The 120,413-nt window shown below is 45.9% G+C and overlaps 1 protein-coding gene across 3 annotated transcripts; it reads right to left on the reverse strand.

The window, feature by feature from the left end:
• Positions 1–22,580: 22,580 nt before the first annotated feature.
• On the reverse strand, positions 22,581–119,073 carry CLEC16A (C-type lectin domain containing 16A). 3 transcript variants are annotated; one of them, XM_077918639.1, is made up of 24 exons: positions 118,732–119,073; positions 110,891–111,019; positions 109,408–109,541; positions 108,198–108,346; positions 105,879–105,984; positions 102,708–102,831; positions 99,915–100,089; positions 98,108–98,161; positions 96,816–96,929; positions 91,242–91,452; positions 90,274–90,379; positions 89,588–89,688; positions 83,928–84,050; positions 81,276–81,385; positions 79,548–79,592; positions 78,542–78,592; positions 77,894–78,022; positions 74,017–74,137; positions 68,748–68,899; positions 66,727–66,931; positions 64,837–65,004; positions 38,160–38,300; positions 30,849–30,971; positions 22,581–23,733 (listed from the first exon to the last, which is right to left on the reverse strand). In XM_077918639.1, exons 1-24 carry the CDS (start codon positions 118,809–118,811, stop codon positions 23,420–23,422), a joined length of 3,165 nt encoding a protein of 1,054 aa, XP_077774765.1. In that variant the 5' UTR covers positions 118,812–119,073; the 3' UTR covers positions 22,581–23,419. The 3 variants fall into 3 exon arrangements, 2 of the variants coding, with proteins under 2 accessions (XP_077774765.1, XP_028562796.2); XR_013390601.1 differs by having other exon boundaries at positions 23,599–23,733; positions 30,849–30,975; positions 118,732–119,071; XM_028706963.2 differs by lacking the exon at positions 30,849–30,971 and having other exon boundaries at positions 118,732–119,070.
• Positions 119,074–120,413: the final 1,340 nt, after the last annotated feature.

Consider the following 120,413-nt stretch of genomic DNA (forward strand, 5'->3'; position numbering starts at 1 on the left):
TGGTGGGCCACTGGGAGAGCAGGATGCTGATCGAAGACAGGCCACTGGCTGGATCAATCAGGACTTCTCATATATTCTCATCCAAGAGCTTTCTTAAAAAAACACACCAAAAACACACACATAATTTTTATTCATTTTCAATTAAAAACTGTCCAATTAATGAAAAATCAATTCCAATCATACCAAATCAAAATACAGTGGTACCTCAGGTTACAGACGCTTCAGGTTACAGACTCCACTAACCCAGAAATAGTACCTCAGGTTAAGAACTTTACCTCAGGATGAGAACAGAAATCGTGCTCTGGCGGCGTGGCAGTAGCGGGAGGCCCCATTAGCTAAAGTGGTGCTTCAGGTTAAGAACAGTTTCAGGTTAAGAACAGACCTCCAGAACGAATTAAGTTCTTAACCCGAGGTACCACTATACAAACAGTACAGCCAACTGAACATTCCAAATTTTAAAAAAACAAACCAGAAGGATATTGAGAGATAATGTCCTTCATTAGTCTTCTGCTTTTCTTCCTTGTTGTTTTCCACTTTCATCATTCCGATCTTAACCATTCTTATCTTGTCCATCAGCCACTGGTGTATGACTCACTATCTTATTTAACAAAGTCCATATATCCGCTAACCTGCAAGTGACAAAATTTTTATTCCATGTTGTTTTCCATTAGTTGTTTTTAAGACACAGTCCTCTAGGTAGCCCCTCCTTTCACTCCATTGTGTTTTTTGTTGTCCCGGGTGAATCTCCATCCCTGTCTCTCCCACTTTCTCATTCGTCATCATCTCTATAGGTGCTGCTAAGTTCCCTCTGTCTTTGAGCTCTTTGCTCTCCTACTTTTAAGGCCCGCCAGGTTCTGGGAGATGGAGGGTCTGGAATGCTTTCTAGCGACGACGTTTCAGCCAGATGTTGCTACGGCTCTGCCTGCTCCTCCTCTCCCGTTATTTCCCAACTTTCCCCCTCATCGGCCTCTGAGCTGTGACCTCCCTCAAACCCCCGTTGTAAATCTATACTGCCTTCCTCTTCCTCCTCCCTGGAAGGGTCAGGATTGGGAGGCGGTCTCCACCACTCCTCCTCCTCTGTCCAGCTCCTGAAACTTGCACTGGGTGCTGAGCGGAGGGGAGAGCCAGTGTGGTGTAGTGGTTAAGAGCGGTAGACTCGTAATCTGGTGAACCGGGTTCGCTTCCCCGCTCCTCCACATGCAGCTGCTGGGTGACCTTGGGCTAGTCACACTTCTCTGAAGTCTCTCAGCCCCACTCACCTCACAGAGTGTTTGTTGTGAGGGAGGAAGGGAAAGGAGAATGTTAGCCGCTTTGAGACTCCTTCGGGTAGTGATAAAGCGGGATATCAAATCCAAACTCTTCTTCTCTTCCTCTTCTATGATGCAGTGAATTGAGGAGAACGGAAGGCAAGAGGCAGGGGGCACTAAATGTTGGCCTTGCACAGGGTTCCACTGAAATTTGGAAGACCAAAGTCGGTCCCTGGTGGCAGGCAGAGAAGGCCTAACCCTCCTTCCCATGTTGGCAGAGTGCCTTGAAATATTTTATTTCTTCATTCCTTGGGGTTTCCCAAGCTCATTAAGGAGACACTCATCAAGGAGTTCTCATTAAGGAGAACTCCTGCCCCACCCTAACCTGGATAGATCGAAGGAAAAGGCTCCTTGTTACCCACGTTTCCTAGCAGCAGAAAGGTGTCTCTCAGGGCTTCAACGTCCCTCCTGCCCCAGCGGCTAAATCTCTTCTCCCTTATTCATTTCAGCTTCAACACCTCCACAACTTGGAGCATGCTTTATTCATTTTTACCTTCCATCCCCACCCTTCCCATGAACTCATCCCCACTATACAGTCATACCTTGGGTTGAATGTGCTTCAGGTTGAGCGTTTTCAAGTTACGCTCCGCGGCAACCCAGAAGTAACGGAGCGCGTTACTTCTGGGTTTCGCCGCTCGCGCATGCACAGATGCTCAAAATGACGTCACGCGCATGCGCGGAGGCAGCAAAACATGACCCGCGCACGCACAGATGCGCAGTCGTGTCTTACGTTCTATTTAGGATGCGAATGGGGCTCTGGAACAGATCCCGTTCGCATCCCGAGGTACCACTGTACATTTAAAGCAGTATTGAACCATTTTAGTCATTGCTTCCCCCAAAGAATCATGGGAAGTGTAGTTTTTCTAAGGGTGCTGAGAGTTATTAGAAGACCCCTGTTCCCTGCACAGAGCTACAATTCTAGGAGCGGTTTAATGGTCTATTCCTCTTCCCAGGGAACACTGGGAATTGTCAATTCCTGTTCCCTGTTCCCTGGGAATTGTAGCTCTGTGAGGGGAGCAGGGGTCTCCTAACAACTCTCAGCACCTTTAATGAACTACACTTGTCAGGAGTCTTTTGTGGGGAGGAAGCCATGACTGTTTAAAGTGGCATGATACTGCTTTCACACCCTGGGAAAGGCTTCGACTGGCCGACTAAACCAGGTGAGGGTAGCCGATGGGTCTCAAGCCCTTGGTGAGTTAGAGACTTGCCCTGCATGAGAAGACAGTCTTTGGTGGATTGAGCAGACAAGATCAAGAGTGGGTCCAACGGTCAAGAAAGCGGTTCCAGCAAGTGCTGTAGAGGGGAGTGAGGGGCTGGTAGCCCATCTAGGAGAAGCAAAACTCTGGTCCTAAATCTCTGATGCCTTGTGGATATCTTTGTGAGAAGACAAGTCTGAAGAGCAAACCCTACACAATATGGAATGGAGTCTTGAAGACGGTTGGGTGGTTCCTTGTATGCCTCCTTCCAGCAATTCCTACAGCTGAGCTGGTGCCAAACATCAGTGTGGTGTAGTGGTTAAGAGCGGTAGACTCGTAATCTGGGGAACCGGGTTCGCTTCCCTGCTCCTCCACATGCAGCTGCTGGGTGACCTTGGGCCAGTCACACTTCTCTGAAGTCTCTCAGCCTCACTCACCTCACAGAGTATTTGTTGTGGGGGAGGAAGGGAAAGGAGAATGTTAGCCGCATTGAGACTCCTTAGGGTAGTGATAAAGCGGGATATCAAATCCAAACTACTACTCTTCTTCTTCTTCTTCTTCTTCTTCTTCTTCTTCTTCTTCTTCTTCTTCTTCTTCTTCTTCTTCTTCTTCTTCTTGCTTTCCTTTCCTTTGGACCACCTCAGCAAGGCTGAGAAGGGGGTCTTGTTGTCTGGGCAGCCCAGAACCCCCATATACACTGCCTAGGTTTGCACCCTGGGGAGGTCACTTTGGGGCTGCTAACACAGCAGTTTGACTTCACCCCCGGAAGCGCACTCCATTGTCTCTCGAGACAGATGCATGCCAATAGCAACTGCTTTCTCCATATAGTGCAGATGAGGTCCCCATGTGGTGGGGGGACGGTGACTTGTGGTCTTCCAGATGTTGCTAGACTACATCTCCCATCATCCTTTGCCCATGGGCCATGCTAGCTGGGACTGATGGCAAGGGCAAGGAATGCAGGAAGAGCTGGGATCCAGAGGCCTTCTCCATGTTGTTGGAGCCTGCCTTGGGGAGCCACCTGATGTATCCAAGCACAGAGAAGGAAAATGACGCAAGCAGCGCTTATTATTATTTTTTGGTTTTAGCTTGCGGCTTCTTTCTTGCTTTCCTTTCTTCTTAATAAGCACCAGTCTTCCTCAGAAGTTCTCAGGACAAGGGTTCCTTCTCCCTCCCATCCCCTCCCATGTCTGCCACACAAATAGCAACCGGCTTTGCCGAAACAGAATAAAAAGAGGAAGAAAGCCAAGGGGATATTGACAATATCCTCTCCATCACCCTGATGCCAAGGTTCCCACGGTGACAAAATAAACACTGTTTTTTTGGTTGTTGGAGAGATAAAACAACTGATAAAGCGTGGAAGGGGAAGTCTTGATTCATGAACGCATGAGTCATGGTTAGAGCGCTGGGCCAGGACCTCGGAGGCCAGGATTCGAGTCCTCCTTAAACCACAAAGCTCACTGGGTATCCCTGGGGCCATCATAGCCTCTTGGGGTCACTGCCTCTCAGCCTCGCAGGGTTGCTGTGAGGAGAAAATGGGGAAGGGGAGAAAGGAAGGATATGATGCAGACTCTGCCTTCCTTGGGGGGTCGCTGCTGCTCACCTGGATGGGGAGGTCCATATTGGAAGGGCCTTATCCAGGTGTCCCATACGAGGGTTGATGATGTCCCTGTGGGGGCAAAACAGTCAAAATGTTGGGTCGTCTCTTCTTTGAATGTAACGTTCGTAGAGAGGAATGAAACAGATGAACAATGTTCAACTGGTAGAACATGAGGCTTAATCTCAGGGTCATGGGTCATTTCTGCTTTTATTTTTTGATTATGTCGACAAAGGTCTGTAAAGTTAAAGCTATGGTTTTCCCAGTAGTGATGTATGGAAGTAAGAGCTGGACCATCAAGAAGGCTGGTCGCCGAAGAATTGATGCTTTTGAATTCTGGTGCTGGAGGAGACTCTTGAGAGTCCCATGGACTGCAAGAAGACCAAACCTATCCATTCTGAAGGAAATCAGCCCTGAGTGCTCACTGGAAGGACAGATCCTGAAGCTGAGGCTCCAATACTTTCGCCACCTCATGAGAAGAGAAGACTCCCTGGAAAAGACCCTGATGTTGGGAAAGATGGAGGGCACAAGGAGAAGGGGACGACAGAGGACGAGATGGTTGGACAGTGTTCTCGAAGCTACCAGCATGAGTTTGACCAAACTGCAGGAGGCAGTGGAAGACAGGAGTGCCTGGCGTGCTCTGGGCCTTGGGGTCACAAAGAGTCGGACACAACTAAATGACTAAACAATAACAACAAAGTTTTGTGTTTTCATATTGTGATTTTATCCTGTGAACTGTCCTGAGACCTGCGGGGAACAGGGCGGTATATAAATTTAATAAATTTTATTACAATTTGTATCTTACATTGTTATCTTTTGTAGCACAGAATATTTGAAGTACAGTAAGTGTAAGTTTTATCCTTTGTATTATATTGTACTGCAAACAAGCATTCTCTTTTAATGCTTGGGCTCATTATAATTATTTATTAAATTTGTATACTGCCCTTCATCCATAGATCTCATACTTTTTGTGTGCTCTGTTTTAGTGGGATTGTGACAGTATAATAAGTGATTGATTGATTGATGATGATCTTCTTAAAAAAATATTTCATTAGTTTTTCGCAATTTAAGTTTACATTCAAATATGAAATAAAATAATAAATTGTAGAATTCTCTGAGTTGACAGACTTCCATCCTCCCTGCATGGAGTCCACTTGTCAACATTTTTCACTGCATATCATGTTTTCCTCTAATTTTTTTCATAGTACTCTATTTAAATCCATAGTTCTTTTCACCTTGCAAGTGTTCTTTCAGCCCTGCTAATGTTTTTAACTGTTAACAGTGTATTTTCAGATAAGATTACAAACTTTCCCCAGTCTTTATTGAAGTTTTTGTCATTCCTGGTTTCTGATTTTTCCAGTCATTGTGGCCATCTCTGCATAGTCCATCAGTTTTATTGTCCACTCTTCTTTTGTAGATATTTTATCTTTGGGCTAGAAGCATCGGGGCTGCTGATGGATGAAGATCAATGGGGAGGGCAGCACCAACAAAGGGATGTGATTCTAAAACTCCCTCAACTCTGTTCAGGGTGGCTAAAAATCAATGATTAAAATAAATAAATAAATAAATAAATCAGATTTTTTCCCCCTATTTAAATCAGATTTTTAAAAATTTAAATCGGATTTTTAAAATAAAATGCTTCTGGAGGGAAAATCTTTCTAAAGATAGTTTTCTATTTAAGTTACATTATAGTCCAAAGGCTATTCATCAGGATATAAGGATTTGTTTCAAGTTTTTCATGTGTGGTAAAACTCAGTCTAAGTTTTTTTTAAAAAACATATTGTTTAACCACATCAGCTAACAAACATGGATACATATGCTATAATGTTATTGTTTTAGTTAATTAAATTGCTTCAATTGATATTAAGGAAATGATTATTTTTCTCCTTCCAATAAAGTACAGCCCAAAAGGTGTCCAAATATAAACAGTTAACTTATTAAACCTCACAATGAGTTCACAATTACCTGTTAAGGTACAGTGGTGCCCCGCAAGACGAATGCCTCGCAAGACGGAAAACCCGCTAGACGAAAGGGTTTTCCGTTTCTGAGTTGCTTCGTAAGACGATTTTCCCTAAGGGCTTGCTTCGCAAGACGAAACGTCTTGCTAGTCTTGCGTTTCCCCCCCGCTTTCCCCCCCTTTTTCTAAGCCACTAAGCCGCTAATAGCCTTTTAGCAGCTAAGCCGCTAAGCCTTTAATAGCCGCTAAGCCGCTAAGCTGCTAATAGGGTTGCTTCACAAGACGAAAAAAACGCTAGACAAAGAGAATCGCGGAACGGATTCTTTTCGTCTTGCGAGGCACCACTGTATTTCTAATAGTACAACCAAATCAGTAATTTTTAATATAACTGTAGAAACTACTCTGAAAATTTATTATTCCAAAAACGAAACCTTCATCTGGTTGTAAATATTAAGATTACACCAGCAAGAACGAGTCTTTCTAGTGATTTAAATCAAGTCTGACTGACTAGTGATTTAAATCGTGATTTAAACTGATTTGATTTAAATCAAATCCACCCTGACTCTGATCGAAACAAATTCTCTGGTGTTTGGGGGTCACTGCCTGCACCCCAGTCCTTTGAGAACCACCTGTCTGTTGGTAAAGGCTGGAGGGCTGATTCAATCCACACTCAAACTGGGAAGCTGCAATTCAGGAGAACATTTCCCTGCGACCTTTGACAGCTGCTTCCAGAGAAACCCAGCCTGGAGTTCCTCCAAAAGCATCATTAGAAATAAAACAAGGAAGCTGTTTTGCATTTGGGAGTTGACTGTAGATGGACCCACATAAACAGCTGGAGGAAGCAGCAGCGGCTTGACAAAAACGTTTTGCGGGAAGCCCAAAATTGCTCTTCCATCCATCATTCGGCGCATGCATTTCGAAAGCAGAAAATATTTGGAGAATGGAGAATATTTAAGGATTATAAAAAAAAAAAAATCATATTGTACCAATCACACCATATGAGCAGAACTTGAGTGATACTTGTAAACACAACAAATCCCGTTTGTGGAGTAGATGGGAACAATATTAAAGAATATAAAACTGTGGGGGGGGAAACGACAGTATAAACAGTACAATGAGAATGATTGGAAGACTCGTTTTGTCAGAAGTCTTTTTTATTTAAGTGTTTAAGTAAGTATTAATTAGGAAAATTAAGGGTTTTTTTATGTACGTAAATTTGCTTTTTCTTCTTTCTTTTTTCTGTATTTTCTTTTTTCTTAATTGTTTTTTCTTTAATTTTCTTTTTGTAGTATGAGATTGTAAATTCATTGTATAAGGGTGTAATTTAAATTAATAAAGATTATTCAAATACCGAACAACAACAACAACAACAAAACACACACACAAAATTGCTCTTCCATCCATCATTTGGCGCATTCATTTCGAAAGCTGCTCTGGGCCTGGAAAGACATTGGCAACCAGGGCCGGCCCAGGATGTTTGGCCGCCTGAGGTAACACAGAGAAGGCTGTTGCCGACAACAGCTCCGCTGCTGCTGACAAGTCCAGCAAAGGTGGAGGAGGAAGAAAAAAAGGAAGCCTCAAAGAAGGCTAGCAGGCTGTGTGTGTGATGGGAGCAGTGGCAGAACCATACTGCTTGCAGGCCCAGATCCGCTGCCCCTAACTGCCAGTGTGGTGTGGTGTGGTGTGGTGTAGTGGTTAAGAGCGGTAGTCTCGTAATCTGGTGAACAGGGTTTGATTCTCTGCTCCTCCACATGCAGCTGCTGGGTGACCTTGGGCCAGTCACACTTCTCTGAAGTCTCTCAGCCCCACTCACCTCACAGAGTGTTTGTTGTGGGGGAGGAAGGGAAAGTAGGTTGTGAGCCGCTTTGAGGCTCCTTCAGGTAGTGATAAAGCGGGATATCAAATCCAAACTCTTCTTCTCTCACAAGAATGAATGTATTGCCCTCGGCTGCCCTTGAGGGACGATTCCAACAGATGCCACACGAAAAACGCCTATACAGTCATACCTCGGGTTAAATATGCTTCAAGTTGAGCGTTTTCAGGTTACGCTCTCCGGCGACCCAGAAGTAACGGAACACATTACTTCCAGGTTTCACCACTCGCGCAGACGCTCAAAATGATGTCACACGCATGAGCGGAAGCAGCGAAACGCGATCCGCAGACGCGCAGTCACGTGTTACGTTCTACTCAGGATGCAAACAGGGCTCCGGAACAGATCCCGTTTGCATCCAGAGGTACCACTGTAATAATAATATTATTATTTTTTATTTGTATCCCACCCTCCCCAGCCAAAGCCAGGCTCAGAGCGGCTAACAACAGTAAAAATAGCACAATTTACATAAAATCACAGTAAATTAATTAAAATGCATTTGAAAATCAATTCAGAATCAAATTAAAGGCAACCATTGGGCTAGAGTTCTATGAGGATTACCGAAGGAGGGGGTCAGACTGTGCCTCGGCCAAAGGCCTGGTGGAACAGCTCTGTCTTGCAGGCCCTGCGGAAAGATGTCAAGTCCCGCAGGGCCCTAGTCTCTTCTGGCAGAGCATTCCACCAGATCGGGGCCACAACCAAAAAAGCCCTGGCTCTGGTTGAGGCCAGCCTAACCTCCCTGTGGCCTGGGACCTCCAAGATGTTTTTGTTTGAAGACCGTATGGTCCTCCGTGGGACTATGTCCCTGTGGAGATGGCAGTACCGAATCGGTGGCACATGCACTCTCTATAAAGACTTGAGGAATGAGATTATCACCCCTCTTTTATTGTCGCCCAGCCACTGCCACAGTGCCCTTTCTCTTGGCAGATGAAGATGAGCAGGCGACAGCAGAAGGTTTTTAGCTGGGGCAATCAGAATAAGACCCACTATTTGACTATTGATTCAAAACCATAAAATGTATTTTATATAATTGACTGGTTATTTCTATTCTCTGTATATCGTATTGTTGTTTTATTGCTATGGCCGATGGCTGACGCAAATAAAGATTCATTCATTCATTCATTCTGCTGCCTCGCCCAGCTGTCCCGAGGCAACCGGTTTACGAGGCCTCATGGGTGGCCCATTTTTGCTGGCAACCCAAACAGCATTTTGAGACCTACCTGCTGCTTCTATGTTAATGCTTTTTAAAGAAAGCAATCACTCCACATTTGTTTTATTTCTCAATTGCATTGTACAATCTGTAGGAGTCGGGGAGAAATTTCACGCGCACCAAAATGTTTGTTTGTTTGTTTAGCAAAAATATAAATATGCATACAAACATGTGCATATTACATCTGCACTAAAACACAGGCGAAGCTTTCGTTTATTTTATGAGGCTTGGTTTTGGTGTTTTTCTGTAAATATCAGGCCAACTTAATGTTGCAGCTTAAAGGGGCTCTTAAAAAGGCAGGCGCTGTTTTTTTTCTGGTGTGGCCAGAGCTGGATTTAGGTTTTATGACGGCATTTCCGTGCGCTGCTCTGGTTCGCCAGAAGTGGCTTAGTCCTGCTGGCTGCATGACCCGGAAGTTGTACACCGGCTCCCTCGGCCAATAAAGCGAGATGAGCGCCGCAGCCCCAGGGTCAGTCACGACTGGACCTAATGGTCAGGGGTCCCTTTACCTTTACCTAAGCTACTGAAGGTAATGGGGCCCTTTATATGTCCAGCTGTCAACAACAAATTGTCACTGTTTTTGTGTTCAATATATGCTATATGGTAATTTATGGACCTAATAGGTATCTCAAGCCATTTGCACATGTTGCCCTGCAACCAGTCCGTGCAGAATGTAGGCACCCTATACAGTGGCACCTCGCAAGACGAATGCCTCGCAAGACAAAAAACTCGCTAGACGAAAGGTTTTTCCGTTTGCGAGTTGCCTCACAAGACGAATTTCCCTATGGGCTTGCTTCGCAAGACGAAAACGTCTCGCGACTTTGTTTCCTTTGTCTAAATAATAATTCGCAAGACGAAAAATTCGCTAGACGGCAAAACTTGCGGAACGAATTAATTTCGTCTTGCGGGGCACCACTGTATATAGAAACGAGCAAACCAGTGATATTTTAGGGAGCAGGCCAGCAGGACTTACATCATAGGAGCCTACACAACACAAAACACTGTTGCTGTATGTAGGTTTTATTTTTTATCTTATATTTTGGAAATGTTCATCCAGGTTTTTCTTCTTTAATTTTTTTGGGGGGCTCCCAAGAGAGTGGGACCCTAAGCTAAAGCTTGTTTGGCTTATATGTAAATCCGGCACTGGGTGTGATGCATGCTTATTTTTCTTCACATGATTGATATTTCCCAGAATCCTGAGGATGGGTACATTATCCTCCCCTCCTACCTTTTATCTTCACAACAGTCCTGTGAAGTAGGTCAAATCCTGTTGTTATCCCTGGTTAGTCATAGGCAATGGTTTTGAAAGATCTACTCTGAGCATGACTAATGTGTGATACAACCCTTTGTCTGAAATCCAAGAGTCACACCCACCCAGTTTGGATTCTGATGGGCCAATGGGTGTGACTCAAAAGCAATCAGGCATTATGTGAACTTTGTCCTAAGCAAGCCCTGGGTATTTTATTTCATTTTTTTCTTTTAAAAAAAGTCCTCACACAGTAATCACTTTATGAGGAACTGATCAAAGAAGAATAGATAAGGAAACAATGGATTGTGCGGGACAGGCAAAGTGAGCCAAAATAAGAGAACCTAAAGACAAAGGTTTCGTGGAAGAATAGAAGCCTTTTTTGGACTATTTAAGGAAATATTATTATATGATGAATACGTGAGCAGGATTTGAACTATGAGCAACAGGAGGACTTATATAGTGGTTATGTTAAGATATAGAAGACAGGGTGTTACAGAGAGGAATTAAAACCCCGTGGAAAAGGGGGCGGGAAGTTGACAAAAATAACAAAGAAAAAATGTTTTACTATGTACTGAAATGTATGTGTCGATTTTTTGGAAAACAATAAAAAAAATATTTAAAAAAGAAGGAATGTGGGAAGCAGGCCTTGAGTCAGACCATTGGGCGATCTAGCTCAGCATTGTCCAAACCAGCGCTTTCCAAACTGTGTGTCAGGACACATTTAAGTGTCGGCTGCCAGGTATAGGTGTGTTGCACGAACGCTCTTCTCAGGGCTGGAAAGGGGTTAGTTTAACCTCCGATTTGCTGGTAAAACTGAATTGCTGTGTCACAAAATGATGCAGAGACATCACCTTGCCAACAAAGATCCGTATAGTTAAAGCTATGGTTTTCCCAGGAGTGATGTATGGAAGTGAGAGCTGGACCATAAAGAAGGCTGATCGCCGAAGAATTGATGCTTTTGAACTGTGGTGCTGGAGGAGACTCTTGAGAGTCCCATGGACTGCAAGAAGATCAAACCTATCTATTCTGAAGGAAATCAGCCCTGAGTGTTCACTGGAAGGACAGATCCTGAGGCTCCAATACTTTGGCCACCTCATGAGGAGAGAAGACTCCCTGGAAAAGACCCAGATGTTGGGAAAGATTGAGGGCACAAGGAGAAGGGGATGGCAGAGGACGAGATGGTTGGACAGTGTTCTCATGTTAGTAAACATGAGTTTGAGCAAACTGCGGGAGACAGTGGAAGACAGGAGTGCCTGGTGTGCTCTGGTCCATGGGGTCACGAAGAGTCGCACACGACTAAACAACAACAAAATGATGCAGGTCTAAAAAGTGTGTCACCAACATGAAAAGTTCGGAAAGCTCTGGTCCAAACTGCCGGGCCGCAATGGATCTCCATGATTTCACATACCTGGGGATTCAACCTTCCTGAATTGCAAAGGAGATGGTCTAACAGTGAGTTATGGCCCTTCCCCAAGATGCCTTTTCCTCCTGCCTGATCTTGTGACAGAAAGAGTGTGGAATTACCTAGTGGCCTGGGGTTAGGGCGGGGAGTGAGCACGCTTTGAGAGTGAGTTGTCTCAGATTTCCACACCAACGGAGGGGAAAAGGGAGTCATGGTCTAAAACAACAACAACAACAGAGGGCTGGTTGGCAGTGGCTACGGGCACGAGCTATAAGTCAGAATTATGAGTCAGAATGTTTTGACAATGTCCTGCACTTACTAAGTTTTGGGATAAAAGGAGCAGATGATATAATTATGATTGTGCGGAAAACTTTAAAAAATTTCAGAGGAAGGTATTCTTCTGAACTACATGTGATTTAACAACTGGACAACATACAGTGGTACCTTGGGTTACAGATGCTTCAGGTTACAGACTCCTCAAACCCAGAAATAGTACCTCGGGTTAAGAACTTTGCTTCAGGATAAGAACAGAAATCGCACGGCAGCAGTGGGAGGCCGCATTAGCTAAAGTGGTACCTCAGGTTAAGAAGCTTCAGGTTAAGAATGGACCTCCAGAACAAATTAAGTTATTAACCCGTGGTAACACTGTAAATGATTTCTTTGTGCCCCTTACTGTGGACAAAGACTGGCACTGATGAATGTAAGAACACCAGTAAACACAACCAAGAGTGACCAGAGATTCTTAGAAGACTGGAGTAAATATTTGAACTATTTGAAAAGCAAATGTAATAAACAGATTATGCTAGTAGGACTGCAAGAAGTTCTGTAAGGAGGACTTGGTGAAATATTGCAAGGAAGATTATGAAGAGGATTAATAGTTAATGATAATTAAAAGTAATAGAGAAATCAAAAAATGCAGAATAAGCGATAGAAAACGGAAAATTTTCAGAGGTTGTTGACGCAAGTCTAAAATATTGTATAAGAGAAGAAGTTACCGTATTTTTTGCTCTATAAGACTCACTTTTCCCCTCCTAAAAAGTAAGGGGAAATGTGTGTAAGTCTTATGGAGCGAATGCAGGCTGCGCAGCTATCCCAGAAGCCAGAACAGCAAGAGGGATTGCTGCTTTCACTGCACAGCGATCCCTCTTGCTGTTCTGGCTTCTGAGATTCAGAATATTTTTTTTCTTGTTTTCCTCCTCCAAAAACTAGGTGCGTCTTGTGGTCTGGTGCGTCTTATAGAGCGAAAAATACGGTACGTTAAATGACTGTTGGAAATGATATGTTAAAAAATTAATAAAAATGTATGTGTGTGTGTATGTATGTATGTATGTGTGTGTGTGTGTGTATGTGTATATATATATATAGACGACACATCCCGCTTGCCAGACATCTGGAAATTAGCCCTCCCCACAAAAACTGACACCAGATCCAGAGGCACACAGAACGCCATCACCAATCAACCACACCAGACCCAAACCCAGACCCTCTCCACAGATAAATTACAGACACCATCCAGTAGCCAAACCATGGTGGCACCTCCGGATGCTGCACCCCCCTGCAATCCCTACACAGATCTGGCTGGCACAGGCCACAAAACCACAGCTCGCCCCTATACACGAAGCCAAGCCAGAGCACAACTAAATGCAGTACAGCCATCTTCTCAGAAAAACTCTTCACAAAGTTCAAGAGGTCAAGACACAAAGGCTTTAGCAACTAATCCACACCTAATGACCCACCTAAGTGGTACTCAGGATATCACTCAAGAAATCACTCAAGATATCCCTCAAGCAATTAAGGAACAAAAGAAGAAAAGGCACACTAGCCTGGGAACTTCCTCTCTGCCCAGAACATTGGAGGCTATACACCACACCTCCTCAACAGTATTTATAGGAACTCAAACACTGAGATCCTGCTCTGTTCCAGTAACAAGAAGCCGAAAGCACCAGCCTGAAGATGACGAGTGAGACCTCGTCGAAACGTCGCCTAGACACCCCAACTTTTACACGGGAAGACACCCGAGGACACCAAAACCTGCATTCCTGTACCCGTGAAAATCTACGAAAGCAAATATATATATATATATATAAAATTAAAAACCAGTTGAAGGGATGGAGGGAAGTCACAAGCTCAGTAGAGCAAAGAATTTATTTGTTTTGTTATTGGTGTGCTGAAATATTGTGTTAAAAAAGAAATTAATAAAAATCATATTTAAAAAAAAAACCAATTCCTTGCTGGAAAATGGCCCCCAGCCAAGAGGAAACCAAGCCAGTACCCTCTCTTGTCCACCACCCTGTTCTCACAGCGGCCAACCAGACTCTGCCAGCGAGGAACCCAGAAGCAGGACCTGAACCCAAGAACATTCTCCCCTCCTGTGGTTTCTGGCACTCAGTGGCGTTTCTGCCTCCACCTGCGGTGGCAAAGCAAACTCTCTTCCATGAATTTGCCTAATCGTCTCTGGAAGCCGTCTAGGTTGGCGGCGGTCCCGGCCTCCCAGGGGAGCGAGTTCCACCGTTTGACTGCACTGCGTGCGAAGCAGTCATTTCCTTCCTCCGTTCTGAGCTCAGAGCGCTCAGGGTGGCATCAATTGTGGGTTTCCGAGGAAAGCTCCAGCCCAGAGACTCTGCCCACAATTCAGGCTTCCTGGCTGTGGACGGATTTGTTTTTTTATATATATATAAGACATTTATTCAAGTTTTACAAAAAGAAAACGTAAGTTTACAAAATAGAGAAAATCATAACAACAATTAACAAGCTAAAATTATAACAACAATTAACAAACTAAAAAAAAACACATAGGAAAAAGAATAAAAAAGGTACAAAATACAAAAAACAGGTAGATGAAAAAAAGAAGTTTAAAAAGAAAATATATCTATTTTTCAATATCTTTGGGTTCATTTACTTGTTTCCTTGACCTCCTCACACCTCCCCTTTTTGTATTCCCGTTTACAAAAACATTTCAGCAAATCCTTACCCTCTTTCATTTATCTTTACTCTATATCTTAACTTATTATAACTGTATATTTTCATCCATTATCCATCCATATTTACATGTTCTTATTAATCTTGTAGCCAATACCACTTATTTTCAATCCAACATCATTTTAACATTCATTAATTTTACAGTATTTCTGCAAATAGTCTTTAAATTTCTTCCAATCTTCATCCACCGACTTTTCTCCCTGGTCTCGGATTCTGCCAGTCATTTCTGCCAATTCCATATATTCGATCACCTTCTGGCTGTGGACGGATTTGAACTCCTGTCTCTTGTGCTGAAAAGCTGCACTTTGAACGAAAGTGAGAGAGAGAGAGAGAGAGAGAGAGAGAGAGAGAGAGAGAGAGAGAGAGACTCGAAATTGGAGGACCTGAGATAAGAGGCTGGCCGAGCTGCAGCAGCCCATTTGAAGAAATGCAGCTGTACAAGTTCCATTCATAGAATTGCAGAATTGGAAGGGACACCAATGATCATCTAGTCCAACCGGCTGCAATGCAGGAATCTCAACTAAAGCATCCATGCCAGATGGCTGTCCAAGCCCTGCTTAAAATCCTCCAAAGAAGGAGAGTACACCACTTTCTGAGGGAGACCATTCCAATGTTTAATAATAATAATAATAATAATAATAATAATAATAATAATAATAATAATAATTTATATCCCACCCTCCCCAGCCAAATCCGGGCTCAGAGCGGCTAACAACAGTAAAAGTAACACAGTTTACATAAAATCACAATCAATTAATCGAAATGGATTCTAAAATCAATTCATTCTAAAATCAATTCAGAATCAAATTAATGGCAACCATTGGGCTAGAGTTCTGTGAGGATTGCCTCGGCCAAAGGCCTGGTGGAACAGCTCTGTCTTGCAGGCCCTGCAGAAAGATGTCAAGTCCCGCAGGGCCCTGGTCTGTTGGGACAGAGCATCCCACCAGATCAGGGCCAGTACTGAAAAGGCCCTGGCCCTAGTTGAGGCCAGCCTAACCTCCCTGTGGCCCAAGACCTCCAAGATGTTTTTGTTTGAAGACCGTAACATTCTCCGTGGGACATACCAGGAGAGGTGGTCCCATAGGTACAAGGGTCCTAGGCTGCCGTCGGGACGGAGATACAGGACGATGAAGACAAGAACGAGCCGTCTTAAGAACAGCTTCTTCTCCAGAGCGATCTCGGCCCTGAATGGGAAGCCTGGACTTTGAAAGTCATCTAATCTTCCTTGCTGTATTATACTGTATTGTTTTAATTAGTGTTTTTATAGTTGTTTTGATTTTGTGTGGAGTGCCCTACCTGGGTGGATGGAGCAGCCAAGTAATTTCGTTGTCCCCGAGAGGGGGCAATGACAATAAAGATATTATTATTATTATTATTATTATTATTATTATTATTATTATTATTATTATTATTATAGGTTAAAACCAGCACCTTAAACCTGACCCTGCACTCCGCCGGGAGCCAGTGCTGCTGCTATAGCACTGGATGAATGTGATCCTGCGGCAAGGACCCCGTAAGGAGTCTCACTGCGGCATTCTGCACCCGCTGGAGTTTCTGGGCCAGTCTCAAGGGCAGCTCCACATAGAGTGAGTTACAATAATCAAGACTGGAGGTTACCGTCGTGTAGATCACAACGGCTAGGTAAGGGCGAGAGAGGTAACAGCTCTTACCATGAGAAAGTTCTTCCTGATGTTTAGTCGGAATCTCCTTTCTTGCAACTCAAAGCTAATAGTTCAGGTCCTGATCTTGGGAGCAACTGAAAACAAGCTTGCTCCATCTTCCAAGTGAGATAAATGAAAAGGGCTATTCTATGTCCTCCTTTTTCCCAGGCTAAACATACCCTTAGCCGTTCCTCATAAGCAGGCTTCCTCAAACTCAGCCCCTCCAGATGTTTTGAGACTACAATTCCCATCATCCCTGACCACTGGTCCAGCTAGCTAGGGATCATGGGAGTTGTAGGCCAAAAACATCTGGAGGGCAGAGTTTGAGGAAGCCTGTTCATAAGGCTTGGTTTCCACTTGGCTGCATTCATTCTGGGGCATTTTACAGCCAGGAAGTCTCAGTATCTTAATTCTGAGAACATTATCTCAGTAGCGACACACACACCCTGCCCAAGGTGGGTGGCTAATACCGCATTTCACAGACTGATGCTGCGGCTGAAAGAAAATGGAGAAAACTAGATGGCTCCATCTTCCATGTGGTAGCCCTCAATGGAGAAGCTTCAGAAACTGCTATGTTCTTCCAACTCTTTGAAGGCCAGTGGCCAGGACTCATAAGTGGGGACAGTGCCCAGAGGCATCCAGTTGGCCGTTGTATGAACAGTATGCTGGACTAGACGGGGCTTTAGTCTGATCCAGAAGAGCTCTTCTTATGTTAAGTACCGTATTTTTCACTCTATAAGACACACTTTTACCCTCCTAAAAAGTAAGGGGGAATGTGTGTGCATCTTATGGCGCGAATGCAGGCGGGAGGCTCTGCTCAGCACTCCCTTTAAAGAACCGCGTGGAGCATGTGTGCGACTCTTGGGGGCTTTTCCCTGAGGAGGGAGAAGGGCTGCCTTCTTTAAAGGGAGCACGGCTCTTGGGGGAGCCTTAGCCGTGCGCAGCCTCTCCCGGGCAGGGGATGAAGGCTCCCATTGCTGGGGAGAGGCTGCGCAGCGATCCCGCTTGCTGTCCTGGCTTATGGGATTCAGACTCCCCCCCCCCCCCGTTTTCATCTTCCAAAAACTAGGTGCGTCTTATGGTCTGGTGCGTGTTATAGAGGAAAAAATACGGTAAGTTCTGGGCTCACACCAGTGTTTGAAACTCCTGTTGTTCTAGGCACATTTTGCGACAGGGAATTTCATTAGTGCAAGCAGTTTCTGAGCTCTGGGCGCAGTACCACGCCTAAGATTTCAGATCGTAACTGCAGAGTGGAAGGAAAAGAGGACATTTTTCTGCCTCCCCACTTCCAGCTACTCTCTGGAGACTGGAGAAGAGACCCTCTTAAGAATATTAGGGGGTGGGCAGGGGAAGGACTAGACCATATGAAAAAGGAACGTAATATTTTAGTGGCAGTTCATTCATTTTCAGCTTTGTGTTCTTGTTACATTAAAAAAGGGCCTAGACATTCCGTTGACAGGGACGCGGGTGGTGCTGTGGGTTAAACCACAGAGCCTAGGACTTGCCGATCAGAAGGTCGGTGGTTTGAATCCCCATGATGGGGTGAGCTCCCGCTGCACGGCCCCTGCTCCTGCCAACCTAGCAGTTCGAAAGCACGTCAAAGTGCAAGTAGATAAATAGGTACTGCTCCGGCGGGAAGGTAAATGGCATTTCTGTGCGCTGCTCTGGTTCGCCAGAAGCGGCTTAGTCATGCTGGCCACATGACCCGGAAGCTGTACGCCGGCTCCCTCGGCCAATGAAGCGAGATGAGCGCCACAACCCCAGAGTCGGCCACGACTGGACCTAATGGTCAGGGGTCCCTTTACCTTTACCTAGACATTCCATTGCTGCACCCATAACCTAGGTTTAAGGTGCCATTTGGCTCCTAACTTTCACATCTTTTTCTAACACTGGCTCACACAAGAACCAACTTTGCGCCATTTCTGCAAGCAAGACGATAAGGGCAAGAATCTCCACGGCTTCCCTTCGGTTTTGTGAATCAAATCTACTTTACTATCTGTGGCAAGGCACTCAATTACTGGCTAATTATTGTACTTCTGAAGTGTTGGTCGTTTACTCGAGAGCCAACTGGCTCGGCAGCCCGGGAGCGATCAATCACATTCCACAGCTTAATTACCACATCATAACTTTACAAGCTGGGTTGTATTGATTTGAACAGCAGCGTAGCTATTTTTGGCCCTAAAATCTTTTCTGTCTGCCCATATATAAGATAGTAGCTCCAGGTCTAGGTCTGCAAGGCATCTTCTAAAGTCAATGATGTGTTGGATACTTAACTTTGCTAAATGAACGTCGTGCATCATAAGTCCCCTTTAGATTTCACTTGGACTCTTTCCAAAAATTCCAAGAACAGTTCTTGAATTCATATTCAGTTCAGCGTACCCACAGAATGAAAGCGGCTGCTGTAAAACACATTTTTAAATAAACCAAACCTCTAGTGCTATACCCCAGTTGCGATCAGAAGAATTCTGAGCACCCTAGATGCCACTTCGTGGAGATTTAAGGGAACGGGGCAGATTTTAAGTATACGTGGTGGAAGTGCCAGTGTTAACAAAGTATTTTCAGAAGCTATTATAAATCAGGAGAAGGATGTCTGGTTGTGAAAGGCCATTGCAACCGTTTGCAAAATCCTAGAGGGCAAAAATTGGTTGGATGCTTTTGTTGACTGCGAAACAAATCTTCGGTGCAAAATTTTGGGAGCAGCTGTAACGGTCTCGAACAGAAGAGTGCAGGAAAACATGAATATTTTAAAAAGAAGCCCGTATGCTACAAAAGGAAGGGGAAATGAAAACGAAATGCAACCAAAATCCACCCATCAGAATGTCAGCATGACTTCACTGGATTTACAAGATCTTGGCTTGGATGCAGGAAAATGAACAATGAAGCCCTTGGGTTCTCCAGCCATCTATCTCTCCCAGACATTAGATTATTGGGAGGATGGCACAGTTCCAAAAGCAGTTCACGGTCGCAGGTGGTCTCTCCCCTCTGGACATGATCCTGCGCCTGCTCGATTTCCAAGAACATTTGCGTCACTGAAATACTGAAAAGCAGCAGTTGGAAAAACTTTCCTTCAGCGCCAGCAGATTCAAGTTGACCAGCCAGTCTGTTTTGCTTTATATATGTGATTTATATAATGCCAGCCATTGCCTGGCTTTAAACTTCTGATGAGCAAAGCTATGGCTGGTGTGCAAGTGCGTGGCAAATATGGCCCTCAAGAGCTCTCCGTCCGGCCCTCAGAACTGTCCCCAGCCACACCCCTCACTGCCCCATCTTTGCATCCTCCTTGAGTGGTCCTTGCCTGGCTAGAATGTGTCCTTGAACTCTGGTAATCTGAATGCAGCAGCTCCTTCCCAGAGTGATGATTTAACCACTTTGATATATCCCAGGAATGAACAGAAAACAGCCAGGGAGGGAAACCGAGGACACTTTCTAGCTTGCTCCAACCCCAGCCCTTGACGTGCAGATTATTTACCCTTAACCTGCACATCCTAAGAAACGCCAACAAGAGCTCTCAGCCAAAGCTGCCAAGAGTCTGTTCTGGGGAAGAAGCCTTTGAACCAGAAGCGACCGAAAGATGGGGTCAGGAAAATGTTATTGGTACAAAGCAAAGGCTTTTCAACAGGAGCACAACCTTGTGGAGTCCCAAACTAGGAAGAAACAACAGACTTGAGTTTCTGTGAGAATAGAAAGAAAACATCTTGTGTATTTTGATTACAGGTAGGGTTGTATAGGGATGCGGGTGGCGCTGTGGGTTAAACCAGAGCTTGGGACTTGCCGATCAGAAGGTCGGCGGTTCGAATCCCTGCAACGGGGTGAGCTCTCGTTGCTCGGTCCCTGCTCCTGCCAACCTAGCAGTTCGAAAGCATGTCAAAAGTGCACGTAGATAAATAGGTACCGCTCCAGCGGGAAGGTAAATGGCGTTTCCGTGTACTGCTCTGGTTCGCCAGAAGCAGCTTAGTCATGCTGGCCACATGACCTGGAAGCTGTACGTCGGCTCCCTCGGCCAATAAAGCGAGATGAGTGCCGCAACCCCAAAGTCGGCCATGACTGAAACTAATGGTCAGGGGTCCCTTTACCTTTACTTTAGGGTTGTATAAGAGCCAGCCAATGCTGCTGGATCCGGCCAATGGCCCTCTAGTCCAGGATCCTGTTCTTGCAGTGGCCAACCATTATCACAATACAGTGGTACCTCGGTTTACAAACAATCTATTCCAGACGTCCGTTCTTAAACCTAAACGGTTCTTAAACCGAGGTGCGCTTTCCCTAATGAGGCCTCCTGCTGCCGCTGCCCTTCCACCATTCAGATTCCGTTCTTAGACTGAGGTAAAGTTCGCAAACCGGGACACTACTTCCGGTTTTGCGGAGTTCATAAACCGAATCGTTCGTAAACAGGACTGTTCTTAAACCGAGGTACCACTGCATTACAAACTGCCGTGATCTTCAGATGACCTGAGCACAAGAACACTGTCTCCCCCTGTGGTCTTCAGGAACTGCTTTTCAGGAGCATTCCTGTCTCAGCAGGTGGAGGGAAGAGTATAGTCATCTTGGCTAGTTCTCCTGGGCTGTCACTGGAGGACTAGGCAGCAAAGAGGCTGCCTGTTTCCAGCCCTGGGTACTTTTGAACAGAGATGACTTGGCCCCTGTATTTGACACTCAGCTAACTTCCAGACTGGATTATTGTAATGTGCATCTGCTGAAGATGACTCAGAAACTTCAACTAGTCCAAAATTCAGGGGCCAGATTACTTGCTGGACTCATACAACGCCAGTTTTAAAACAGCCAGGTACCAGTTTGTCTCTGGGCTCGATTCAAGGTTTTCACATTAGCGTTCAAAGCCCTAAATGACTTTGGCCCCAAACATCTGAAAGATTGCATCCTTCCTTACAGTGTTTGAGATCAGAAGAGGGGGACCTCTTGGTAGAAGTTCAAAGGGTGACGGGGTAGGAGAGGCTTTCTCTATGACAGTCCTCAACTTGTGGCACCCCCTCCTCACAAAGGGGCAATGTGGAACCTTCATTACATCGTTTCCAATGTTTGCTGACAATGCACCTTTTATCCTTGATGCTTGAGATTTTAGGCCCCGTCCTATTATCTTGACCATGGGTAGGCAAACCAAGGCCCCGGGGGCTGGATCCAGCCCAATTGCCTTCTCAATTCGGCCCATGGACGGTCCAGGAACCAGTGTGTTTTAACATGAGTAGAATGTGTCCTTTTATTTAAAATGCATCTCTGGGTTATTTGTGGGGCATAGGAATTCGTTCATCCCCTGCCCCCAATATAGTCCGGCCCCCCACAAGGTGTGCGGGACAGTGGAACGGCCCCCTGCTGACAAAGTTCACTGACCCCTGCTCTTGACTATTAGTTTAACTGATTTAATGCTGGGAGGAATTCTACATTGCACTATGTCTATCATTCTGCCAGGACAAACGTTGCAGCTTGCCAGATAAAACAATCCCCCCTCTCCTTCCCAATTTTGGGGGACACATGGGGGGACAGCCCCACTGGGTAATCATCTGGGTAAGTCCTTGCATAGGGCTTCTGTTTATGGGACTCAATTGCTGAATCCCAAACATTGCTAGGACTTTACAGATGTGAAACAGAACAATTTGCTAGCAAAGGACTAGAGCAGCCTTTCTCAACCTGTGGGTTCCCAGATGTTGTTGAACTACAACTCCCATCACCCCTAGCTAGCAAGGCCAGAGCTGAGGGATGATGGGAGTTGTAGTCCAACAACATCTGGGAACCCACAGGTTGAGAACCGCTGGACTAGAGGCTGCCTTCTCATTCTACGTAAAGCATCCAACTGAACTGGCACCTGAAGCTTCTTTCAACCCTGGTGACGACAGCATCCTTCACTGGGGTAACTGGCTACCTTAAGAGATCTCAGGGGACAAGTGAGGGGCTGCTGCTTGTTCTCCCTGAGAATCTGCCCCCCCCCCCCGAGGCAGCTGCCTCACTCTGTTTAATGGTAGGGTAGGCCCTGTTCTCTTTATCTGCTTGAGAAGTGAGTAGAATGCATGGTGGTACCCAGAAACTAATGTCAGCAAGATGCGAACTGGATTTATGAGGATATAAACAAAGTTCCTTCTGAAGGCTGCCGCGGCAGGAGAGCACCAAGGACGAAGACAAAGAAGCCACAAAATAAGCGAGGACATCAGTATGCTAAAATATTTTACATTCCTCTGAAATCTCTTACACAAAACTTTGCCCGCAATTCCCCCATGTGTTCCTCCAAATAAAGCCCTTTAGAGTTATGCCAAAGACCCGAATTTCTCGTGTTTGCTTGCAAAACCACCCCACCCCCTGCCAACAGATGTGCGTACAACTTCAAGTTAAAATTATTTCAGACACAGAATACACACAAGTTGGATATTAAAGTTTTACAGTGCTATAAATACAAGCGGCCAGCTTGGCTGGGATTCCCAACAGAATGCTCATGCCTCCGAACGAAACGAAAACTAGAAGAACTCAGCAGGCTAGAAGGAAGATTTGCCCAAATGGGACACACACACACACACACCCCCTACTAAAGTTCCTTGGTCTACGGCCCTTTCCTCCAAATGAAGTGGAAAAGCATCACACGGACAGAAAACTGGTTCGGATCACAACAGAGTTTAGTTTGCTCGGTTGCAGTCATGGCTTTTGAAGGTGGGACTGTGACAGTGGCATTAAAAACGAGCAACAGAAAAGAGGAAGAAGCAGCCAGGTACTTCCAAAATACCGTCCGTCACCAATTCCCTTAAGTTCCTTCCTCCCGCCTCACTGTAACACCAGCGTGCAAGGCCAGTCCTGCACTGAAGTTTAAGGTTCCTCCCATCTTTATTTTTAAAAGCCCGCCTGGCACGCTGAATTTTCATCCAGAGACGCAGATGGACACGGGTTGAGGGACGTCGCTAAGCAGCCAGTGACGCCTCCGCTGGCTCAACTGCTCGCGGGAACAAGGAGAGTGCTTGCTCGCTCGCGTCCCCGGCGCTCTGAGCCACGGTTTGACGCACGGCTAAGTTTGTTGTCCATCGGTCTCTGTGGAAACACCTGGTTCCGCGGCTGGCAGCTGATTCCCGCCGACGGCAAGAATACAGTCCGTGTCGATGGGCGGGACCAGCGTCAGGGACTCCACGCTCAAGGTGTCCGTGCTGTCATTTGAGATGAGGGAGATGGTGGGCTGCGGGGCAGGAATGAGGCTGGGAGATAAATTGGCCGTTTCTGCTTCTGTGCTCCTCTTGCCAGGCTTTGAGTTGTGCGCAGAAGAGTCGTCCGCTGCCGGCAAGTGACCAGAGGATGCCGGAGGCTGCTCAGTGGCTGCTGAGTCATCTGTTCAGGCGAATGAGAGAGAGAGAGAGAGAAGGAAAACAACCACATTATGCCTGGGTGTAACGAGCGTTATCATTAACCGAAAAGGGCCGCCTCTTCAGATGGAAATCAATGCGGCCAAGAGAGCTGGACTAGGACTTGGGAGGCCAGGGTTCGAATCCCCACTCGGCCACGAAGCTCCCTGGGTGACGTTAAGCCAGTCTCTGCCTCTCAGCCTAACCTACCTCACAGGATAGTTGTGGGGATTAAATGGGGACAGGGAGAAACTGTCTTGAGCACCACTTGGAGTTCCTTGGAGAGAAAAAGTGGGGCATAGCTGCAGTAAAAGGATAATATTGTGCATGGCAAACAAAATTTCTCAGGGTGGTGAAAAGGAGGCTTGGGCTCAAATCTCAGTTCAGACATAGTCTGGCCTCAAGTCACCTGTGGGTTCCATGATAACCTAGTTTAGGTGCAGGGGGAGATTTGGCATCCCAGATGCTGCTGAACTGCAACTCTCATCATCCCTGATCTTTGGATGCACTTGCTGGGGCTGATGGGACTTGTAGTCCAGCGAGATCTGGAGGGCCAAAGGTTGCACAAGGTTCCCCATGCCTCCCTAGCAACACAGACAGCTGCCTTCCACTGACCCGGACCTTTGGTGCAGCTTTAGGCCTAGTTAACCTGTGGAAAGTGCTACTTGACTACACTGCACCCGTGGCAAGAACCAGGCGCTGTTGTAGCTTAAAACAACAACAAACAAAAATCAGCATGGAAGGAGGGTTAGTTCTGCAGAAGCTTCATGCAAATACCAAAACTCAACATTGTGGTTTTAATTTTGCCAACTCAGTGCTTATTTCCAGTGTTTACTTGCAAACCCTGCTTGCCTTTCTTTGGCTTCCCTCACTCACCCTCTTATCTCTTCCTACGAAATTCTTCTTACCCTGCTGTTTTGACAGCATTATTTAATCCCTTCTTCTAAAAACGTATTCCGCTCTCAAAGGGCTTTTTAAAAATTAAAATTGAAAAAAAGACTATGAAAATTTGACCTTGCCCCTCCAGCAACAAAGAGGACCTCTGATTTGCAACTGTTATCTCTTTCCGTTTGCTGAGATCAGGAAAGGGGCACATCTAGGGGAGGCACCAGGTCCACCTACAGCAGACTTCCTCAACCTGGCGCTCTCCAAATGGTTCACGCTACAACTCCCGTCAAGCCATCAGCGCAGGCTGCTGGGAGTGGTAGCACAAAACATCTGCAGGAGGCAGGGCTGGGGGAAGGCTGACCTATGGTGTCTTCCGGTGTTTCTCAAACTTAGGTCCCCAGCTGTTGTTGGACTACAAATCCCATCATTCCTGATTGCTGGTCCTGCTAGCTAAGGATGATGGGGGTTGTAGTCCAACAAGAGCTGGCGACCTAAGTTTGAGAAACACTGTTAACTAGATAGACCTTTCTCGATGGAAGACAATCTTACTTGGCTACGAGTGATCGCCAAAGAGGAAGAAGAGCTCTCTCATCTGAGAGTCCTCCTATTCAAGAATACAGCGTGATAAGGATTTGCATTTTTAGGCAAGATCTTATTATCTTTTGCTGACTTGTTTGCTAATATTTTAATGCCTTGTGGTTATTTCTGTGATACTGTTATTACCATCCTTACTGCCAGGCTTTCCTGCTTTACTCTCTGAGAAGTTTAAAATTGTAACGCAGGTTTAGAAGGAAATAAAACAATGATGGGCTGTGAAGCTTTAACAGATTGTCCCTGCACAATCTCACTTTCGGTCCTCTTATGTTGGTTGGTACTGAAGATACTGTTCAGGGAGCAATCCCTGACCCCTGTGGGTGTCCGGTGACAGAAGCAGCCCCCAATTCCAGGCTCTTCTGGGTACGAGGACCCTTGGGCAGAAAAGAGACAGATTTCAGGGAAACAAGAGCAGCAACGGAGGCATGGATGGCTTTGTCCAGAATAAAGAAAGAAACTGGGTGAAAGAAGCCCTGGACAGGTGAGCTTTGACTAAAGAGGGAAATAGCTGCACCAAGCAATGCAATTTCAGTAGCTGTGCTTCCCTTAATGTTTCTCTTTGTGTGACTGCTGCAGAACATCCCCAGCTTTTGTGACACCCAAGAGACAACTGCTCCAGGCATTTTGGTTTAGATGGGCACATAATCTCCTCTAAGTGCATCATGCGACACTGCTGGCCTCTAAAAGAGCTGGGGACCCCACTGACCTTAGAAAGCACTCTCTTATCACTTCCCACAGAAATGTTTTTACCCTGCTGTTCTGACAGCATCATTCACTTTCTTATTCTAAAAAACTTATCCACTCTCAGTGTGCAATTTTTTTGTGCAATTTCATCTAATACACACATTTTGGTGTGCAAGTCGGCCTCATACGCTCATTTCTACCAAGCGCGTCCCCCTGACATAATGCAGTTTGTACACTGTTTTCACTATTGTGTGCAATTCAATGGACATCTCGCCCCAGCACTGGCATTTTTGAATGCACTAGCTGGCTGGAGAACCGCATTGCAAAATTCAGAGAAGCGCAAATTTCAAACGGTTGGCAGCGCTTCGGTTTGCATATTGTTTCAGGAGGTCGGACTGGGCAAGTTGGCCGAATGCAAAGCGACTCCAATGTCTCCCTTTCAGCACAAGGTATCTGCAGAACGACCCTCGAAGCAATGCAGTGAGTGGTGGACACAATGGATTTGGCATTCTCAAACGGAACTCTTGCTTGTGCAGAATCAACAGAAATCCTACAGAGAGGCAGGGGTGCTGCATAACTTAAAAAAGCAACAACAACACTACAAAGCCAAAACCAGCAGTGGAAGAAAGGGGAAGAGGGAAGCTGAGAATTAAACTTGAGTACAGTGGGGGAAATGAGAGGGCTGGGTGGAGCTGAAATGACAGACAGCCGTTCCTTTCATGGGTAAAGGGTTGGTTATGCTTATTTTCACAGAAGAGGACTTCAAGCCAATGCATATTTTTAATGTCCGGGAAATATAACTTAATTTTTGCTTTGCTTGGGAGCCCCAAACCACGGCTCTGTAAGGAGAGGGAAAAAAGAGACCAAAAGCTGTGAAGGAAATGGTGACACCCATTGCTCTTTCTCTCCCTCCCCAACCCTTCCCACATTTTTGGAGAGTAGATATATAGCGGGGTGTGTGTGTGTGGGGGTGTGCCACCCCTTTAAGAAGGTTTTTTTTTTTTTTTGCTGCTTAAAGGTGCAGGGCTTGTGCCAAAAAGGAGGGAGAGGAGAAAAGGGCAGAGTTGTTTCAGCTCAGAGTGGGCAAGGGGGAGAAGCCAACAACACCACCACCAGCGTTTCCTTGAATTCAAAAATGCAAAGACAACGCAGACCAGTTCAGTCTGTGCTGGCAAAGTGGTGGGGACGCCTGATCGCAGAGGCTCAGAGGGAAGGATGCAACGGAAGATTGTAGATCGCAGGTCCTCTGAATGTCTACTCTTGGGCTTGGGATTCTGTACAGTCTGTTGGAGGTCGGGGGGGGGGGTCTGCAAGAACAGGAGGGAGGGAGGAGTTATATACACACAGAAGCAAGGGAGCTGGGCTAATGCAAACATGTGAAGGAAGTCAGCTGGGAGGGAGTAAAACTCCAGCCAGTTTTCTGTAATGGGGAGGTCGTTGGCAGAACATGGCTTTTTTTAAATGTTTAAAATAACAATTACGTCAGGTTCCATCCCTGGAAAGGCCTCTCTCTCTGCCCAGGAGAGCCAGCTGGAGTAGATCTTGCTAGGCTAGATGGGACAATGGTCTGGCCCATTGGAGCCAGTTCAATTCTCTTGGTAAGGGGAGTGGGAGAAGGAAATAACAATGAAAGGAGAAGGGCTGCAGCCCAGCAGTACAACATCTCGCATGCAGAATGTCTCAGGTTCAATCCTCGGCATTAGAAGAACCTCTTGAGAGCCACTGCCGGTCAGTGGACCAGTGGCTTGACCTGGGAATAAGGCAGCTTCCGCGGCTTCTAAAGCCCAAGGGGAAAAAACACTAGGAAGAATGGGAACTAGAGTGACGTGTTGTGAAACTGAGCCCACGCGAATTGTCAGTCCGGGCCCTGTCTCTGGAAGTGGATGGACACTAATTAGGAGACCAGGGTATGGCCAATCTCTTCCCAGCTGCACAAATCTAGCTCCGAGGGCCTTCTGGCGGTTCCCTCACTGCAATACATGAAGCTTTGGGAACTAGGCAGGGGTCTTTACGGTAGTGGCACCCACCCTTTGGAACGCCCTCCTGTCAAATGACAAGGAAACAAGTACAGTGGTACCTCGGTTTACAAATATCTCGGAAGCTGAACGTTTTGGTTTTCGAATGCCGAAAACCCGAAAGTAATTGCTTCTGTTTTCAAATGGGCCTCAGAAGTCGAAAGGCTTCCGCTGTGTGTCCCCCCCCCCCCATTTTCTCCACTGACTGTCCTTTGCGCCTCGGTTTTCGAACGTTTTGGAAGTTGAACAGTCTTCCAGAACGGATTATGTTCGAAAACCAAGGTACCACTGTAACTATACAACCTTTAGAAGACATCTGAAGGCAGCACTGTATAGGGAAGTTTTTAATCTCTTACTGTGTTTTTATATTTGTTGGAAGCTGCCCAGAGTGGTTGGGGCAACCTAGTCAGATGGGCGGGGTATATTATTATTATTAACTGTTTCCTTCAAGCCTAGACTGTCCACACTGTACAAGCAAGTTCATCTGTAGCATAGGGGTTAGAAAGTCAGACTAGGACCCGGGAAACGAGGGTTCAAATCCCCACTTAGCCATGAAGCTCACTGGGTGACCTCGGGCCAGTCATAGTCTCACAGCCTTAAAGCATTGTTGTGGGGATAAAATGGGGAGAATCGTGTATGCCACCTTGAGCTCCTTGGAGTAAATGTGGGGCAGAAATGTAACAATGAGTAAATGAATAATAATGAAACATTTAGGGCCTGCAATGAAGCAGCACGGGAAGAAAGGGCCCAGGATCCTGTGCCCAAGGATCACCTATAATATTACAAGAGATCCTGGGCAGAACTCCCAGCTGCACTGTGGGCCTTAGGATGGGCAAGGACATCACAGAATGTGTATGAGAAGCAAAGAGGTCTTTTCTAGCTTCCTGCCCAAGGGCTTGTGTGAGAACATGCAACCCAGCCAACAGTCTCTTAAAAATCACCCTGCACAGTTCAGTGTTGGGTGTGGATCAGCCTTCCCGAAACTGGTGCCATCCAGGTTTTGTTGGCTGACAATTCCCATTAGCTACAGAATGGCCAACGGTCAGGTACGATGTGGGGAGTGATCCAATAAAAACTGGAGGGCACCAGGTTGTTGGGGGGGGGGCGGCTGGAGAAGATGGGTTACTGCTGAGACAGCTTTGACAGGTTTCTTTCTTTTGCACTACTGGAATCTGTACCCGCTGGGACCATGCTAGTCTCTGCTGTCCGATATGCCGGCAAGCCGAGAGACATTGAGTAATTAATGAGCACAATCTCTATAGCACTTCTCAGTTGGGCTATGAGGATTAATTGACTGATCAATGCTATCGACTGAAGCTTTCCCTGTAAAGTAAAATTCACCCTTCAAATCGCCGCAATTCAAAGAGAGCTGAAGATGCAGGCTGGGGAATCTTTGGCTGTCATTCCTCAATGCAGCAGGCAATATAGTCACACCAGCCTTCTTTCCTAGAATTATGGGATAGAATTGGACGAGCTCTGTTTGCAAAGTGGGACTGATGGTGGTGGGTGGCAGAATCCAAGGGACATCTCGCTTTTCATGGCCATGCAAGGTCTGCAAGTGGCCTGATGGGAGATTTGCAAGATGTGTATAGCTCACTGTCAGTCTTCACACGTCAAAAATGCATGCAGAAGGAGGCTTCCTATCTGCCTTCATCCACCCGAAACATAAAGAAGAGGCATGGGGTGGAGAAAATCAAGTCAGAATGGAAAGGGAGCAACTTTTGGGTTAATTTCTATGCCTAAATGTTTGTGCGGAAAGTACTTTTCTGTCCTGAAATGCTTGACGTTACTTGCTTTGACTTTGGTGTAAAGAAAGAGAAATGCCCCTGAAAGGTAAATAAAGGAAGTCCCTGTCACTGCCACCAGTGTTTGGACCAAACAGCACCTGAATGGCAAGATGAACTAGACAAATTAAAGAGTTGGGAGAGGGTTAGGAAAGCTGTAGCCCTTCAGATGTTGCTGGACTCAGTTCCAGTCAATGTGGCCAATGGTCAGGGTGATGGGAGTTGTAGTCTAGCAACTTCAAGAGGGCCACAGTTTCCCCATGCCCTGAGACAGGCATTAAATGATCTGGGGAAATGGAGGGGGGTGCCTCAAATTCTCATGAGAACCTAAGGAAGCTCCCCGCTTTGCAAGGAAAAGGCAGATCTCAAAATATACAGTGGGGAAGCAAACTGATCATGGCCTCGAAGGACAATGGCTGCAAACAAAAACAGGTGGCAAACAATATTGTAAGAAAGGGAGCCAAAAAGCATCCAACATACAGAGAAAGCGGCAACACAGACTTTACACATTTAAACAAAAAATAAAAGGAAACGCAAAACTCCAATTCCGTCATGCTGTGAACACAGCTTGCCTGAACCGATTCCTGCTAAAAGGTTTTGAGAACTGGGGTTCATTCTCACCTATCTGAACTGATGCTTGAAGCTACGGCAGGGGGGCAGAAATGCTCCCACCTGCATCCCTTGATCACCCGCTGTCAGGCGAGTTCCCAGTTGCCGAACGCTAAGCCGCCGACAGCTCAGGTGCCAGGTAAGAGCCTTACGCTACAGATACAGGAGTCTGGCATCTTGAACCTTGTGACCACCTTTTCCGGTGGAGACCTGAATAACCTTCCCGCAACCCAGTGGGAAGAGCTGCTCTTTGTTTCAAGGAAGAAAACAAGGGAGTGGCTGTGGGGTGAAGCCAGGCTGAACAACCAAGGTGCTCCCTTTCAGGGGAATTAGCCAGGAAGGGTGGAAAAGGCCTCTACACACCCTGGATGTGAGATACCGCACTGTGAACAGCAGCTGGCTGTTTCTGCATGCGTGGAAGAGGATCGCAGCAACACTCCCTTGGCCCCGTAATCTCTTTTTCGGGGAGGACGAGGGGAGTGAGAAGGGGAGCCATACACCACACACACATCCAAGGAGAAACCTGCCTGAAGGGATTTTGCAAGGATTGATGCTGCTGTAGCTGCTGCCGGAAGGCCTAAACCCAGTGTCCACCGTGACTGTCAGCCTCCGAGAGACTGAAGACCCGCCGCCGTCCTTTCCTGCCAGGCCTAACTAGAGGAAAACACAGCAATAGATCACATGAAGCCATTAACAATTGGGTGGGTGGGGAGAGGGCATGGGGTGGGGACTCACAGAGACGGGAAGGAAGAAGACATGTTATAGCAGCCTTCCCTAACCAGGTGCCCTCCAGAGGTTTCGGGCCACAAGGCCTGCCGGCCAGGATTTGTGGTCCAAAAGATCAGGAGGTACCCCAGGGGGTTGCAGGGAGGCTATGTTAAGAGTAAACATCAAAATGACTGTCACCAACACCACCAACATGCTCACAAACAGCTGGCATCCTGCAGTCTCGCTCTCTTCGGAAGCCCCGAGAGGCCGAGAAGAGGTCCGCCCGTTATCGAGTACACAAACCGTCCTCAAGAATGCCACCTGTTCAGGTTGGCTCGACTTAGGATTGCCAGGCGATGACAGCGGCTAAGCGCCAGGGAAGGAAACAGGAATGCTTTCGGGTTCAAAAGGATGGGGAAGGGGGGAGGGGAACCTCGACGACCCACTTAAAAAAGAGGCAAGAGCAATTTTTTACAGATTTCTCGTGGGTTAGCAATATTCCGTCCCACTTAATGGTAATAAATTGCCAGAGGATGCTCCGTCTCCCCCAGAGCGAGCGATAAATTAGGATGTCAGATAAATCTACCCTTTCGAGAAAGGAAGCCTGTAAAATGCAGCACTTGGACTACAGTCAAAGCTAAGTGCAGCACATTTTTTTCTTTAAAAAAAAAGAAAAAAAGAAGATCCAATGGGAAGCAATTTTTTTTAAAAAAAAAGAACGGGGAGGGAAGACAGACAGAACACCATGGAATTTTGCAAATACAGAAGATTTCTGGAAAAACATCGTTTCGGTGGAACAAAGAGCAAGACAGAACAACAGGTGCAACAAACATCGTCATGTGTGGGATTCAGCCATGATGGAAGAACCAGGGTCGTGTCGACGGAAGGCGTTTCCTACAGAGGGTTGGAGCTCAGATTCGAAGAACAACACAGGACATGGGAGATGAGTCAAATTTGTGTGTCCCAAGCAGCAGCAGCAGCCTTTCCCAACCACACTAGAAACTCTTCCGTAAGCCGAGGGAGACCGGCAATGGCAGACTGCAATATGGCAGCCCCACACGCCTAAAGTGTCTGTCTAGCACTTGGGAGACTCAGTAGCGTATTATGTATACAGAGATAAAGTGCCAATAGCGGTGACAGTCATCATAAGAACGTCAAGAAGAGCTGGCCCGGATCAGGTCAATGGCTCATCTAATCCTGCTTTCAGTGTGGCCAGCCAGATGCCTACACGAAACTCACAACAAGGACCCGAGCACATTCTGATACCCACTGACTACACTCTACTTTCTCGGATGGGGATGACCCACCTACAGTTGTCTGTGCTCTGATAAGCCCCGCCTGGCTTGACTACTGCAATGAACTCTACAGAGGGCTTTTCCCTTGAAGGTGGTCTGGAAGCTGCAGCCGGTGCAGGGCACTGTTGCCTGTTTGTGGTTTAGGGGAAGTAAGATGGGATCACATTACAGCAATCCTGGAAGCACTGTGCTGGCTGTCAGTGACTGGGTCCGATTCAAGGCGCTGGCAGAATCCGAACTGCTGAATGACTGCCTCTCTCATGGCATGCCTGGGCTGTGAGTTCTGCCAGTGAGGCCCTTGTTTGTGATGCCCTTGGTGAATGGGACTCTGGTTGGGGAGTGGGTGAAGCGGGGCCTTCTTTGTGGCGGCACCCTGGCTAGGGAACTCCCTTGTTGTTGTGAGCAGATTGCCCGGCACATTATTCTCATTCAGGGGCCAGCTTAATACTTACTTTCCCCAGCTTTTGCAGCAAATCAGAACATAGAACATTGCTTTACACCAAAGTCAGACCCATTGGTCCAACTAGATCAGTACTGCCTACACTGACTGGCAGCAACCCTCCAGGGTTTCAGATGGGGTTTTTCCCAGTGCTGCCAGGAGATGCCACAGATGCAACCTGAGACCTCTGGCATAAAAGGCAGGTGCTCTACCAATGGGCTACAAGGCAGTCTACTGCTGAATTGCATATCTTATTATATAATAGATCATCTATCCGAGGGTCATCTATCCACACTGTGGTTTTAATTTGGTTTTAACGTTGCATTTTATTGTTAACTATCCTGGGGTGGACTAGAAAAAGAAATGAAATTACAACAGTATTAATAATAGGCAATAATGATCAAGATGACGGTTTGTCTTAACCAGAAACGACGTGGGAGGGGAGAGAGTAGATACGATTGTTTAAAATTAACTTTCCCCCCAAATTTATTACCTGTCTCTTCTCTCCAAAGGCAGCCTAAGTCAGCTCACAATAATATTACATTAAAACAACACTATACGTATTGTGGAGAGCGGTGAAAACCAGCAGTATACAAACTTTATAAAACCCACCATGGGACCATATGGTAAATTGTCGATTAAAAAAACAACTAATAAATTAATAACAGCCTAAAAGCCTAGACAATCTTTTTTTAAAGCCTTCATTCTCAGGACACTTCAGAATTTTGGTGGGTGCTGGGATTTGAGCTTAGTATGTTGCAGCAATGTGGCAGAGGGTGGCGTGTTTCTTTCTTTTTCCCTTCCCGGGAAACATTTTTCCAATACTCCGCCACCTCCCCAGGCTGCCTGAAAAAAGTATTGTGGAAGGACTTTCCTCCTGGCAACATTCCCCAGGAGCACAGACCACTCAGTGAGATGGAGGAAAGAAAAGGCACTCTCAAGCACCCTTCAGCCGCCTCAAAAGGCAGGTGAGTGTGATATAAACCAGACACACACACCCTTCAGAATTTCACCAATTTCTTTATCTCTCCTTTGACATGTTTTGAAATGCAATTTCTTTTCTCATGGCTGAGAAATTTTCAGCAGAGCTCTAATGTGATCCTCTCTCTGTGTGCCTTTTCAGTCCAGAATTCTCATCTCATGTGCCCCAGGGCAGAGGTTCTCAAAAAGTGGGGCAGGAAGATTCAAGGGCGATCAAAGAAACATTTAAACATTTCAGTGCAGTATGGTATGGTATCCAAATAATTTGGATAATACAACCAGAAACGGTATTCAAGAGTGCTGGCTATTCTTCCTGCAGTTCTCCAAGACACGTTGTTGTGAACAGAGCTTTTCAATATGAAAGGTCAGAGAAGAGACAGGCTTCTTTGTGTTGATGAGGAGATGAGAGCTCGTTTGTCGCAAATTAAACCTAATATAAACGAGATCAGCCAGCAAAAGCAAGCTCATACATCTTATTGAGTTTATATGCATACTTCAGGTACATATGTGCGGGACGCGGGTGGCGCTGTGGGTAAAAGCCTCAGCGCCTAGGACTTGCCGATCGAAAGGTCGGCGGTTCGAATCCCCGCGGCGGGGTGCGCTCCCGTCATTCGGTCCCAGCGCCTGCCAACCTAGCAGTTCGAAAGCACCCCTGGGTGCAAGTAGATAAATAGGGACCGCTTACCAGCGGGAAGGTAAACGGAGTTCCGTGTGCTGCGCTGGCTCACCAGATGCAGCTTGTCACGCTGGCCACGTGACCCAGAAGTGTCTGCGGACAGCGCTGGCCCCCGGCCTCTTGAGTGAGATGGGCACACAACCCTAGAGTCTGTCAAGACTGGCCCATACGGGCAGGGGTACCTTTACCTTTACCTTTAAGGTACATATGTAAGAGGCCCATTTATAATTATATTTTGGGAATGATCCATGTTCTTCTGTAGCTGCATTGTTTTATACTTGCTGGATGTCCCACGGTCATACTATAAAGTAGTTGTGTTCTGTGTTATAAATCAAGCACTGCTAGGAGTTGGAAGTTTCAGACAACATCCCAAACATGTAATTGTACAACCCTCTCAGCCTTCCTCTGTGCTGTCCCTTTTAAACAGGCAAGAAGCTTAGAAGTTCTTCATATCCACATGCATTTTAAAGGGTGTGTGTGTGTGTGTGTGGAATGCGAACACTGTGAAGTTCCTAAAACACCAACTTTTCTCCCTAAAAGAAGAAGGAAAAACAGCGCCCTGGCCCTTTCCTGAGCTCCTTATCTGTGTCATGGATGCGAGCTACGGATAACTCTTGCAGAATGTTACCCCAAAAGGTTAAAGGAAGGAAGGCAGAAAGGCATTGCTGTACTGATGAAACAAAGAATGCAACTAATTCAAACATTTTAGCAACAGTTCTTTGGCGTCTATTGCGCAGGATGAGCTGGGAGGATTCTGGAGGACAATGCTTCTGGTGAAAGGTGGAAAGGTGAGGGGTCACATTTAGTGTAGAAGCGCTCTTAGTAAGCTTTGGGATGACGTAAGAACCCGTCAGAATTACTGCAGGCTGCTTATTTAATGAGTTGGGCAAGCTCCCGACTGCCGTCAGAAGTAACGCGAAAGCTTTATCTCATCTGTGCCTTTTGCATGAGGCACAGTCAATGACAGTGCTGCGGACAAGGGGGAGGAAGGATTGCTTAACCCACAGACAAAGTCACTTCACTAATTTAGCAACCAAGGGACTGCACAGCGGCTCCCAGATTGTGAAATGCGTTGATGGCAAAAGTAGTTTGGGGAACGTGCTTTGATCTGAATGAAAGTGCACGTAAAAACACACACACCTGTTTAAGGTTTGCAGCTGGCATCCTTGCACTGAGAAGGGACTTTCCTCACTTCCCAAGACAAAAGCTTCTAAAGTTAGCTAACATCACTGGTTGCTTCCAGAGTTGGCAAGGCTCATTTAATGACAACAAGAAATGGAGTCCTTAGTGTGCCTTCTGTTTCAGCTTTTAAACACCTGCTGAAAACCTTACAGGCTTATTATGCAGCCAATGGAGAATGCATCTTTCCACAATGCTTGGCTGATTTCTGACTGTAACTTTTAAATATTCTCTATCATATTGCTTTGTGTGTTATTTAAAAGTTTCAATTGTTATGAATAGCGGTAGATAAATATTTGTATAAAGAAATAAATAAGAAACAATTACTTCTGGAGAAGAAAAACCTTTGTTTCCTAAAATAAATCAAAGCGTTGATAAAGTAGAACTGTAACAGCCTTAATTTCATAGCACAAACCGTGCTTCTCAGCTCCATGGGCTTTATTCCCCCTCTCTAATACAGCAGTCTGCTTTCAACCAGGTTTTGCAATATTAAAGGGTGCATTGCTGTTTTCGGCATTAGTTTAGGTTCCAGGTGATTAGAGCACAACCAGATTTCACATTTTGAAGTGAAACTGAGGAGGTGTGGCCACACTCTACAAATAAGGCCCCTTGCTTCTCAGTGGAACAGATAACAGAAGTTAATAAAAAATCCTGACATAATGAAATAAAACATAGTCGGGATGAAAGTTGCCACGATGCAGCCAAGGGGCAGAGGGACACTAGATAGATACTGCGGACCAGTATTTGTGACCTGGAACCAAGAAGAAGAAGAAACAGGTCGATTGTCTGAGCAGCTCATATCCATCAGGGCAAGGGCCCAGCTTGGAAAGTTAACTCCTCATCGTGAAGTGTGTGGTTTTCCAAGGAATACAAGTTCTTTAATAAAACCGTCCTTCTGAAGGCAGAGCTTTCATTTCCCAATGATACTACACCAACCCGGCTTTTTAGGATTTAAACTGTTAGCCGCATGTTTAAAGACTGCTAATGTCACACAGAGCTGCCAGTAATTGCTGGAAATAGATTTTAACAAGGAACAGCTGACTCCACTCCCTTTTTTTGCCCATTTGGGGGCTTTAATTTAATTAAGACCCACACAACTAGGCTAAACATGTGGTGGAGCAAACACCCCACCGGCAGTCCAAATCAGTGCTGTCTATCAAGTGTGGGTGGGGAGAATAAAGATTGGGGTGGGAGGAGGAACATCTGCACAAAGGCAGAAGTATCTAGGGCTGGGGGAAAAAACACAATCACCTCGTTCTTCTTCCTTGGAAACCTCTACAGAAGATCAATAGCCTGTCAGCAAATGCATTTGTATGAAGGCAGGCCAGCATTTGCTTTTAACAAGCCTGTACATTTCCAGAGTTTATGATAGCCATGAAATACAGGTGTGCTGAGTTTAAGGTCACTATGTCACGGACAAGCTGCCTGTGGAGGTTTTCTGCAAAAAAAAGTATCCCTGCAAAAGAAGTTACTCGTGGGAGGGGAAGAGAAGGAAAAAGGAGGAGAGTACAATTCAAAATTTATACAGCAGGACTTGCATGTAAGATCAGGCTGTTAAAACTACACACACAAAATGCAAAGGTTACCAGATATGAGGAATGAAGCAATATTTTGCAGTTGTTCCTGGTAGCCAACAACGCCCAATTCCTTAAAAAGCAAGGATGGGGAACCTGTGCCCCGTCACAAGGTCTTTTTGGACTTCATTAGCCCCAGTCAACATGAACAATGGTCAGGGATGATGGGAGCTGCAGTTCAACATCATTTGGAGGGTTGTAGGTTCTCCATCCCTGAACTATATCTAAGGTGGGAATCTTGTTTGGCACCATGAACATTCCTTAAAAGATGACCTTGAAATTTAGTTTTCACTCCCATACACACACATTTAGATTAAGCAGCCAGATCATTTCAATGGAAATAAAGAACCAGGATATAAACACAAGTGCCAAAGGACAGAGAGATCACTTTTGATTTTTTTTTTTTTTGGCCAGCTTATTATTGCAGCAGGACTTAAATTTGAACCAGGAGTCCAACTTGTTCTCAGTGTCAAGGAATGTGTGAAATGACACACAGTGCCTTTAAGCATGTGCAGAGCGCCTTTGTCTTACTACTGAGCAGCCGTGCCAGATCTTAAGTTATCTGGGATCGTAGGAATAGGATTTTCAGTCAGGGGAGTGTGGATTCTGGAATGGTCTGAGCTCCAGCAGGCGAAGAAGCTAGGCATTAGCACAAAGCGTTTTAACGCAGGATCCTGCAGCAAGCAATATTGTTGTCTCATACAATTTGAACCAAGAGAGTGATGCAGAATGGTCTGCCAAGTTCACCCACCTGTCTGACTTGCAGGACTGAAGCCACAACTGGAAAAAACAAAATCTCGTATAATCTGTCCCCCAGTTTTGCATGGACTCACCTGAACCCTCCACCCTCGGGTACCCTTTCCAAAACAAGTTTAAAGAACAGGAGATAAAATATTAAGATTAGGAAGTCTCTTTAAAAACCTGCAGGTGGATTCAAGCAGTCTATAAAACAGCCTACAGGAGCTAAGAGCAAGAGGCTTCAATACCTGACGGGCTCTGGACCATGGAAGGAATCGATGTGGAGCTGGTGGCAGAGTCACAGCGCCCGGTGCTCCCGCTGGACGAAGGGGATGGAGATGAAAGCGGCGAGGGGTTGTGCTGGTTGATGCACTGGGCAACAGCGAAACCTGCAAGGGAGGGAAAGCAAGAGTTTACACAGAGGGAAGCTGGCCAGAAATGCAAAAGCACTTCCTCACAGAAGGACAGGGACAATGGACGTGTTGTGGACAGGTGCCATCAGCTGGAATGAGAAAAACTAAGCTACACTGGCCAACAGGAACAAGAGAAAGCCATGAAATGTTGCATGAGGTTCAGTGCTTTGTTAGGTAAATTAAGGGATACATCTGAAGAGCCCAGTGATCCATCTAGTGTCATCATCCTGCTCCCTGCAGTGGATAACCAAAGGCCTCTAGGAAGCCTGAAAGCAGGACAAGGAAGGAAAGAGAACATCCCCTGTTGTACACATCCACTGGGAGATAGAAGGTTTCATTTAGGAGCCCTGCAGCTTGAGCAGACCAAAAAGTTCCAGCACCTTGCTGCCTGTACTGGCCAACCAGGTGTCTCTAGGAAGGGCTTGAGGTGAACACACCTCTCCTGCCATTGCTCTCCAGCAACTGGTAGCCAAGAGGCAGACTGTCTCTGAACCTGGAGGTTCTACAGAGAAGTCACAATTAACAAATGTGGAGAGACCTCTCCTCTTCCTCCATGAAATGAATCTAATCTACTAAAGAAATGGGAAAAAGAATGATTTTCGCTGAGAAGAGGATGAAAGCTCACAACACTGATTTAGTACATCGGGGGGTTTTCTCCCTCCAGGAAAAACCTTTCCGTATCACCATCTGACATGGAACACTCTACATTTTGCAGAAGACGGAGACATACCCCATTCACTCGTGCTTCCTGTCTCTTATCTCCAAAGGGCTCTCACTAGCCCTGCAGGGTAGACTAGTTCATGAAACACAATGCTCCCTACCCCTCATGAACTGAGAGGAAAACAGGGAGCTACCCGACCCTGAGCTGGACCATTTCTCCAGAGCTTCAGGCAGGGAATCTTCACCAGCCCTACCTGGAGATGCTGGGGGTTGAACGGACACCTGCATGCAAAGCAGATGCTCTCTTCTACCCACTGTGCTACAGTTCCCTTCCTCCACAGAAGCAAAGCCACAGATACTGTAAATCCCATTCCCTGTGGCACTTCAAGCTATTGTTCTGCCTTCTTAACCTCCTCCACAAAAGCAAAGAGGGATGTCTGGATCAGCAGAAACCCCCCTCCCCCTTGCTGAGAAAGGGGAAAGGTGCCACAGATTGATTGGATTTCAAAGTAATTTTATTTATTTCTTGTTTATTCAACTGATATCCTGCCCTTCCTCCCAGAGGAGCCCAGGGAGGTGAGGGGTAAACGCTTTAATCACAAAACACTTTTTAAAAGCATTCTAAAAGCAGTTAGAATCATTCTCTGAGCCAGTGATCTCAGGGTTGCCAGGAACAGTGTCCTTCAGTCATCAAATGCCTGAATAAACAGTATTTGTAGCTTATTTAAGTATGTGACTCCCCATTTTATTTTCCTCGAACAAACTTGTTGATCCCGTTAAACAGGAAAACGAAGAGTGATAAATGGAAACAGCGCCGAAAGAACCCATTATGCAGATTGACATGAGAAAATTTCCAAGGAATTCCAGGATTCCCTTGAGCAGAGCTTGAAAAGAGTCTGGGAGCTGCCTGGTTCTTTCCCAAACTACAGCCTTCAACTGAAGCTAGTGGAAGCTCCCATTCTTGGGTACGAAAGCTGCTCATTCATCCCTGAGCCTACCGACCAGGAAGAGGTATAAGCAAACAGGAGGAATGCCCAAAGGTTGGAGTTGGGCAGCCTAGCTGTGAAACCTCAGAGGCTGCCACATTTAAATCCATTCTACATGTTACACAGCAGTTAAGCCTGGCTCACCCACCAGTATGTCCTTGGCAGGGGACACCAGTCAATCGTGTGTGGAAACAGATGTAAGCTGCATTCACACTTTTATGTTTCTTTAGGTGTACACTTGAGGTGCATCCTTTTAGCAACATGACCTTCTTCCTTTTCCTTTTTTAAAAAGATGAGAGGTGGCCCTTTAAGAAACAGTGCCACCCCTGCCACTTAACACTGAACGGGGGCGGGGGGGGGGAGTGAAGGAAATTTATTTTTACAAAGCACATTTCACTTTATGAAATGGGAGAACTATATATTCCAACTCAGCTCCTTGGGTGGGGCTATGGGATATGAAAGCAACCAGTGTGGTGTAGTTGCTAAGAGCAGTGGACTCGTAATCTGGTGAACCGGGTTTGCTTCCCTGCTCCTCCACATACAGCTGCTGGGTGACCTTGGGCCAGTCACACTTCTCTGAAGTCTCTCAGCCTCACTCACCTCTCAGAGTGTTTGTTGTGGGGGAGGAAGGGAAAAGGAGAATGTTAGCCACTTTGAGACTCCTTAGGGTAGTGATAAAGTGGGATATCAAGTCCAAACTCTTCTTCTTCATCCAGTGCTCTGCTGGAGTCCCAAATTGACACCTGTTCAGTTGGGGAAGTTTCCAACCCTGCATTGTGCCTCCCAACTGCGGCTAGTTGTGGGAGCTCCCAAAATGCACTCTGAATATCTTGGCAGCTCAGAGCTCTGCATGAAGGCCCCAGATTCCATTCAGGGAAGCATCTCAGGTTGAAAAAGACGAGGAGCAGCTGGCGATGGAAAATGTGGCCTCCCTCTGCCTGCGACCCTGTAGTAACTGGGCTGAATAGACCGAGAGTCTGGACTTGGTGTAAGATAATGTTTTGCTTCATTGGCACCCCTAGTGACTTCCAGCATTCACTAGGACCAGTGTTTCACCAAAATAGCCTATGCAGGTGCTGGCTATTCCATTCAGGCAAATGGGGCACTGCCCCACCATCCTTAGGAAGTCCCCGCCTGCCAGCTTCCTCCTCTTCATACCCATGTATATAGAACTCAGCAGGGAGGAGGAGGATGGGGCCAGAACTAGAATGAGCTGGCTTTGTCTGCCATCGGCTCTGGCGCCACCTACTGTTAGGCTCCCACCTCCCAGTCCCAATGGGCACCAGCACCCACTGGAGACCTACAGCAGAGGAGGGGAACATTGTTAAGACCAAGGGTCACGTTCCCTTATGGACAGACTTCTGGGAGCTGCATGCCAGTGGTGAGTGGGGCTGAAGACAAAAGAGGGTGCAAGGCGAGTGCAGCAACAGAAGCGGTTCTTGCACCGTGGATTGCATTCCAGCCATGGAAAACACACACAGGCCCTCTCTGTCCTCCATCCAGGTAAGGAAGAGGCATTATCACAATTAAAGGATGCATTCCCACAGGCAAACACAGTCCAGGGGAGCATGAAGCAGGGCCAGGAAGGGGCATGGCCCAGGGAGAGAGGCACGCGATCCTTGCAGGGCCACATTCAGCCCCTAGCCTGCCCCTTGCTTATGGCTAAATACAATAAAAAGCGATTTGCCTCCCTACAAGGCAGTGTTGTGCATTCAGGTAAGTTGCAGGCGTATCCTGCTGAATGCAGCTTGCTGAACCCCCTGAAGAGTCCCAAAGGAATGACACAGGAGTAGCTTAACAATGATTAGCTGCCTGGAGCCAAAATGACCAGGAAACATGATGAGATGACCGAGCTTGTGCAACTCCTGCGATTCCAGAGAACGGCAGGGTACAGGACTCAGGTTCCTGGGAATGTCAGCTGCTGCTGCTGCTTTTTAAACTTGTTTGTAGGTCATAGGACTATGAACACATGCCTGAAAAGCACATGGGCAAGACTGCAGTGGCTGGGGCTTATGGGAGTTATAGTTCCAAACATCTGGAGGGCACCAGGTCAGAGAAGGCTTCTACAAAGCATGCCAAGTTGCTATTTTCGTAAGAGAATCCAGACTTGTGACTCAGTCTCCACTTCCTCCATAGCTTACAGCTGCTCTACGAGGAACCTGCGCCAAGGGATATCCCCCGTCCTTTGTAGACTGAGATGCAGATGCCCTGCCAGCAACATGGGCATGAACTGTAAGGCAGTCCTTGCTCCGCTAGCTTTTGAATACTTCAAGGAATTGAGAACACCAGCTCTTTCAGGGACCACCGGGAGGTAGTGAGGAGCAGCAGGAGTCTGTTGGTTTACTACCATCACACTCCCCACCCCTCACTGCACCCTTCCTGGAGCCATTAACATGAGCGACAGAGTCGAGCAGCGTTTTAGATTGCCAGCTCCTTGCAGCAGGGACCTGCCACCTTGCAGTTTGCAAAGCACCAAGTTCATTAATAGCAATAATGATAGCAAGTAGGGTTGGCAGAATGGGAGAGGTAGAGAGGTGGGACCAACGGACACAATCTACTTTCTACAAAGCATTCTACAAACGCCACACGGAAATGAACAAGCGGGTGGAAAGGATTAGATTTGCTGTCACAGCCAGCAAGATATCTTCAGCCAGTCAATTCAACCACTTGTGCCAGTGTGATGCCACTTTGGGTTTTAAGACACACACACATAAGCACATAGGAAGCTACCTTATACAATAGATTCTTTTGACCCTTCACTTCCCACTTAGCCGCAGTGCTATCTTGCAGAATACATATGTTCAAGCTTTGCTAAGTCTTCATTAGACAGAAAAAATCTGGCGGCTGCAAGGCAGTCAGCCAATGTGGCCATCCTTTGACATGCCCTCGTCATGCCAGTGGCCTAGGCAATAGAGCCAGGAACAAGTTTTAGGTCCTTCTTAAGAGCACTTTAATTCAATTTAGGAGAAGGTGTTTTCTTACTATGCATGGTATGGAGAAAAGAGCAGTGAGAAAGGCTCTTCTCCCTCTCATAGAACTCTAGATCTCATGGATACCTGTTGAATGCTGGAAGAATCGGGACAGATAAAAGAAAGTACCTTTTCACGGAGGATAAAACTATCAATGGGGGAATTGGGGAGAATGCTATTAAGCTCAAATTCTGCTCCTGGGCTTCCCAGAGGCAATGGCTGGCCCCTGTGAGAGCAGGATGCTAGGTGCAAGAGGCTCTGATCCAAGAGGCTCTCACGTTCTTAAGTATGCATAGCTAAAAGTAAAGCAGGGCTTTACAAGTTGGTAAATGCCAAACCTGCAAGCACAAACTGAGCACGGGAGATGCTAAAGCATGATCAAGAAGGTCACTCCATTCGGCTCCAGTGACTTCACATGAGAGGTTTCACGGCAGATGTTTTTAGATAAAAACCATGAGAAAACCAACCATTTCAGAGATCCAGACCCACACCTCGTGTTTGGTGTTGCACAGAATATGATTGTTCAGAGATCACAAGAAGTGCTTCCTTGGTTCTCCGAATCCTGCCCAACCCATCCAGGAATGCTTTACAATGAAGTGTCATGGCTCCAGGGTTGTGGACTAGGCAGACACTGGCAAATCTGCTCCCTATTAAGGCATTGTTTATTCATATATCAACAACTTGCAAAAAAATGCTTGCTTTCTTCTTCTTTTTATAAAAAAGGCAAAACCATTGTAGAGGTATTAACTTAGAGGATATGCTCAATGGCGCCTGGTGGTTTACAAAAGCCAACCCAGACTCTAAACCAGTGTTTCCCAACCGGTGTTCCGCGGCACACTAGTGTGCCGCGAGACGTTGCCTGGTGTGCCGCGGGAAAAATTGGCGGGGGGGGGGGGATAAAGGGGAAAAAAATTATTCCCCCACTGCCAGGCGTGGGGCTGGGGCGGGGGAAGCCCGAGCTTCCCCCTCCCCCAGAACGGGACCCAGAGCCATGCCGAAGCTGCGCGCAGCTTTGGCATCACTCTGGGAGCTTGCGGGGCTGGGGGAGGAGGAAGCCCTCCGCCAGCCTCCAAACCATGTCGGGAGACAGCGGGATGGCGCGCTGCGCCTCTCCCGCTGTCCCCCGAGATTGCAGGGATGGGGATGGGGAGGAGCAGGCTTCTCCCCCCGCCAGCCTTCCAGCCAAGTCGGGGGGCAGCGGCAAGGGCGCGCTGCGCCTCTCCCGCTGTCCCCCAAGTTTGCAGGGCTGGCGATGGGGAGGAGCAGGCTTCTCCCCCCGCCAGCCTTCCAGCCAAGTCGGGGGGCAGCGGCAAGGGCGCGCTGTGCCTCTCCCGCTGTCCCCCGAGTTTGCGGGGCTGGCGATGGGGAGGAGCAGGCTTCTCCCCCCGCCAGCCTTCCAGCCAAGTCGGGGGACAGCGGGAAGGGCGCGCTGCGCCTCTCCCGCTGTCCCCCGAGTTTGCGGGGCTGGCGATGGGGAGGAGCAGGCTTCTCCCCCCCGCCAGCCTTCTAGCCAAGTCGGGGGACAGCGGGAAGGGCGCGCTGCGCCTCTCCCGCTGTCCCCCGAGTTTGCGGGGCTGGCGATGGGGAGGAGCAGGCTTCTCCCCCCGCCAGCCTTCCAGCCAAGTCGGGGGGCAGCGGCAAGGGCGCGCTGCGTTTCTCCGCTGTCCCGGACGGCTTTCAAAAGCCTGCCTTCAAAAGCCGTCCGGGACAGCGGAGAAACGCGCTGCCTTTCTCCGCTCTCCCGGGAAGGCAGGCAGGGGGGAGCAAAGGCTTTCGCCCCCGCCCGCCTTCAGAAGAGGTTAAGGACCTTCTAAAGCCATCCGGGACAGCGGTGAAACGCGCTGCCTTTCTCCGCTCTCCCCGGAAGGCAGGCAGGGGGGAGCAAAGACTTTCGCCCCCGCCCACCTTCAGAAGAGGACCTCTTCTGAAGGCGGGCGGGGGGCGAAAATCTTTGTCCCCCCTGCCTGCCTTCCCAGGGGCTTTTAAATCGCCCCGGACAGCGGAGAAGTCCTCCGCTGTCCCGGGCAATTTTAAAATGCCGCCCGCCAGCATTTTAAGATTGCCCCGGACAGCGGAGAAGTCCTCCGCTGTCCCGGGGTTTTTTAAAATGCTGGGGGTGGGAAGAAAAGCCCTTGTCCCCCCCCAGCCTTCAGAAGAGGTCGGGGGACAGACTGTCCCCGGACCTGGTCTGAAGGCGGTTTCCCTAGGAACACATTAATTGATTTTCAATGCATTCCTATGGGAAACCGTGCATCGCAAGACGAAAAACTCGCAAGACGAAGAGACTTGCGGAACGAATTAATTTCGTCTTGCGAGGCACCACTGTATCCGGAGAGGCGGCCTTCAGGCGAGTTTTAATTTTAATTTTCCTTCTCCCACTTAATGCCCCACGCTCGCCCGAGCAGCTTGCAGTCCTCAGTAACCACGGCGACCCGAGGGAGGGGAGGGAACAGGGAAGTCGAGGGCGGCGGTGAGCCGCGATGACGTCAGTGGGCCGCGCCGCCTCGCCCTGGCACGGTGTGAGAGCCCCGGCTAGTGGCGCGAGCTTCAGAATAAGTGGGATCCGCGTGCGCGAGACCGAGATCGCGGGTAAGGAGCTCAGCCCTGGGCAGGAGGAAGCGGGGCCGCACGTGTGGGCCACATCCCCACAGAGAGCGAGCCTCCCCCGGCCCACCACTCCGGGCAGGTCCACTCGCATGAGGGGGCGGCGATGGCGACAGCCGGCAGCTTGCCTGCAATGCCATCCCTCGGGCAGGCGAGGAGCCCAGAGGCTACCAGATGCGAGTCCTCTTTCCCACCCTGCTCGGGAGTCCAGAGCACTTGGTCGCATTCAGGATCTAGAGTGGGGAAGCGGGGCTTGTGTCTGGGCTGGACACATTGGGCTGCCTGTGCCGCTCGACCTGCGGGGAGAAATCAGGGTGGGAGTCACGACCGTGAGGCAGGGCTGCCAAGTGTGGCAGAAGAGGACACGGCCGTCGCACCTGTCCTTAGGTAGGAGCTTCTTCCGTGTCGACCTGCTGCCCTAAAGTCTTGGCTTTTTTCTTGGCTTTTTGGCGGTTGGCACAGAAGGAAGGCAAGGGGGAGGGGGGAAAATTGAAACTTACACTTTCGTGCGTCCCTCCCGGCGTGACGCTGCACGCTGACGTCACGGGGCTGTAATGGTGGTGTGCCTCGAGATTTTTTTCATGAAACAAGTGTGCCTTTGCCCAAAAAAGGTTGGGAAACACTGCTCTAAACTATCCCAGATTGGAATAAACTCTGTGGTGCAGTTAAAGACAGTGGTGCTTGTTCTTTTTCTTAAGAAAATATGTATTTGTTTTTGGGTATGGTCTGAATCCCAGGACTCACGACAAATGGGCTGAAAAAGGAGCTTTAAAAGACCACATAATTGGGTAGGGTGGGGGAGAGGAAGAGGAATCAGAGAGTTGCAATTAAATACTTCCTTACTACTTCACTTTACATATTTAAAAATGGATTAAATTTCCGAGAGATTTTCAAAGGAACCACACTTTGCCTGGTTTCACAGTTCTGCAAAAGTACAACATGCTAATCTACAGCAGGTGTGGCTGACCCAGAAAGCGACAAAAAGAGATGCAGGAGGGAAATTTTGTCCTTGTGAACGACAGTGCTCGGTTCTGAATTGCACAAAAGCCTTCCTCGTTTAGGATGAAGTCACAGCTAATTCTTATCTAAGAGGAAGCGACAAGCTCAGTATATATTTTATGGCGCCTCATTTCACCTTGCATGTGATATAATAACCAGCCAGGGGCTTTCCAAACATCTCTTGTTTCAAGCAAACCTACATACAAGCCGCATCTCAGTCAATACCGAACATCTCAATGAATGCCAAGTTTAGATGTTGGGAAAGGCAATAAAACAGAGCACAATGTCAGAGAACTAGTGAGGATAACGTGAAGCTCACGAGCTTGCAGGTTCGGTCTGTAGGCAGTCAAAGCTGGGAGGCAAGTGCCACCACCGCCAGCAGGAAGCAAAGGAGACGAAGGCCACACAGGAGGTGAGGGAAAAGGCTCAGTGAGCTTGCTAGGAAGTTGTTGGGGTTCAGTGTTCGCCTGCAAGGTGATGTTTTCAGGACCAACAATTCTCTGTAAAGGCAGCGGTGACCAACTTTTTATAGGAAGTGTGTCAAATGCAAAAGTGCCACCTTGGAGGGCATCACAATGCAATTCTTTATAGTGAAGTCGCATTCCATACAAATTTAACTGGTGCTTGGCTGCAGCTCTGTTCCAGATCAATTCCAGCCTTTTTCTTCTGCCTGCAACTCTCTCTGCTTGCCTCCATCCGTCTTCTCTCCTCCTGTTGGTGGAGGAGTGAGGCAAGGCAGCAGAGACATAGGGAGGGCCTCCCCCCACCCCATGCCAGCTAGTAGCCAGGTGTTGTTTTTTTAAAAAAAAGTCATTTGGGGCTATATGCGACTTTTGCAAATATGAGCTGCTTCTGGAATGTTACCCCTGAACGTGATGCAACTGGACTGCAGTCTAATGAGCTGGGCAGGCAGGCATACATATGGGAACTGACTCTATGCCACAGCCAGGCATGTGACCATGGTGGTGCCACACAACAGCCTTCCCCAACCTGGTGCCCTCCATATGTTTTGGTCTACAACTCCCATCTTCCCAGATGACAGGTCGCACTGGGGCTGATGGGAGTTGTAGCATCTGGGAGGGCACCAGCTTGGGGAAGGCTTGTCTATGAGTCTTAATAAAATGAGTTTGAAGAGGGCGGGGAGCAGTTTAAAGCAATGCAGTGTTTGAGCACCCAGTTTATCCTTAAATACTCCTAGCCATATATTATTTTAAGATACTGACATCCTCCCCATGAAAATTTGGCACAAGAAACAGGATTACCTTCCCTCGACAAGTACAGTAATCAATCCTTACTTTCTGTAGCCATAAGCTCCTCCTACATCTGCCTGCGCATCCCCAGTTATGAGCCATAAAAGCAATAAAGAGACGGAGAATAGCAAGACACATGAAATGAACGAAACTAAAAACGTTGTCACCAGAAGGATCATGGGGGAGAGTTGCCTAACAGAAATCAAAACTACTGAAATGGAGATTCGTTCAATAGTATTTGTTCGACAGAACAAATGCTTATTTTCTTTCACAGGGGACGGCATATGGACACCAGAAGGTCCCTCATATCTAATCAAACCAGTGCTGTCTACTCTGACTGACAGTGGCTCTTTGGGGCAAGGCGGGTGGGTTGTTCTCGGGGCAAGGGAAGATCTCTCCCATGACCTGAGGCCCTTTTTTAAGCTATGGAGCCCAATAGTCTGGAACCTTCTGCATGGGTGCTTTACCACTCAGCCAGAAGCATTTATCCCACCGCTGCAGCTGCCCAATACTTAGGGCACACAAGAATGGTTTGGGTTGCTTAATGATCTCACTAACTGGCAGTAGCTCCAGCAAAGGTTTTCCCACTCCATCCACCTGCTACTGGATCCTTTAAAAAAGAAAGAATGGAAGAACAACTGGAGATGCCAGGGCTTCTGCATGCAAAGGATTTGCTCTGCCACTGAGCTCTGACCCCTGTATAAATGTGCAAGGTGGCACCAAGTTCGAGGAAGAATGAGAAAGTAAATGGAGGCCTTTCCGTATCGCAAGCACCCACTGACCCTGACCTAAGATTAGGAATCTTGGGAAATTCCGTCGCAAATGGAAATTCCCGCAATTTGTATGTTTGTGCAAGGTCAGGAACGGCAATCATGCAAGAAAATACAAGTGGCATTTGCTATTGTCGGGGCAGGGAGTTTAGTCTGCAAACTAAAATAAGTATGGTAAAATAATTATGGTAAATATTTATGTTACAGTAAGCCTGCAACTTACGCGCATTTAACTTAGGTGCATTCAGGTTTATGTGCTGCTGCGGGGGGTGGGGCAAGAAAAAAAATACTTTGGCAATCCCACCTGACATTAAATTCAATGTATTTTGACTATACTTGATTTTCGCTTTATATTTCCCTGTGTAATTGCATGCTTATTTTCTGCGTGAGTTTTTGACATGTCCCTTCCACTGAAATGCATCAAAATTAAATACATAAATCCTTGCATAGCGAGACAAACGACGTAGGTTTTGGTGGAAGCTGAACAGAAACAGCAATGAACCGAGGACAAGACAGGATAGAAATTGCTGCTGCCTTACAACCCTGCACAAGACAACAGGCATCTCTGGAGAAATTAGAGGACAAACTTGAACCCCTGCAAGAACAAGTGGGGAAACCACCGGGTCCATCTTGCCCAGTATTGTCTGCACTGACTGGCAGAGGCCCTCCCCCAGCCCTACCTGGAGGGCGACCCTCCCTAGATTTAAGATCCTCAATCCTTATTCACAGTGAGTTGTGACTGAAGAAGGGGGTATTTCAGAAATGATGGGTCAATGGAAACTTTGCCATCATTACTTGAAGAGAGATGCAAAATCTATTATTATTATTTTATAAAAAATATTGGCAACAGGAAACAGCACCTGGGCCTGCCAGAAAATACCATCCTTTTAAAAACCACAGTTTCTCTGAAGCAGTCAAACAAACATGTAGTTTAGGAAGACCTTGGGAGCACAAAAAGCATCAGTGTACATTAGTTCACGGTGGCTGACAGAAAGATAGATATGGGTCGATATGGGGGAAATCACCATGTTGCTTCAAGAGGCCACGAGATCAGGTGGAGCAGGCTGGTGGCTGGTGAGAAGGGTAGATTAAATCATCATCATCATCATTGGACAACCGAAGAACGCCAAATGTGCTCAGAGGTAAGCCTAAAAATGCTATACTGCCAGAGTCACAGGAAGAGGCTGTTCTGCTTCTCCCTCACTTGAGGCTATTGAGAAGCTATTTTGGACACAGAAGCAGAGCTTGACTAAGGGAGAACAAAGGAGGTTTGCTAAATGATAAGTCTGCTCAAGTTACTCGCCCACAAACTGCCCCAAGCTCTCCTGCCCACACTTAACTGGTTGGCAGTTTGTTTCTGGACCCAGTTCAAGGTGCTCACAGTGACGCTCCTCTTCGCCCTGGCTGCTGATACTTGGAATCGTAGAACTGTAGAGTTGGAAGGGACCCTGAGGATCATCATCTAGTCCAACTCTCTGTGATGCAGGAATATGCAGCTGTCTCGTACAGGGATCAAAACTGCAGCCCTGGCGTTATCCGCATCACGCTCTAACCAACTGAGCTACCTAGGGAGGTGTGTATTTTTAGCACCCACCTTATTTCTGTTCTGTGGAACCGTTTTGCTTATTCTTTATCATTGTTATCTGTTCTACTTTTAAAAAATATCTATGATTATACTGCAACCCGTCCTGGGACCTTATGGCTAAAGCCAGGTAAGAAATCTAATGAATAAAATAAGTAACTCAGCCGGCCACTTGCGCCATGTCAAGAATCTAAAAGAAACAACCACACTCCCTTCCTAAATCTGCATCTGCTTCCATGTCTAGTCATTTTCTGGAGAAAATTCTTACTCGCCCTAGGGGAGCAGCTGTGCAGTCAGCTGCTCTTATGAAGCCTAGTGGAAAGTTTGTGGTGGTTAATAAAACAATACGTTTCAGCCTCAACTTTCTGTGCTTTGCTGAAATCTTAGAAGCGAAACAGGGAGGCAGAGCACAGATTCCAGTGGTCAGGGGTAGAACTACTGCCCATTGCACACCTACTTGCTCTCTCCCTTGGCTATTAAAATGGAAATAAAATCGTGCAAAACAGTAACCAAGTGGGTGGGTGAGTGGAGAGAGAACTGTGTCATTTTAAATTTGCACTGGGTTAATATAGTTACAGAATTTAACTTTTCTTAGCACAGAATTCCCATACAGATATCGCCTTCCTTGCAAAACACACACCTGCCACCTACTAAGTTGAAGGCCTCATGCTTTCAAGCACCCAAGAGGGAAAGCAGCGCTGCTGGTGGTCAGGCGGCCCAGGAATGTTAACACATTTTCCAGAACAGAATTTGCAAGAGCAATGCTGGCTTGAGCTTGGAAAAGAAGGGAAGGGAGCCAAAATGGCTTCTTGCCTTTCTGCTTTCCTTTTTCTTAAAAATCATAAGGGGGGGGGGAGCCCTTGGGGGACTCCACATTCCTGCTGATTGCCGAGTTGTCTTTTCGACATTACTAGAGAGGATGCTATCTCAGGACACTCCACACACAGAGCAGGCAGATAAATCGGAGAGTATCCAAAACCAAACCCCTCGGTCCCCAGAGCTAGACTGTTACGGTAATTTGGGCAGAGAGTTCCAGGAGGCCTGGTACGCCTGAACTTTGAAAAAGTTCAACAAACATCTATGCTGAAGTCACAACTCTTATATATCTATCTCCACTAATGCAACCTTCTCTACAAATGGGAAGATGCTGGGCTCTTGGGGAAGTGCAGTCAGATAATTAAGGCTGCCCTTCCCACAATGATTGGGCTCTTTAAACTTGGGAATAATAATAATAATAATAATAATAATAATAATAATCAGTGCTTTTTTCTGGGGGACGCAGGGGGACGCATACCCCTAAACATTTTGTGAATCTAAGTTTGGCCTCATTGAGGGGCAGAATTTCAATATGAGTAGGAAAATGAGAGTACCCCTAAACATCCCCCCCCCCCGAAAAAAAGCACTGATAATAATAATATAGTCAGAGCTGCCAATTTTGGAAGCCATGAACACCCCGTGCCACCTCAATTCAGTTTGGGCAAAATGGTGATGCCAACTGTGCCAAGAGATCTTCTGTGGGTCTAGCTCTAAGATTTAGTGACCTGAAAACAGGCGCTTTCTACTGTTGCCTAGTTCTGCTGAATTGTTGTTGAATAATAATAATAATAATAATAATAATAATAATAATAATAATAATAATAATAGGATGCCCTTCCTCGGCCATACTTGAAACAACAGCCACCTGTTGCTTCAGGCTTCTTCCAAATACTCTGCTTTTTCCCAGACCCGCAAGACAGGACTCTGATTTATGCAAATGAATCTTCTGCATCTGCCTTATTGGCTTCCTCTCTCCCCATGCTTGTAAATTGTTTGCACTGATTTTAATATTGCATTTTAATATTGCTGCAATCCATCTGGGGTTCTTATAGTGAAAGGTGGGTACGAAATTCGAAAACAATCACACAACTCACTAAGTTGCCTAAGGTACACGACTTTCAGCATCATAACAACAACATTAACTTTGGAATGCTATTAGTGACCTACCTTTCAGGGCTGTTATCTGATGTATGGGATGTGCTTTGAAAACGTACGGAAAAGGGCAACGTAAATGTTGATTGGATCGTCCAAGATGAGCCAGTTTCTCATCAGAATAAGCCACATAAAATTGGGAATGAGCAAGGAAACCGCAACTCACACTTCCATCCCCAACCAGCCATCTTCAAAGCATACCAGTCAGTGACCCATAAGAAGAAGAAAGGCATTTGTTTTCTACCTTAAAAACCCATGCCTTCAAGAGCAACTGCTTTGTTTGAAAATGTGCAATTCACTTGCCTGGTCTTATTTTGGAATAGCCACAGGCTCACAAGTACATTAAGCTCTCAGGATAGGGAGGAATATCAGTCCAAATAATAATGAATCAGATCAATGTGGGTGACTTTGTGACTCAGTAGGGTGGAAACACTCCGTTCCCCTCAAGCACCCGAGATCTATCCTCAAACACCTTGCATTCTGAGCATTAAAACACAGGCAGCATTTTTTCCATGAATAGATGTGCAATGATTGTGAACATTTGTATGATCTTCTCTCTCTCATGAGGCGCAGTTCTGAGGTCACGCCACAATCCAAGCAGTGATTCCTGGCAAAGGTACAAGCTGCAAATTTATCTAACAACTTACAGGAAGGCAAACGGGAATCTTTAGACAACAGGGTACCAGTAACAGGAGGCTTAGTTTCAACCAAGAACTGGAAGCAAACTAAGCCTCGAGAGCAGGAAGTTCAAACCTCAGAACAAAGCACTTGTACATTTTCAATGTTTTCAAACAATATACGGCAAGGAGGAAACAGCTTTGGTTCTATTAGCACCAGACACTGATGAGCGGAATGACAACACCTGGATTAACAAAACATGAAAGCACACGTTGCAAAACTCTGTAAGCTCCTTTCTCACCATTAACCATGCAAAGACGAAGGGCCCTGCCTTGTGCTGCACATGATTTAAAGCAGGGGTGGCCACGGCGGTACCCTCCCGATGTTTTCGGCCTCTAACTCCCACCAGCCCCTTTGAGCACGGCCAGTAGTCAGGGATGACAAGATCTACAGCAACCCCGCTGGCTACCCCTGGTTTAGAAGGCAAAGGCCGTCCAAAGGCAAGGGCAATTCATCTTCCAAACCACCCCTTCTTGGAATGGTAAGTAACGTTTTGCGAGAAGGTAAATCTCTCAGTGGCAAGAGGAGGGATTGGTTTGAGCAAGTGAGCATGGGGTTTCCAAAGGAGCTTGGAATTGGGTGTTTGCTGAACAATGGAGGGAGGGACCCCCCCCCAAAAAATAGCATCAAAGAGCTCTTGGAGGAAATAAACAAGGAACGAGAAAAATAAGGAAAGTAGAGGTATAAGATGCATCCAGAACCAATAGGTAATACACACACACACACTTAGAAAAATAGGAAGCTTTCACTCCATCTTAGGGACATAGGAAGCTGCCTTATACTGAACCAGACCATTGGTTCACCTAACTCAGTACTGTCTGCACTGACTGGCAGCAGCTCTCCAGGGTTACAGGCAGCAAGTCTCTGCCTGTCGTACCTGGAGATGCCAGAGGTTGTACCTGGGACCTTTCCCCTGGAAGGCATGTGCTCCACCACTGAGCTAGGCGCCTTCCCGAAAATGCATTAGTTTTGTACTTGATTAGTCAACACTGCTAGTTTGACGGGAGGAATTAATCACTGACCGGATTGGTCTGCATTAGTTCTTTCAAGCAGGGCTGTAAATAGTTGGCAGTTTCCCCCCAGGCAGCATTTAGGATCCGAAGAGCCCCATGTGTATTTTACAAGGCGAGGTTGGTAACGAGTGGGACTGGAACCACCAAAATTCGGCAGGGAGAGAGAGGGCTGCTGTCCTCTTTGAAGCTGCCACTTGCTGCTATCTCATTCATAAACTTTTTTTTTTCCAACCCTGGTTGCCCAAGCCCAGAGGAAGGCAGTCATCAATGACATCCAGATTTATTCATTTTTTTAAAAAAGATTCTCGTTCACAGGGCTCTTTTAAAAGGCACTGCAAGGCTTTTAAGCTGAAAGAAGCTTCCCAACAATCCTGTGACTTGGCTCTATTAAGGTATCAACAATCATTTCTGAACAAGGGATGGAAGGCTGCCAAAGAGGTTTTCATTCATACATCTACCAGTGCCTATATTTCTGAAGTGACGCGTTCCTCTTGGGAACATCCACTGCGCCTATCAGGGAGGCAGTGGGTGGGGATAATAACAAACCCCAACAGAAAAATATTGAGCAGCCAGAAGAAACCTCAGCCTCCCCAGTCTGCAAAGCCCTCCTGTCTCCCCATCCATGGCTACTAGGGAGCATCGCAAGCAGCAGGCAGGCACAAGTCCTCGGTGGTTGGCTGGGGCTAGGACAGAGGACAAAGGCTCTGCCATGTCTTTCTCTTGGGCTCTGCCAGCCACCACCATTCTATGTTCTCCGTCTCTCTGCCCGATGCCTTCCAGACCCTCCTGGGCGTTCAGATTGGCAGAGAGGGCCTTCTTGGTAGTTCTGCACAACCCCCAGAAGTTCAAGAGGTGCTGCCAGCCCTGGAGACGGCATTCTCTGCGGGGGCCCTAAGCTGAGAGATTCCCTTCCCAAATGGGTACATTTGGGACTTTCATTTTATGGCTTCCATGGTATGCTAAATAGGCCCTTCTTTACTCGGGCCTTCGATGCTTGAGACATACAGGCAACTCCTGTTTTAGGCACAACCGGTATGTGCGCAGAAACGTCATAAAGGCGTCACTGAAACATCACTAACAGGCCGGAATGGGGGCGGGCAGGGGTGGAGCAAGGCATTTGCAGACTCCGTCATTGGGGTTCCAATTCCACACAAGCGCACAAGGACCCAGAATGCAACTCCTGTGCAAGCGGGGAGTTGCCTGTGTATTTTTAGGCCCCACTCTGTTCCCTTGATTGGCATTTGTTTTATTAATTGGTTTTATTGCTGTGGGGTTTTTTTAATCGTGGTCGAGGGCATGTATGAAATTTAAAATAAGATAATAATAGTCATAGGGACGCGGGTGGCGCTGTGGGTTAAACCACAGAGCCTAGGACTTGCCAATCAGAAGGTCGGTGGTTCAAATCCCCGCGACGGGGTGAGCTCCCATTGCTCGGTCCCTGCTCCTGTGAACCTAGCAGTTCGAAAGCACGTCAAAGTGCAAGTAGATAAATAGGTACCGTTCCGGCGGGAAGGTAAACGGCGTTTCCGTGCGCTGCTCTGGTTCGCCAGAAGTGGCTTAGTCATGCTGGCCACATGACCCGGAAGCTGTACGCCGGCTTCCTTGGCCAATAAAGCGAGATGAGCGCCGCAACCCCAGAGTCGGCCACGACTAGACCTAATGGTCAGGGGTCCCTTTACCTTTCAATAATAGTCATGGTACTGACAATAATAATAAATTCCAACCCCTGTTCTCCCATCACCACCATCTTTTAGTTACCTCCACCGCTGCAGAAAGTATGCATCTGAATAACACTTCTTGGGAATCACAAGCGGGGGGAAAGCTGTTTTTCTCAGGTCCCGGTCATGGGTTTTCCACAAGCATCCATTTGGCCACTGTGAGAACAGGATGCTCAGCTCCATGGCCCTTTGGCTTGACCCAGCAGGCTTCTTATTACGTTCTTACAAAATCAAGTAAGTCCAAATATTGTTTGAAATTTGGAAGAGCGGTTTCAGGCTGCCCCCCTCTCTCCCTGGGCTGGGAGTTCTCCAGTGGCAGATGGGATGGAAGAAAGAAAGGAAGGTTTGTGCGTTCTCTTAAATCTGCAAGGATACCTTCAGCAAAGGTGGCGTCTGTGAGTGTGCCCTTCCCCTGCTGCATTGTAGGCAATAACTTCTGCAAGAATAGTTCTGGAAGTCACATCCCGGGGACACAAGATGCTGTTGGAATAGGCCCTAGAATTCCTACTTAAGTGATGCCCCCCTCCCACCTCCTCGGCTTTCAAAACAAGAAATTTAACGGCAGGCAATTAGACCTTATCACTTTACTCTAATTGCCTATTAAATCTCACATAAAAATGCACTGCGGTGCTGACTCTCAGAAGAGTTCATTCACTGACAAGAATGGGAGGGGAGCCCAAGGGGGGCATCTCCTGGTCTCTTGCGCTAAATGCCAGCTTGGTCCTCTGCATTCAATCATCTTGACAGCACCAACTTTTAACACCCAAGAATGCAGCAATGTGGAAGGTTCTAAGTTGGGCTGTGTATGTGGTGGTGTTGGGTGTTTTTACAGATTTTCTCTTCTGTTGCAGATTATTTTTACTGCTTCCAGGAACAGACTTGTCTTGTAGAACATCTTCTAGTAGTTTTCAGATAGCTGATCTTTGCCACCATCATTGTGGCTCACCAGGAAGACGCAGAAGGCTCAGAATAGGGTTCTCCCAACGCCGCTGCAACTTCCAGACTGGTGCAGCAGAATCTCCCAAATAAGAGCTGGCTCCTGGGGAACAGTCAGATAAAGGACCCCTGGACAGTTAAGTCCAATCAAAGGTGACTATGGGGTGTGGTGCTCATCTTGCTTCAGGCAGAGGTGGCCAGCATTTGTCCACAGACAGCTTTCCGGGCCATGTGGCCAGCATGACTAAACCGCTTCTGGCGCAACGGAACACAGTGATGGAAACTAGAGCGCACGGAAACACTGTTTACCTTCCCACCACAGCGGTACCTGTTTATCTACTTGCAGTGGTGTGCTTTCGAACTGCTAGGTTGGCAGAAGCTGGGACAGAGCCACAGGAGCTCACCCAGTCACACAGATTTGAACCACTGACCTTCTGATCGGCAAAACCAAGAGGCTCAGTGGTTTAGACCACAGCGCCATAGTCTGATGCTGTGTGGATGAAATATGCACAACATCACCCAGAAGCCTAGCTGGTGGTGGGTCCATTAGGTGCCGGGCAAAGGTCCCAAGAGGAGGTCTCTGTTGCCCCAGAGTGGGGGAAGAGAGACAGAATCTGCAGGACCAGAGACAGCTTGTAGGTAAGGAGAGCTGTTGCTTCCTATCTGAGGAGGGGCCCATCAGCAGAGATCAATTTTTAAAAAGGGAGTGTGCCAGTTTGCAGCCTTGAACTGGAACGGCTGCTTGGTGCTTTGGGCTAATATAAAACATGGTTCAGAATTCTTCTAAGCAGGGAGATCTGCACCATGGTCTTCTATAAGGAGTTAAGGCATCTTTTGTTTCCTCCAGCACAATTCTTCTCATCAGCTGCAAGCCTACAGAGGCAGGATCTCCAGGGACAGATCCTGAATCATCTACACAGAGCCCCTTGGCTTTGGCAGTGCATTGCCCTAAGATCTGCCCCAGAAACTGGGAGCCTGCCCACTCAGCGCTTCTGTTCATGCACATCACCAGACAAGTCGCTTCCCAACCACCTCAGTATTAAGCATTGATTCTGATTTGTTTGCACAACGATTCCGAGAAGGATATATGACGGCAACTGTTGACCGAGGGTTCATTATGGATTTAAGGGGGTGGTTATATGACATCACATCAAGCAATTCCTACCTCGCACTTTCCAGTCCATTTTTCCCGGGCTTTACTTTATTTTACTTTACGTTTATTTTTTGGAAGCAGGTTTCTTGCACAAGCCTGCCAGATCCACTTTAACTGAGCAGCTGGAATTTGCTGGTAGTGACTGAATTCTACCCGCAAAACAGCAACAGACTGGAAGCAGCAGAACATACTGTATTTTTCCATGTATAAGACGCCCCCTATTTTTTTAAACCCCAAATTAAGAAATTAAGTTGTTTAGCTTTTTGGGGGTGGGGGAGGTCACTTCCACCAATTGCTCATCCGCCTTCCCACCACTGCCAATTGCTTGCCACAGCCACTGCCACACCTTGCCGCAGCCACCAATTGTCTGCCTGCTCACTGCCACCAACAGCCCACCCACTTGCCGCAGCCGCCAATCACCTGCCCACCTCGCCACAGCCGCCAATCGCCTGCCCAATTGCCACAGCCAATCGCCAGCAGGCCTTGCCGCAGCCACCAATCACCTGCCCAATCGCTGCTGCCAATTTCCTGTTTGCTGCTGCCATTAATCGCACGTCCCCCCTCTGCATTCACTATGTGTGTATAGGACAACACCCAATTTTTTTTTTAGCAGAAAGCATCATCTTATACACAGAAAAATACAGTATTTCCCTTAAACGCTCCTTTCCCTGCACCACAGAGGACTGGCATTTCCGTTTGTCTGAATGATGACGGTAATCCAACTTCACGCTTACCCCCGTTGCTCTGCTTTGGCCTAAATGTACCTTTCTCTGACACTGGAAAAACTACCGTTGGCGATTTTTGCCAAGCAGCCAATGAAAGCGTTCCCTGTACGAGTCAGTGGAATTTTGACTTGGTGCCGCTGCCCAGTTACAAAAACAGCAACGAAGACAGGCGGGAGATCAGTAAGCAATGGCCGCAGCCAAGTGAGATGATGGTGTCAGGGTAAGGTATGTTCCAAAGCAAGCAACTCAAGACAGCCTCAGCCCATCTTCTGCTCTTTAATGGTGGCCTTGCACAAAAAAGGCAGAAAGAAAACTGGAGCCAGGTGACCTGTCTGTCTATTAACCTCTGCGTTTTACCCAGGCAGATCAATAAGTGCTTTGCTAAATACCACATTAATGCACTCTTCGTTTATGATTGAGCCCAGACGGGTTCCAGGGTACTAGGAAAAATAAACCTCTGTTAACACACGGACCACGTAGGCAGCTATTTCAGTTAACTTCAAAGGTGATTAGCACGCCACAACCTAACACCATGAAGCCAAGCGTTATGAAACCTAGTGAAATGCAATGCTAATTGAGAAACAGGAATTGTTATTATCTTACACAAAAGACACAGAGAACATTCTATCTGTGTCCGGCTTTTCTTCGGAAGAGCTTATTTGGATATCATGTAGAGATTGAGCAGTGCAAAGGTACTTTGACAAGCACCTGCCAGATGAATTATGGTGGCTTTTATAACTTCTGTGGAAGTCTTGTGCAACACTGCTGCGAACACAACAGGGTTCCTGTTTGGAATTAAAAAAAACAGGCCCAGCCACAGCCCTGTTCAAACTGTTTTCCTTTAAAAGCAACACCATCACAATTAATGAGAATGAGGATATTTTAAGTATCCCAGCCGGGCAGGCAGCTCGGTAAATTCTTGCGAAGTAGCAGATTTAGTTACATAATTTCCCCCCACCCCACCCCGCCAGTCTTCAAGTCGCTGTGAGTGTACTCCTCAGGGCAGGACAGCGGAACAATTTAAAATCATCGCGTTAACAGCAGGGTTAAAGAGGGGCTCAGAACTGGCAACAATGTGTGGGCCAAATGGCCCCATGCCATGCCTAGGACCCACGGCTCAGCGGCAGAACACATGCTAAGGCAGGCAGAATGTGCCATCCCAACTCTGTCCTATGTTTTCTGCATCTGGTCCCTGTCCCCAGCCTCCAATTTATAACCAAATATCTGTATTTTCTAATCTCTGCCTTTACCCAACCTCTCCCCCCCCCCCCCCAATTTTATCCACTGCCCAATTCCTTTAATAAAAGCAATCTGTGCTTTTCACTGTTCCAAGTCTCTGGTACATATCAAATTTTCCACTCAGGCTTTTTTTTTTAAGAACGGTTATTTATTCTTCCCACTCTGCAGAATTCCTCCAACAATATCAACAGCGGGTTGTCTCGACTATCTCTTCCTCCAGAAAGGAAGCCAGATGTGGTGGTGGTGGTGGGCGTGGTCACTTTTGGGAAGTTTCTTCCTTTGTGCCCCTGCTTGCAAAAGAGATTGACTCTCATGTAATCAATCTGCTCGGACCACGGCACAACTTCCTAAACCATACCTTCCCATATGGGCCGAATGCATGCACCATGTGGCATGGAAAGTCTTATGCACAGGATTTTCCTTAAGCCAACGCTTAGCTCTCACACTTTTGAAAGGCTGATAGAGGAAACCTGTGAGCAAGTGCAGAGCAAAACGCTTCGGCAATCGAACCAAGTCCTGGCTCGTTGCTTCTTACACATTGGCAGGTGGCAAGTGGTTTGCGGAAAATGTCCTCGTGGGCCAAATTAGGACCTCTTCCACTTAGGACCACTTGGAGATTTTTGAAGTATTAAGACGTTTATCAATGCTTATAAATAAACCAATAAACCAATAGGCAAGACTGGAAATTGGAGGTTACCCACCACGGGCTTAAACCATGGTTTATCACTTTGGACATAACGTGGAAAACTTTGGTTTAACAAATGAGAAAAGTGCTCGGCTGCAGGAGGAGGATAGAGGTGCAAGAGTACTGTACCTTGCCTGTTTCCATCCCTAAATCATGTTTTGTTGGGCCAGGCAGGTTAGGGTCTGGACCGGGCTATTGACTGCTGTCAGGGTTGTGCACAAGTGATGTGCAAATTAAAGTTGAAGTTCTGGGCCAGGACAAAAAACTGAAATCTGCCGCCTGTATCAGAGCTGCAAAGTTGCACAGCTTTCAGTTTGCATACATTTTGTTTGGTTTTGCTAGTCTCAAGGCAAAGAGACTGAAGACACCCACCCCACCTGCTACGACTTAGTTCACCAAAATCATGATTCAGCTGCTTCGCTGGCTTCTTTCAGCAAACACTGCCCACACATTTTCAAGCATATTTGTGAAGCCTTAAGAGCTGCTCCCCCCCCCCCCCGCCCCAGGCTTCTTAAGAAGTCAATTTTTTTGCATCCAGTTATCATGCTCTGCGCTTTTTTCCATGGTTCCACTGTGTCACATCACTCATGGCTTCAGTTGACAGCTTAACCAGCTAGGTACGCTAATTTATCTCTCAAAGAGCACTTGCCAGCAGCATAGACATTACGTTTGACGCTGTCAGTCCTTTTCACACAGAGCTGAGAAGTACATGCCTTGGTTCAGAAAGCAGCAGTATAACTAAGCCTGTGTCAGAACTGCCCCTCCTGCAGTGCCAAGTGGACACCATGCCACAACTCTCCTCCTCAAAAAAACTCTATAGAGAAAGGATCAGGAAAGATGGGTTTTCAAATCACAGAGGAAATGGGGAAAGCTGAGCTTCAAAAATGCAGGTGCCAAGTCACCAGTTGCAGCACTGGTGAGATGCACGCTGCAGGAAGGGGGGGGGGGATCATCTCTGACCTTGGTGAAGGGTTGGCAGACCCGCTGCAGGTGGGGAACTGCCAGACCTCACTGTGGCTGGACACTTCCTGTTCCAGTTACACCCCAAATCTGAAGCAGAAGGTGGATCCGGGAGACCAGGTCTCCAATCTCTACAATTCATGAAGACCACCAAATAACCACCAAGTCCCAGCTCACATGGTTCTTGGGAGGATAAATCTGGAGGAGGAAGAGCCATGTACATCACCTTGAGCTTACTGGAGACAAGGTGGAATACAAATGCAGGAACGAAAGTTAACAGCAATCTTGACTTTTATTTTTGGCTAATGCAACATTGAAACCTCTTCTGCAAAACAAGTCAGAACTTAAAAGAGGAAGAGCCCTGCTGGATCAGACCAAAGGCCTATTTAGTCCAGAGCTGCGCCCATAGCGGCCAACCAGTGGCCTCTGGGAATTCCACAAGCAGAACATGGGAAAATACCCCTCTTCTGCTCGCAGTCCCCAGCGACAGAGGCATACAGCCTCCAATGGCAGCAGTCAGGACTGGTAGCCGCATGCTCCATTATTTTACCTAATTCCCTACATCTTGTAGCAGTGAATTCCACAGTTCAGGTGTGCACTCCATCCTTTAGTCTGTCCTGAATCTCCCATCAGCTTCATTTGATGGTCTTGGGCTCTTAACATCAAGAGAGAAGGATAAAACTTCTCTCTGTCTGCTTTCTCAATGCCATGCCTACCTAACAGCCTTTACAAAACTTTTCCTCTGCCCAGGATGCAATACAGATTGGAAACACAGGAACTGTCACAGAACGATGCAAATCCAGGATCTATGCCAAGCAACCCCACATACTCATACACAATATAAAAAGAACACTTCTTCTTCTTCTTCTTATTTAAAGTATTTATGCACCCCTTTTCATCAGAAAAGATAATTAAGCAGCTTACAAAGTAAAAAAAGACTATGTAATATATTAAAGATTGAATACAGTGTGGGAAAAATCAACCTCCATAAATAATAAAATATATCAAACTCCAAAACACAGAATTTCGTTCACTCAGTATAGTCGCTCAATATCCACATCTACTAACACGTGTCTGCACCTCAATTAACCTAAACACACACATTCACACACACACACACACTCAACAATGACACATCCCAGCCAGGAGGTTCGATGACCCTCTAGGTTCCTCCCAACACCAAAATTCTTTTTGATTTATTATAAAAAATATTTATATCAGGGGAAAGAATATTTATATCCTGCATTTTAATATACAAATCCGTTCAAGGCATTTTGCAAATAGTGTTAAGCTACTTTAAAAAAGTAAAATAAACAAAATCAATGTTATAAAATGTCACCAGGATCCTTTCAACAGGGCAGTTGGTGATAAGAGCAGCCCTGCGTGAGAAAGGGATAGTGTCCTGGGTAAATACACAAATAATATACAAAGGCTGCACTGCAGGACTGGCAACCTAGCGCTACGAGGCTAAAATCAAACTTAATCTAGGACTATGCAATGTTTATGAAGCAATGCAGAAATGGCAGTCCTTGCCCAGAATAGGAATTAAAAAACAAGACAGGAGGGAGGGGGAGTCACACAGTTATATGGGACGGGTGTCTAACAGTGCTATCCTAAGCATACTCCCCACCCCCCAAGCACAAGTAAAAAAAAGGTAAAGGTACCCCTGCCCGTACGGGCCAGTCTTGACAGACTCTAGGGTTGTGTGCTCATCTCACTCAAGAGGCCGGGGGCCAGCGCTGTCCGGAGACACTTCCGGGTCACGTGGCCAGCGTGACAAAGCTGCATCTGGCGAGCCAGTGCAGCACACGGAAACGCCGCTTACCTTCCCGCCAGTAAGCAGTCCCTATTTATCTACTTGCACCCGGGGGTGCTTTTGAACTGCTAGGTTGGCAGGCGCTGGGACCGAGCAACGGGAGCGCACCCCGCCGCGGGGATTCGAACCGCCGACCTTTCGATCGGCAAGCCCTAGGCGCTGAGGCTTTTACCCACAGCGCCACCCGCGTCCCTTGCGCAAGTAAATGGGGCGCAAGTAAATGGGGTCCCAAGCGCAAGTAAATGGGGCTAACTCCCAAGTAAATGTGGTTTGAGAGGTTACTGGTTTGAGATACCAGAAGACGAAAGCATGGGATTAGAACATAAATAAAATTCGCTGCACAAGACTAGGTGCAAATTCTGCACGTAAAGGGAACAAAACCAAAAGGTGGATTGACACAGGAGGAAAGAAAGAGGTTATTACTTCAAGGAAACCCAGCAAGTCCTAACACATCCAGGATGTCATCCTCATCTGTGCCAGTTCTCAGGCACCATTAAAGATTTAGGGCAAAGTTTTACCCTAAACCAGGGGTGGGAGAACCGGAGGCTTGCAGGCAAATGTGGCTCTCTGGGCTTCTCTATCTGGCCCCATAGATTCTCCCTACAACACGTGCCCCTCTCCCTAGATTGCAACCCCTTGCGAAACCTGTTTCTTACTCTCTTTGAATGCTTTTCCCTGGCTGGGAAATGTTCTGGTAATTCCCCTTATATGCCTGGATGGAGGATGGGAAGAGGGGTGTGGGTGTGTGGCCGACTTGCACGCCTGGAATGTCGGCTACTGTGCAAACGCTTAAGAGTCACACCCCTTGGTCCACCCGCTTTTGCACCTGCTCCCACTCATTGCTGACAGGCAGCCTCCAGAAGGTTTTGAAGAATTATGTAATTATTATTAATTAAATTTGTAAACCACACCATACCTGCAGGTCTCAGGGTGGTTACAACATAAAATCACAAATAGATGGTAGAAGTTGCTCCACCCCGTCGTAACTTAATCAGCAGAAAGCCGAGAGCGGCACAGTTTTCACGCTATGGCTGCCGTGACCTCTATAAGCAAATGTACTGTTCTCAATCTTTTTTGTGATTTTATGTACTCGGTACACACACACATGAACGCAGCCAACTTGCAGCTGATTTGGGGAAACAACTTCAACTGTTCTGAATTTGAATTAGGCTAACTTCAGTACTTTATCTTTTTTTCTGCGAGGGCTGCAAGCTTTAATTGGTTTAACTGGTCAAGGACTCAGCTAAAGGCTGAGTTGGTTTAATTGTTGGGGCTGAGATTTAAAGATAAACACTTTTCCATCTCTTGCAATCCTACCATAGAGGTGCTAAATAAAGATGGGCTTTCCTTTTGGCAACGAGAGCTAGCTTTTATTTACTGCCTTGCAATACACTTCCTTCAAAGTATCAAGAAAAGCATTCAAACTGTGCTGGCTGGAGTTCATGGGCGACACCAGATTGGCAAAGCTGGCTTAAGCTATGAAGGAGTATACGCAGAATTTGAATCTTGCTTTTGGCATAAACTTTGGAGGGTCTCAGGCAAGGTTCTCCCTTTCTGCCTCTGCTTCTCCCACCTGAAACATATTACACGCCTATCCTGCAGAATTATAAATGCCATATGTGGAACGCATTGTATTTCTTTAATGCTTTAGAGTTTAAAATTATATTAACCCTTATTATTTATTTGCAGCAAGAGAAATCAATCCACTAAGCTGCATTGGCACAAGCTTCTCTCTCCCACGGTGCTGATTATCTCATGACAGAGGACCTTATTTAAAGTGTGCCAGCCAGGAAGGGCTTACCTGGGACCTTGTCGACAGACGCAAACACGGAGCGTTGTACGGTAGGGTCGCAGCTGCCACGTCGGGCTTGGTCGTAAAACCGGAACGGCAGGTGCTGAGATGCAGAAGCTGAGCTATGTCCAAAGCCCATCACTTCGTTTGAAGGCTGGACCGGAAGGTCTAGGAGAGCTGGGTTTAAACGAGACACATTTCAAAATCTACATCAGCTGAAGAACCTGGAACCTCAGCTTGTCAAAACCGTGCCTAGGGATGATGGGAGTTGTAGTCCAACAACATCCGGAGGACTACAGACTCCCTATCCCTGGGTTACCAAAATGTAACAAGCTTTCTAAATTCAGATCTTTATCCCACAGTTGGTATCTCTAAACTGGATCTGCAACGTGTTTTACGTACGCACTGCTGTTGTTTTAAACGGTTTTTAAAGCTTCTATCTGTAAAACAAGCTTAACTGCTTTTGTATTGCAAGTATTTTAACTGTTTTTCTATATGTAACTGTTTCACACATGTTTTATTCCTTGGGATGTGATAAATAAATAAATAAATGGCCCTTGCAGCTGTGACAATTCTCCGAATTCAGATTGTTGCAAATTTTCCACAGAATGGGAGTTTTGATATTATCACAATGGATGGGAAGAATTCACTCTGGTCAGGGATGGGGAATGTGGTGTTCTGCAGGTGCGGATGGGCTACAGCACTGCTCATCCCTGACCACCGGCCACGCTGGCCCAAGCTGATGGGAATCGGAGCCAGCCAAAAAATACATCTGGAGGGACACAGGCTTCCCGCATCACCCTTGCGTTTGCTACAAGACAATTGCCAAGAACAAGCAAAACAGTACATAATGGGGAGGGAACAAATTTTTGGAAAAAGCCAACTTTTGATTATGAGAAAGATGACAATTTTGCAGGGTCTTTTGGTACTGGAGAATCAATGCTGAGCGTTTCTGGAAGTTTACAAAACTAATGATGTTAACGCTGCATCCAATGCTAGTATGTATCCCATGCTAGTCCTACTCAGAGTAGGCCCATTGAAATTAATGGACATGTAGAATGATGGTACATGTTTTGTTTTAAGTTTATTGCTGTTTTTACTTTTATTTTTTGAATGCCGGGCAGCAGATTTGGGGGCTGTTAAGGGCAGCACAGCAAGCGGGGAGCAGGTTCAAAGTTCACTGGGCAGTCCTCTTGTGCAAATCCCACTAAAGTGAACGTAGTTGTGCAACAGCATGTGAGTAAATAACTTAAGCTTGCGGGTATGAACAGAGCACTACTATGGATGTTACAGGTATAGACTTTTACCATGTACGCAACATTGTTCTCCTTTTCTATACAATGCTTGTTTTGCTTTCAATTGTTGTTGTTTAGTCGTTTAGTTGTGTCCGACTCTTCGTGACCCCATGGACCAGAGCACGCCAGGCACTCCTGTCTTCCACTGCCTCCCGCAGCTTTGCTTTCAGTTACCAAGCCAGAAATCAGGGATAAGGGGCCTTTTTCATCCCCACAAAAGCATTCTCTTCTGTGCAACCTTTCAGAGTCAACATGCCAGTGGTGGGCAAGGCCAGAAGCAAAAGCAGGCGGAACAATGAATGTAAATTTTACCTTCCTACAAGGAGACGGGTCTCTACTCACTCAACCCTTTCTATCCCCCTCTGTCCATGGAGCAAAGCTCTGATTCAATGATGTGTTCCAGTCAGGCACACACCCACCCAATGAGGGTGTAAAGAAGGGCTGGCGAGAGGTGTAACCTAGGGAGAGTCCCAAGGGCCAGGAAGAGAGGTCTGATGGGCCGCATTTGGCCCTGGTCCTGAGGTTCCCTTTCCCCAGTGTAAAGCAATGCAACTTTACGAGCGGTAAGGAAACACGGTACGTTTATCTGGAGAGCGAGAGTTACCTGCTATTCTTTGCATTTTCATACGCCGAGCCTGGATGCGGCCCTTTGCCAAGCGCTGCTTCGCAATGATGCAACGGATGTGATCCGAAAAGATGAAGGTGGCCTGAAGGATGGGGAAGGGCTTGGAATGGGGGCTGGAGGCTGGCTTGTGAATGATGATATTCAGGGCACGGCTGTCGTCTTCAACTCCGGTCACCTGCATATCCTGGGGTGGAGGTGGGAAAGTAGAGAAGAGATAGAATTAAGACCCAGATTCTTGTCACTGCACCATGCTCACCCAAGGATAAAGTTGGAGCATAGCAAGGTATGAGAGACCAGAACTGGGTGGGCTCTACTACAGCTCAACGGCAGAGCTCAAAATGTTCAATGTAGGAGGGGGTTAGGGTCCCATTTCACAGCATCTCCCATAGCAGGGCTGGGTAAGACCCCTCTCCTGCAAGGCCTTTGTCTAGCAGCATCTTTCAATGTAGACGGGCTAGACAGACTGAGTGGTGTGGCTCAGGCTGCTTCACATTTCAGGTTCTCAAAAGGAAGGGGCATTGAGGACGAGGAGATTCCTTGCCAAAACACAGGCACAGATGCAACCAGCACAGAGACTGAGCTTCCAGCCAAGCCTCATATGAAATGAGTCCTGACTCGACCTGTTTTAGCTGTGTCAGTCTAACTCCCAGCTGAGTATGCCTAGGATTAAGAGGAATTTTCTGAGTGGGAACCACTCCTCAAAGTCCAGCTGACTGAGCCGTGAGAGATGGATCCACCAGCTTCTTTGGGATCCGCTAAACGAGGGATGGGGAACATTTGACCCTGTTGTTATACTACAAATCCCATTGCCCATGAGCACTGGCCATGCTGACCTAAGCAGATGGGAGTTGGAGTCCAGCAACGTCTGCACCAGATGATGTTTCCAGGAAGCCTCCTAGCATTGCTGTACAGTCTTATAGGCAACTCTCCTCAGAATCTGTGCTGTCTCCAGATCATTACTCACAGCTGACCCCACGGGGGGGGGGGGGGGGGAGGCAGCTTTTGCATGGGTCAGAACTGGTGTCAAGCAGTGCATGCAGTGCAGTGGGTTTCCTGGGAAACAAATCCCTATGCAAATTGGGCCAATTTGCACCTGAAAATGTCCAGTTTGCACTGAAAAATTTGTTCTAATGCTGTGGAGAGTGATCTAATTTGGCACATTCATTTTACATGTGTTTAGTAAACAAAGCTTTGAAATGGTCAAGTATGCCTGATATCGCATTTGTGGCATTCATTGTTACTAATGAACTTATGTGGAATGAAGAGTTTTCCGTTAAGGTAGCCAAGGCAGCAAAGGCAATGAATATTACTCTGACAGGGAGGGAAGTGTGGCAGAAAGGAACTTCCGTACATTGCAGAAATGCTTTCTCACAGAACCCTGTTCTGAAAATGTATCCCTAGTAGTAGTATTTAAATCACGTGTTCTGCGACACACAAGGTAAGACATAAATTCCACTGTATTTAATGTTTAACAGAGTACTGTGTTTTAATACTTTGTTGGAAGCTGCCCAGAGTGGCTGGGGAAACCCAGCCAGATGGGCGGGGTATAATAAATTATTATTAATATTATAAATACATTTTGCTGGGACAAGCCTTAATCAAGTAATCTGCCTGTTACCCCAGGAAGCTGAGCCAGAGCATTGGGTCCATCAAGAACAGTATTGTATACACTGGTCGGACAAAGGCTTTTATGGGATATAGACAGGGGGTCTTTCATAGCCCTTCCTGGGGCATTCGGCATGCAAAGCAGATGCTCTACCACTCAGTGAATGTCATGCAAACAATTCAGAAGGTCCTGTGCCTGCCCCAAACCCCTCCACTTGCAGGAGAAACACAGCAAGGCAGAGTGGTTTTGCTCAACTTGGGAGTAAGGCTTGTGCCTCACTGCCTTAAGGCAATCTTTGTTCACCACTGGTGACCAAGGATGCCTCATCCCCCTAGAGCACAAGGTTTGATTCATTATACTTGCTGGTTTAAACCTTACCATCTTTTACACTCACCTGGAGAAGACCTGCAAACTTCACCACTCCCCAGCCTAAGCGGGCAACGTCCGGCTCCACCAAACTCATTTGGTAAATATCCACTGCCAGAAACCTCTGGACTTGACCGCCATCTTTTGTGATCACAGTGCAGGCAATTAAATCACTGTTATCTGAAATGGAAAAAGGAGGGGAGGGGAGAGGAAGCATCATCAGAGGCAATTGGTTACTTTCCTAGAAAACAATATTCTCAAGAGGTACCTTTGATTGTAGTGCTTTCATATTCTCAACTAGTTTTGTTGACATCTACACCAATCTACTGCACGCATTTTTTCTTGCTACACTGTTCAATACAGCCTTCTCCAACCTGGTGCCCTCCAGATGTCTCTGGACCACAACACTGAGGTCCAGCGCCGAGGGCCTTCTGGCGGTTCCCTCACTGCGAGAAGCAAAGTTACAGGGAACCAGGCAGAGGGCCTTCTTGGTAGTGGCGCCCACCCTATGGAACACGCTCCCATTAGATGTCAAGGAAATCAAAAACTACAGTATCGGACTTTTGTAAGACATCTGAAGGCAGCCCTGTATAGGGACTTTTAAAAAGTTTGATGTTTTATCATATTTTTAATATTCTGTTGGGAGCCGCCCAGAGTGGTTGGGAAAACCTAGCCAGATGGGCAGGATATGAATATATTATTATTGTTATTACTCCCATAATCCCTTGACAGTTTGCCATGCTAGTGAAGATAGGCGTTGGAATCCAACAATATTTGGTGGACAATAGGTTGTGGATGGCTGCAATGATGCTTTTCTGGGAATAAATCCCTTGTGTGTTAAGAGACCCACACACAGCAACCCTAGCTGTCCTGGAAGCAAGCACAGCCTGAGCACAACAGCACTCTCCCCTGCTGTGATTTCCAGCAGCTGGTATTCAGAATCTAGCTGCCTCTGACGGTTGAGGTAGAGTCTAGCCATCGCGGCTAGCAGCCACTGAGATCCTTGCCCTCCATTACTTTGTCTAGTTCTCTTTTAAAAACCATCCACCTTGAGGGCCAGCACTACCACTTGTGGAAACAAAGTCCACAGTTTAACTTGTGTTTTGCAAAGAAGCAGTTTCTTTTGTCTGCCCCGAATCTTCCAACGTTCACCTTCCCTGGATGTCCACAAATTCTAGTACCGTGAGGGAGGGAGAAAGGCTTTTCTCTGTCCGGTTTCTGCACAACACGTCTCCTCTTACTTGCCTTTTGTTCTTAACTGAAAAGTCCAAAATGTCCTGATGCGTCCCCTTCCTATTAAGGAGAGGTGCATTACATACTGACTGAAATAATGTGTTTGTGCTTCTGCAATACAACCAAGCTAAGTGTACACCCATTTCCTTGGAAAGGAGGGGTAAGCCGGCCAAACTACATAGTTTTTGGTTCCTCGTTAAGGGACATCTGGTGCTCTAAGCAACCATAAACATGCTCTGCATGTATAGGAGCAGCCTTTTGGGTGGGGATGCAAGCTCACAAGTAGGAGGTGCCACAGAAAAACCTCCATCTCCAACTGGTCCCCAAGTGATGTAAAGTCTTGCAAAGTCCGGGCTAGACCAATGAAAGCATCTCTCTCCCCCCACCCCATTATCTAAACCTACAGCAAAATCTCTGTGGGGGAAAATGGCTAGTCTCCACAGACTATAAATAATGTGAATTTCCAGGAAAAGTGACCAATCTGATATTTAATCTTTGCAATGGCAAAAATATCAGGGGGCTGGGGAACTGTGTGCGCTTAGACAAGAGACATTGGAAAACTGAACTGCGAAATGCACTTTAATGCCTCATAGCTCAATTGTGATTGTTCTATAAAAACAGAGGAAGGTTACAGGAATATACATTAAACTGCATCAATGAAGCAGGGGGAGGCAGGTACCAATCAAACAATCAATATGCAGGAAACGACGACACCATTACATTTGAAAGCCAAAAAAGAATATTGCAATTTGATTTGCTTTAAGAACACCCATATAAAATACCCGACAGATAGATTATAATCACATTTCCCGTTAGCTTACAAGCTGCTCACTTAAATTCTGCACAGGGAGTTCATTTCCTGACAGAACCAAGGCTAAAAACTCAAATGTACACAATTCCTAGGACCATAAGAAATGGTGTCAATTCAGCCTTGACATTTCCTTAAATAACATCTAATTGGCAGTGCATTGCCTATTCTCCAAACGGCAATTTCACAGTCATGCTCCACGTCTTGTGCTAACAGATGTGCACAGATGTTGTCAGCACATTGCAAAACAAAGTGTTGACTCCAAGACATTTCAGCGCTCCCTTTGTAGCAGAAACTCATGCCCATTTCCACGTCTTGTGGTAGCAAATTCCACGAATCCGTCCTGTGTTGGGTGAAGAAGTGCTTTCCTCTCTCCTAAATCTACTGCCAGTCCATTTAAATGGAGGAGCCTACGTTCTAGAATTATGAGAGAGGGAGGGGAGAAAATTCTTTCTTTAATGCTTCATTTCCACCATGCAAAATTCTATCAATATCCTGCAAGCAGGAGTGGAGCACAAGAGCTCTCTCCCCTGGCATTCAGAAGCTTTACTACCTCCCACTGTAGAGGTGGGATGCGGGTGGCGCTGTGGGTTAAACCACAGAGCCTAGGACTTGCTGATCAGAAGGTCGGCGGTTCGAATCCCCGCGACGGGGTGAGCTCCCATTGCTCGGTCCCTGCTCCTGCCAACCTAGCAGTTCGAAAGCACGCCAGCGCAAGTAGATAAATGGTTACCGCTCCGGCGGGAAGGTAAACGGCGTTTCCGTGCGCTGCTCTGGTTTGCCAGAAGCGGCTTAGTCATGCTGGCCACATGACCCGGAAGCTGTATGCCGGCTCCCTCGGCCAATAAAGCGAGATGCGCGCCGCAACCCCAGAGTCGGTCACGACTGGACCTAATGGTCAGGGGTCCCTTTACCTTTTTACTGTGGAGGCAGAGCAGAGCCATTGTGGGTAGAAGCCATTGATAGCCCTCTCTTCCATGAATTTGTCTAATCCTCTTTTAAAAGCATCCAAGTTGGTGGCCACCACCGTCTCCTGTGAGAGTGAGTGCCACAGTTTAACTATGTGCTGCAGGAAGGACTTTCTTCATCTGTCCTAAATCTTCCATCATTCAGCTTCACTGCATGTTCATGAGTTCTAGTGTTCTAAAAGAGGATAAAAACTTTTCTCTATCCACTTTCTCTAAACATGTTCCCTTTTCCTGACCGGGAAAGTACGCCAACCACCTGAGATAATTTCAAGTATCTTTTTTTTAAAAAAAATCTAGGGTGCAGTTTTTGAGACAGTGTCAAGAATCGTACACAGTATTTAAAAAGGTAGCTGCAACATAGTGTTAGATATGGGAACTAAAACACTGGCTGTTTCATTTACTTACTATTCCTTTCCTAGCAATTCTCATACTCAAGAGAAGGACCTCTGAAATCAGTGGGCTGACATTGATTTATTTAACCATTTATGAACTGCTTGAAAAGTCAAAGGACACCAAAGTGATGTACAGCAAAAATAAAATACAAAGTATACAAATTCTTAAAACAAGGAAACCATTCCCGTGGATTTACACTTAGTATTTCATATATGACTAGGTCACGTCTCAGGAAAGACTTGAAACAAACCGTCTTCAGTAGGCATCCAAACACCACGATGCTGGGCACCTGTTTAATTCCAGTTGGTAACCAATTCCAGAGGACTGGAGCCGCAGCACTAAGAGACCAATTTCTAGTACAGACTAAGCACACCTCTGGGACATGCAGTACTCTCAGCAGTGCCCCATCTGAGCCGTGCAGTTGCCAAGCGGGGATATAAGGGGCAAACTGGCCCCTTAGGTAATCTGGTCTCATGTTATCTACCATACAATGTTATCTACCATACAAGTTATAGGGAACCAGGCAGAGGGCCTTCTTGGTAGTGGCGCCCTCCCTGTGGAATGCCCTCCCACCAGATCTCAAAGAGAAAAACAACTACCAGACTTTTAGAAGACATCTCAAGGTGGCCCTGTTTAGTGAGGCTTTTAATGTTTGATGTAGCCTAGCGAGATGGGTGGGGTATAAATAAATTATTATTATTATTATTATTATTATTATTATCATCATCATCATCATCATCTAGATCCATTAATTTCAGTGGGTCAACTTCCAAGTGCGAGTAACATCACCCATGGAATTTAGCTTTCAGCAGACTTTGATCTCGGAATAGCACATGCTCACAGTGGCTACAGATCCTGATATTTTGATTGGGAGTACCAATGCCTCTTCCAGAAGCCTGTGCAGTGGGGCGGGTGCAACGGAGATCTCTCACAACTACATCGCTGTTTTATTCAAGTGAGCTGGAGCAGCTGGGCTTGTTTGATGTCGCCGGCCGAGGGAGGGCCAGATGAATTGACTTAAGGCTCAACTGCCTAGAACAGCCATTACAGTAAGATTAATTCTTTGAAATACCAAATATGACTGACATTTTCTATTAATATGTATTGCATGTGCCAAGATGGAAACAAGGACTCTAGATTTCCCAGCAAACGCAATTTATTTTCATAACAAAAGAGCGGGGCATTACCAGAATGTCGTATGGCTATTTTGGGTATTCATGACTTCCAGTTAGTGTTACTTTGGCAACAGGTTTTTTTAACCCTCCCATCAAAAACAAAGATAAAGACCCTCACAAATAAAAAAATGCCCCTACTTGCCCATTTGTGAGGGGGAACCAGCCCTCTTCTCCTAGCTCAGATACCCCTCACTTTAAGAACTGCTTCGCCATTTGCATCACCACTGAACCCAACTTAGGCAGCCAGGATGATAATAGGGCAGCCTTCAACAATCTGGTCACCTCCAGAAGCTCTTGGAGGTAGATGGAGACTAGGAGTAGAAGAGTCAAGAGATGTGGAGATCCCCCAACATTCTTTACTTGTTCCCACTCCAAAAATTTTTGCAAGTCTCTTCTAAGCTCAACCACTTGATCTAGGAGGCTCCAAACATTTGCCGGGACAAAGGAAAACCATAGGGATCTTATTATGCATTGTGGGCAGCTTTGCAAAGGCCCAGTCTTTGGAAGAGCAGGGAACTCAAGTTATTCTTGCAAAAACTCCTCTCTCCCTTTTCGAGTGAGAAAAAGAGGGGTTTAGCAAACCCCAACAGGACCAGGAAGCCTAGGCATTCCAGTTCAGCACTGTCTTGTTAATCCTTATTTTTCTCCCCCTGAGGCTTTGAATGGCTTTCTTTGGAGAATGCACTTTTGTCCTCATTCCAAGTGCCACTGTTTACTCACTCAAGTCTAGGACGTCGTCGGTTTTAATTAAGTCCTCCTCCCTCGTCAACGGCAGCTGAGTCTCTGGCTCATCCTGGAGGTGCAGTGACAGGGACCGCATCATGAAGAAGACTCTGATTGCCTGAAAACACAAGTGAGAAAAGCGGATTCTTTCTTTTTAAAGGTAATAATAATAATAAACCAAAACCTGGCTTAGATTAGGGTGGGGACCTCTGGCCTGTGGGCAATTTGGCCACTGAGGACATCTTCCCCCTACCAAGTCCCCCTGCCCCACACCTGACATCATACATGTGAGAGGCAAAGTAAGGATGTGGCTCCAGAGGAACAATCGGATGAGCTTCCAGTTGTTCCCTAGGCAAGTGGGGCTTGCTGATAGCACACAGATCTTAATGCCACTGTACAACCTATGGGGAGCAATGGGATTCCTGACCACCATCCGTCCCAGTCCCCCCCCCCAATGTTTACCAGAATCATGGGGCACTGCTGCTATCCCATCTTAGACAAGGCCCTGCCAGGTGAAGGCTAATGGAGAATCACTCCTTACTCTGGCTTTGTTGTACTGGAAATAAATATTTCTTTTTAGCAGCCCTGGCAGTGGAAGGGGAGGCGGCAAATAATCACCCAATGGTGATTTCATCTGGCCGAAAAGGAGGCTTACTTGAAGGGTCTGCTGAAGGGACCCGATACAGGGACTCCGGGGAATATCTTTAACTATGAGTAGGTTCCCTATTTTTTTGCAGGAGAGCGTAGTTTTTTATGCATTCTGTATCCAAATAATATATAGGGCTCTGAAAATCAACAGCAGTATCTGGAACTGGCCTGGAAATTCATTGGCAGCCAGTGAACCTGTTTGTTTGTTTTCTTTAATTGAACCTTGTTTTTTCTGCAGCTAAGAGGCCTGGCGGTTGCCTCTGAAACCAATTCTAGTTTCCGAGAACCTTCTGGTGAAAACCTCGCATCATAAATTGAGCCTGAATAACCTCGGCCAGGCTCATTTTTACTTAGGAAAGGGGGCAACTGGAGCATTCACCTGTGTTAGTCAAAGCAATAAGCCCTAAAGGGCTCTACAAGAAGGAAGTGGTTTGTGGCTTTCTATAGACAAAATGCAATATATATGTATATGTATATGTATATATGTGTGTGTGTGTATCTGTGTGTGTGTATGTATATATGTGTGTGTGTATGTGTGTGTGTGTGTGTGTGTGTGTGTGTGTATATATATAGAGAGAGAGAGAGAGAGAAATGAATCCTTGGAATGCAACCTTTGTTTTTAAGAACAAATTTGGGGCATGAAGAGGAAGGTAACCACCACCACTTATTTCTGCAAAGAGATGACAGATTAAAGGAGAAAGCTTCATCAGCTAAATAGTTTGAGGATCTATGCAACTTTCTAACATGTAGAAAACAGCAGTCTCAGAGAAACCAAAGACTGGAACTGAGGGAAGTTGGGGGGTGGGGGCGGGTGGGTTTTGTGTGGGAGGGAGGAAAAATGGGGGGGGGGGACAAGGATGATATGTTTTTGGATAACATGTTTTGTTTTAATTTTGAATAAAAAAAATTAAAAAAGGAGAAAGCTTCAAACAGCTGGTCTAGCTTTGCCTGCTTTAAAAGATAAGTGCATTAGCTTTGGAAATCAGGATGGAATGGCCCAAGGCTCACACAGAAGAAGAAAAAAAGTGTTTCTGAACTTCAGAAAACAACTCTGCTAGCTAATCCTCAAAAAAGTGTTTCTGAACTTCAGAAAACAACTCTGCTAGCTAATCCTCAAAAGGAATCAAAGTTCTGTTCTAGGAATAAGGGTCCCTGGCTTTCCAAGAAGTTCAAGCAAACGAGATAAGAGATACATCCTGTGTCTCGAAGTGACAAGGCAGAATAAACAGAAGAGCTTAGAAAGGCCGTCTTGATTGCTGGTATTTCCAAGAAAGTTCTCAAGACCAAAAAGAAAAAAAAGATGTTGTCGCTAATTCATTTCTTCCTCCCTGAAGATACAGCAATTCTATGTACGCTGAAAGGATGAAAGCGGCCTAAACTGGAGTGTGCCATCAATACAACGGAAGCAAGCACATCTATGTGGTATTGTGTTTTCTGCAGAAAATGAAACAAATCAATTTCCTAGCTAGAGCTCCAAACGGAAGGTTATTTGAGTACAGGTTGTTCAGCTCACCAGGAGCCTCACAGTCAGAGAAACATGGTTTGCTGATCCAGCAAACACCTTAAGAAACAAACAAACCCTACTAGGACAAACAGAAGAGAGTTCTTTTTCAGAGCATCTCCAGATCCTCCCTTCGCTTCTGGCAATGTTATCAGAGAGGTGTCAAGAAGCAACTGGAAAATGTAAATGGTGTGCTTAACCTGTCTGTTGTGCAAAGAGCAACATGGGACCTCTCTAAAGATCTCTAGGTGGTGGTGAGGACACCTCTGTAACTCTCTGGCTTATTGTTTATCTAGGGCCTGATTGCACCAAGAAGTCAAATGCCAGCAATCATCAACCCCAACACACAGCCATGTCAGAACAGCTGGACGTGTTGCTCCCAAATTTTGTAGCAAATGTGGGGCTTTCTAGGAGAGTAAGAAGTGTGGCTTTCTTTTCTCCCTTCTGGTTAATCAACAGGACTCCATGGCATGGCAGCAACTAATGCTACCAACACTCTCTTAGCTCTTTCCCAGCCAAGCCTTGCAAAAAACACAACGAAACTACTGGGGGAAAGAGAACACAGGCTTGCTGCCTTGATCCTGTCCCCATGGCAGCTTCTACAGAAAGAAAGGATGCCAAGGGCAGTGCAGCCACAGTCCTTTCTGCCCTATGCCAGCTCTTAAGAGGATAGGCTGGAAAGCAGAGGTGACAAACAAACCCCTGTGTTGCAAAGAGAACGTCAGCAATGTCTAGGCAACACGATGACCTTGTACATATTCAATAGACAATCTTTTATAGAATTCCTTCAAACCATAACAAGTCCAAGATGAAATCTTTAGTCTAAAAGTCTCTGAAAATCTTTAAATGAAGCGAGGTACCATACATTGTATGATGAAAGACAAGCTGTGAAGCTTTGTGTATTCAGCCAATATGATGTCCAACACTGAACAGTGATTCCGGATATTGACTACTCTTTTGTAGAATTCTTCATTATTACATGAGCACTGTTCCACAGCATTTGATATTTTCATTTACAGTGGTGCCTCGCAAGACGAAATTAATCCGTTCCGCAAGTCTCTTCGTCTTGCGGTTTTTTTGCCTTGCGAAGCACGGCTATTAGCGGCTTAGCGGCTATTAACGGCTTAGCGGCTTAAAGAAAAAGGAAACAAACTCGCAAGAACTCGCAAGACGTTTCGTCTTGTGAAGCAAGCCCATAGGGAAATTCGTCTTGCTTAACGACTCAAAAAACGGAAAATCCTTTCGTATAGCAAGTTTTTCGTCTTGAGAGGCATTCGTCTTGCGGGGCACCACTGTACATATATTCATTCGAAATAAGATGGGTTTATGAAGCAATTCTATATCCTCCCACCACGCTGACCAAGAATTCTACGAAACAGTAGTCAGTATCAGTGTTGGACATCATATTGGCTGAGCATACACAGTGCCCAGGCTTGAGCCCCAAGGAGGTCACTCCGGTGCTAACACAGCCATTTGACTTCACCCCCAGAGGTGCGCTCCATTTTCTGCCGAGACAGACAGATGCCAACAACAGAGCAGTTCTCTGTCATTGCCTGCCAGGTCACTGTGGACCACTGGCTATGCTGACCTGGGCTGATGGGAACTGCACCCCAGAGACCTGGAGGGCACCAGATTGGGGAAGGCTTCTGCACACACCCACACCTCTGAGCTCCTTTGAGGGAGGGAAAGGGGGATAAAAATGTACTGAATTTTAAAAAATCTCACCCTCCGCGTTCTTTCCACATCTCCGCAGGGCAGCCTCTTCACAAAGTCAATCCCAGTGAGAGGGGTTCCTGTTGGCGGCAGCAGAATGGAGGCATCCATCATCAAGTACTCGACATTCATGGGCTTAAGCTGGGAAAGGAATTTCACACTTAACATGTGACATAAACCCAAGCGCAACCTTAAAAGCAACTGTACCTTTAATACTATTTCCCCACCCTCTTCCTGCGGAAAAGTAGTTAAAATAATAATAGTTAAAAAGTAGCTAACTATTAAAATAATAATAGTTAAAAACTAGCTAATCATACTACGTCAGGCAACAAAAAATTGTGTACATGGAACTTTTCCATCTTGTAAAGCCTGTTAGGTCAAACCAAATGATAATTTGCCATATTTACCACTGTGCTGATATTCCATGCCTTGTCTAAGATGTTGTTATGTATGATAAGCAAATGCTGTGGAATTTTGATAACTTCACACATTATAAATCTATGAGTTCTGAGTATTTTAACATTTCTACATATGTGTGCACACAATTATTGTTTAGCCTCCAGATTATTATTATTTTAAAGTGTGGTACTCTAAGATGAGACATGTTAACATTCCCTTTTGCCCCTCTCCATCCACATGGCCATCTCATGAATTACTTACAGTCATGCTTCTGTATTCATCTTCAAACATATCCAGAAAAATTTCTTCGCCCTGTAAAAGGAAACAAGAGGAATGCATTTGCCCCTCCATAAACATTCCCTCCGCTTCTCATTATACAATGGTCTTAAAACTTATCCACCTTACCCACATTCTTCAAGGACCACTTTTGACCAAACTAGGAATGAAAAGAGCTACAGCTTCCCTTTATCTGGATAAGCTGCCAGCTGTTTATCTCCCCCGGTCAAGGCTGCGATTCCTAAACGCCTGGTGGGTGCCTTGCTTGATTTGCCTCTGGTGGAAAAACATGGCACCTGGCCTCAATTAAACAAAACAGCTTTGGAAATGGGTCATCGCCACAAAATGGCTTGAATGCCTGGCAAAGAGGCCGTTTCTGCTGATCTTCCTGTTTATAAACTTCCAGACCTTTAAAAAGGAAGTCAGATAAGGGTCGACTCACATGCAAGGCAGCAGCAGCGGCAAAATGACCCCAGCCATTGGCCGCCGCCACCAAAATAGGTAGGGTCTTGGGGGCCAGAAAAACTTAGCTGAAGGCAGCGGCAGCACTTCCGTTTTGTGCTCATAAACCAGTATAGTTTATGGTAGAAACCTGCTACCAACTCTACTAGCATGAGGTGACTTCAAAGGCTACAGAGATGGTGTTGTTGACTATACGCGGCTCATTGGCCCTCAGAATTGCCCACCCTTGGTCTAGATTGGGATTGGCCCTGATGAACTACAGCTCCCATTAGCACCAGGCAACATGGCCGATAGCCAGTAATGATGGGAGTTGTAGTCCAACATTTTCTAGAGGAGTCCACCATGTTGGCTTTACCAGAGTCTGGTGAAAGCACCATGTAATTCCTGTCCAGTAAGTGGTGTCTTAGGTTCTATTCTTATTAAGCTACGAAAAGGCAACCGTGTACTTTAAAAGGTTCCCTGCTGGCTCCCTCTATCTTCCCCTGTATTCAGAGGTTAGGGAAACATGGAAAGCATGAGAATACTGTACCTTATAAAAACGCCGCACCAAGTGAACGCTTTCTTCTCTCGCGCCCTAGAAAGAAAAGGATACGGCTCAGTTCTACTTTGTGGCGGGCAGCTTTCAATAAGGCTTTAAAAGCAGCAAATGTCTTTCCCCAATACCATTGCTTCCCCCCTGGAAAGCCAGTTAAAAGAAAGAGGAGGACATCTTATGGCACTCTCCAGTGCAGGGGTGGCCAACTTGGTGGGGGCGGGATTCCCATCAGCCCCAGGTGGTGCAGCCAACGATCAGGGACGGCGAGAGTTGGAGTCCAACAAGATATGGAGGGCGCCATGTCAGCTACCCCTACCTGATGAGATGGGCAGAATCCAGACTGCTTCAGAAAGGTTCTGATGTGTTCAGCCCCCCACCTTTACGCAGGGGTTACGTTCCGAGGCACCACATGCATCAGTGAAATTACATGTAGGTAAAGGTAGAGGGGACCCCGGACCATTAGGTCTAGTCGTGACCGACTCTGGGGTTGCAGCGCTCATCTCACTTTATTGGCCGAGGGAGCCGGCGTACAGCTTCCGGGTCATGTGGCCAGCATGACTAAGCCGCTTCTGGCGAACCAGAGGAGCGCACGGAAACGCCGTTTACCTTCCTGCCAGAGCAGTACCTATTTATCTACTTGCACTTTGACGTGCTTTCGAACTGCTAGGTGGGCAGGAGCTGGAACTGAGCAACGGGAGCTCACCCTGTCGCGGGGATTTGAACCGCCAACCTTCTGATTGGCAAGTCCTAGGCTCTGTGGTTTAACCCACAGCGCCACCCACGTCCCTGAAATTACATGTAATTGAAACATATAGAAAAAGCCTGCAAACACCCCGTTCTGCCCTTTTAGCGACATATTCAGAGACGTTGACATTTCTGGGTTCGTTGTGATCAGAGTACACACAGTTGCACACAGTTGGACGTGTGTAAACAGGGGGGTTGCCCGTATTAAGAGGAAGGCGCTAACGTGTACCAATAGCAACTATAACCCAATGACAGCCTGCATATTGGTGTTCGTACGTTGTGTCGTTTTCATTTTAACTCTTTATTTGCGCTTTTGCCCTGTATTTTTATCTTGTGAACAGCCCTGAGATCTTGTGATGAAGGGCGGTATATAAATCTAATAAATACAATAAAATAAGTAAGTCCCAGGCTCAATCCCTAGCATCACTGATGAAATGTTCTCGAGACTGGGAAATTACCCCTTCCCTTCCCAAGACCATGATGAAACCAGACAGACCAATGGAATGATGTGGAACAAAGCAGTCAGATTCGGCACACCCTGGTGACAGAGCTGTAGCAGTTTCTTCGACTCCTAACTCTTTGCTCTCAGTTCTGCTTGTACATAGGCAATCAAACGCTGGTTTAGAGAACTGCTAGCAAAGAAAAAAGTCTTAGATTTTTTAAAAAATGAACGTATTCTGGAAATTTCATTTCATCTTTTTACTATGTGTGCTGCCTTGACAGAGTTCTACTCATAAAGATGGACTGTTAGCAATCAGAGGACTTTTGACACTTTCATACCAGCAGTCATAGAATCATAGAGTTGGAATAGACCACAAGGGCCATCGAGTCCAACCCCCTGCCAAGCAGGAAACACCATCAGAGCACTCCTGACATATGGTTGTCAAGCCTCTGCTTAAAGACCTCCAAAGAAGGAGACTCCACCACACTCCTTGGCAGTCAAGAGGAAAAAGGTGTCCAAACCCCGCACTCACTCACCTCCAAACAGGCGAGGTGAACATCCTTTATAATTCTACCGTGTTTGGACATCACCAGCTGCTTCAGTAGCAAGCAGCCAAGTTCCAATGTAGCCAAGCGAATTTTCCCATCTGTATGTTGGGGGTGGGGGGTGGGGAGGAGAACAGGAAAAAGTTAGGAAAAACTTCATTGCATTGTTGAGATCAAGTTGCTGACGTCACAGCTTTACGAGCCAGCGCTTTAGCACCACTAGCCAAATTCAAGTATCTCAGCACTGTGGCATGTTTTAAGTACAAAATGCAAAACACTTCTTGTACTCAAACAAACACTGGAGCATGGAAAAGAACTGGGAAAGAACTGTTGTTTCTCTTCTGCAGTAGTGTGGAAGCCTATCCAGCTTAGTCCAAACAAAACCCAAACTCACAATTTGGCCAAAGCAGCCGCGCTCTCTAGAGATTAACAGAACGATTCACTGAGACCATTACAACTAAGAACTTTTAACTCCACCTTGGCATTCTCCCCCCTCATCTCTTTTTCCCCCCTGTTGTACAGTGGAACCTTGGTTTTCAAACATAATCTGTTCCAGAAGACAGTTCATTTTCCAAAACATTAGAAAACCAAGGATCAAAGGGCTGGCTGCAAAGTCAAGGGGGGGCGGGAATGAAAAACATGCCTCAGAAGCTGTTTGACTTCTGAGGCATGTTTGAAAACGGAAGCAATTACTTCTGGGTTTTCAGTGTTCAGGTTCTGAATTGTTCAGCTTCCGAGACGCTTGAAAACCGAGGTTCCACTGCACAGTCAAACCTAGGTTCTCGAACGGCTCCGTTTTGGAACGTTTCGGCTCCTGAAATACCAAAAACCTGGAAGTAAATGCTCCGGTTTTTGAATGTTTTTCGGAAGCCAAACATCTGACGCGGCTTCCGCTTGAGTGCAGGAATCTCTTGCAAACAACTGGAAGCCGTGCCTCGGTTGTTGAACTTTTTGGAAGCCGAACGGGCTTCCGGAACAGATTAACCGAGGTTTGACTGTATCTCCTAAGATCATGAACCTGATGGTTGGGACTGTCACAGATATTTATGAGCAGCTCCGAGAGCCTCTTTTAGCCGAATAATGTTGTTGTCATTATTATTAACAACAGGTGTTTACTTCATATATTTAAATATTTTATATTGCCCCTTGCCGTTCTCAACCATTTTTAACGCAAGTAAAAGAGCAGCAGTTGAGACAGTAAGGCGGCAGGTTACAAACGCAAGTGAAAAGCACTGAGATACCTGGGCATATCAAAAGGGCTACGGTTCAGTTCCCACATAATGCTAGGCCAACCCATGCAAACACATGAACAAGCAGGCTCCCAGAGAGGAGATCACGGCGGCTTTGCTCCTCCTCCAGCCCTTCTGCCGGTGCACTGCAGCGATCTAAGCTGTGGGCTGGCTTGACAGGCTCGTGGTTTGTCTCTCTTCCAAGCAAACCACGGAGCTGTAAGCCAGAAAGGCAAAAACCTCTGGTTACAGCTCAGAGTTTGTCTGGGGCAAGATGAACCGCCCACCGCGTGTTCCCACTAAGCCATGGTTTGGTTTAGTGTTACATGTGAACCAGGTCAGCCTTTCATGACCTAATTGGAAGGGCATGAGATCACAGCTCCCCCATGCGATGAAAGTTAGAAGCTTCCCTGGCAGAGGGGAGAGAGAATCTCATGTCCATGCTGAATATCAAGGCTCGGGGTTAGATTCATCACCTGCCTAGGCAGTCCCAAAACCTGTGCTTTGTGTATTGCAGGGGCAGCTACCCCCTGGCCCTCCAGCTGCTGACTCCAACTCCCATCAGCCCTGATTACTGGACACACTGGCTGGGGATAAAGGCAGCTGGAGTCTGTCAATAGTTGGAGTGCGGCAGCTTACTCCTCCCCAACCTCTGGTGTGGTCCATGCTGTTAACAACGGTCTCAAAGCTGTATAAATCCCATGCCTGTATAAATTATGCAAATTTGCTGAACTTGCAAGATCTTTTCTTTTGCATAATTGTTTTCTGCTTTGGCAGCAGATAGCAAACGCCTCGTTGAAAAGACGCAAGGAAGAAAGGATCTGGGATGTCAGCATTGCCGCCTATTCCAAATTCTTTCTTGCTCAATACGGGACTTGGAGAAGCAAGCTGTAGACACACACACACACACACACACACACACACACCCCTTTTCAATGAGACGTTTGCTGTAAGTGGCTGCACTGTATCTGGAATTGCTCCCCTTGAGCTCTGGTAGGATTCTGCCCGCAACATCCTCTGTTAAACAACTGATCTTTTTACATTCCCACATGAAGACTTTGCCTCAAGAGGCGGAGAGTCAATGCCTTCTTGTTCTCTGCTACTGCTGATGTGAGCTATGGTCATTGCTTGAAGATGTCTTTGGCGTTGGCTTGCTGCTTCGTGCTTCCATCGTCAAACACAGCTTCCGAGTTCCTGTCTTGAAAGCAAAGCAGGCTCTAGGCTTGTAAATTTGTCCTACAGGAGTCTTTGCCAACGTGCTGAGAGCTGTAGTTCTAAAATGCCTGGAGGGCAATAGGCCGACAATGGCTACCCTATAGCAAAAGCCCTTCTGGTCCACAAAGGATGGTGCTTTGCATACTCTTGGTTTCAGCACTTGTTAGCACAAAAAAGAAGATTGACAAAAACCCTCTACCTGGCTGAGCGGCATAGTTCATTATCCTGATGAGCCTTTCAGCGAGCACGTGATTGTACGAGGTCTTCTCCTCAGCATCCAGTGCCGAGAGCTGAATTCTCTCCAGCGTGACTGGCTCGATTCCTTTGAAGACAGAAAAAGTGTTTATTGCAGCTATGTGACAGTTTGCCAAAGCACACTTCCAAGGAACCAAGAAGCCAGTAATTAAGAAAGGCAGCCAGGCCTTGGGAAAACACCAGCTTCCCAAGTTACCCACACATAGATTTTGAAAGACGAGGAGGCAGTGAGAAACAAAAAGATAAAAGCAATTGAAATCCTCCCAGCGCTCCCCATAAGTCTTTAGAGGCACAAAATGTCCTGATCAACATCACCAATTCAACCACCCAACTGCACCAGAGATCTCCCTGGGACCTTTAGTTTACATGTTTTCTTGACGCTTCCAATCCCTGATTTTGCAGGGTTGATAAGACCAAAGCAAAATCTTGATAACAACCTTGGTAACCACTGCCGGGGTTACGAAACTGCCTTGATGGGCACTGCCTGGTCAGTAACTATTTTTAAAAGGAGCAGAATGAGTGGATCAGGCCTCACCTGTCCCCCGCCCAGGTGGTCTTTTAGCAAGCCAGATAACAGCAATGATAACACATCCCCCAAACTAAGCCTTGATCCCAGCAACAAACCCTAAAGAATATCTCGCCCAGTTGGAAGGAAAGTTGAAATCCCACAACAGGTGGAAGGTGCCTTGTGCTAGGCCAGCAAAGACTGATCAGAACTCTCAACAGAACTATGGAAACATAGAAGTGTAGAGTTAAAAGGAACCCTGAGGATCATCTAGTCCAACCCCAGCAATGCAGAAATATTCAGCTGTCCTATACAGGGATCGAACCTGCAACCTTGGCATTATCAGCACCATGCTCTAGCCAACTGAGCTATCCAGGCTCTAGTGAAGACTTCAAGGCTGAGTAAAGCATATTCCGCTAGGGCTCCATCTGAACTATACGTTTAAAACAGGAGCATACCACTTTAAACAGCTATGGCGTCCCCCAAATCCTGGGAACTGTAGTTTGTTAAAAGAGCTAAGAGATGTTAGGAGTCCCCATTCTCCTAACAAGGCTACAAATTCTGGAGTGCTTTAACAATTAATCCCTCTTCCCGGGGGACTCTGGAAACTGCACCTGTACGGGGGGGGGGGGGGGGGGGACAGGGGGCCTCCTAACAACTCTCAGCACCCTTGACAAACTACAGTTCCCAGGATTCTTTGGGAGGAGCCACAACTGCTTGAAGAGGTATGAGACTCCCTCTAAACTGATTTTTGAATTCTGAATTTATTGTTATTCACATTTTGTACTGTATTTTATGCTGTTTTTCGTTGCATCAATTAAGTGTTTTAAATTTGTTGTTGGCCACCCTGAGCCTGGTTTTCTGAACCGGGAAGGGCAGGGTATAAATAAAAATTTATTATTATTATTAAATGCATGGTGCAGATGGGGGCCAAAGACTGGTTTCAACGTATCAAGACGCTTGTTTGCAGCTCACTAAAATAGCATGTTAATCCAACTGCTAAGCGGGAAGCATCTCTTTCCCTGCATTTAGGAATGATTCCGGCATTACATCTGATATAAGGCTAGGCTCTCACTCATCTATCCGAAGATCTACGTATAAACTTTGAGTAACATGACAAGACTTGTGAATGGAGATAATCGTCTGGGGTTTATAGGTCTTCAGTCCAGTCTAGCTGCAGGGCTGGAACCTAGACAGACAACTTTGCTTGTTTATATCACATAGTATATGGAGCAGTTCCATGACAGAGTCTATGGGTTGCAGCCAATTGCTAGCCCTACTCAAAGCTGAAGTTAACAGACATGACTAACTTAGGCCCATTAACTGCAATGGGTCAAATGTGAGTAGGGCTTAGCTGGAAACGAGCCTATGGGCTTGTGGTTTCAGAATACACTAGCACAGGCATCCCCAAATCCGGCCCTCCAGATGTTTTTGGACTACAACTCCCATCATCCCTAGCTAACAGGACCAGTGGTCAGGGATGATGGGAACTGTAGTCCCAAAACATCTGGAGGGCCAAGTTTGGGGATGCCGGCACTAGCATAACAAGCTTGATCAGGTCTAACCCTTGATGATTCATCACAGTTGTATCTCAGCCTTGGCTGCAAAGAGCTCAGGGTGGCGGTGTACGCGGGGAATCACCCTGTTTTATCCTGACCCAGCAATGCAGCAAAAGGAGTGAGGATGAGGGATATACAAGAGTTGGAGGTGGGTGAGCAAGGGCACCCAGTGAGATTCACAACTGAGTAGCCAGTTAGATCTGGGCCTCCCTGATCCAATTTCAAGATCCACTAGTCTTTTCAACACACCAAGAGGTTAGAGCACCTTGAATCCACCCCGACCCCCACCATCAGTAGTATATGTTGATCTTAAGCACGGCAGGCTGGTATTTGACAGAACAAGGCAGGCACAACATAAAAGCCTTGGTGGGCTGCTGCTGTTACTTTGAAGACAGGCAGGCCACACACAAAAAAGGAACCTGAGGCAGTGAAGAGCATCTAACCTAAGAAAGAAGGGTTCCCCTGCCCCAGACCACTCCTTTCTCTGATAGGAATACTGTGGTGTCCTAAGCTCTGGTACGGCTAATTCAAACTCCTGTTTTTCCTCTAGTGTCTCAAATTTCATCAGATTATGTTTCCCCAGGTGGTTGCACCTTCATTCAGGGGAAACCTGACTAGGCATTAAGGACACTGCTTTGGAGTGAAGCTGGAGAGAGGTCTGGGATCTTACCTAGCAGGCATGGGAGCTTCCTGGAACCCCCACCAACCTCCTTTTTTCAGGGGTGCTCCTACCTCTTTGGCTGTCCTCTTGCACAGCCCACCTTGCTGCCTCTCCAGCCTCCTCCCTCCCTTCCCTTGCTAGGTGAGGCTGTTGATATCACCCTGCCCCTCACCAACAACCCCACCTAATCTTCCCTTCCCAGCGGAGCTGCTTTAGGTTGATCGCAGCCAGTGAGCCTTCTTGCTCCAGAAGGTTCTCCACTCCTTGCAGAAACACAACAAGGAAAGAAAGAATCAACCATGGCTATTCCTGCCAGTTCCTTATGTTCATTTCCCAATGGGAAGTTGATGAGCTACAACTCCCGGCATCCCTGGTTATTGACTGTGCTAGCTGGTGCTGATGGGAGCTGGAGTCTGATGTCTGCAGGACACAAGGTTAAGCAAGGCTGCAATGATGGGTTGTAGGTCAACTTCAGGTGAGTCACACTGAGGGTCAACGTTTGATATTCGCCATGCACATTCTGCACCTGCCTATCGGCCACTTGCGACCAAGTGACAATGTGCGGGCACCAGGATGGCGCCTGACGTCTCTACCATCTGAAGGTGCCTACCAGGGGATCCTTGGATCTTGACTGTAGAATCCTACCTGTTATATTTTATCTGCACAAACAGAATGAATTTCAGAAGCCAAAAAGTCACCTTGAAAAATGCGACTTTCGAGCAGTCTGGCCCCAAAATGGCAACGAGACATTCGGTTTTGCCAACTGTAACCCTCGTTTAAGGAGCCATATGGCACCTAGCTTATATATCTGAGTTTCTAACACTGCTGGGGGCATAAGCACTGTTTCTTGTATTTATCTATTTTTAAAGTGACAAGATAAGGGAGGGCAAACAGAAAAATGGGGATGGAGGCTGGAACCAGATCAGGAAAGGTGAGTGATAAAGAAGCAGAAGACAGACAGACAGACAGACAGACAGATGTAACAGGGATAGGGGGTGTTGTGCAGAAGGCTGGGGTGAAAATTGAGTCCTGAGACCTAAAGAGGTTGACAACCATTGCAGCACAGCACGTAGGCATGCACAAATTTGGGGAATGGAGCTGACAGAAGGAACTACTGGCTTGTTTGTGCCTCCAAGTAATTTAAAGCCAGATAATATAGCAAGCTGTTCCTGTAACGCAGCAAGCCAATTTCTCAGAAGAGGCTGTCTCAAAATGCCATCCTTGCTTGACAATGCATGGTACAGTAAGAACCTTTTGTAATATTTAAGCCCTGTGCACAAAAAGCTGATTGTCGTAGTTATACATAGCCAAAGAAATCTTTCCGTCATGAAATCAGGACAATTTGCTCCTCTCCATTTAATGCCTACCAATCCTGAACTCAACTGGCCAAGCATTGCCAGTAAAATCATTTTCAACCTACACTGCACAAATGAGGGACTGGCTGCTCCAATCTTAAGAACACCTATGAAGTGAAACTGATGTTTTATACATATGTTTATTTAAATAAAATCAGGAGAGGGTCACCCACAAGAAAAGAGTATTACACTGTTCTGAAAATTCTACTGTTTTTTCTGCAGCTCAACTACCACGATACTCTGTAAATAATATCCATGGGGAAAATGTAAGCAAGAACAGTTTATGTCATAGATTCCCAGGGATTTTTTAAATCCAATATACACACAAAACCACTCTTCACCACACAAAAGCTCGGGACTTACCATGAATTCTAAAGCTAAAGTCTGGATTAGATCAAGCCAGCCCCACCCCCACCCCCATCTGTGGAGGACAATACACAGCTCAGAGGACATGTGTTTTGCTGGCTGATTTTTGGATCCCAGCTTTCATTAGCCCCACCATGGCCGAAGCCTGGTGACAGAAGCTATAGTCCAACAAGGGTCCCCAGGGAAGCCAACCCTGTGGTTCCACAGCAGACGTCTCCAACGAGAAAGGATCTCAGGTTGTGGTTGAGGAGTAAAAAACCTCTCAGAGAGAAGCCGCCAGACCCAGAATGGAGAACCTGTGATCCCCTTAGTGTTGTGTGGACTACAACTCCCTTCATCCTTGGCCACAGACCGTACTGGCTGTGCCTGATGAGCATTTGGAAGTCCAAAGGCATTTAGAGGGCCGCAGACTCTCTATTACTGGCCTAGAGAGTACTGAGCTAGATGGATCCGTGGGTTTGACTCAACAGTATGTGGTTTCAGGTGTTCGTGACTCTCTACATTGTCTGCAAAATGCTGATGACACACAGCTCTACTTCTCCTTTACGCCTGCAGGTATGGCAGTGGAGGTGCTGAACCGTTGTCTTGCCTTGGTAATGGACTGGATGAGAGCCAACAAACTGATACTCGATTCAGATAAGGCTGAGGCACTGTTCATGGTGAGGTTACACTCCCTCTAAAGAAGTGGCAGGAGTGCTCCTGGATCCTTTGCTGTCCCTCGAGGCCCAAGTCGGCGGCACAGAGTGCCTTCCAGCAGCTTGGGCTGGTGGCCCAGCTGCACTCCTATCTGGACGGGGATAGCCTAACTTCTGCCGCCTATTCTCTAGTAACATTGAGGTTAGATAACTGCAACGTTGGGCTGCCTCTGAAGACGGTTCAGAAACTTCAGCTGGTGCAGAATTCAGCAACCAGCTTGTTCACTGGGGCAAGACGGGTTGAGCCTATTACATTGATCCTGGCCCAACTGCACTGGCTGCCAGTTTCCAAGTCCAATTCAAAGTGCTGGCTTTGACCAATTCATCATGACCAAACCCATATCACGAGCTTTTTACAACACCCCTGAAAAGGCTGGCCTACAGTTCCAATCACACCCCAACGGTTGGCCATGCTGGCAAGAGCTGATGGGAGTTGAAACTCCACTCTTGGGCTCAGTCTTACCTTTGTTATGAGACATGGCGTACAGGAGGCACAGCACAAAGAGAGCGTAGTAATCAAATTCAGCACATTCCAGGGCATTATACACCATCTCAAGGAAAGGCCTGGAAGAAAGGGGGTGATGAGTGTTTGTGAGGGGAACATTCCAGCAGCCATGTATCAGGACCCTACAGGTAATGGGACCCCTGACCATTATGTCCAGCCACAGACGACTCTGGGGTTGCGGCGCTCATCTCGCTTTACTGGCCGAGGGAGCTGGCATACAGCTTCCGGGTAATTATAACTAAAGCACACCCTCAATGTACACGATGCTTTTACAAAGGGCGAGAGGAGACGTTTCCCACTCCATTTTCCAGGAAGGGGACTGAACTGCTCCATTCAGAGACTCAGGAGCGTCGCTTAACACCACCAGGCTGCTTAAATGCAAGAGGCAGCACTTCAAACTAGAAGGTGTGCTGGAGATTACGTGGGCCTCAATTTGGCCTTCAGCTGCGGCACTAGCTAAAATAGCGGCTTGGCAGAGGGAGGAAAAGCAGAAAAGATAATTACAAGTGGTACTCCGACTCCCATCAGCCCCCGCCAGAATGGCCCAGAGTGAGAGATGCTGGAAGCTGGGCATCCCAGCATCATTTGGAGAACCTAGTGTTCAGGTAGGAGCTTGGCTGACAGTGCCAAATCTACTCCCGTACCTGTTCCAGTTTGACATTTCGGAAGCAGCTGCGCTCTTTTCCTCATCCGTGATGTTTTGCTCAGTGACAGACAACTGGCATCGGTCCATGATGACCATCTCGATTTCTGTGGAAACAGCAGCTCATTTAGAAACATTTCTAGGGAGATTGTACTTGTTAAGAGTCTGCAGGGGTAGTCAGAGGTTAATGGCTTATCTATTGCCCATTGGAATTCTTGCAAAGGCTGCTGGTCTGGTCTGATAATGCTTTTCTTAAGAAAGAGCACTCAGGATCACTTAGAACAGAGTTGTTACATCTTAACAGTGAAGAGGTCCTATTAACTACTGATTTATAAACTTAACACATGACGATGGCTCACAGGGATTCTAGGTTTTTTTAATAAGAGAGAGGAGGGGTAGACAGAAGGAAAGTAGACCATGTACGACGTCACTTCACCTTACATAGAGGTACAGAAAACAAAAGGTGAATTGTATGTTACCTTTTATAGCTCTGCAAGAGAGTGTTTCAACTTAGATGATTCACAAAAGTGTTACAAGCAATAAACAAAGGGTGCTTGAGGCAGAATTCCATATCGAGCATTGGTCACAAGGCAATCCGTCATAGAATCATAGAATTAAAAGGGACCACAAGGGGCATCTAGTCCAACCCCCTGCAATGCAGGAATCTTTTGCCCAACATGGGGCTTGAACCCACAACTTTGAGATTAAGAGTCATCTGCTCTACTGACTGAGCTACCAAGGTGCATTCCCTTTATTAGGGTCAACTGACAGTATTCAGGTCATGAGACAAAATAATAGGGAGTTAACAAACCCAAAATTAACCAAGTGTGGGAAACAAGTTCTGTTCTCCAGAGGAGAATCATCCATTGCAAATCAAGCCACACAATGTATCTCCAATGTGCACAAGATAACCCCCCAGTAGGAATTGGTGAATTACTGGTTGTGGTTTTCATTTACTGGCATGCTTACCTTCGCTCTCCCCAGTGGGCTTGATGCCTTTGGACAGGCCCTCTGTGCCTTCTTGGGCGTCTTCTGGCCCCCTCTCTTCCTCTTCATCCTCCCCAACGTTCTTATAATTAGGCCTCTTCTGCAGCCTCTTCTTGCCCTTATGCTTATTAATTTCCAGGGATCTCTCTAAGGTCTCTGTAGGTTTAATGAAGCATCTGATGCCAGTCTTGAGCTAAAATGTTTGACAAAGGTAAGCGTTACTCTTTAGCAGGAGGCAAAGCAACTCCAGGTGTTTCCTTACAGAGCCACACAGCAACATGTAAGCGGCCCAACTTCGGCTTGGGGAAAACCATTACCATGCCAGAATTTGCATTTACCATGCCATTATTTCTGGGTGGAGTTCAATCACATACCAGCAAATTCAGGTGGAATGCTTAAGAGCTGATTGGGAGGTTTTGAGCAACAAACCTGCTTCCCCTAAATATCAGACTTGTGTGATAGGGAAAGTTACAGAAAAATGCACTGGAAAATGTGGCATAACTCTAACACAACGTCATCTAGCCGCCCTGCAAGCACATCAGAATGAATGCTCAAAGAACAGGTCATCTGGAAACATCCTGTGTCTAGAACTTCAACTGGAACCATAAAAGGTTTCCTAGTCCAAAACAGCGAGGTGTGATAGCACTTAGGCGACTTGCTCCCTACCTGACGCATGGAGTCAAGTAAGGGTTAGCCCATTGCTTCATTCCATTCAACGTCTAAAGGAGTAACTGGTATTCAGAGATACACAGCCTCCAACACTGGGGGTAAAACATAGCCATTGTGGCTAGTAGCTACTGACAGCCTTACCCCTGGGCTCACACGCTCCCCATCCCTGATGAGCACTTAGCTATGCTTTTTGTGAGTCTCAGCTTGTTAGGTGGTCCAGACTGGGGATTGTGGTTAAGTTAGGCCAGTTTAACAAGCCAGTTTCACAGCCCATGGTTTGAAGTTGGCATGTTTTGAAACCAGCCAGAAAGCTAAACTAAATGCAGCTGACTACCTCTCCTATCTGCAGTTTAGCATGATGTTCAAATGCAGCTGGCGTTTCCCCTTAACCACGGCTGTGTTTTGTTTCAAGCAAAGTCCGAATTCCACCTACAAAATGAATAGTGTATTACAGTGGTACCTTGGGTTATGAACTTAATTCATTCCAGAGGTCCATTCTTAACCTGAAACTGTTCTTAACCTGAAGCACCACTTTAGCTAATGGGGCCTCCTGCTGCCACCGTGCCACGATTTCTGTTCTCATCCTGAAGCAAAGTTCTTAACCTGAGGTACTATTTCTGGGTAAGTGGAGTCTGTAACCTGAAGCGTTTGTAACCCAAAGTACCACTGTATCACCGAAACATGCATTTTTAACATTTGGGCTGGGGTGCCTGCTAGGAAAATAAGAAATCAAACCATGCTAGCTAAGTACCACCTCTAGGTTACAGGAAGGAGAGAAAGTAGGCTAAGCAGAAAGCAGCAGGAACGAGCCACATCCGATTCGGGCAGGAAACAAGTGGAAACCATTCTGACAGGAAGGAAGGTAAGTGCCGAATGTGACTTCTGCCTCACGTCATGCGGTGTATATTGTGAAGGCACGTGACTCACTGACCCAAGACAACCGCAAGGCAGCGAGACCACCCCATCGTGCCACCTCCCCTTGCTGGGAACACAATCACACTTCTCAGGTTTCTGAAACATCTCATAGCAAGGCAAGCACGCTCCTCTGTAACACCTGAACACTTCAAGCAAAACCAGAAAACAGTTATTGCTGCTCTGAAGAAGAAAAATAAAGAGCTAGTTGCGGGTGCAATTCACCAAGCTTCCACCTGATTGAAATACATATGCAATTTTTAAAAAATGTTGTTGCATGCATGAGTTCTGTTTTTTCTACAGGCATCTGCTGCCCAATCTCACTGGCAGCGGTTTTCCAGCATCACAAATAAAATTGCTACTCCAAATTTCCTTAACTGGAGTTGAACATGGGGCTTTCTACACACCAGTGTGCTCTACCACTGCGAATTACTACAAAATAAAATGTGTGCATCTATTCATAGGGATAAATAGTGGCTCTCAAGCTGCTCCTGTGAAGTGTAAAAAAACAGGGGGAAAGAAGGGTGCATGCAAAAGTTGCCAAGTTCAATCCTACCACATCTCCAAGTAAAAGACTTTAGTCTAGAACCCTGGAGAGCCACACCTTGTGAATGTAAATAATACTGAGCCAGAAGGACCAATGGTCTGACTCAGTGTAAGGCAGCTTCCAGATGACAATAATAATAATAATAATAATAATAATAATAATAATAATAATAATAATAGTAATAATTTCTTATTTATACCCCACCCATCTGGCTGGGCTTCCCCAGCCACTCTGGGCGGCTTCCAACAAAATATTAAAATACAGTAATGCATCAAACATTAAAAGCTTCCCTAAACAGGGCTGCCTTCAGATGTCTTCTAAAAGTCTGGTAGTTGTTTTTCTCTTTGACATCTGGTGGGAGGGCGTTCCATGGGTGCCACTACCAAGAAGGCTCTCTGCCTGGTTCCCTGTGACTTGGCTTCTTGCAGTGAGGGAACCGCCAGAAGGCCCTCGGCACTGGACCTCAGTGTCCAGGTAGAAAGATGGGGGTGGAGACGCTCCTTCAGATATACTGGACTGAAATGATTCTACCACTGGACTCAAAACTGTTATCACTACAAAGGATTCAAGAAGAAACCTCCAAGAAGACACAGATGCAGTACTTGTTTTCCGCATTCCCTCTCATGTCCAGGCTCACTACGTATGCTGCTCAGATACCTTGCTTGTAAATGCCACTCGTACCCCCTTCGCACTAACAGAAGACTCTCGTTAAGACAGGGCTAGCTCCTTGCTTCTCTGCTCTCCCTTCCACCCCCTGTAGCTGCAGTAAGCTTCCTTACAGTGAGGAAGGCTCCATTTCATCCCACTGAATCAATGCCAAAAACTGCACAGCAGTCATCCTCCAGATGTTGCTTCATTCCAGCTCAGTTCAGCCCCAGCCAGCAGTCAAAAGTTATAGAGATGAAGGGAGCTGCAATCCAACAACATCTGGAGAGTCAGAGGTTTCCCCACACCTGCTACAGAGGTTTCACAACGCACACAAACACAAAATTAGCCGGGCTGTACTCTTTCTTCTGACACGTTTCTCTTATTTGGAGGCAAACAGCTTTTGGGGGGAGGTGGGGGCATCTGATGCTATTGTTATTGTAAATTCCCCAAACTTCAACCCTTGCAATCACAAAAAGAAGAGGGCGGGTCCTACAAATATACAGCTCAAGTGAGCTGTAGGTAAAGAGATGCATTTTCAGTATTCAATGAATACAGTGAAAGTGTGGAGGGAGTTACACATCTTTGGGGCTGCCAAAAATAATACCCTCTGCTTGATCATACACACACCAAACATCTGAGGACAGTGCAGCTGCTGAGAGGTCCCCCTCTGTTGATCTTAACAGCCAACGGGGCCTGTAGGAAAGGAGGTGGTCTTTCAGATATTTGGGGCCTATGTCATTTCATGCTTTAAATATTATGTGAGCACCTTAAAATAGTCCCAGGGACTGACTCGAAAGCATTACGGCTGTTTTCAAACGGGGATTACGCGGGTTCTAAATAGAACCGCAGCCAGTAATCTGGCTGAGCATTTTTGACCACCGAGTCACCTTCAAGGGCAGCCCCAAGTAGAGTGCATGAGTACATTGCAACAATCCGCTCTGGATACTACATGAGCATTGAAAACAGAGGCCAAGCCATCTCTGTGCAAAAGGGTCCAGATCTGGAAAGAGGAACTCTCAGCCACCTGAGCCTCCAGTGAACAATCTGGGGGTGGCCCCGAAGACCAGCTGAAGTTTCTGAGTCATCTTCAAAGGCGCCCACACAGTACTGAGTGCAACTGCAGTAATATGCAGTAAATGGGATACATCAGGGACAGCCAACTTCCAAGAGACTGTGATCTACTCACACAATTAAAAACTGGCAGTAGATCTAAAACTACTCAGGTCTAATTACAGATAGGTAGCCGTGTTGGTCTGCCATAGTCAAAACAAAAAAAATCCCTTCCAGTAGCACCTTAAAGACCAACTAAGTTAGTTCTTGGTATGAGCTTTCGTGTGCATGCACACTTCTTCAGATACACTGGATACACAGATACACTGTATCTGAAGAAGTGTGCATGCACACGAAAGCTCATACCAAGAACTAACTTAGTTGGTCTTTAAGGTGCTACTGGAAGGAATTTTTTTACTCAGGTCTAAGTTGTTGAGCTTTTTTTTACTGAGGAACATCCAGTTTTGGGGGGGGGAGTGTTCAGGTCAGAGTTGTTGAACTTTTTTTAGGGAGAGAAATTCCGTTTTTTAGGGGGATCAGGGCGAAGGAATAAATAAATAAAAAAGGTGTTCACCAGGAGATCGTTAATGAAACAATCAGCCTTGCAGCGAGAACTACGTCTTCCGGCATAGCGATCTAGAGGGCGGGGAAAGGCCGGATGGAGGAGCCAACAATCGACCGTGATCTACCAAAACCTCCCAGGGATCGACTGGTAGATCATGATCAACCTGTTGGGCATCCCTGGGCTACATTATTTGTCTCTGCAGGGCCATAGCTTCACCCCTTCCAATTATGCACCAGGATATATAGAAAATATATATCAGGAAAATGGGTGAAGGACTTTATTGAAGCCCTGTGCTTAATAATCCAACTTCACACCATTCCCACTCGCAGTTCTACAGCAGCAAGCCCACTTTCTGTTTTGCTAAATGAAGGCTTTTGCTACTGCAGTCCTGGCCAACTCAGCACCTTCCAGACTGTGCTGGCTGAGGCCGATGGGCTCCGCTGCCCTACTTAACAAACGCTGCTCAGTGCACAATATAGTTCCCAGATTGTGAAGCAGGTACAAAGCGCATCTTTTTTCATTTTCTTCTCTCGTCTCCTGATAGGAAACGGACATCCAGAATTAGCAATAGAACATTTCGGTTTTCTGAACGGTTACATTTACATAGAAAAACTATTTTTTTTAAAAAAAAGAAGAAGAAGAAGACAATGTTTAGTCCTGCGTAACCTCCACCTTCCCCAACCACACACAGACGCAGTTCAAAATAAATCAATTAAAACAAAAAACCTCAAGCCCGAGAAAATTCTGCAAAACAGCTTTGGTGGAAGTAAAACTGCTGCAGCAGAAAAAGGCCACAAGCTTCTGACCACAGATTTCCTAGTAACAGAACCCACTTGAAGAAAAATGGGCGAGACGTAGCATGAGGTAATGTGCTGCGAAGACAAGATTGTTTTCATGTGTAACAGATATCTCCTTTTAATATTTCAGTTCACATACAGGATCAGGTCAACATTCTCACAACATTTCCCCCCTTCTCTCTCTTTTTTAAACAGAACAAGGTCTGCCAAACGCAAGCGGCCTGGCCACCTGTTACATACCACAAGCTGCAAAAATTAAGCAGCCCCCTCGCACGCTCAGATTCTTGCTAAACAAAAACAGGTGCACAAACCCTGACCCAACCCCCTGGGGTTGTGGATGCAAAGGCGCACATGCTCCTTTCACTTACTGAACTCTTCTGGATGTCTTGCTCAGCTTTTGAAAAAAACACCGACAGGTCTCCATTGAGAATAACTTCGGCCAGGGAATTGACCAGAGGCGCATGATGTATGATCAGGAAAACCTGGGATGAGGCAGCAGAAAAGCAGAATGTCAGGAAAGAAACTGCTGCTCACAGGACCCCAAGCAGCTTTCTGACAACATGTCTGGGTGGCCACTATCAATCCCCTCAAGATCCATTTTTTGGGGTGCCAATTCCAATACGCAAAAAGAGCACAATGAAGTCCTGGGACAGGGCTGTGCAGGGCTGCAGATTTACTCTCCCCCCACCTTTTTTTTTTTTTTTTTTTGAGAGGGCAGGGAGAGAAGTGTCACATATTTGAAGGCTTCTCCACATCAATAATCCCCTGCAGTGGAAAGCTAGCACACCAGGAGAAGTCTTATTGGCAAGGTGGTAGCTTTCCATTAAAGTGGGTTGGGTGTTTCATGAATCATATATATATATATATATATATATATATATATTCATTCATATATATACATAAACAAGAACCTATACTTAAATAACACACAACAGCAGAAAGACGCCCACAAAAAAACTGAATGAAAACTAAAATTAAGCAACACACATGAAGTACACATTTCCGTTGCTTCATCCATATTCCCTGGAAAAAAATTGTTTTTGTTTTTGTTGCTTCCTACATTGCAGGGGGTTGGACTAGAAGATGCTCGGGTACCTTCCAACTCTACAATTTTATGATTCTATGATACTGGGGTGGGGGTGAAATTATTTAAAATATCTGTTTTATTTATAAGTTTCAGAGGAATGCCCTTGAGGTCATGTGATATTCTTACTTAAAAGCTAAATGCGTAGGAGTCATTTGAACATTGCTATTATCATTAAGATATGAAATCAGCTTTCAGCATGTAATTGAAAGAAATCTTTCTTGTTTTTCCACTAGAGAAGCCTCTCGTGCAATCTGTAGTGGTGCAGTCCTTTTCCGGCTGTTCCACAATGTTCTGTTTGCATGTTGGCTCCTTGGCAAAGCCTTTCCCAAGTAAATCTGGTCTTGCCATAACTGCTCTTCCCCTGCCTGCAAACTGTCCCCAAGTCTAGATCTCCCTGTCTATCTATCTGTGCACCCTTTTTCATCCACGGGATAACAATGGTAAATGTCCAAAGGATGACCCAACTACATAATTGTCATACGTATTATTGGTGCTACACTTTGAGTGACACGCAAAAATCCTGAAATTATCAGCAATACCCCAAATACCAACTATGGATACTTAAAGACGTACTTGCGATAACAGATACAGAGAAACCTGGAGGCTGATTTTCGGGCGTTCTCCACCCTAAGGAGAAAAGGGTCAAGAGAAAAGTGGTGAGTGTGTTCAATTAATAGCTAGTATCAGTTTACAATGCAGAAATAAAAAGCTTAAAAATATATATCTGCAAAATCTCCAAGCTGCTTTGGGGAAGCTTTGGACTACAACTCCCAGGTGTTTTGGACGATAACTCGCAGCCCTTCAGCCATCACAACTCTCTCTCTGCCTCTAGGATGCAAATACTGTGCACAGATGCTGCACTCAACAGATTTGTCTCAGTTCATCTGAAAGATTGTGGCTGAGTGTTTCTCTAGTTAGGCTGAGTACAGCACATAGCTGGCTGCTTCAGACAATTTAGTGGGAAGCACAGCACAAGTGTCCAAGCCCACGTTTGGTCCTTTGGGAGCACAGCCTGCCAGATCGCATGCAGAATGAAGAACTACCTTATTGCCACCAGTGGCCAACCAGAGCTCACCAGGAAGCCCAGAGCTCACCCCCTCCCACAATGCTGTCTGCTCCCAGCATCTTTTATCCATAGCTAGACTGCACCTGAACATGGAAGTTCCATCTTGTTCTTTAAAAAATTCAGGCATGCCCTGATGGATCAAAACCACCATTTACTGAATCCAACATTTAGCATCTAGTACTGAAGGCTGGAGCCTCAGACTAAGATTGGGCAGACTTGGGCTCAAATAGTGAAGCCCCCCGGGTGACAATGAAGCAGACCTCTCAGCCCAGTGGGGTAATTAAAAAAAAGTGGAGAGAGAATCTTGATCCCCTTAGATGAGGGCTGTGGAACCTCCACCAATCTAGCTCAGTACTGTCTGCACTGACTGGCAGCAGCTCTCCAAATTTTCTCAGGCAGGGGTCCCAGCTCAGTCCTTCCTTGAGATGCCGGGGAATGAACTTGGGACCTTCTGCATACAAAGCAGATCCTCTGCCACTGAGCTATGGACCTTCGCCTCTTGATGGCGTTGAATTGCAGCTCTCATCAACCCTGACCGTTGCCCATACTGGCTGCTGGAAGTCCAACGGCACCTGGGGCAACAGGTCGCCTGCCCCAACATCAAAAATGGGATATTCATTTATTAAATGGAATTTCCAGCAGAAGCCAAAGAGATGCCTTCAGGAGGTGCAGGTCAAGATGGTTGTCGTTGACCCCCAGCATCCATAAATGCTGGGTGCATGCTATGAAGTCTATGGCAGACACACAGTTGCCCCTCTGGGGAATTAAAAGCCAGAGGCTCAGAAGGAGCAGGAAAATAACAACAACAAAGGCTCAGTGGTTTTATAAGAAACAGCCGGCATCACCTTCCTAGCAGAGGCTTCCCAGGTATTTGCCCACAAAACAACAACATCCTCATCAGTGTTTCTTGGTAAAAGAGCAATCATGTCCTATCGCTAATTCTGTCGCAACTACTGCTCAGGGAAAATTGCAGATGGCTCCTAATCATTATTCCAAGAATCCATTTCTCCTTTATTTTCCTTTAAAAGCAAAAGGGTTCAAACAGGTTTCTTGTAAACAATGAGGTGATGTAACAGATATGAACCAGCAGCTCTTTCTACAGAACAGTTACACAAGGCTAACTGTGCGAGGTTTAGCAAAGAAGAAGTAGAAGGTTTCGGTTATACCTTTAGAGCTAAGAGAAACGCTCTTTCAACAGAATTATTTCAGGCAGCCTTAAAGGTGCAACTGACAATTAAGTCCCTATAACACTACTTTCAACAATTTTTGTCCTTTTGACACCTCTCAGTTGTTAAAAGGTGGTTAATGCCTTACCTTATCTTGATTTACTAATGAATACACATAGAGAGGCAGGAAAAGGCTATTCAGCAGGTGGTCTGTGAGCACCTCATTTAAGAATTCGCAGTTAATGATAAGGATATCGTTTAGGTAATGAAGATGGTCAAGGTGCTCGGCTACCAGGTCACTAAGCTTCCCCCTATTTCTGTGCCTGCAAAAGAGAGAGAGTTGATTGTAATAAAAACCTCTAAGCGGTTTGCAAAATAAAAATAGAACATTAGAATTATCAATAAAAGGCTGCTAAAAGCAGGTATTATTTTTTTTATAATAATATTTTATTAAGTTTAAGAATACAAAAACAAATAACCACACACAAAAAACAATAAAAACACAGGAAGAAATATAAAACATCACAATACAGGGTTTCACAATACAAAAGTACAAACATTTAACCTATCACAGGAAAAAGAAAAGGTCAATACACAAACAGAAATATAAAACACAAATCACTCTTTTCTGATTTCTTATCTTTGATTAACTTATTTTCCTGACTTCCTCACGCCTCCCTTTTTTGTATCCCTTTTTAACAATTCGTTCAGCAAATTCATATCATTATCCTTACTTGTTTTACGTCCCAAATTTATAATTTCAAATTTTTATTTATCTTGTTACTAGAACCCCTTCATTTCATTTCAATGTCATCAACATTCATACATTTAAAAGCAGGTATTTAAAAACAGTCAAAAGCTAATTAGGACCATGAGACCAGGGCCCTGCGGGATCTGATTTCTTTCCGCAGGGCCTGTAAGACAGAGTTGTTCCATCTGGCCTTTGGCTTAGAATCAGTTTGATTCCCTCCCCCTCTTTCTTTTTCTTTTCTCCTCCTGTGAAGAGGCTGCATCCTAATGTTTTAATGTTGTATTTTAATCTTTTAAAATTGTATTTTAATCAACTTGTTTTTTTATTGGTTGTTAGCCGCCCAGAGCCCGGTCTTGGCTGGGGAGGGCGGGGTATAAATAAAAAATTATTATTATTATTATCAATTATCAGCTAAAAAGATAGGTGTTGAAATTCCGGCTTCTACATGTCTTTATAGGCTTGCCTAAACAAAAATGTTTTTAGCAGGCATCAAAAAGAACACAGTGAAGGGGCCTGCCTGATGTCAAGGAAGAATTCTGCTGTCTCTTCTCACCTCTAAAACCCCCAACTCTCCTGCAAAGTTTTCCGTTTGAAGATTTTTTAGCGCTGGGGAGAAACTGTTCCTCCACAATCAGCAGAATTAAAAGTGCTCTCTTGGAGCCACCGCCATGCTTTCCTCATAAAAACCTATCAGTGCTCATCCCTACAGCTTATTCAGAAGTATATTTTTGCTCAGCAAAAGTTGAGCTCTTCCCATAAACTGTCCGTTAAGTGGAAAGTCGATTCTTGCTCACTTGCTATGCCTGTGACATGCCTGAACTGCCCCTTACTTAGAATCATAGAATCACCGTGTTGGAAAGAACCCAGAGGCTCATCCAGTCCAACAAAATAAAAATAAGATGACAGGGTCCCACACGACTCATTTCACAATTAGTAAGTATGCTGCTGGCTGTGCTTTTTATAACGCATTCCATAAGAATTTTAATGGGAGAACAAGAGGTGGCTGGCTTGGACAAGTCCAAAAAAGATCTCTGTCAGCTTGACTGAATGCTTTCAAATATTTGAGATGCACCTAACAGGATCAAAGTGACTGTTGTGACCCCACCTATAATTGCAGCTGGTGGGAGCACAGGAACATCAGGAGCTCTCTTAATGCAAATCTTGAGTCTTTGCCCATCCAGCTCAGTCCTGTTTACACTGATTGCCAGTGGCTTTCCAGTGATTCAGCCCAAAGTCTTCCCCAGCTGTGCCTGGAAGTGCCAGGAATTGAACATGGGACATTCTGCATGCAAATAATACGCTTCTACCATTGAGTGACATCCCTTCCCTCGTAAGCAGAGCTTCTCTGCAGCAGTTAATTGCCCCATGGCCAAAGGGCAAGGGCACAGAGGCTCTAGTAACCGTGCAGAGGGCCAACAGCTGCTGGGAAGAGGTGGCACTCCCTAATTTCCAGCAGGAATATATATAATTCTGAGTCAGTGTCAGAGGGTGCTAGCTAGTGTATTGCTAGAACATTAAGGGAAATTCTGTCTGTTTGGACAGAAAGGGGAGGAGGGGGGAAAAGGACCCCACTAAATTTGAAACAATAAAACAGAAGCCATTCAAAGCCATTAAGCTGAAATATAAATATAAAAAGGAACTAATAAGTGTGATAAATAATAGTGATAATGATTAATAAAAATGCCCCTATCCTCCTCCCTGTTCTACAAGAACAAAAGTGAGACAAAGAAGGAGGAAGGCAGTTCCCACCACCCGGGCTGGTTATAATCAGGAAGGTAGGCTTTTAATTATTGCTCCTTATTGAAAGACTGAAAAGTACATGATTACAAGTGCACAGAGTAAAATAAGACACAAAAAGGCAGAATGAAAAGAAAAGAAATAGTACCTATGGGGGGGGGGAACAGAACAAAAAAAAAATTGTATACATTACCCCCACCTCCCCCCAAAAATACGTTATTGCAGTTAACCAGAAAGGTGGGCTTGGAGGAACAGAGATGGGGGCTGGTGGGGCAGTGCCCCATTTGCCACAATGGAACAGCCACTAGCACCAAGCTCCCTTCTCCCCTTTCCTCCTGGGATTTTGTTTTCTTTTAATGCATATGCCAATGTATGCAGATTTAATACAACGGACTAAGCTTCCTCGGATCAGGCGACATCCCTCCTCACAACGAGTTAGAAAATAGGGCTTACTCTTCATCCGTTTGCACGCAGTTATCCAGTTCAATCACGTGGCTCCCAATAAACCAGACGAGATTGGAGAAGTAAGGGACAGCAGTTTTGTCTCGTATGTAGTGCAGCATAGGCTGGTTGTCCACTTAAGAGGGAGGGGAGAAATCTTTTAAAAGATCCATTTCGAAAAAGAAGTAAAATGCAAATCAAATAAATTCTACTCAGAGCAGATACATTGAAATTAATGGACCCAAGTCAGTCATGTCCACTAATTTAATGGGTTTACTCCGAGTATGATTAGTACTGGATACAACCCACGAATCCCTTTCAATAAATAGGCTGTCTTTCAGTAGCAGAAGCCCAAACCAGATTTATTTCATGCCTAAGTTATCTATCACAGTTCATCATATTTTCCGTCCCTCATGAGGTTAAACAAGTCCATTAAGGTGACATTTAAGTTATTCCTGCATCGTTCTGAAAACAGGCAGGTGAAACCAGTCATTTCTCACTTTCTAAAGAACTGGACAAAAGTGCAAGAATAAAAGCAATAAGGCTGAAAGTCAAAGTGATTAGCAGACTTACATGACACTGCATTAAGGAACACAGGATCATCAGTGAAGAAAGGGAGGGAAAAAACAGACAATGGTTAACAGGGTTAGGAATTGGGATGGCGAGACATCCTCCAAAGGGCTCAGTAGCTAAAGCACAAAGCATCTAAGCTAGAAGAGAGAGGTTAGGAGGAGATAGCACTAGAAAACCATGCTGTGTGCATGCTACCACCTTGAACCCACCCCCACCCCCGCCTCCCAAGTGACATGGCATGGCAGCCTCCAAACTCAACTCGGGGGCAGCGGTTGTCAGAAACCTCCTCCCTTCAGAGAACTCTTTTCCACATGGATGTATCTGCTGTGGGGTCTCTGACACTGTTTCCCCTTTGTGCTGCCGGGAGTGGGGGGGACTGGCTGGCTGAGGGCACTGGCCAAGTTAAAAGGACTGCAGCCGCTGCTTTGCAGCACACCCTGCAACAGACACAGGGTTCAGCTACAGAAGAGCACTGGAAGGGAAGATCATAGAATCATAAAACTGTAGAGTTGGATGGGACCCTGAGAATCATCTATTCCAACCCCCTGCAAAGCATGAATCTGTAAAGGTCTATTTCCTCCATCTGTCTCCACGTTCAGGGGTCCTGTGCAAGTAACCCAAGTAGGACCAATTCAGCCAGCTAGCCATGGGGATTATCTAATTGATTTTTGAATTTTATTGTTATTCGTGTTTTTATACTGTATTTTATGCTCTTTTTATAATTAAGTGTTTTAAAGTGTTTTAAATTTGTTGTTAGTCGCCCTGAACCCGGTTTTTGAACCGGGAAGGGCGGGGTATAAATAAAAAATCATTATTATTATTATCATTACCTGCCAATGCAGGCTCTAGTTCACAAAAGTGTGTGCCACAGTGGAAGGCATGAGCTTTTAAAGAAGGGGTGGGAAAACTTTTACTGCAGCCCAGGGGCCGCATTCCCTTCTAGGCAACCTTCCAGGGGCCACACGCCAAAGGCTGGAGTGTGCAGAGCAACAGATGTAAATTTTAACTTTGTACAGTAAGCTAGTTTCTACGCCAACACCCTCTCTATCCTCCATCCAGGTAAGCAAAATGCATTAATGGAGTTCAAGGACACAATCCAGCTGAACAAAAGCACTCAAGGAGGTTGCAAAGCGAGGCTGGTGAGGAGAGAGGAGGCTATGGCTGGAGGGAGTCCAAAGGGCCAGACTGAGATGCTTGGGAGGGCCACGTTTAAGGCTCTTAGAGGTGCCACCGAGTCCTTTGCAGTTTCAGCTGCAAGGGATTAGCAGCAGCTCCCGTCTGGAACTGTTCAACAGAAGGCAAGCCCAAGAGGCTCAGTGGTTTAGACCACAGCACCACCCGCGTCCCTGATCCTCTGCTCTACAGTATTTAGGACATGTAAAGCAAAGCCTGCCCATGTCTTTATAGCTCTAACTATGCTGTTTCACTCAAACCGGTGGATAAAACGTTCCCCCAATTACAAAACCTGCCTTTTACTACACATCAGCTGTTCTTTTTTCCTTCCTCAAATATCTTCTGGTGAACTTGGGAACATGTGCAGTTTACATATATAGCGCATATGGGGCAACTGCAGCACTTCTAAGAAGGAATTTCTAGTGATGTTAACTGCTAGAGCTCAAACTAAAAATAGCCAGCTTAATTCTGGAAGAGTTTCCCGAAAGGTGGGGAAAGGGAAGACCTAGAGAAATGCAGGTGCAAGACCAGAAGAGATGCAGGATTGAAATCTCCAGAGAGGCTTGGAAGTTATTTCACATTGTTCAAATGTTTATGCAGGAGCTGCAGAGATGCATCAATTTGCAGACTTAAATGTCAGTAAAATCGCTCTGTATTGCTAATGCAACAGCGTCAAAGAAAAAAACAAACCCAGGATCTACTGAGGTATTTCGGACATTCAGGGTCTTAAATGTATCCTTCTGCACATTAGCATTTTATTTTATTATTGGTATCCAAAGGTGAGAGGAAATAGCTTGTGGGGCAGCCCTAAGTACTCCCCCTGCCCTTTCGCTTGATTCTTTGGAACTTGGTCGTGGGACCTCAATAGGCAAGTTAGCGCATTCAAAATGAATTCCTAATTCATGGTTCCCTCTCAGATTCTAGCATCTTTTATGACTTTGCAAGGATAAACATGGCTCATATTTCCCAAGACAGGAAATATTTTGCTGAATTCTATTCTACGGCACACTGACATTTTCTTCACTGATGAACAAAGAGAGACACGCAACATTCAAAGAAAGAGATTTTGATCATGCAACTTAACGTTCCCCATTTGCACAACGATTTGCACATTCTTCAGCATGTATCATGCATGCATGATCTTGCAAAGAATGACCTCTGGTGGCGCTTACAGTGAATTTCTCTTACAGGCACAACTTCTATATAGAACTCTTTAAATACTTTTCACTGCGGGGACACTATTCTGGAGAACTCTTCTTTTAGAGATGAAAGTTTTAAAAGTGGCAACACTCATAGTTTTGCTCTTGCTCTCTCGTTTAGTAAACCTGTCAAACTGTTAAGTCTTATTTTCACCTTTGCATTCAAGCCTCACTATTTAAAAAAAAATTGTCACCCAAGTACTAGCTGTTCTAAGGCTACAGGTTTAGGAAAACCTACCTTTGTAGACGTTTAAAGTTATCGTTCTAACAGCAATCCTGACCATGCTTTCTGGGTGGTTGAAGAATTTAATGGCTTCAGTGTACAGGGCAAAATCATTTGTGTGCTGAAAGAGAAGACAGTTAAGTCCAAGGAATTAATTTGTTTTACGCATTTGTATCCTGTCCCTCAATACAAATGTAAATTGTTTTAAACTCTTTTCAACACTGTGTTTTGATGTTGCAACCTGTCCTGGGATCTTAGGGCAAAGGGCGGGTCATAAATAATGATAATTTCCAGATTACCATATTTTTCCATGTATAAGATGAGCTTTTTTGACTCAAAAATGAGGTTCAAAATTTAGGCTCGTCTTATACACGGGTAGTGCTGAGGGGGGCATCTCCCCCCCAACAATCAAGTGGCCATTTGCCGCTTAAAAACTCAGGCTCACGCTTCGTTCTGGCGGGTAAGCGATTTTTGGCATTGGCCGCTTGATTTTTTGGGGGGGAGAGGGGGAATCCTGACACTCACCTGCCAGAACATAGCACACAGCCACTTGTGCTGCAGCTGCCTGATCGCCACCATTAATCACGCTGGCGGTGATCGGGGAGCTGATAGTGGTTTCTGCAAAGCAAGCGGAACCAAAAGGTTGTGGTGGGGAGAGATTGATTGACTGGTTCCCTGCGTCCCCCAACAGAGACCCCCGGCCATTTGCAAGCGCTCCCTGCGGAGAGGTGAAAGTTTGGGAGGAAGGCACAAGCCTGAATGGTACAGCGGCAGGGCACTGTCCCTTTAAGGAGGAGGGTGCCTGGAAAGGCTGTGGTTGGCTGTTTTGCGCTCTCTCTCCGGGCCTGATCAGCCGCCTCCCTTCGCCAGGATCCATCGGCTGGTCAGGCTGCCAGCCGTGGGAAGCTGGCGCAGCCCCTCCACAATCATGCACGCTAGAGAGGCCATGCGCTCTGCCCCAGCGGGCTGCTGCAGGTCCTCCCCAAAAGCTCAATCCCCCTATTTTCTAAATTTTGAGGCCCCCCAAAAGGGGGCATCTTAAAGACGGAAAAATATGGTAGCTAACATAATAAAATAAGGTGCAACTGATGAACAATAAGTGATAACAGCAACATAATGAACAATAAATGGTAACAGCAACACTCAGCAGTGCAAGACATCAAGCAGCTTTTTTAAAAAAACAACTGAAAGTGAAAAATCAATTCTTTTTATCATACAAAAAATACAGCTCTTCCTCTCTAGTCCCTCAGCAAAACTCATGTACAGTTCCAACCATTTGGGCTTCAAAGCACAGCACCACCTGATGTGTAACTGTGATGATCGGGTGACTTGACAGGTGGGAAGCTCTGTTCACCTGCGCAAGTTTGGTCCAACAAGGGACAGGGCAATAATTATCTAGCCCACTGGCCAGAGAAGATTCCCCATGCCTGCAATAAAGACAGGCTTGCAATGTTATATTTGCTGAGTGAAAGCAGCTGTAGCTAATGATCAACATGTTGCCTCTTCCACAGAAAAACAAACAAATAACTATGTTAAGATGGAGACATTTAATCTAATGCCAAGTCAGGCTGCTTAAGCTCTGGTGCCCTCTCCTGGTAAGAAGCAGATAAAGGACAAAGAAAAGCAGGGGGGGGAAATTATTCCATTGCAACACTGCCAAAGTGGTGTCTCGTGGGACAGATCTTTGCTCGAGTCCAAGGAGATAGCTCCTAATGTCCACAGTCTGTTGGGCAGTAGTACAGGGTTTAAAGACTATCAACAGTACAGGGCTAGATCAAGGCGAGGGAAACCTGTGGCCGTCCAAAAGTTATTGGATTTCAAATTCCATCAGGCTCAACCAGCATTGCCAATGGCCAGAGATAATACGAGTTGGAACCCAGCAACATCTGGGGGGGCCAGAGATTCCCAGCCCTAGGTTAGACTGACCCTTGACTAGCTAAGCTGCAGTTAATTTAAATCTGCATATGTTTTTCCAAGTTAAGTATAGCTAAGTCGCATACTCATGTTCTATTTTGTGTTGCCATATAAATATTTTCATATATTGCTCCCTATTTCTCCCTTCCCCAAGAATCATTCAGGTATAATGTGCTGGTTATTTCCCTTTGTTGCTACTACACTTACATCTTTCACAAAGTGAAATGCATTCATGAGTATTTTGCAGGGGTATTTAAAATAAAACCTTCTAAACAGATCTTAGCTTCTTGACTCCTGCCTGGTCACCACCCTCTTGGCTGCAGGGCCAATTTAAGAACCGCATTTTCACCACCCACATTTCATAGATCCACTGCAGCCACAACTTTTTATTTTCAAGTTGAAAGTGGTTCCTCTGCCTACCTCATTGTAAAAGAAATGAACCGTGTGGTTGTTGAGCTTCAGAGAAAGCGTTTTCAGGAACGAAATGTAGTATGCCATAATCTCTTCATCCGAGAAGTCAAATTTGTGCACAATGATAGAATTTACGTAGTTGTTGGAAAGCAAATAGTCTGGGAAGGGGGGAGAGAACAAATTCATAATCAGTACAAATGTTATAAATTACACAAAAATGAAGAGATTCACACAAATTGTTCTATTAAGCAATGTTTCCAAAAATTATTCCAGCATCCAATTAGAACAGCCTCTGCCAACCTGGTGCCCTCAAGATGTTCAGCCCCAGTCAATATAACCAAGTGGTCTGTGGTGGATGGAAGCTACAATTCAGAAACATCTGGAGGGCACCAAATTCAGAAAGGCTGGATTAAAGAGAAGCCAGACAGCAACAATGGGAACAATTAAAAAATCAGTCTGCTAGAAGCACATTCAAAAGCCTGCACATGAGTTTTTGATGCCATCTTGTTTCTTCATCCCCCTCTAGTTTTAGATAAGCGACTTCAACCTAGTAGCAGATCCCTTTTAAAGTGAAGACATAGCAAAGAATGTGCCTCAACTCCCTAATAGCGTACTTTTCTCCAATGTAAGGAGCAGCCTTTGTTGCATACACCAACTTTTAAATGCTTCTATCACACGACTCCTTCCCAGTTCCATGTGTCTCTATTCCATTTCCCCGCCTACCTCCTCAGAATGAAGGCTTCCTATTTACTGCTCTAAACAGACAGGTGGCTATTTATTTATTTATTTGGACCACAGGAACCTAGAAGGTCTATGAAAACCAAGTTATCTTTTTCAGATTTAGAATGGGTAGGAAGGAGGTGAAATGTGTGGCCCAATAAACTGTCAGGGAAAACAATTTAATAATATTAAGTCGGCCAGAGCCATTTCCATAGGATTACGGCTATGGATTGCTCCATGCCTTGGTTGCCATCCCTATCTCAACCAATAGGGCCCTAATTTGTAGCCCAGCTGACAGACAACAACCATCCAGTGCAAGTTGCAAACTCATAATCTTCAGAACAGCAAAGTAGCACCTCCCAGTTCCTGACCTGGGAAAATGGACACTTAGCCCTCTCCTCACATCCCATTTGAGAAAGGCCGGCAGCAAAGGTTTAATACTGCAAAATCAAAGCTACACTGATTTCGTTAAAGGCAACATGGAGGCAGGCATACTTACAGAGAGACGTTTCATGACTAATGTTCTCGAAAAGGATGTTCAAAGTCTGCAGGAGCTGCACACACACATAACGGCCAGACTTCTGACGCAGAATGTTCAGAAAGAACACAAACACGTTCTTCTCCAAGAAAAAGCTAGAACAACATTGAAAGTTGTTACTGATTTGTTTGCTGTTTGTTACATGAAGGAAATCAATCAATCCTTAAAAAGATTATTGCAAAACATTTCGGCTGCAGTTACTAGGGAGCAAGTCCTGTTTAAGACTGTGGGATCATTGCTGGTGTTGAATCATGGCCATTGGGTTAAGGCTCTTTTTTCCACGTATTCTTTTTTTTTAATGGGAAAAATAAGTAAAGATTTAAAAATAGGTTCTATGTTATATTATGGGCTGGAAACTGGAGGCCATCAAGTCATCACAGGCACAGGGAATTGGTCTTTGGCTCCAGGAGATGACATTTGGTATAACTGACTAGTAAATGTCAAGCCTCGCTTCTGAAACGCTTAGCTGTCTGTAAAACAGGCAAAGGTACACCATTACTACTTTGAGTTAAGGATGAGTTTGGGGCAATGCTGAAGAGTTCTGTAGTACACAAAAACAGATGCAAAACATAGAGCAGAACCACCAGAAAGAAAGTAGAGCCTACTAAGGCCTGGTTTGCATGCCACACTAAACTATCATTTAAAGTAAATTGTGTTTTAACACAAGTGAGCAGCATGCTAGTGAACGCTGCTCAGTAGTGCAATTTGCTCCTGCTTTTGCCACAATGGGGTAAAAACAAAAGGCTTAGCGTTTCATGTGAACCAGCAATTGTGTTTTTTCTCCAAATGCACTAATATTGGAATCCAAGGTTTGTTCAACACAATCAGCCCGTTCTCTGGTTTGTTCCTCCCAGTGTGGCAAGCACATGAATGGAAGAGGAGCAAATAGGGCAATATTAAGCAGTGTGCATAAACACACTGAAAATTCCTAGTTAACCACAGTTTAAATTTAAAGTATGATTTAACACTGCATGTGAACCAGGACAATACTGTGTGTACTATAAGTCCACCGCAGCTTAGAAAATGTATTGAGGTACCAATGAGAAACTACCTTTTTTGTGATCAATTTGAGGCTGCAGCTCTCAATGCAGTCTGCAGGTCACTAAACCACAATGGGACTTCTTAAACCAGAAATTGAGAACCTGCGGCCATGCTGGCTGGGGCTACTGAGAGCTGGTGGTCATCAACATCTGAAGGGCCATAGGTTCCCCCACCCGTGTAGAAGTAAACACAGCATTGGGCTGCACATCACTGATTTAAATCAAGCTACGATGGTTGCAGTCGAACATGGGCTTACTTGGGATTTAGCACCACTGACTTTCTGAGTACGCATAGGTAGGATTTACACCCTCATTTTACTTCTTCTCTTGCATCAGTGGCGTATCAGCTTATATTTCATACTGTTATATTCTGTATTCAAAAGCAAACACTTAAAAGCTCTTACTCAAACACTGAACTGTCATTTTGGTCTCCCCATATTAGGATCTCAGTTATAGATCGAATAGTCTCCACCAACAGGTTGCGGTTGTGTTCAGTCACAGTGGTATTTTTGGTCAGAACATGATACATATACCTGAAAGACAAGCAAATAAGAAAAAAGATATGAAAACACTGATTGCAACAAGCAGGTTGAAGTGCAGCCAATTGAAATGGCTCTGCTACTTTACTTGCAAATGAACGAAGGCACTCCCTGTGCTGTTGGGACTTCAATTTGCATCTGGCCATGCTGGCTGGGCTTGATGGGAGATGTAGATCAGCAACATCCAGAGGGCTGAAGATTCTCCACCCGTGCTTATGAAACACTATTTTGCAAAAACAATTGCACATCCTGTTTTAAGGTGGTTTCCAGGTGGAAAGAGCAGCCCATTTCCAGCAAATGAAAATTAACAATAACTGATACAAACACCAGCTATTAAACTACACTAAATATGGTACGAACATTCTACTTTTAGGGCGCCTGTCCCATACATACTTGTCTGCCAAAGAATTGCGCTTTCAAAGCCTGCTGCTCACAGCAACGGGTCCCATACAATGGACCACACCGACCACAGTATGGTTTTCCAATCACAATTCAGATGCTGATTGTGCCCTAAAGACTCAAGAAATCTGTACTCCATGCTTTGGCAAATCTATTCCAGGCAAAAAGTGTTATTTAGGAGGATGACTACACAACATGCTGATCTTTTTAATTTAGAAAATCAGTTCCAGTATTTCATACGACAAATTAAGAGAACTGCACCAGATGATTCTACTTATACAGATTTAACCACACCTCCTGGAGCACTAACCATGACACTATTTTTAGCCCTTTTCATTTCTGTGGAACTTCTAATCCACTTTATTACAAAGATACAGGCTACATTTCTTACACAAGCTCCAAGCTTCCATTGCTAAGACACTGAACAAAATCATAAATTAGATTTATCCAAAGCCTTAGTAAAATGTATAGGTATGTAGATTATGACAGTTAAGGACTTAACACAAGAACTGTTGTGCTAGATCAGGCCAAGGATGTACCTGGCCCAGTATCCTGTTTCTATAGTAGCTAGGCAGATGCTTCTGGGAAGCTCGCAAGCAGGACATGGCTTTTCCCCTTTGTTTGTCCTCAGCATCTGAGATGCAAAGTATACCGCCTCTGAACATTGAAAGTTCCACTCAGCTATCATGGGAAATTTGTCCAGTCCTTTTCAAAGCTTTCAAAGTTGGTACCCATCCCTACATCTCAAAGACAGTGGAGCTTATTCTCTCTTGTGTGAAGTGCTTCCAATTGTCCATTGTCTACGAACAGTTCAATATTTTTTAAAGGCTGCTTCAATACACTGGTGCAGCCAGCCATAGCTATCTGGGAACCAGTCAGACGACTCTGATGAATCAAGGAGCACCTTAAACAAACAACTGCACTAGGAGTTATTTAAAATGCTTGTGGAATGCTCTGAAGAACTTCTCCTGCATCAAGATAATATGAGGCTGCAATCCCCAGGCATATTTTCTTAGTGGTAAACCCCAGTGAATCAATGCCCACATAAAAGAGACTCACAAGATTGCGAGTCCTCACTAAGGCCTTAGAAAATGGATATGGGTTGGGGCTCTTTTTTCACAGAGAAGGAAAACTGAGGCCAAGAGTCAGCAATGTGCCCAGCACAATTTTGTGTCAGAATTGTTTTCCGAATCTTGCCTAGAAAGAAATAGCTCATAGCCTTACATGCCCAAACTCTGCACCCACGTCATCAATCCGCATGTGCTCACCCTCCTTATTTTCACCCTACAGGACTCTCTGTGGCTTTTCAGCCTTCTACAACACTCACAATCAAGTATGAGTCTCACCATGCCAGGTGACTAAACTCTACATTCCTAAACAAAGACATACGGTACACAAATATTCTATGCTGAACACTACATACAACCCATGCAAAACAGAACCCTCATGATCACAGATGGTCAAATCCTGGATATATCTTTTCCTCCTGAGTGCACACCGGACCACACCACATACACAAGGCACCAATCTCCTTATCCCCACTGGACCAAACCTGGAAATCCACATACAGATTTCATGTAGATGACAATTCAGCAAAGCTGCTTTCAGATAGGTTCTAAGGCCTCTCAAGATGGAATTGGTTTCAAAAATCGGCATGTCAAAAGAGAGAGGAGCTCAAAAGTAAACACTTCATCATCTTTCATCATCTGTCTCTGCTTTGGAATCCAGTAGTGTGACTGACACCACCTTGATTCCCAGAACCTGGAGGGGAATCCATTTGTGTTTCTGACCAGTCGTACTTCAGGCTAAGGCAGGCACCAAAACAACTAAATAATTTCAAGTTGTTTCTGTTTTGTCAGCTGCTTTTTTAAAAAAAACAAACAGGCTATTATATGTAATATACTGTGTGTGTGTATGTACACACAAACAGAAGTACGCCTACCACCTTCATGACACAGCTTTTGGGGAATTCTGAAGAAGCACCTCTTTACCTTGGCTTCTGACATTTGAGATGCATAGGTATTTTTAGGGCCCACTTTATTTCTGTTGTTTTAAACTGCTTTTAATATTGTGTTTTAATTGTTGCAACCTGCCCTGGGACCTTAAGGTGAAGGGCAGGTAATAAATTAATAATAATAATATGAAGTATTTATGTAGAGTGAAAGAGAGAGTTTGTGTGTGCACGCACACACTTGCCTATCAATATAACAACAGTCCAGGAGAATGCACACATCTATGTATGTGTGCCCATAATTGCACACACCATTCCTTGGTTTGCGGTTGTTATTCCTGGTAGGGTTTTACCAGATTGACATATTGATATTTTTGTCTTAATCTAATTTTGTAAGCTGCCTATTATGGGGTGTTTTTTTAATTCTAAAGGGGGGATCATTAAATACAAATGAACATACAAAGTGTCAACATATTGCCTACATATCACAGAGTGTGTAAATAAACAACCAGCAAGGTGAGAGACTTAACATTGTTTAGTTAGATGTTTAGTTAGAAACAAACATCAGAACAAGCCTGTCACATGCACAAGGTCATCATGAAGCGTGCACAAACACACTCCTCTGTCTCACATGCAACATTATAATTACATTTAATGAAACATGCATCCTTGTCTCTATTTCCCGTCTCCTCCCTCTTCCTTGTGTCAAATTTTAAACTAGAAGGTTCTCATGGCACTGGCTTGTTGTTTGGTACTGAAGTAGAACTCTTAACATTTCTAAATTTACCCTTGCCTCCACCTCCATCCCTGAACACTCATCTCCCTTGTAGCTGTTTTTAGGTCAGTGAGATGCCCTCTCCTACTTTGTAAAGTGCTGTGAAAATGGATGGTAGAGTCAACCCATTGAAGTTAACAGACCTAATCAACTTAGGTCCATTAATTTCAGTGGGTCTGCTCTGCTCTGCTCTGAGTAGGACTTAGCTGGATGCAATACAATTATGTTCATTACATTACATTCCTATCCCAGCTTTCCTCCCAGGATCTGAAGACTGGACATATAGCTGGATCCTCTCCCTTTCCCCCCCCCCCTTGCGACAACCCTGTGAGGTAGGTTAAGCTGAGTTAAGAGTGACTGGATGAAGGTCGCCAAGTGAGGTTCGTGACGGAATGGGGATTTGAATCAGTCTCCCCAACACTTTAACCACTACACATGTGTGTATGTGTGTACAGTGGTACCTCAGGTTAAGTACTTAATTTGTTCTGGAGGTCCATTCTTAACCTGAAACTGTTCTTAACCTGAAGCACCACTTTAGCTAATGGGGCCTCCTGCTGCCACTGCACCGCCAGAGCACGATTTCTGTTCTCATCCTGAAGCAAAGTTCTTTTTTTTTTTAATATTTTTTATTGAGTTTCTTTTCTTAAGGTCATAAACACAAGATTGGAGTAAGAAAATACAAGAAACAAATACAAAACCAAAATAATAAAAAGATCATTGCAATCCAATTTTCAGTAGTTTTTTCAATATTCCAAATGGACTTCCCCGCATCCTCCCGACTCTGCGTTCTTTGTAATAAAAGTTTCAGCAATTTGTTACCTTGTTTCTTAACTTACTGTATCTTTCAATTATTATGTTTCTAAATTCACAATATTATATCCCAACTTTGTACATTTAAAATTAACATAATAAAATTGTTTCATATTACCACCTCTTTTTTCTTGTCTTAATTTTCAGTTTACCTAATCAAGTTGCTAAAGCAAAAAAAAAGTTTCCTAATCGTGCGTATTTCTTAACATTCGTACAACTTATAGTGTTTTTGCAAATAGTCCTTAAATTTTTTCCAGTCCTCTTCCATTGTTTCCTCGCCCAAATCTCGGATTCTGCCAGTCATTTCAGCCAGTTCCATGTAGTCAATCAACTGCGTCTGCCACTCCTCCAGCGTGGGTAAATCTTGAGTCTTCCAGTGCTTTGCAATAAGAATTATTGCTGCTGTAGTAGCGTACATAAACAAAGTTCTGTCCTTCTTTGACACCTTCTGGTCCACCATGCCCAATAGGAAGGCCTCTGGTTTCTTGGGAAAGGTATACCTAAATACCTTTTTTAACTCGTTATAAATCATTTCCCAGAAGGCCTTCACTTTTGGGCAGGTCCACCAAAGATGGAAGAATGTCCCTTCTGCCTCCTTACATTTCCAACATTTATTATCAGACAAGTGGTATATCTTAGCTAACTTGACTGGGGTCATGTACCACCGGTATATCATTTTCATAATGTTTTCTTTCAAGGCGTTACATGCCGTAAACTTCATACCGGTGTTCCATAACCTTTCCCAGTCTTCAAACATAATGTTGTGTCCAATATCCTGTGCCCATTTTATCATGGCAGATTTAACTGTCTCATCCTGTGTATTCCATTTAAGCAGCAAGTTATACATTTTCGAAAGTGTCTTAGTTTTTGATTCTAACAATTGCTTCAGGATGAGAACAGAAAGTGTGTGGTGGCGGCGCGGCAGCAGCAGCGGGAGGCCCCATTAGCTAAAGTGGTAACTCATGTTAAGAACAGTTTCAGATTAAGAACAGACCTCCAGAACAAATTAAGTTCTTAACCCGAGGTACCACTGTACTGGCAACCTGTACTGTAACTGGTTGAATTGGCAGCTGGCGTTTAATTTGCAACTGGCTATGATGAACTTTATGGCTGGATCTTGCCTATTGCTGGGTTGGTTCTGGGGTGGTTTTATTGATTTATGGTTTTATTGAGCTGTTGCATGGTTTCCTTTTAATTTGGCCTCCTTTACTGTGTACATCATCAAGAGAATTTGATTTTTAATCAGGCACCTCATAAACTTAATACAAATCATGTCACTCCAGTCACTCCATCCACCCATAAGAACATAAGAAGAGCCCACTGGATCAGGCCAAAAGTGCATTTAGTTCAGAACTCTGCTCTCACAGTGGCCATCCAGATGCCCCTGGGAAGATAGCAGGAAGAACCTGAACACAACAGCACTCTCTATATCTTCCCAGTAAGTGGCATTAAGGACTCGTCCATACCTTGGTTTAATGTAGATTGTGCTTCCTTTAATTTCCACCCACCCCATCCATGAGGCTTTCTCCTCCAACAATGGCTGTCCCATACGTTCTCCTCCCAAAATCTGGAGATTCTCTATGCAGTTGATGCAGCTCTTCTATTTGGATTAACAAAACATAGAGGAATCTCCGGATTTAGGGAGCAGAAGTCACGGGACAGCCATTGTTGGAGGAGAAAGCCTCATGCACAAGGGGGAATTAAATGAGGCACTTAGGGGTCTACAATGTGCATTAGGGCAGGCAGATTGATCACCTTGTCCTCCATGAATTTGGTTAATCCCCTTTCAAAGCGTTCCAAGTTGGTGACTGCCACAGCCTCCTGTGGAAATGGGTTCCAATGTTAAACTATGTGCTATGTGAAGAAGTCCTTTGTTTATCTGCCTTGAATCTTCCATCATTCAGCTCCACTGGATTTCCACAAGTTATAATGTGACTGGAGATCAAGAAAAACTGTTCTCTATCCACTATCTCCATGCCATGCATGATTTATACACCACCATCATCTAGCCCTTCCTTACTCACTTCCCCCAAGCTAAAAAAAGGAGCCCCCAATACAACTTTTTCCTTCAGCAGGCCTCTTCTACACCCATGGATAGTAGTAGCTAGAGCTCACCCACTCAGTCATGAAGCTCAAGCCCAGCCTAACCTACCTCACAAGCTTGTTGTGAGGATAAAATGAAGAGGGGAGAAAAGATCCTATGTACTCCACCTTCAGCTCCTTGGAGAAAAAGGTGGGAATAATGCAATACATATTCACCTATATTAAACATAACACATACAGGATATACTAGCACTGACACATATTTATGTACGTGCTATCTGAATGGATTCATTATCTGCTATTTTAAAAATCTTTTATATCTAATTTTGTATCCGTAGAAGCCAAATGAATGCTTTAAATCCTATTTGTATTCTAGAGGTTTATCTTTGCCTTATTGGACCACTGGTGCTTTTACATGTAAGAATTTGTGTTGATATTGTTAATGGTCACTGGCTACAAATACTAACAAAAGGTAACTACATACGCATTGCACATTACTCTCCCTCATTACTTCCTCAAGTGTCCTCTCTCTCTCTCTTAAAGCCCCTCTCTCTCACACATAAATATTTATACGGAAAGATATGTTATATATAGATACAAGACCACTGGGTGCGACTTTGGGGGCCGTTCACCACATACACCACCTTGAGGTAGTTGGGAGAAACGGGATATTAAATGCAATAAAGAAACAAATATATAAACACGGACACAGGTCCTGCCGTCTGAAAACAATGTGCTGTCAGAGAATTGCTCCTTAGGTGAGCGTTTGCATAACTGATTCCTATGTGGAAATTTCCAACAACCTTTCCAACAACCAACCAACACAACCTTGACTTCAAAAGGATCAGGGTGTGTGGAACCCAGGGAAACCTCAGAAGAAGAAGAAGAAGAAAAGCAGGCAAGTGGAAAAAAACGCTCCCCGCACTTATCTGATCTCCTTCCCTGGTCAACTGGCTGTCAGAAATGCAAACACAAAACAGCGAGGTTCACTTATAAGGCTGCTCATGGAATCGCAGAATCCTGGAGTGAAAAGGGGACCCTCCCGGGTCATCTCACTGTATAATCTGTGTAATCTCACTGTATACAAGTTGTACAAGTGACAATAAAGTATTTCAATTTCAATCTAGCCCACTTCACCCCCCGCATTGCAGGAGCCTTGCTTGTGCACACCGTCAGTGTTGGATTTACATACAGTATAAGCTAAACAAGCTATAGCTTAGGGCCCCACTCTCTTGGGGCCCCAAAAAAATTTAAAGGGGGAAAAAACTGGATGCACAATTCCAAACTATGTTAAAAAACCAATAAAATAAAACCTACATACAGCAACAGTGTTGTGTAGACTCCTCTTTGTTATGTGCAAATGGCATTAGATACCTATTAGGTCCATAAATTACCATAGGGCAAATATTCAACACAAAAACCAGCGGCATTTTGTTGTTGACAAAGGACAGCTGGACATAAAAAGGGCCCCATTACCTTCAGTCCCTTAGGGCCTCATCAAACCTGCACACAGTCCGGATATCTGAATTCTGGGACTAACTCCTGGCGTTCGTATAAGCGAGGACCTTTTGGGGAGGGGGCGTATAGTGGGTCCCGCGTGACAGGAGCCCCAGAGGCAGTTGGGAGGCGAGTGGGGGAGGGGCGTCCACCTGAGCCCACCTGCCTCGAGGCCCCTCCCCCCTCCGGCATATGAGTCCCTCACAGCCTCCTCCCGCCCTGAACACTCACTTGAGGTGGTCGAGCGAGTGGATGTTCCGCGAGGCCTTGCCGTGCCCGCCGCCTCCCCAGCTGCGCGACCGCCCGAACATCCTGAGGGGAGAAAAACGGACGGAGGGAGGGCCAAGCTCGGAGACTCGCTCTCGCTCTCAGCTCGCTCTCTCTCGCTCGCTACCGCCTCACGGCCTCGGCTGCCGCCGCCGCCGCCTCATCCTCCTTCTCGGCCGCCGCCATCCTCTTCCTCCTCCTCCTCTTCCTCTCAGGCGGAAGGAGTCCTAGCGCCCTCCCCGCCCCCACGCCCGCGCGCGCACCCTCGGACATTCCGCCCCGGCGGAGGCGACGGCACAGACCCGGCAGCGGAGCCGCGGCGCGGGGCACGCCGGGAAAAGTAGTTTTCCTCGGCCCGCAGCTACTCTCGCCAAGGCATAGAAGGCGAGCCAGGGGACTGCGAGTCCCAGCGTGCCCCGCGCGGAGGTGGGGAGAACCCGGAAGTAGGAGGGGCGAGCAAGGGTTGCGTCCCCGTCGCAGGGCAGGGGGCGGGTCTTTGTGACCTGCCGAGGGGCGGGGCCTTCAAGGCAGGTGAGGGAGGGGCGGAGGAGGGTTCTTCCCCCGTAGGAAATGAATCGTTAGCGGTGCGGTTCTTTGGAAATAATTCGGAATTAATTCGGAAAGCAATGCAGTGGTTTTGTTTGGAATGATTCGCAATTGATAATGCAAGAATAACCTTCTTTGCTTTGATTTGGAGGGAGACGGTTAATCGTTGGGCAAAAGATTCCTGCATAGCAAGGACTAGATCAGGCATAGGCAAACGGCAAACTCTGCCTCCAGATGTTTTGGGACTACAATTCCCATCATCCCTGACCACTGGTCCTGTTAACTAGGGATGATGGGAGTTGTAGTCCCAAAACATCTGGAGGGCCGAGTATGCCTATGCCTGGACTAGTGACCCTGGGGTCCCTTTCAGCTCCATGACTCTATGACATAAATGCCGGTTCGTAATCAATTGTTAGCGGGGTGGTTTTTGTTATTTTATTTGCAATTACAGTGGTACCTCAAGTTAAGTACTTAATTCGTTCTGGAGGTCTGTTCTTAACCTGAAACTGTTCTTAACCTGAAGCACCACTTTAGCTAATGGGGCCTCCTGCTGCTGCCGCGCCGCCACTGCACGATTTCTGTTCTTATCCTGAAGCAAAGTTCTTAACCCGAGGTAATATTTCTGGGTTAGCGGAGTCTGTAACCTGAAGCGTATGTAACCTGAAGCATCTGTAACCCAAGGTATCACTGTATTCTTTATTTGGGCACCACCTTGAGGGGTTGGCATCTGTCTCGTGAGCCCCTGGGGGTGAAGTCAAACTGCTGCATTAGTAGTGGCCTCCCTGGGGTACATGCCCTGGGCAGAGTGTGCATGGAGGTCCTGGGCTGCCCAGGCGACAAGACTCCCCTCTCCGTCCACAGGAAAGGAAAACAAGACGTTTGGCGCCAGCTTGGCTGCAGGAGTTGCTGGAAGGAGGCGCACAAGGCGCCATCAAAGTGTCTTAGGGACCCCACCGGATTTGTGTAGGGTTTGCTCCTGAGCCTTTTCTTCTCCTGAAGATGTCCCGCAAGACAACAGAGGTATAGGATCAGAGTTGTCCTTCTCCTAGATGGGTTGCCTTCCCAGGTCGACAAGCCCCATCTGCCCCTCACTTCCTTCT

This window comes from Podarcis muralis, chromosome 14 (assembly GCF_964188315.1).
Source record: "Podarcis muralis chromosome 14, rPodMur119.hap1.1, whole genome shotgun sequence".
NCBI classification, from domain to species: domain Eukaryota; kingdom Metazoa; phylum Chordata; class Lepidosauria; order Squamata; family Lacertidae; genus Podarcis; species Podarcis muralis.

What these genes read in the sequence shown, in the direction of transcription:
- CLEC16A (XM_077918639.1), bottom strand. Translation starts at nt 118,811, where the DNA reads ATGTTCGGGCGGTCGCGCAGCTGGGGAGGCGGCGGGCACGGCAAGGCC. An exon ending in AACTTTAAACGTCTACAAAG is followed by an intron (nt 102,832 to 105,878) that starts GTAGGTTTTCCT and finishes CTCCCTCTTAAG; the next exon opens with TGGACAACCAGCCTATGCTG. An exon ending in CATGGTCCAGAGCCCGTCAG is followed by an intron (nt 30,972 to 38,159) that starts GTATTGAAGCCT and finishes TCCTCTAGTTAG; the next exon opens with GCCTGGCAGGAAAGGACGGC.